This window comes from Cheilinus undulatus, linkage group 23 (genome assembly GCF_018320785.1).
Source record: "Cheilinus undulatus linkage group 23, ASM1832078v1, whole genome shotgun sequence".
NCBI lineage: Eukaryota > Metazoa > Chordata > Actinopteri > Labriformes > Labridae > Cheilinus > Cheilinus undulatus.
The window spans coordinates 23,385,481-23,529,659 of NC_054887.1; the positions used below are offsets into that span (position 1 = coordinate 23,385,481).

Consider the following 144,179-nt stretch of genomic DNA (forward strand, 5'->3'; position numbering starts at 1 on the left):
GTGATCAGAAGACATCAGTAGAGGAAAATATGTTTTTAAAGGGGACTAACTCAGCATTTTTCAACGTATTTTTAACAAGTGGAGGTTTAGACGAACAAACAATCAGGTGAGGCTCCCTGGTGGTTGGTTTAATCCCATTTAGGCTGAAAGAGCCGTTATGGGAATTGTCAGAGAAAGATCTAAAAGAGAGAGTTGTAAATATTGTTTGTGGGTCAAGTATCTGGGGCTCCAGCAAAGGCTTGTGGAAGTTCATTTATACTGCATGAACAGACACCACACCTCTTTTGCCTCAAACAAAGTTGCCCTGTGCTTTTTTTCCTGGATCAGAGAAATTCTGCTAGTTTTTCTGAGCAACTTTTTGTGTATTTTTAATAATCTGTGACTAGGAAACATCTCACAGAGCATCAAAATCACCATAACAGTGATTTCCAGTAGGTCATAGATCTTACTATAGGGATATTGCTTACATAAAATATTCATAAGTAGCTTCAAAGGTCCTTAGACGACTCATAACATAAATAATAGCTCAAAGTTTTGCATTATTTTCACTTGGCAGTTGTAGGATATTCAATTTATTATCTCCTTCTATTCCCAAATATGAACGTGAAACTGGCGTGTGGGGAAAATCTGGTTGGCTGCAGCCAGCTACATCACAATGAGTTCTTTGTCTGCACTCCTCTCATGATGATTAGACAGGTAGTGTTGTCACGGAGAGCAGCATACCGGATGAAATGGGTCAAATATAAAAGCTCACTAATGAAAAGGCAACATGCAGGCTGCATCTGCATTTGCAAAACACAACATCACACCAAAATGAAACATTACAGCTGCATTACATCAGCCCACATGCTGAAAATGCAAATCTAGCCTACAGTATACTTAGCTGCACTGTACTCAGAATATGCACAACCAGTCCCCAGACTCAGAGAGTAGGATATTAAAACACGTCTGCTCGGCTGTATGTCAAGCAGATGTGTTGCAATATGACAGTGTGCTCATTTGCTGTGTTGTCTGTGGAGCTCTGGGGCAGATGTGTCCTATATGCACCCAGTTCACAGCTCTGTCAGTACCTGGGGAGGGCTGGCGAGGAATATTTTAAATTGAGGAGTAGGTTACGGAGCCCATGTTTTTTTTCTTGTAATGTGTAAAAGCCTCTGAATTAGGGCTCTCATGATTTGAACCAAATCTGATGTGATGGCAGCCCTAGCAAGGGAAATATTATATTTGTGCCGTTGCTGCGGTATGTTGAGAGTCAAAACATCAAATTTTAGTCCAAAATAATTCCCATTTTGTTAGACTGTTGCTTTGATATTTTGAGAAATAATCCAATGCTTGTGAAATGTTCCATCACTAAATTTGGTACCACTCCTCTGAGTCCATGTTTATAAAAAGCTACAGTCCAGCCATGGTTTTGGGCTCCTGACGTGTCTACGCCAGTGCCATTTATAGGAGGGAGGGCAGCTACAGCTTTAGATGTATGCAAGTCAATGACAGTAGGAGGTCTGTCCAGGATTAAAATATCCATCAGCTGTTGAAATGGGAATTGTTTTATTTTGTTTTATCACAGCCTTCAGACAAATCCACTCCGTGATACCGAGACATACTGTCATTCTCCATAGAAAAAAACAGTAGTCTGTATTATAAAGGCCACTATATTAAGCTGTTGTCAGTTCTAATTTACAATCAACTGCCTGAATGCATTTCGGACTCAAGTGCTCTAACCCTGCAAAGCAAATGGATTGGCCAGACTCCATGATTGTCATCTTGCAAATCCACCTTGCAAAGCTCCAGTCTGTAATGATTGTGTCTAGTCTGAGTTCCGACCTGACAAATCAGAATCATGTGAGGAGAACAGACAGCTACATTTGTACAGAAAGCAATAGCAATGGCTGCCACAAGTGTAGCATGCAGCTTGGATGGAGCTATGGTATCATGGCAGTTTTGTCAGAAATGGACCACATTTCTTTATTGAATAAAGAGCAAGGAACAGCAATGGAAGCTTTTCATAATGGAAAGGATGTTTTAAGTTTCTTCCGACCTGCTTCGGCATGAGTTTATAATAGTTAAGGGTTTCAGGTCAGGTATGGGAGGATATGCCAGTTTGGTACTTCTCTACATCAACCTTGGTCCTATACTGCTCTGGCCTCCCGATGGCCATCCTTCAGGCTTGTGCCAGGCCTGTGCCTCATCTCTCCAAGTATCCTCCCAGATGCCCCTTCCAGAATGCATGTGGTCGCCCCAGGCATCTGGACCAGCCTTCTGGGCCCTGGGCAAGCAGTGTTTGGTGAGCCTGATCAGGCCCAGGCCCAAACAACACCAAGTGCATGTAAAAGCACAGCTGCTACTCCGGTGTCAGGCAGCTGACCAATCCTTTCATGGCTCTCCTAAACAAGTCAGCATTCGACACAGGGTCTTGCCAACGATACCCAAAAATGCACCAAAGAGAAGCTCGCACAAAGGAGTCCAGTCTGCGCTTCTGGTCATCAGTCAACATCCAAGTTTCACAAGGGTATAGTAAGACCAGGAGGACCAAGGACCGAAAGATTCTCACTAAGATACCAAAAACACCAGATAGGCTTTTCGTTGTACTAAAGCCGATGTATACCATGGCAGCTGCTTTTAAAAAAGTATCCTGGATTACAGTTCATGCCTGACTTTTTTTGACAAAACAGTTTGAATTTTATTGAGTTTTGTTCATAATAATTTTAATCACCTCACTGTATAAAAGGCTTACATTCCTGTTTAGCTGCAGCAACCCTCCTTCAAAATAGTGTTTGTGTGGCTGTATTTCTTTTGTAAAAAGTTGCAACCAAAGCTGCATCTATGTGTATGGTATACAGAGTAGAAAAGCTTGCTTAGCCCTGTCCTAAGACTGTTGGACAAAGCGTTTATGTATTTTTTAAATTTTAAATATAAACCAAATCAAAATCCAGCAAGACTTTTTATGACATAGCCTAAGCAAATAAGATGCTATATGTTTGTAAAAATGGCTTTGGAAGTAATTCTAGTATTTTTCAACATGTGGTAAAATCAAGCTAGCTTTTTCCCCTGCTTGGAGTTTTTAAGCCAAGCTAAGCTAAGCTAAGCTATCTCATTTCTCTGTCACCTATAGTTCACAGAGTTATATATGGGCTTTTTCTTGCTGTACTTGGTTAGAAAAACATCCAACAAAGCAACAAGCTGTACTAAATACTACAGACAGAATATGTGTTGTGATTTTATGTGCTGGACGTTACAACACCTAGCTTAGACATGGCAAGGTTGATGAGACCTGCAATAAAACCGAACTATTTAGCAGAACAAAATATACCATGGTAGATTTTTAGCTTAACAGGCACTTGTAGGCTGATATGTTTAATCTTTTGACAGAACAAAACCAGCTGTTTTATTTATTCCTGTTTTTATGCTTAGCTGAGCTAAGCTAATGTCTGTTTCAATCAGTAGGGCAGGAGTTATCAGCAGAAATGTTTTAAAGTGCAAAATGGTTATCAGAACTGTTTGTTTTAGCTGAAATAGTTTAACAACAAGATATTATGAATGTTTTTCAAATCAGTTGGCTCATAGTAAAAGCAGCTAGCTAACAAAAAAAGCTGCACAAAGCCTGCTGAAAATTTAGACTAATATAAAGTTTGAGATATAAACTACATATAAAACTTCAGTCAGTTTGAGAAGTGTCAGTAGTTTTTTCTTTTTTTCTCCTATCTGATTGAACAAGGTTTCTGTTCACAGTTGTAAACATCTTTATGCTAAGCTAAATAAACTTTTTGCATATCTTTATTCACCGTATACCTGACAGTGCACCTTTAGGTACTATTATAGAGAATGTGGAGATGACAAGTGGTGCTGCCCATGGTCGCTGGCAGCACCTTCAAAGGAGTGCCCTCGGTTTGTTTACAGCTCATTGTTCAATCAGCTGGTTTGGTGGCAAACATGATCAAGAGGGGAATAAATCAACACATTCTGGCTGCAGATCGTTCATTTCTGGCGTCCACTCTCATGACAACTCATCTGAGACACCCTATATCTCAGAACAGAAATGCACACTAAAACTTTCATAATAAAACTGCATTAAACCCCTGATTAGGGTTAGGTTAAAGGTTACGATACCAAAAATTAAAAGTTAAAACCTGACCTGCAAAACCTGATTACAGAGCGTTTAATAAAGCCGAGTAAACAGTCTGCTTACAGGGAAAAAGCTTGCCCTCCATGACAACATTCAAATGCAGCTAGCATGACTTACATAGCTCCATTAGCTGCTAAAGCTATGTAGATCTAACGAAGCTAAAGTTAAGCTCACAAAACAGCCATGTCAGCTACATTATTTGTGTATGTAAGTTAGCTACAGCTATGTTTGCTGAAGCTCACTACAGCCAACTAAGCTACAGATAACGTTGTATGTAGCCAAGCTCACAAAGCAGCTTTGTTAGCCACGCAGGTACATTACCTAAGTAGCTATGTTAGCTTTACCTATATTTGCTAAAGCTCATGATGCTAAAGCTAACTTAGAGTGCTGAGAAGACGATCAAACTTGACTATCTAGAGGAAGTAAAAGTTTTAACAAGGTTTCCGTAGGTGAACCTGCAGCAACTTAGCTACATTGGATTATCTAGTAACATTAATTATGTAGTTAGCATAGTTATGTTAGCTTTAACTTAGGCTTACAAAGCTAAAGTAAGCACTGTTCGTATAACTACTTCTTAATAAGACCCCTCACCTGTTCTGTTTTATTTATGAAATGTTTCTTAGTCTGTAATGTTGATGAATTTAACTGCCAGACCTTGTTTATGAATAAAGTTGAATTAAAAAAAATCTAAAATTGGAATGAACTTTTATTGGCAAATTACAACATTTCCTTACTAGAGAGCCATCCTTCCTTACTAACAACCAGACAAAGCTAAACCTGTGGCTATAACTGTGGTGTTTTGAACATAAAGGAGGGAATAATTTGTGAAATAAGAATAGTACTTGAATATGTAATGATGAATGTCCTTACTAATATTTTAGAGCCTGTTTTGAAGTGGGCAGCAGCTAGCCACATTAGCTGTTTTTTTCTGTCAGCTAACAGCTAAGCAAAGGGCATTAAAACTAAAACAAAGATGTGACAATGTTAATGTTAAGACTGATTGGGCTCTAAATCAGCTTTGAAAGTGAAAAAGGTGTCCTGCGTTCTTTAACATAATATAACCAACCTTAGTACTATGTAAATACTGATACAAAGCTAATAAAGTTAGCTAAATAAGCTAGTGAGATCATTTCTTCATATTGTCCTTCCATCCCTCGATAGCAGAAGGCTGAGGAATAATCACATTATTCAGTTTGTGGTGTAATGGATGACGTGCACACATTTTAATCTCTGAATCGCTCTAATAACAAGGATTAGTGCTTAGTTACCATGGAAAACACCAGTTCCTCATTCAGTGACAGAAGGCACTGGGAGTCACGCTCAGAAATCACACAAGGCATCATGGGGGATAGGAGGAAGGTGGAATGGTAATTTCTTATCTCTTCATCTTCATTGAGAATCACATTTTTTATTTCCTACCTCATCTCCTGTTCTTATGGACGGTATAAGATTTTAGTTTTACTGCTTTTATTTCAGTCTCAGCCTCCTTGTCCTCTTCACCTCGGTGTATGCCTATGTCTAAGAAGAGGTGACTTTTGCTCTCCTTCTAGTGTGATAAACGATGGTTGTGTAGCCGCTGCTCTGCTCCTCCTCTTCTTCGCACTGAGCGCTGGAGCGTGGCCTGATTGTCTGTACGCTGTGAGGCGGAAGCGGCCACACATGCATGCTCTATCTCTCTCTCTCTCTTTCTTTGCATCTCACCCACACAGTCACAAAAACACACTGACTGAGGCATCCAGTCAAGCAAAGCAAAGCATTCTCTCTGACACAGACAGACTGTCACACAGACCCACACAGGTGTAAACAAATATCAAACACAGGCCTGAGGACAAGCCTTCTCTTTGGCATGTGCCAACCCAGCACTCTTGCACGCACACACCTGCATACAGTCAACCCTGAGCAGTCTCACTAAAACACCATCAGTGCCCTTTGAGCGTGTTCCAGTTATATATCAAAGTTTTGAGTACAGACCTGCACTGAATCCACTGTAATTGGTGTTTAAATATTCAGGCAGCCTGATAAATCACAGGAGTCCTGTGCTGGGTAGGAGACAAAAATCATACCATACAAATCCTATCAAGTTTTGGCTCTTTTTCCTCCTCTTTTCTGCAAAGAAACTTGAGATGGCTCTCTTTTGGCCTCAAGCATTTATTTAAATGAGCAGCAAGAAAAGAGGACAAGCTCACACACTTACACTCAATGCCACTAAAAGTTTGTAAGCCGCACTGTCTCTGACAGATGGGTTAGTGCTGCAGAGCTTTGTTGTATTGTTGATTGCAACAGAGCTCAACAGTGTCTACTTTTCCAGCAGTTCTGGTTCTAAAAGTATAACTCGCCCATCAAAACCCCCATAGATGTTTTGTAAAATCAGTATTACAACACTTTGAATGCATGATCCAAGCTAATAAGCTTCTTGAGCATTCATGTCCACAAATCTCCATTTAATTTGGCCTTTAAAAAAGGCGTACGAAAACAGACAAAAAGGCAAAGGTTTTCAACTTTACATAGCTGAAGGAACTACTTGTCCCACAACTCATGATTCATTATGTTTATTGCTCACGACAGCTATTCAAACTTTAAAACCATATAGGTACCTTTTACCAGTGCTTGTCTTTATTTTACATTCAAAATAATAACGTCTTCATATAATCGTAGATTATGTATCGAACGCTCCGCACTACAGCCACACGAATGGACGTAATCAACAGCAAACAGTCATTATTTGTGGATGCAGTAGACATTACCATGGTTAACAGACTCCACCAATCAGAGACATCACTTTCAGACTTTAGAATTGTGGGTATTGTAGTATTTTTGGCAGAGATCCCAAATAAACTATGTTTAGCTCATGGTCAGTTCATTCCTGTGCAGGGCTCTAGTGATTGTCTACTGTAAGACTACAATTCTTATCATGACTAAGTCATTCACTAGCGTCTTAGTAGCTGTTCTGGGGTCTTTAGACACATCTCTCACTAGTTTTCTTTCCAGAGTCTTTGAAATCTTTCTCTGTCTATCTCTTCCAGATTTGTTCTGTACTGTGTGACTCTCTTAGAATTTATTGCTGATACATCTTACTCCAGTTCTTCACACTTGGAAACACTGTGATAGCTTTGCATAATTAGGGCCCGAGCACTGAACAGTGCGAGGGCCCTGCTGAAACTGAAGGAATTCTTATTATTATTTTACACTCACAACTTTTGAGTTTTGGGGGCCTTATCATGCTCCAAAACTCACCAAATTTGGCAGCTTGTTAGATCCTGGCTTGTTGGTATTCCGGTGGTTCCATTTGTCTCGCTCAAAAAATGGCCCCTCAAGGGCCCCAAAACCTGGTATTCAAGAGCCCTGCCCACAAGTTTGAGGGACGTGCATGAAAATCACCACACATATGTATCATGACTAGGCGAACAAAAAATCCTCTTGGGACCATCCTCTAAAATGCACAGGAAATGAGATCATTGCCATTTTGTGCCCAAATTTGGCAATTTTCAGCACTTTTACTGTCCTTGCAGTTGATCGAACTAGTCACAGGGGACTTATCTCCTTGACTCCAGAATGGGTTTTCCTCAAACTAGACAAGATGGACACTTTAAGTTATCAACGGCAGGAGTTTTCACAGGGGGTCGTGATGAGGGCCCAAACTTGAAAAACAACTTTTTTTTTCACAAATTTATCATTAAACATGATGTAAAACCGACAACTCTTCAGTGCTTACACCAATCATCACCAAACTTCACACAGATGAACACACATGGAGTCTCTATCAAATCATGCACCAACATCAAAAATTCATAACAGCGCCCCCTTCTGACAAAACAAAATTTGATTTGTCACGTTTTCCTCTTTTCTTACTTTAAAAAATCAGTCCCCAAACACCATTGAACTGAGGCACATGATTTTTGGTCAGGACATGCACCATGACCACACCTACAAAAAAGCCTCTTGGACCCATGCCAAAATCCCAACAGCAAGTCTACCTGCTTCACTGGAATTTTTTTTTAAAAAGAAGGACTCTTTTTGGACAATTAATGTAACTTTGGAAGAGATCATTCTATGGCCTTATATGTGTTAACGCAACACAACAGTATCACACTGAACGCACCCACATGAAAACAGCTCATCATAGCACCCTCTATTGCCAACAGGAAGTGACGTAAATGGCTAATTTCTGCATTCCTTTTACTGTGTTGAATCTATCATGCTCTGGTTTTCACCTAAAGTCCTCAGTATCAGTCCCAACATTTACATGTATCATGAACGGATGCCCCAGTGGCCATGGGAGCCATTTTGATCCTTCGCCACTGGACAGGAAGTGGGTCATTTCTGTATTATTCTTACTATGTTGAACCTATCATGCTCTGATTCTGACCTGATGTCCTCAGTATCAGTCCCAACATTGATATGTTTCATTTATGGATGCCCCAGTGGCCATGGTAGCCATATTGATCCTTTGCCATCAGACAGGAAGTGGGTGTAACTCTCATATGAAACATCCGATTGCTTTCAAATCTAACATATGATCATGGTCTGCCTCTCTACAAATTTCAATGTTAATTTCATGGTTTTGCTGTAGCGCCCCCTACTGTAACACACCAGTAGCACCTTCGACATAAAATATCTGTTCTATTTTTTTTTTATTTTACATGATAAAAAGTCCTTTCCTGATCACTTCTACATATTAGCTTCCACCTTTGTCACTCTGCCAGCAACACAATGCAAGGGTTTGGTTACACCTCACCGTTGCCACACACAGGCAGTTGCGGCACACTCCGACGTGCGCCAGGGTGCAAGGGCCCTTCAGTACTGCTTGCAGCCCTAGTTTTCTCATGCTTTGCAAGCAGCAATAATTTTTATTCAGCTCTCTCTCCTCAGTATCTCTTGTGTAGCTTTTGCAGTTTCATCTGTCGTGTTGGGGATAGGAATAGTAGTGATGTTGTAGATGGGAGTCGAGGTAGGGTAGGTAGAAGGGGGAGGTAGCGCGTCGCCCCAGTCCAGCGCAGTCAGGGCAACTTGCCCTAGCACTGTCTCCCCAACTCTCTTGCTAAGTCAGGGTCTGATGAAGGTGTTGTTGTGGGTTGTGCTAGGGTAGGTAGAAGGGGAAGGTAGAGTTTCAGCCTAGCCTGGCAGGGGTGAACACCAGCCCCTTTCAGGGCACCTCATCCTAGCCCTGCCTCCCCCAACCTCTTGCTAAGCTGTCTCTCTTTCCTCAGTATCTCCTCAGTAGATTTTGCAATTTCATGTGTCATGTTGGTGATAGGAATAGTAGCAATGTTGTAGTTGGAGTCTTGGTCGGTAGAAGGGGGAGATAGAGCGTTAGCCCAGTCCAGGGCAGTCAGGGCACCTCATGTGTCTTGCTAGAGACGAGAACAGTAGTCTCGGTGTAGTTGGAGTCGTGGTAGGGTATGTAGAAGGGGGAGGTAGAGCACCAGCCCAGGGGAGGCAAATAGTAAGGATTTAACTGGGTTTAAAGATTTCTACACTGGATGCTTCTCCTTTCTTTGGAGCACAGGTATCTTGTGTTTGCTCAAAAAATTATAAACTGATTTCTTATGTCTTTGCCACGATGCTTTCTCTAATATAATATAAGCGTCCAAAATAAAACCAGGATGTTTGGCAAAGCTGTGTTAGAAATTCCTTGCTCTGTTGGAAACACTTGGGAAATATGCATATTTATTGTCTTGTACGTATTTATTGACCTTCATTTAATATCATTTTTTTTTTCCCCTAGACATTCACAGTTAAAGTTTGTGTGCCTTGTAGCTCAGTCAACGTAACATGAGTCTGGTAACCAGATATCACACGCTGCTCTGTGTTCATTAAATTTGAATACATAGCTAGGGTAAGGGGCAAAGACACCAAACAAAAGTGCTTATTTTGCTGAAGGAAACTCAACTTTTAAGGTACTAATGCTGTCTTCCTGCTGATAAAAGTTGTTTGTCTAAAGATAAGACAATTAACAGAAGACGAATGAAACTTTTGAGATGTACCAGCTCTTGTTCCTGCTCTTAAGTATGCTTCCAGAACCTTCCTATGAGAGCTTTAAGCCATAATTCTGTCTTCTTTGTAGAGAGTAAGTGGCTACCCCCTGAAAATTAAGGGAATAAAAAGCTACCTACCTTTATTTTGGTGTTTTAATGTGTGTATCCTGAAGTCAGGTGAGGTAGCTCCCAGGTGAGGCTGTACTCACAAAGTGAAGTTTAATTTCCATTAGGGCTGAGCTCCTCTCATCCCTATTAGCAACCTGGCACGCGTCTAATACCCCCCCACCCCACCTCAACGCCAACTTCTCCTGACCAGTGAGACTCTCAGCACTAAAAATACCTTTAAAGTCACAGCTTCCTCTCCTTTACTCCATCTTACTATCTGGTATCTACATGGACGCGCTCGGGCACGTGGGTAGGCAGGTTTGAGTGCAAACACAAGCTCTGGCACAGACAAAGACACACAGGTTCCTGTAATCCTCTTTACTTCTGAGAGATTGGCCAATCACACACTGCTCCACACTTTAAGCTGTTTTCTTTATATGACGTCCTGCTGTAACTCTCTGCAATACAAGACCAGGAAGTTAACACACTAGATATCAAATGAAAGCGAAACGAAGAAGCAGAAAAAGGCGCCAAAATCAATTATTCATGCTTCGTCAGACTTGGTTTTACCCTCAGAATCATCCCCAGAGGACTCTAACTCTAGCATCTGTTAAAACCAGCAAACACAAACAAGTCTGGAAAATGTCACTGCAAACATATATGACTTCTCTGCAGTGTGAAAACAGGCTGGATTTCTCTCTCACAGCTCCCCTCCGTGAGTGTGAGTAATGTTTCTCTCTCCCCGAGGACACAAAAGGCGTCTGATTCAGAGACTTGACAATGCCACAGTTATACAAGTCGCTTTTTTGTTTCACACTAATACACAGCCACAAAGACAAAGACACAAATAAGCAGAGTCCAGGAGACTTAGTGAGCTTTGAAACAACAAAAAGATGAGTTTTTTTTATATTTGTTAACCAAGGATTGGACATCGGCCAACATTTGATAACAGCTTTATTGAGCTTTACATGGTGGGATTGTTTTGGTGGATTAAACGCCACTTGTGTTGAAATCACCTCTTCATCATGTCAACTGGGCATTTAAAAGGAGTCACATAGGAGTCTGACTGGTCAAATAAGGTCTTCAGTACAGATTTAGTGACACCCAACTCACAATACGAGACACACCATGATACTTGTCTCACGTTCTGTCAGTCAAGGGGGGAGAAAGAGGAGGCTCAGCCAAGCTGGGGGCCCATGGAGATAACCATCATTTCTTTTTATCCTGAATAAAAAACACTTTTAACAAAGACACAAAAATGATTTTCATTCATTTGTGTTTTAACATGATATAGCCTTTTTTAGAAATGTGAAACCCATTTCTGAAAAAAAGATTACCTTTTAATCTGTAATATTAACTCAGTGGATGGGCAGACGATTAGGAAAAGTACGTAATTTAATACTTCATAGCTAAGCAGTATTGTTCACAAATGTCAGGATGCCTATATAAATAAATTAGAAGAAATGGAGGCATCTTTAATGGAAAAGAATTGAAGAATTGTTAGAGACAAGGAAATGGGTGAAAAGTGGAAAAAACTGAATAAACTGTCAAAAAAGGCAAAGATTAGGAAAAAATGGGTTTAAAGTCAAAAGTGTTGAAAATGGTCGAAAGAGGGCAAAAATGGGTTTAAGGTGGAAATTGAGAAAAAAACTGCATGAAATGGGTTAAGAGTGGCAAAAATCACTGCCAAGTAGCAAAAAAGTGGCAAAATGGACAAAAAGGGTAAGAAAAATGCAGCTAAAAAGTGACAAAAATGATTTCAAATTGTGAAAAGGGCAAAAAGTAGCAAAAACAATTGGAAAAAACTTGGACAAATGGCATGAAAGTGGTTAAAAATTGGTTAAAAGTGATGGAAAAATGGGCCACAAGCAGCAGAAAGAGCAAAAATGGGCAACAAAGGGCAAACTTAGCCATTGTTAGCTGAAGCAACATGAGCTTAAGTAAACATTGCTAAAGGTAACATAGCTACATTGATAACTTATCTACGTAGCTTATGTAACTGCTTTGTGAACTTAGCTACTTTATCTGTAGCCAAGTTAGCTTTAGCAAAGTGAGCTTTAGCAAACATAGCTAAAGCTAACTCACATAGGCAGATAATGAAGATACGTAGCTTACATGGCTGCTTTGTAAGCTTAGCTTTAGCTACGTTTGCTACACAACTCTTGTATCTGCGTAGTTTATTTAGCAAATAGGGCTATGTGAGCTATGCTAGCTGCACTGGAATGTTTTCATGTAGGACAAGCTTTTTTCCTGTTAGCAGACCATTAACTTTTTTTTTTTTTTTTTTTTTTTTTTTTAAACAATTTTCTAATCAGGTTTTGGAGGTCAGGTTTTTAACTTTCAACTTTTGGTATCCTAACCCCTACCTTAACCAAAAACTGAATTTTAATCAGATCTTATTTCAAAAGCCATGTGATTTCAAATCTTGTGAGCATATAAATTTAAGAATGAAGTGGGGGATTTTTGACAAATTTTGGCACAAACCTACACATGGACTTTAAGTGAACCCACTTGATTTTAGAGGTCAAAGGTCACTGCAGTCAAATCACTTGTGAGGCTGCAGTGACTTTGTACAATATTGTAGCTTCTTCAAAACTACACCTACGTATGTGATCACTATTGTCCAATTTTGAGACAGCATAGTTACTAGTGAATTTTTGCATGTATTTTCTTGACCAGATTTTTGCTGCTGGTTACAAAAATCTATTTTTCAAAATTAATTTTTGTCTAATCGTTTTAAGTTGTTCATATTTTTCATTCTTTTAAAAATAGTATTGCAAAGAGCTGTTACAACTCTCATCCTGAGATTAAATGTTCTAAGGGAAAATGTTTGAATTTCCAGACTGTGAGTCAGATCTGAATTGAGTGTTTGTTGGACTTTCTTGAAGGCGGTTGTTGTGCTGCGTGGGTGAAGGGCGTGGGAAGGAGGCTCTAACAGGTAACATGACTTAATAGGATTTACCGGTCAGTGTCTGGAAGCCGATCTCCAAAGCCACAAGTACAGTGTCTGATTGATGTAACAGCAGCATGATCTCCCAGCAAATGAAAGCCGTACCAGTACGTCAAACCAAGACAGATCTACTGGCAAACAAACACAAGAAAAACATAGTTCTACATCCAACAAAGCCACCTGATTTGAGTTATTCCTACTTTTCTTACTTGGCACTTCCATTTCTCAGACAGTGTGACAGCTCTCTGATGTCTTCTTCCTCTGAAGTTTCTATTCCTGTGAGGATACCAGTGTTTTTCTTTGTGTTCAATGGAGGCTGCTCCTGTTAATTAGGGAGGTTTTCTACAATGTACTCTGCACAGACTGCTGCCAGAAAGGAAAACACACACGCACACACACTGCTGGAGGATATTTGTGGAGAAAAACTCACCTACAGTAAAACCTGAGTTTCAAACGGCAGAGGGCCTTCATTAATGGATGAGATTTACTGAATGAATTATGCAAATAAATACTCAACAATTTGGGACACAAGGTTGTTTTCTTGCAGAGACTTGGAAAAAGATCAATATCACTTGTGTCTGTTTGCAGCAGATAGTTATAGGGAGGTTGGCTCGGCAGGTCAAAGCTATCCGAAAACAACTAAAACCAAGCGGCAACCTTCAGTGTTAGAAAGTGAATCCACTGCAGAAGTGCAAATCTGTGTAGTTCCTCCAGTGTCCACTAGAGGCTGACTCCAAAACTCTCTAAATCTTCATTTGGTCCATATTTAAATCATGCACAATTGTGTCATTGCTGTTAAGCAGAAGGCCAGGCGCCATATTGGCTTTATCCAAATGCTGACTTTAAACTACTGGTTCTGTTCGTGTTTTTGTGTTGAGTATGCTTATAAGATCACTAACTGGATAAAGTGTTTCAGAAACCAAGCCTGCCTCAGCTCTTCCTCTTTGCCTACTTCCTGATCAGCTGGAAGTTAGCTGGAATCAGTATTTCTAAGTGAACACCATTCACAGTAAATTTACCTGAGTAAATTCTACTCACATTGAATAAAATTTTACTCTAAAAAAATAACATTTGGTCCCAGTCTATTTGGAGTAAAATTTACTCTGCAGAGTAATGTTCTCAGAGTTATCTTTACTCTAAAAAGTGTTTTTATTTAACTCTAAATAATGTTCATGTGCTCCATAATGAACCAAATTAAAACAACTCTACAGCAACTGTGCTCATCACAGAGTAATACAGACCTTAGTTTACTCAATATTGAGCTTTTTTCTCAATATAAAGTGATATTTAGTCCTTTCAGAGCTGTTTTTCATTCTCTTTAGAAATGTTTTCCACACCCCAGTACGATTTCTCCTCCATTTACAATCGGGTAACACTTGTGCAGAACTGTATCTTATTCTAAATAGATTGATCTTCCTATTTATAAAGAGCGACATTTTCCTCTTAATAGATAATTCTGTCTTTCCACCTATAGGGCATGACCACAAAAGAGCGTTTTTTTTTTTTTTGCTTAAACATATTAGATATAGTGTTCTTATATTACAGAAACAACTGGGATGAACTTATGACAAGGACCCAGGAGCAGAGCATGAGATGAAGCAGTAAGGTTAAAGAAGTTTATTGGACAACAGTGTAAATAATAGTGAGCTGGCTGGTGGTTGGCATAAACACTGGCAGAGAGATGGAGACACTGCAAAAAGAGGACAAAATGGAGTTAGACAACGCAAAACCTCACCTAAAATCACTAGAGTATCAAAGGTTGAAAAGGAGCCACGTTGTCTGATCAGAAGCTTTAGTACAAAGATGCCTGAAGGTTCATCACCAGGTGAGGAGGTCTTGATTGCAAAGGATTAGCTGCAGCTGAGACAGCTAACAAGCTGCAGCTGTGACCGGCCATGAGTGATGCTAGCTTAGCAGGAACTTCAGTGGCTGTGGTTAAAGTTTTACTCCAGCAGAATTTACTCTGTTTTAACTCCAACTCTGGCAGTGGCTGGTAATAAAAACACTCAAGAAAGAGTAAATTTGACTACTTTTGAGGTTCCATGAGAGGATTAAGTCATTAATTAACTTAACTATCTTTATCCTTAAAGCAGTAGTTTGCATAATGGGGCTCATTAGAGTAAGTGTGTGAGTGTTAAGTGGTCATCAGAGTGACTCAGTGACTGCTGAGTATAGGGGTGGGATCACTAGTGGCCCCACGATACGATATTATCACGATGCCTGGGTCACCATTCGATATTTTTGTGATTTTAAACATTTTGCAATACAGTGAATATTGTGATACCATATATCGCGATATATTCAGATATAACATTTTTTAAACTGTTTTGCTAATTTAGCATTAGTCCTGCCCTCAATCATGTCGTAATTTTGCAGTATTTTATTTTCATGTAGCACTTCTTGCAAACCTCATGTGTCATGTCCATCTCATTCGTGCCCTGCCTGCATTCCTAATGTCCTTCCCCTGGTGCTGCCATGTTTGTTGTACTAACTTTCTCCTGCTCTATGGCCGTCACCTCTGCTGACCTCACTGGACAACCAGTTGACCTATGGCCTGCTCTCAAATGCGATGAGCCAGTCACAGTGCATATAGCCATTCTAATACACTCGGACACCCTCTGCCCGGATGTCCATTGAAATGCATTGCAGAAAGTCAGTTTTTTCATTTTGTGAGTTTTTTTTTTTTTGAGATTTTAAGTTGAAAAATGATCAAACTGTGTTCATGGGGTACATGCAACTCCGACACAAGGTATCCTGAGAGGCTGGGCGACAGGGTGTATTTTTTACCCTTTCCTAAGCCACATCTCAACCGAGAAAAGTGTCTTCTTTAAAGGGATACTTAAACATTTTGGCAAATTCGCCCATTGCCATAATTCCTATAGTCTTAGTAATAGGTTCGTTTCCTTTAGTTGTCGGTGCAAGCTGTTTCTAGATCTGGGAGGACTGATATACCAATTACAGCTAACCCTATGGAAGCGTGGTGAATTTGCAGGTCACGACTTGTCCACGAGAGCATTTTGGAGTTGTTGGATTGTGTATTTGATGAGTTTGATGAGGGAAAGCAAAAAATTGCGTCTGACAGCGCCCATATATAGATATGTTTATGCATTGCTTGTGTCATAAAAAAACATACTTGTTTCAGTGACAGTAAAATTGTGATTAATTGCCCAGCCCTACCTTTGCAGCCCTGATAATATCATCTTTATATGAATCAGTCGATAATGGGCAGTGCGGCTCTTCAACAGCAACTAAACAATGATGGGTATTTGAATGTGGATGTATAAATGAAAAGAAGCTGCATAACAATGCTGTGGCTCACACCTGACTCCAGCCCATGATCTCTTTCTGCGTGTTATTTTATGTGGTGAAACATGACATTTAAGAAAAACCTTCAAAAGCGTCACGTCGCCTCTTTATCTCCCACTCTCACTCCACATCCCACTTTCACTGTGAATTCACATCAGCAGCTGACATCTTCGCTCGGGCAGCTCCAGGCTCTAATTGGCTGATTCATCGATAGCAGGAGATGACTGAGACAGAGAGGAAAAGCTCTTTATATTCAGAGTAGGATTAAGGTATAATGTCAAAGTAATGTGGGTTAAATGCCAATCAAGTCATACACACCCCTGCAGTCCATGAATAATGGAACAACACACACCTGTTGTCAAGGTAGTGCGTCACAGGCAGCTATGTCGTCACTTTCAACAAGGGGTTTAGTCCCACGAGTTTAAGTGAGCTGAACACAGATGAGTCATACAGACGGCAGGTTTAAATGTTCACACCTACATACAAATACACAAATACAATAGGAAGCTAACAGGGTGGTTACATAAATACTCCAAAGCCAACTGTCTCTTTAAGCCTCGGGGAAATAATCCAAAAACAGCTTTAATTAAATCTTTTTCTTGGCTCCTAATGTTCCTAAAGTAATGTTTGGACCATGAAAGCTTTGGCAGTCCTTGAACGTAACCCTGCAGCTCCGAGTGAATCAGTATTCCCTCCAGAGACGGACAGGAATAGGTCATTGATCACCTCATCAATCCAAGGCAATCAGTGAATGGAGAGAGTATGAGGTCAGCCGGCTGAGAGGTGCTTTATATCCGTCTGCGCCACACAAAGACAGACACGCGTGCCCGGCTGTGTGGGGCGTCTGCATTTATGACTCCCAACCTTGTAGCTCGTCGTTGAGGAGGCGGGATCACACACATCAATCATCATGGCTTCTTAATGATGGACAGAGGAACAGCCCACAGGACACTGTACATACACAAGAATATACACGAGGGAAGAGCAGAGGATGATGGGATTCATATTAGAGAGAGAGTTAAAGTGAGAGAAAGGGTCCTGCCCTGTTATGATTTACTGATAGGATCAGAGCGTATGTGCTGGCTCAGTAGCATTGGTGCTAGCATTCTAGCTAACAGCTACCTCATTCTGGATCTGAAACGTGTGCCAAGCTATTATCAGGTGTTGATGTTAAAATTATTTATTTGTGCCACTTTTAACCACTTTTTCTACCCATTTTGCCACTGTTATTTGACACTTTTGATCATTTTTTTATATACTTTTAACACATTTTTGTCACATTTTAACCCCTTTTCGTTTACTTTCTTTCTGCCCATATTACCATTTATAACTTTAACCTCTTTTCACCACTTTTTCTGCCTGGCTTTTGCCACCATTAACTGATCCTTGCCACTTTTGAGCCCCTTTTCACCACCATTTTTGCCCCTTTTGAGACATTTTTTTGGCCTCTTTTCTGTCTTTGCCACTTTTTCTGCCCATTTTTCACCAATTTAAGCCCCCCCCCCCCTTTTTTTTACCACTTTTAGTGCTAATTTTTGCCCTTATTAACACGTTTTGTTAAACCTTTACCTATTTTTGATCCCATTTCAACAAACTTTCTGCCCTTTTTTGCACCTTTTGAGAAATTTTTTGGGTCACATTTTAAACCCCCTTTCCTTCCTCCTGCCTGTTTTTTGCCCATTTTTTTTTTTTTTTTTGGTAATTTTTTCCCCTTTTTAAAATGTAAGCCTTTTTAACATCCTTTTATTTACTTTTTTTCTGCCCATTTTGCCATTTTGAACAGACTTGGCCATTTATGACACATTTTTGCCACCTTTTAACTCTTTTTCATCACTTTACTTGCCTGTTTTTGGCACCCTTTTCTTTAATTTTTACGATATTTTTTCCCTTTTGAGACATGTTTTGGCCTCTTTTCAAACCCATTTACCACATTTTCTGTGTGTTTTTGCAATTTTAACCCCTTTTTACTACTTTTTAAGCCCATTTTTGCCCTTTTGAGACTTTTTTGGCTTCTTTTCAAACTCTCTTTACCAATTTTCTGCCCATTTTTGCCAATTCAACCCCCTTTTACCACTTTTAAAGCTAATTATTGGTCCTTTTAACACATTTTTGCCAATTAAAACCCTTTTTTGTCTCTTTTTATCCCCTTTTAACAGCTTTTTGTGCACATTTTCCTCTTTTGAGATTTTTTTGGCCACTTTCCAAACCCTCTTTGCTTTTTTCTGCCTGTTTTGGGCAATTTTTACACCAATTTGTGCCCCATTTAGACAATTCTCCACATTTTGGCACTTTTTTTTTTACTTTTTCCTGCCCATTTTTGCCATTTGCCATAGTCTCTTCTCTGACATCCTACCACCACATATCATTTTCATGCAGTCCCTGGATCCATCTGTCTGCTGTTAATGAGCACCTCTGAAGTGGCATGATATGAATCTATTAATAAAGTCGAGCTTTACATCCTGCAGTCTTCCAAAGACTGTATGAGTATGTAGGCTAGAATGTGATAAGGAAGGCATGAAAGAGACTGCCTCATCATGGGACCATGCAGACTGATTTTTAAACATATCTTAATCAGTTTGAGTATAATCAGCATACATTCATCAGTGCTGGAACAAAACGGCACCAAAAGGTACATGGAGTTCCTTTTCAAGTCCACCCACAAGTTCTCTACTGGATTGAGGGCTTTGACTCGGCCACTCCAGAAGATTCAGCTTGTTGTCTTTAAACCATTTCTGTGTAGCTTTCTCTGGAGGCTTCAGGTCTTTGTCTTTCTGGAAAATAAATCCTCTCCCAAGCTGTAGTTCTTTTGCAGACTGAATAAGATAGCCTCCAGGATGTTCCTCTATTTTGCCAAATTCATCTGACCCTCTATGCGAGCCTTCCAGGGCCGGCTGCTGAGAAGAATCCCCTCAGCATGATGCTGCCACCTCAGTGGGGATGGCGTGTTTGTGGCGATGTCCGCCAAACACAGCGGCATGTCTTATGGCCAAAAAGCATCATTTTGGTCCCATCAGACCAAAATCTTTCTCCCACTTGACCATGGAGTCTCCAACATGCCTTTTGGTGAACTCTAGTCCAGATTTATGAGATTTTTAAAACTTTTTTGTTTGTGAGGACGGCTTAATGTAAGCAGATTTACACATATTCAAAATTCCTTCCATCTCTTAATAACTGAATGCTGGGGATGTTCAGCACCTTGGATTTTTTTGTATCCATCCCCTGTCTTATACCTTTCAATAACCTTTTCTCTGAGTTGCTTAGAGTGTTCCTTTGGTGTAGTGGTAGCCAGGAATACTGATTAACCCGCAACTCGACCTTCCAGACACAGGTGTCTTTATACTACCATCACTTAAGTCACATTCCCTGCTTTCAGATGATCCCTGTTTCACTAATTGTGACACTACTAGCACCAACTGTCTGGACCTCTGTTGAAGTAATCAGTCACTTTAAAGGGGGTGAATATTTCTGCAATCACTTACTTGTCCATGGCCAAAACTAACAGTTGTGCAGTAATATCCCACTCTCCTATATTATTTCACCTTATAGTCTGTGAAAATGACTATCAAAGATGTACTATGGCTCAGTCAGGGATGGAAAATGTCATCCATCATCCATGAGATAAAGCCCCGCCCCTTATTGCCATGGTTTCTGCCACTCACCTGCAGAGTTGGTGAATACCTGATCCCTGGATAATTAGAACCTGAAGCTCACTCACAAAGACTCCAGCTGGATGTGATCAACAGGATATTTATAACAGGAACAAGGAAGTGAAGAGAGAAAAGTGATGACAAAGACAGAGACAGGAGCAAAAAGAGAAATTCAGCAAAAATAATAATTAAATTCTGTATATTTCATGAAGTGAGCAGTGATAAAGGAAGGGGAGGGGGGGCAGTGAGTTCAGCATCAGCGGCGTGCTGGTGTGTGCCGTCCTGCTGGTGACCTAAATCTCCTCCTCTCTCCTTGCCCACTGATTTTTATTTCCCACAATCCTTTGGGCTAGCTCCTGGGCAAGAAGCAGTGAGTCAGAGCTTCTGCAGAGAGCCGACTTTCAGGAGTCGTGAGGAGCTCTGGATATGTAAACACATATATATAACACAGTGACACGCATGCACGGTCACATCATACGTGTTCAGCTGAAGGCAGCAGAGATATATTTGATATCAGTTTATCTCCGGCAGCACACACACATCTATAGAAATACACACAGGGACACTGAGGTATGAATAGTAGCTCGTATCAGATATGATCATTTATCCAATCATGTGCCGGATGCTTGTGTTAAAGAGACTGAGCCATTGTGCACTTATTTTGGGGGGAATTGGACCCTTGTATCTGCAGATCGGCCTCATTTTAACAACCATCTAACTCATAAACACCGGTGCTGATAGATGTGTACGGTTAAAGTGAAACAGGTTATGACGCTGATAGACTCCAGTGGTCAAGGTGGCTAGTTAAATTCACTCTGTTACCCACCACGGCTGAAATCTACCCACATTTGGCTAGTTGACAGGAATAAATGTCAAGCCCTCTCCATCGGAGTACGGCTGTGAAATTCACAGCACATACAGACACAAAAATGCTTAGGTAGACCAGTCTTGTTATAATGAAGATATCCACTGAAAATGATTCATTTCCACCGACAAATTCAGCTCCTACAGCCTTCACTTTCTCATGTATCTTCTCATAAAGCGCGGCGTCCTGCTTATGAGCACAGCTGGAAAAAGGAGAGCCTTTTCAAACTGCATTTGTATTTTCCCTTTTCAAATTTTACTCCGTGTAAATCATTCACTTCTTTTTGATAACAAAAAAGGGGGAAGCAGAAAAAAAACTGCTGGTTTTCCAGTTTGTTTTGTTGTCATTTTAATATGAACTGCCTGAAAGGGCCGAAGGGTCAACGTGTTTTCTGACAATTCCATTTCCTGTTTGAACCCCGCCTCCGAAATCAGGAGAAACACTGATTATTCCATTTTTTTCATTATGGGCAAAAAATGAAAATAAATAAATAAAGAACGAGCAGACTCCTTGCTTTTTAATTTCTGAAAAAAATTAAAATGAACCATTTTCCCATTTTTCATTTCAGCCAAAACAATAAAAGGAAAAGAGTTTTCACAAAATGGGTCCTGTTTTTTTTTTTAATTTAATTTTATTTCTTTTGTTTTCTTGTTTAAATGAAATATTTAAGGAAAAAGGAAATCATGTTACCCAATGGGAAAGGTGAACTTTTCAAAATAAAAGCCCTCATGACAAAAATTTCAGCCTACATAGCCATCCACCATGTTTCACAGTCTAATATTGCTGTAGACCTATCTGCTCTATAGAGTGTGTTAAAAACAATGTCAGTGGTAAAAGTGCTAGTAATTAAAAGGACCATATTAGTTTTAGGAGGAAAATAAATTAACATTAATAACTAAGCATGAACTGCTTGAGATATTTATCCATGTCCACAGCTGCAGTCAAATTTACTAGTCATGGTTGTATTATTTGATGATATGGTTCATTCATTATTGTCTGAAATAAATTAACTAATTAATAAATTAAAGACACATTTTAATGGTTTTTTAATACATAGAGTAAAAAGGCCTATAATTACACTGGAAACAGTGGATGGCTGTTAGCTAAAATTTTGAAATGAGCGCTTTTATTTTGAAATGTTCACCTTTTCCAGTGAGTCACATGATTTCCTTTTTCTCAAGTATTTCACTGAAACAAGAAAACTAAATAACTGATTCGAAAAAACAAAACAAAACAAAACAAAACAAAAATGAAACCCATTTTTAAAATCCTGTTTTCTTGTTTTTCTTTTTCTTTTTTTTTTTGTGTGACTGAAATGAAAAACTGGAAATGGCTCATTTTTTCCATTTTTCATGTTTTTTTAAATTTTTTTTCAGAAACAAAAACAGAAAAAATGGCTACATTTTTTTTCCAATTTCTGTCAAAAAGGACAAAACAAGTGTTCTCCTGATGTCTGGGATGTTTTCAAACAGGAAATCAAACTGCCAGTAAATACACTGACCACAAAGGTAGGTTTGGTTTTGTTTTTTCACCTACGTTTTTAAGGGTAATTGGGAAACAGCGCGTTCTTTGATTCTGGCTTTTTCATCTTAAACTGAAAATCCATTGGCCATAAAAACACTGCCATTTGTTGCACAGGCTCTTTACTGATCATGGCACAGCATGTTAGCGTCAGTGAGATCAGATTTACCTGGCTAAAATATAGCAATCATAACCCAAAACCAACACCAACCCATCCTAAATAAAGGCTGGCCCTTGTGCAGATGAAGTCTAGTGGCCTAAAGGTTAGGTTGCACCTCATGTACAGCATCAAGTCTGGCCTGCAGCTCCTTTCCTGCACGTCTCACCCCCACTCTCATCCCTATAACCCACTCTATCCACTGACCTCTCTAAATAAAGGTCTATAAAGCAAAAAATAAAATCATCAGCGTTTTTGAAGCAGTATTTTGTATTTACTCAGGTTATCTTTGTCTAATGTTAAAATTTGTCTGAAGATCTGAAACATTTCTGTGTGACAATAATGCATAAAAATAAGAAATCAGGAAGGAGACAACACTTTTTCACCGTGCTGTACATAAATACTGAAGCTGATATTACAGGGTTCAGTGTTGCTGCTGTAAAAATCTAATTGTTGTACCAAACAGAGGAATAGCTTTGAGGAGCAGATGTGAGGAAGGACAGCAAACAGAAGAAAAAAGGACTTTAGACGGAGAAGAAGCTCCCCTGAAGCAAAGCACACAGTAATAAAACCCTCCACCATAATGGTCAAGACGAGCCTTTTCTCCAGCTGAAAACGTGAATCTTCAAGACTCAGACAGACACTCACTCATGCACACAGACACACAGGACATCCAAGGACAGTCGCCATGGTAACAGGAGCAGCAGCTTCATAACATTGGTGTGAAACTTGAGGGGCCGGGGACATGATTGCAGCTCTGTAATCACTTCAGTTGAACCGCACGTGTACGGACACTTAAGAGCGTGTGAACACAGGGGGGTGATTGTGTGTGGCTGAGAAAAGAAGCCATTTCTGTTCAAGAGTCACAACACGGTAAGATGAAACAGCTTTTAATCAGCACAAGGCCCAGAGAGGCGCTTAGGAGCTGGATACAGAGGCAGTCAGGCAACGGCGACCTCTGGTGGACATTTAGTGGAACTACTACACGACACAATCTTCCTCTTTGTTTTCTTTTTTTTCTATTTTAAAGCTAATTCTGGACATTTTAGGGTGTCATCGCATAAAAAACTAAGGTTATAACATAGTAGTTTCATATTGTTTAGTCGTGAAAATGCAAACCAATACAGAATACGTTTGGTGTCAGAATGACTGAAACAAAGCTACTTTGGTGTCAAACAAAAAATAAGCTTGAGAATAAAAAGATGTGATTGAAGGAAAAAAAAAGGACAAATTTGAAACTTGTAAACTAATTATTTGTCGAGATAAAGACGATGGTCGCCGCCATATTACTAGAGGCAGGTCTGCCTCATAAGGAAATGTAAGTAGAGGAAGAACACGTAAGTTTTCAGACTAAAAAGCACATCAGTTACATTTATCTGATTTGAATGAATCAATTTATACTCAGTCATCCATTTTCACATAGCTCTCAGCAATGGCTGGCCGTACGTTGACGTCGCCTCCATATTGCCAGAGGCAGGTCATCTGTGTGACAATACAAGCAGGAATAAAAAGCACAAACGATCACATTAAAATGATATTGATTGTTTTAAACTCAAAGAGGAATTTAGGAAACAAAAGTGAAACACAAAAGCATGCAGGAGCTGGACACAAAGGCAGTGAAGCAACAGCGACCTCTGGTGGACGTTTAGTGGAGTTACACTATTCTTTATGGGATACAGTCTACCTCTTTGGATTTTTTCCCATTTTGAAGCAAAATCAGGACATCTAGTGGTGTCAGTTTTAAAACAGCTAAGGTTAGAACATAGAAATGGAATCTTTTAAATTTATATAAATATGGAATTAATTTTGAGTCAGAACGATTGAAACATTGAAGCATTTGAGAACAAAAACTTGATTTTAAATTGAATTGTTTTACTCAACTGTCAATATTCATTTAGGAGAAGAATACACTTTATTGTATTTAGCATGCAGTTAAATGGCAGATGTACTCTATGACTGTAAAAACATAGGTTTAAATCCATAAATCATGGAGTTCATCTGTCATTTAACTGCATCTGTGTATGTCTTTTTTTTTACCCCCCAAATTTTCCATACACCATCCTGGTATAACCACACACATTCTAGATTGTTGCTGTGTCGGCAGGCAGAAGAAAGACGAGCGAGACAAACACACTTTTTGACAGCTTAATATGCCTTGTTTTAATCCTTAATAATGCTCTGCCAATAAGTAACAAACTGACTAAAAAGAATAAAGAATAAACAAAATCACTAAAAATAACTGTCTTCAATAATGCATAAATATGACACTAAGTTGATCATTAGGCTATTTTTTGTCTATTATTAATGTTTTATGTGAAATTTATTTTTTACATGTTTAGAGTGAAAATCCAGTGTGAAATGTTGCAGCAGCCATAAATCTAACGGTACATCTAAAATTTTGTGAACATTATTGAATTATTGAAGTCACATTATTACTTACATTATTTATCTCACTGAAGTCCAAAATGTTTGTTTCATTTAGAAAATGAGCTTTAGAACAGTGAGGGGTGAACAAACACGCAGAGTCGACCAACTTCAGGCTTGAATGTGACGTAACTTCCGGGGTTAAGGTGAGGTGTGGCTGGCCCTGCTGTCTGCAGCCAGGTCCCTCTCTTCACAACAGGGAAATTTAAAAAGAAAACCAGCGGACTTTCTTTGTTGTGTCAGTTTGACAAACTTATTTATGCTTCATTAAGTGTAACTGTTGATTAAACATGTATTTTGTCTGTGCTGTACCAGATGCATTGATACATACTTGTAGAGGGTTTTTTCAGGCGTCGCCCCTCTGAATAAAATCTGGACTGTGTCATCAGCTTATCCATTACTATGATGGAAGAGTGGGGGACTGGGAAGCAAACCTCCATCATCCCATCTTGCTCTCTATCCCTGCTTTCTTCTTCATCATCTTTTTCATGCTCTTCATCCCCGATTTCTTCTCATCCATGATCCCCATCTCGTTCTCTGTCCCTGCTTTCTTTTCCTGTGTGAATGTCGTAAGTTTACTTTGTGCAGAATATTTTTTAAACAAAATGAAAACAAAGGGACGTTATCTTTTTGTAACGGAGATGTTTATTTAGACAACCGAATGCATGCCAGAAAGAGCTGTTGTTACAGCAGCGGTAACTCCCAGCTCTCTCACTTCTCTAACTCTGAGGGAGAGACTCGAATCAGGAACACACCAAACTTTGGAGATCTGGTAGAGGACACTATCTGCTCTAATTTATTGCATTGACACATTACTCTTGTATTAAATGGGCAGGGTAGACAGGGGGGTACCATTGTTGAGTGAACATTAAGGAGCTTGGATCTTCAACAGCTTTGGCCAGAGTATCATGAGTTGGTATTATCACTGTTTTGGCAAAAGGACAAAAGTAATTCACACCTTGTTTTTAAGGGAACTTTACCTCTCACACAAAACACGTAAAGAGACAATAAAAAAGATGCACTTACTGTAGGTAGCATTCACATGCAGTATAACGTGTCTTCTCCTTCAGACTACATTTTTCTCCACTATTTCTTACAGAGATTCACAGCTAATGTTTTTCAGTTTGGGGGATTATTTTACACAGAACGACTACTGGAAGAACAAAGACATGTGAGATGAAAAACAAAGAAATCTGTTATGAAAGTCAAAAGAGACAAAATTGTGCTTATCGTCAGTGGGATTCTGTTTCTGACACAAACCCCTGTACTCGTTTTCAAACCTTTTATCCCCAAAAAGGGACTCCTTGACATAAATTCAGCCACTTGGTCCATCAAAGTTTTCTCAATCGCTGTTGCCTTTTTCTCCAATATACTGATGAGCCAAAAATACCATAATATCAAAAATAAATGCAACCCTTTCACAAAACAATGAGCAATAAATAATAATCAAGTGGTGTTCTTGTACTGTATATGTACTGTATATACACAGAGAGTTAAGTTTGTTGTATATATGTACACAAAAAACATGTGTCAGTCTTTTTCAGACTGGCTTTTTCGCATAGGCGACGACTGCCCAAACCCCAAAAAGCAACAAAATAACTTACACAGATTCCTGGAGAGCAGAGGGAGAATGCACAATGAGATGCTTGTAATTGTTTCCCTCCCCCCAAAAAAGCTCTTGTCTGGAAAGGAAAGGAAATATAAAAGAAAATGTAACATTTCTTATGTTTTTAAAGGTAGGGTGTAAAAAAAAGCCTCTAGAATTTGATAAAATAAGTAGCTTATTAAAACATTGATTGACGGCAGCATGCACAATGCTTTCATTGCAGAATTTCTCTGCAGATTTTGCATGTATTGATGCGTCTATTCGTTTTGAATTACAACCCATCCCTTTCCTCGTTTTAAGGGAGTCTTATCTCCTCAGACGGTTCTTCAAAATAAGAGTCTTAAATCCATTCCAGGTTCTCTATCTTGCAGTTTACATGCTCACATCAGCAGGTTCTGCTTCCATAAACGTCTATTCATGTCTCTGCGACTGTCCTCTCAGCATAAAAAGTCCATCTGCTCACCAACAAACACCTCACTACAGCCCCAGTCTTATTTTAGTAGCTTATGTACAGGAGGTTGAAGCGTCTGCCAGGCGGTATGCCAGGCAACTAGCCATATCCTCACACATTTACAGTGTGCATTCCAGTTTCTGTCCTCTTCACAGGTTGTGAGTGTTTGTGTATGATAGTCTGAGGGAGGTCTATTGTTCTGGTTCATGTATTTCTACCTTAGAGTGTTTCCATGGTTGTTTTCTGCTTCTGCAATGGTGAGGTCACTGATACACAAACTATAGAATGTGCTTGTGTGTTGATGCATGGATGCGTTGGTTTGTGCTTGCATGTGTGCGTCTTTGTGCTTTTTTTTTTTTTTCCTCAAACGCTACGTGGGGGTCTTTGGAGCTCATGGGTCCTCCTGTTGCGTCCCTTCTTATTTTCCTGCATCCGTCTCCACTTGGCCGCGTGCTGGCTGCCCGCTCTCGGCCCTCCCACTGGTGCTTGAGAAGCAGCAGCGTTGGCCAGCGCCTTTTGGCCGTTTTGTGTCTTCTGGTTGTTTTTAGGTGCTTGTCCGCTCAACAAACCCAGATTCGGCTGAGTTTTCTGGGCGTTCTGGCTCCGTGCTGGTTCTGTTGGAGCTCCAGCCTGCAGCCATGGTTTGCTCTGCGGTGGACTTTGTTGCTGCTTCTGGCTGTTTGGAGGTAAGGCTTTAGGCCGCAAAGCAGTGTTGGCACCTCCTCCGCTTTCAGGTTTAGCCTGACCGTTCCCGTTTGGCGTCTTTATTTTCTTCTGTTTGCGCTCCTTCTTCCAAACCCGATCACAAAACTCCTCCACACTACTGAGGTCCGGGTGGTCCAGGAGAGAAAGGAAATCTCGATACCACAGCCGGTGCTTTGCGGAGTTGCCAGCCCCGCTTCCTGGAAGTCCAGGAAGGATGTCGCCAAGTTTTTGAGACGGGATGACCTGGAGGTTGAGGCGCAGCAGAGGCTGGATGAAGCCGTGTTCAACCGCTTGGCAGTGGTAGACTCCAGTGTCTGACTGGGTCAGACTGCGGATGAGGAGACCCTGCTCTGTACGGAGAATCCGGTCATCCACCTTGATCTAAACAAGGAGACAGAAAAAGACATAAGAGAAAGGTTTACAGAGGTATCATTAAATCTGGAACTCAAGTTATGTTGGTATAAAACATGCAGTCAATGTCAATGTTATGGCCAAGAAAAGGGTTTAAACTGCCTTCCTTCTTTTTTCAACTGTGTCGCTCTTTTAGCTCACACTTTAGATGGATAAAAAAGGTATTAAAAGTGTGCCTTCATCATTGGATTATATTTGAGCAGACTTGTAGTAGTTCCTCTAGTGTCCACTAGAGGCTGGCTACAGAATCAAAGGAATTTCCTTAACCAGCCAGCTGCTTATTAACACCATTAGTATGCTGTGTGGCTCCCCCAAACCCCCTGACCCATGTGAGGGTTTTGCTTCCAGCACTTTCTGGCACAGGTAAACCAACTACCCGACCTGTGAGCAGTCAGAACTGGTGAGAAATGCGGTGGTTGGTGGTATCTCATCAGTTTTTTCATACAGTGTTTCAAGGGATCAGATCAAGCTTAAATCTGTTTTGATTTTATGAGCAGCCAAAAGGTAAAGTAGGGAATGACATCAGTAAACTGGTTACACCTGAAAAAGTTATGCTTTAAGTGGCTTTTACTCTGACTACTACTCTCGCTCCTAGGCCTCCACCTGCTGGTTTGGTTTAGTTTCCACTCCACATTCAACAATTTATCAAACTTGATCTACACCTGACTTTTATGATTAGGGCTGTTTTATCTTACGTTTACAATTTAAGGTGTGAAACCCTTCTTTGTCACTTGCTCTGTGCTAGTTCCAGACATAAGCTTTTGCATCAGTTTGCATTTGCATACTAATAGTGTGGCTGTGTTGACTGGCATGCAGGTGTACTGTAGCTGTTTGGAATCTTATTATCTGCCACTAGACTAAGTGAGGCCTGGTCAGCATTTCCATTAATGGCAACAGCCATCATTTGACTTCAAAACATCTCTCCAGAAACCAATGGATGATGTCACAGACACTATGCCCATGTGTTATATGGACTATTTCTAATCTGACCCACCAGATAGACTGTTTCATAAATCTACTGCAAGGGATATAGTTCACATCCATCTGGGCAACCGCCTATGGTCTGTGTTTGGGAAGGGCAGAACCTTACAAAAAAGAAAAAGAAAAAAGCTCTTGATCTTTTAGTGAAGACATCTGAACAGCTCTAAAAACTTCAGCTATAGCTCAATATGAGCTACTCACTTCACTGATGGTGGCCATTGTTTACCAGCTTGCAGTAAGACTAAACCACATTCTGAGCTACTGCCTTGTTCTCCTCAAATGAAACTGATTGGTCTGTCCAGTCTCAGACCTGGCACAAACATATCAGCTTGAGGCTTTGCAAGACGGATCTGCCTGATGATGGACATGGATTCTGGCTATTTGCTTTTCAAGGCTGGGTTAATTCCTAAAAGGTAAATTCCTTGCTCAGTGATTATAACCATTTGGGCTTTGGTTTGCATCTGATTTACTAAAAATCAAGCACACAAATGTGACTTTCAGGACTGTATTTCATTTCACAGCACCCATAATACTTGGTTATAAAAATACAGTTGTAGCAGAACATCTGTCGGAAGAAAGCTGTTAGAGTGTCAGACTAAACCACTACACTCAATCTTTAATCACCAAGAATAAAGGTCAAAGAGTTTAAAAGCTGGTTCTCATAGAGAGTTTTAAACTGTTTATAATGTTGACTAAAATCAACAAACTCCCTGATTTTTTTAATAATGAATAAATTTAACAAGAGAAACAGTCACCTCATGCCTGCGGTCATCATTTGGTTTCTGCAGCTGCCAGTAAATGAGCGCTCTCTGGGACTTGGGGCTGCACTCCAGGAACATGCTGCTGTTCTCCACGCCGTACACGCTCCTGTCCTCCACGCTGCCGCCTAGACCGTCCATGTCTTCTACTCAAACACACACAGAAAGGAGGGTGAGTGATGGGCACAGAACACGAGTAATGAAAGTGTGTCTGTAGTCTTTAATACCGTACCATGATGCTGAAGATCTGAGCACTGGGAGAGAGGGTCGCCGTTCCTGATGTCCTGCCGTCTGGTTCGCCTGGGGAGAAAAACACAAAAAAGGTAACAAGAGTTGTAGTTTGGCTCTCTGTACTGAAACATTTCAACCACTAGGGGGCAATGGCACCTTATACTATTTCACTTAGCTTCACAGACTTGGACAGTGAGTATTTATTCAACCTTCACTCCAGTGTTAAATGAGAGGAAAAAAACCTGGCAGAATGTAAGAAATATAAACCTGCAGAGCAATGAAACAGCACGCTTCATTGCCTTCTGATGAGCCGTTATAATGAAACATGTACTGTATTGTTTCGCCCTTGAAACGCCTTGTAAAACAGCCCCATTCTTTGTCCTCTGGATATGAAAGTATGCTGTTATTTGGGTTTTTTAATGCGGTGGAGAGGTGTTTCATAGTCTGGCTATACTGTGAAAGTGCCCCTTTGTTCCTAGCTGTTATGGTTGGGTTGAAAAATAATCAAAGTGAGGGAGGTGGAGATGAGACAAATGCAAGAGGAGAAATAGGCAAAGGAAGAAGATCATCTTAACTGAAGCCACTCCCTCCTTCCGTTGTACATATTTTGATGCTCATTTTTCTGCCTCCTTCCCCAGCATTCCTCTCTTTTTGGGCTGTCTGAGCACGTGCAGCGCCGGCTGTCTGCCCCCCGTTCTGGTAGGGAAAATATTTGCAGTGTAGGAGAGTAGAGCAGGCCTCAACCGCCGGGTGTGCCACCTTTTCTGTAACCCCGCCAAGCTGGAGTAAAACCCACTGGCCTACTTCTGCTGGTGTGAGAAGTTCTGGATGAATGGGATGTGTGTGTGTGAGGGCTGTAGTGGTCAGCTTAATCCCTCTGGATCCAGAAGAGGGTAATTTGAGGGTGTGTATGTTCATACCTCCTGGCTGCGGGGTGAAGCGGTCAGACGGCTCCTGTTGGCTATAATTTACTATGTGTGCCTGTGTGGATGTATATCCACGTGTGAGTCTTTGGGATTGTGTGCATCTTCACAGCGTGGTCACGGATCACAACTCAGAACAACTGTGCTGGCAGACGAAAGCGCCCACGTTGTACAGTGCCATGATTTCTTCTGATTCCTTGTTTTTGCTTATTTTTCAAACTTAAATGTTTCAGATCATTAAAAAAATAATAATAGACAAAGATAACCAAATGCTGCCATCTAAAGAAATTCAAGAACAGATGAGAAACAAAGTCATAGATATCTATCAGTCTGGAAAGGGTTACAGAGCCATTTCTGAACCAGCCTTTGGGAATCCTGCAAATTATAGTGAGAGCCATTATCCACAAATACAGAAAACTTGGAACAGCCTTTTGGACTGCAGTGAACCACAGTAAGAGCCATTATCCACAAATGGAGAAAACTAGGAACAGGCTTTGGGACTCAAGTGAACCATTGTTGGAGCCATTATCCACAAATATAAAAAAACTTGAACCAGCCTTTAGGACTCCAGCAAACCATAGTGAAAGCCATTATCCATAACTGTAGAAAACATGGAACAGGTTTGAGCCTCAAGTGAACCATAGTGAGAGCCATTATCCACAAATGGAGAAAACACGGAACAGTGTTGAACCTTCCCAGAAGTGGCTGGCCTTTTTAAATTACTCCAAAGTTTTGCGTCTGATGAACATAAACCTGTCAGTCTTACACTTAAGTACTGACAACCTCAACTCCCCCTCTGCCTTTGTGAGTGAAGGGTTATCCATAAAGACAGATGGGTATTGGACAATCCTTGGGGTTATGATTTGATGCTACTAATGCATTGCCAACTCATTCAGGGATCCCAAAGAACACAGAACAACATCCTGTTGACCTGTTGGCCTCACATGACTCTGTTAAGGTCAGTGTTCATAAATCAACAACAAGAAAGAGACTGGGCAAAAATGGCATCAATGGGAGAGTTCCAGGGCCAGAAATACTGCTGAACAAAAGGAGCATAAAGGCTTGTCTCACATTTGCCAAAAAACATCTTGATGATCCCAAGACTTTTGGGGAAACTGAACTTTTTGGAAGCTGGTGCCCTGTTACATCTGGCGTACAGCATTTCATTAAAAGAACATCATTCCAGCAGTCAGACATGTTGGCAATAGTGTGATGGCCCTGGGGCTACTTTGCTGCTCCAGGACCAGGATGACCAGTTTTTACTAATGGAGCCGTAAATTCTGCTCTCTACCAGAAAATCCTGAAGAAAAATGTCCAGCCATCAGTTTTTGACCTCAAGCTCAAGCACACTGGGTAATGCAGCAGGTCAATGATCCAAACACACCAGCAAGTCTACCTCTGAATGGCTTAGAAAAATTAAGGTTTTGGAGTGGCCTTGTCAATTGAGATGCTGTGGTATGACCTCAAACAGGACGTTCGTGCTTGAAAACCCTCCATTGTGGCCGAATTAAAACAGTTCTTCAAAGAAGAATGGGCCAAAATTCCTCTACAACAATGTGAAAGACTCATTGCCAGTTATCACAAGCACTGGCTTGGAATTGCTGCCAGTAATTAGATTTACAGGGCAATTACTTTTTCACAAAGGACCAGTGAGTTTGGATGGCTTTTTCCCTTAAAAAATTAAATCATCATTTAAAAACTGCTTCCTTAATTTACTCTGGTTATCTTGAATTTCCCTCAGGATTAATAAAGTATCCATCTATCTCTATCTTTGTCTTATAGTAAAACTGTTTGATTATCAGAAATTTTTAAGTGTGACAAATGTGCAAACAAACAAGAAATCAGGAAAAGGGGAAATACTTTCACAGCCCTGTAGCTCTTGGAGTGCATACTAAGCCTGTGTGTTTTTAATGAGCGTGCTCAATGCCTTTGTAATCCCTCTCTAGATTACTTCCATGTTGAGATATCTTGGCATAAAGGGTGCACTTTTCACTTTAAAACAGTCTAATAGGCTGGTGGAGGTCTGAAGTTAAAGAAGTAAGGTTCTTATACAATTGCAACTACAGGTGCACTGATAACTCCCAGGTGTTAGACGTGTGCAACCTCAGCAGACCCTGTGAGGATAAATAAAGGTCAGAGAGATGTGTATTGTGTGAATGCTCCTACCTCTTGGCAGTAGGAAAGTATCTCGAGCACTCTGTGCCGTCCCACGCGCAGTAAGGATCTCTGGCCAGGCAGCACTCGGCACAAGCTTTCCCATACACCTCGCATCGGTGCAAAGACATCTGGGAAACGCCCAGAGCTGAGCCAAGGTACAGCTGTTGCTGTGGGAGTGAAAGAAAAGAGCGAGGACGTAAAACTTTAATGTTCCTGTGTGGCTCTGTTGGAAAGCTTCTTGTTAGAAATGGGTTTCTTGGATCTATATAGGCAATTAGATATCTTTGTTTTGGGGATGTCTGTGTTTGTTTAACAGCCCAGAAGTTCTAGTTTTTGTTGTAGTGCCGTCAACAGCTTTTTGATGAATGATTATGAGTATAGATGGGTCTTTACCTGCTTGGTGGAGAGCTCCATAGCAGTAATGGGAGTCGGCTCCTGTACAAAACAAATACAGAGCAGATGCTTTACTGCCAAATCTGCATACTTAGTGTGTTAAGGCATTCAGGAAGAAGAAAACACTCAGTTTTCAGTGTCGTACCCTAAAGACTGTCATCTCCTCCAGCACTACCTCCTCCAGGTCATGCCAGCTTTCTCTGGGAATCATCACTACCTTCAGGACGGTGCCCATGTCTGAAAGAAACAAGGCATTTAGATGTAGTTAATGCACATACATGTTTTTCCTTTGAATATGATATAAATCCAGAGTTAAATGTCAACTATCTACTTTAATTTTAAGCTAAGTCTTATAAAGTGATCCATAAGTATCAAAACCTTTAACTTCCATTAAGTTTGAGTTATTTGAATGTCATTTCCATTACTTGAATTCACTTTTATTGTGTCTACTGCCAGAAATTAATCATGTTATTGTGGCTGATCTGGGACCCCCTGCCTTCCACAAGCAGGCATCAGTGACAACAGACTGATTAAGTCAGAAATAGAATAAAGAAGGAGCTGGGGTGGAGGATGGTTGCAAAAAAACTGTTTGCAGAGGTGGCAGCAAAACGTAGCCAGACTAGAGCAGTTTAAACATGGCAGCCTATGTGCCAATCGCTATTAATGTGCTTAGAGTGAATCAGCTGGCTGTCAGCTGATGAGGGCTTGGGTGAGATCTCAGCTATATGGCAGCGCTTGACTCCGTGGCCTGGCTAAACTAACACTACATACTCAATTTTTTGTTTTCTAATTGCAAGTTGAGAACCCACAATCTTGTCCTGTCTGGGCCGACAGACTGGCCAAGACATATGCCATTGTCATGACTCTATCTGCTGTCTAAGCCACTTAATTTATAGGTCATCAGGAGGTGGGTCAAGGATTGCCAGTCATTGCTACAATGGTGGGGCTGTGTTTGATGCTAGTGGTCTTGTGCTCTGAAAAGAAGAGAAACAACAACAAAAAAAAAAAAAAAAGAAAAGAGAGAGTATTCTCAGAGAGCCAACTGACCTGGAGCAGTGATTAGGTAAGAGGATACTGTGTTGTTAAATGTCTCCTTTGAGTAAAGTCCTCCAGCATGGTGCATCTGGCTCATTCATATAACTGAACATGTGTTTGGCTGCCTGCTACCTGTCTAGATCTTTTATTAGGCTACAAAGTATCATATTAAAGACAAAAATAACCCAACACTTGCTAGAGACAAATAATTAAATGACAAAGGAAAAACACTGTACACAGCAAGATCTGTGTAGTCAAATTTACACTGTCAGAGTAAATCCTGACACTTTAACAGTGTCTATATGGGCCCACACCACAGAGTGCTGATTTGACTCTTTATGGAGAGTTCAGACCTTATCATTAATTAAGTGCCATTATGGAGTCTTTTTGGAGTTAAAAATTGACTTTTCTTAACACTCACCAGTGTTAGTTTAGCTCAACACTTCTTAGTAGTGTTAGGAATTAACTCTCACTTTAAACTATTAAATTATTATCCTTATATTAACACACTGTAAGGTGTAGATATTGATGTAATTAACTACTAAAAAGTATAAATGTTGCTACATAAAGATTTTAATGCAACAATGTACTTAAAAACTTTAATTACTGACACATTGCTTGCCTTTATCATAGTTAATAAAGACTGCCATTTTATCATGGACATGCCCCTTTTTCTTGTATACCATCCCCCTTGCCACAGACAGGAAGTCATTGACTCAGTGGATAACTTTACTCATGCTGCAGAAGTTTTTAACATCAAACACAACAATAATCAATTTGAAACTAGAAAATCACTTGGAGAGCGCAGACCTCTGCCATTAGCCCTATCTCCCAATAGTGAAGAATCCTTTAAAAACATTCCTGGATCCAGACAGTGATCCGGATCACTCCCAAAATCTAATTTGCCCCGGTACAGTTACATTTCTCCCCGGTGGGGTGAAGACACGGTGAGGCAAAGCATTGGCTTCGCTACGTGTGAAAGTCATGGCAGAGGGTGAATATTCCTCTATTCCTCCCAGCATTGTGAGTATTCTCGCAACAACTGGCTGTCTTTCTCTCTGTTAAGCTCCGACTCGTCTCCTCGACCGGGCGTGCGTCTTTCAAACTCTATAAACTCCAAAACTTTGGATAAGTTACTCATGTCTGCCATCTCCTGGTGTAAAGTGATAACAGTGCAGCCCTATCTCCCAATAGTACAGAATCCTTTATAAAAATCCTGGATCCAGATGGTGATCCGGATCAGTCCCAAAATCAAATCACGTCTTCCTTATGCCATTTCTGACATTTCCAGAAAATTTCATGAAAATCCATCGATGACTTTTTGAGTTATGTTGCTAACAAACTAACAAATGAATGAACAAACAAACAAACCCACCCGTTCTCACAACCTCCTTGGCGGAGGTAAAAAGCAAAGGAATGCAGGCAGAGATTACTGTACAGTAGGCAAGATCTAAACACATCTGGACACACATTAGTTTAAAATACAAATACATCCTTTTTCAGATGCACCTTACCAATGGTCCTCACATAAGAGAATTCCATATGGACTACTCAACAGTCACTGAGTCACTCTGATGACCACTGAACAGTCACTGAGTCACTCTGATGACCACTCAACAGTCACTGAGTCACTCATTGCACTGTTTTTTTACTGTAATTATACAGCTTAGTTCATGCATTTGATTGCCGTTACTGTCAATATCTGAGAACTTTATTTAAAATTATCTGTTTATAGTTTCCATTTTTGTTGTAAAGTATATAAATAGACATGCATATATTTTATTTATGGTTTAAAAACTTCTCTTTTCTTTACATATTGTTTATATTTGCAATTGTGATTTTTGTTAGACTTCTGCTCTTTGCTTTTTGAAATGTTGTTTCTCTAAGTTTCTTGAAATGCCCTCCTAGGGACGATGAAGTTTTCTGAATTGAATTGAAACACACATAAATACATCTAAAAACATCTTAAACACCTCTAAACCACCTGCCCAAGGCCATGATGGAAAAATGTAGTCCCCCAGATATGAATTAGCAGTGGGTGGAGCTTGTACCTGTCCCGATGAACATGACATCATACTGTCCGTCCTCCGCCTCCACTCTGTCCACCACCAGCTGGGAGAACTGGTAGTCCACATCCGTCCTCACCATGATGGGCCGCCCACCTATTGGGTGCACAGGGTTGTACATGGCTGGGTGGCCCCTGGCGAAGGTAATGACATCATCTGGGAGGTCTTTGGTGGAGTCGAATCCACCGAATGTCTTACTGGGGCACTAAGAACGGACAGATTAAAGGTGATAAGGAGCTTATAAATTTCTTCAGGAGTATGAAAGTTTCTGTACTCAAGTTTGACTCACAGTGCCTGGTCTGGGATAAGGCACCCTTCCTTGGAAAGGCACCCACTGGTAGTTGGGTCCATCTCTGTGGGCGTAGGGACCCAGGAAGACCCTCCTGATGTCAGCCATGTTGTACATGCACACTGCAGAGCCTTTGAAGATGTTACTGTGGAAAAAAACAGAAGACAGAGGAGGTGAGAGACAAAGAAGAAGAGATTTTTCAGGACAAAGGAAGAGAAAGGGCGTTGAAATGATGTGACAAGGAAAAACAAAGGGGATTCGCAGTCACAAGACTGGGGATTAAGAGCTCGCAAAATACTGAAGAAAGACAACAAAATGACCCTTCATCGCACAAAGACAGAAGGGGAGCGGAGGTTGTCATTACCTAAGTACAGGACTGACAGATTGGAACTTCACCATGATTGCTTCCAGCCTCTTGAGAACAGACAGGAATGTGGGCACGCCACCAACAAACCAGGAGAGCTGGACCCGAGCAGATTCAAAATCCCCTTCAATATTTTTGTGAGCTTTAGCTTGAGCCAGAAGGGTGGACTTTTTTTTTTTTTTGCTTTGAGCTCAAAAATAGGGAAGGGTCTATCGATTGTGGAAAGAAAGGGAAATGATGTGGATTTTTATTTAAATTCACGCTGCGGCCCAGGTCATCCAGAAGACAGAGGTTTGAAATGTGACTCATGGAAGTGGGGGGTTTGGGAGTTGTTACTGGAATATTCCAAGATATACAATAAAACAAACCATTTATAAAGTTTGTGTAAAGTAACCTGGCTGCACCATCAACTCAATAAGTCTCTGAGCCAGCAGTGGCAATGCTTCAACACCTTTTCAATGAATTCTATTTCAATTCTTGGGGTTACGATTCGGTTTAAACCGATTTCTAATTCACAATACAATCCCTATAGGTTACATAGGGAGGGGGATTATTTGTGATCTATTCAGGTCTGCTATGCACTGTGATCCTGCAACAGGGGGACTGGCTGCTCGATATAGTCTAAGTAAAAGAAATGGAGCACAGGGCTGGCTGCTCATGGAAAACACTGGAAAATTATGGACACTGAAAGAGAGAAACCAGGCACTCCATGCATGAAAGTAAAAATGAGGAAAAAAATCTTTGAGAGCCTTTATCATAATGGCTAAATCATATGATAAAACATGTGTTTTGACCATTAAGGTCCTTATCAAGGCTGTGATTTTACCTTCAACTCCAGCTGGTGGACTATGATGTGAACTCTGGCATCTGAATCACTCCCAAAATCCAGAAAATGTGTCATACCTGTATATAAGACTCTGCCTGTTTTTTGGGGTCCCCCTTAGGAAAGAATCCTGAAACTGTATTCCAACATGATGACTGAACTGTGTGCAGTAAAATCCACAATGTGAAGTTTCTGTTCAGCTGTGTAGCTCTTTTAAAACCATCTGTGTCCACCATGTGGAGTTTGCACTCCCGCTAGCTAACAGTGTTGTAGTTGAGCTCTCAGTCTATGGTAAAATAGATAGGTGTGAAGTACAGACCCATTTCTGCTGGTCTCTTCTCCAGGGCTGCCTGAAGAAATGGCTGGACCCCTTAAAGGCCCGCTCAGTGTTTACCCTTCAAGGCGTGAATTAATTAATAATTGGAAAAAATGTGCAACAGATTAGCAGTGATGATGCTAGCATTTTAGCTAATATTTTTTTTTGCCATGTTTAGATTACATTTTGGAGCTAACTGCAAAATGTTTGTGACCCAGCTATTGTCAATGGAAGATGTGCAATACACTGGCCTATCAGATTAGTTCAATAGATCAACCCACCTGTCAACTTTACTAAAAAAAGACTCATACTATTTAAAGAAGTGGGGGGGGGGGGGGGTTGAAATGCTTCATTTTTACAGATGCAGCAGTGAATACAATTTGCATTTGGTGCTCAATAAATAGTGAGTGTTAAGGCTAAAAAATAAACTTTGGTTGTCATTGTTTCAAAGTAGGATGGACTGTGCTTTACTGAACTCCATGTGAGATAGTTCCCAGAAGCTTTTCTTTTTCTTCATCTTTCTCTTTCAACAACTTTTGAAATACAGAATAAAGATATGCACCAGTCAGACCAAAACTGCTTTTGTTTAGGTTGTAAGGTCACTTATTACTCCTGTAAATCTAGAAATTTATCATGGGGTTCCTTGACAGTGAGCCCCAAGTAGACAAATAAGAAACAGCAATTTTTTTCACTTCTGCACTGATTTTATTTCTTATTGGAGGTTGGTCAGATACAGGCATACGTTCCTTTTACCGTGCTAGCTAATGTTAGCACCGTGGCTGTTGAGCCAGGATTTGTACACCTCCTGCAGTATGGAGCAAAGAAAGTATGTTTTGAAAAGTTGATTTTCAGATGTTTCAAAGAAATCGTTGCGACTCTGATGGGAGTTTTTCAAGCACCCTGACTCTGAACATATAGAAGAGGCTGTTTCCAGATTTCTCTAAATAATATCTACTATTCATCAGCTTTTTGTCTTTTTTTCACAGATGACAGATTTTAATTTGGACAGAAAATCTCTTGCGTTTGCAGGAAGCGAACGCTTCAGTGAGATCAGGCCGCCCTTTGTCTCGCTGACTGTGACGGGAACTTGTATCGGTCTAATTAGGGATGTGCAGCACACGACAGTACCCACCAAAGAGTGGAAGATGAATGGATTAGCATTTGAAAATGTTAATTACAGAGAAATTCAATTAACTCCTGGGGCGAGAGAAGAAGACACTCCGGTATCTGTGCTTAAGAAGAAGGGGCGAACATGTGTTTGTGCAGATAGAGGACAGGAATGCATGGACACACAAACAGGGGCACAATCGCACATTGATCCGTCAGTGGCAGCGTCTTTGTGCCTCATTAGGCAGTGATATTAAAAGCTGTTCCCTCTGCGTCTCGCCTCTATTCATCTCTAAAAACCGGCCACTTAGAAAACCAATTAAACCACTCTAATTCCTCAATGCCCTATAATTGAATTTGGAAGGATGCATGTGGGTGCGTAGGTGTGCTCCCACCTCCACGCAGCGACCTCTTGCTTTGAATACACTGTCAGAATGTGTTAGCTTGCCACGTCGTTCACTTTAGGCCGTCTTATCATTAGCTGTGATTGATGGTGAAGTGTTTGTCAAAGTGGTTTCAAGGCAAGAATGGACACAGAATCCCTCCTCCTCCCTCTTAAATGCAAATTCATCACCATCATCATGATAAGTGCCTCCATCTGTGCCATGTAAACCAGGCCTTCACCTCTCTTTGCATGCTTCAATAGAGCCACACCCGCCTGTTCAAAAATCCCATTCAAGGCTGATGCAGCGGCCAGCGGGGGAGACGTGCATTCCCGCTGAGTGAATATCGTGTTTCTCCTTCTCTATAATCTGGTTTCCACACAATCCTACAATCCTCTGCCAACGTTTCAAAGAAAAAAAGAATAAAAAGGGGAGACAGGTAGCGGTTCTGAGACGTCTGGTTTGGGGGAAAGCAGCTGTAAGACACCTGTAAGTGGATTACGGGACGAGGAGCGCCATCTGGGAATTTGACAGGGCCACGCTTAGTTGCTCGCATCTTGCAATGCCATTTAAACGGTAAGGAAATTACAGATAAAGGGAATAAAAGATGTGGAAGGGAAGAAATCTTGAGGGGAATTGTGGGGCGGTTGTGTTTTTTGAATACAGAGGAAATCACTTGTCCAGGATGGGCCAGAACAAATTTGATACTACTGGCGTCTGTCAAGATATTTGAGGATCTTTTCATGAGAAGATCAGGGTGGATCTGTACCTGGATGTGGTGAATACAGCGTAGATAACTGGATTCTTCGGGTCCTTGGAGCTCATGAGGAACACGTCCTCTGGAAACACAACAAAAGAGCAGGTGAAGGAGAGATCTTTCTTAAGCGAATGGAAATTTTCCTTCTATATGAACGAAAAAATAAAACACTTACGTAGCTCATCGAAGTGTGTGTCAATGCCGTTGACCCCGGGTACTGAACACATGAGCCTGGCCTTGAGGAAAGTAGTCCACTTGTTGACGAGACTCCTGTGACCTCCCATGTCATTCTGCAACACAAACACATAACCCCTCTGAATACTACTTCAACTGTGACACAAAAGGAGTTTGAAACGAAAAAACAAGCAAATAAGCGAGAAATATAATAAATCTTTGAAAAAGGGAAGTTCTTGTTTGTATTTGTTTGTGTGTTGTTACCTTACACAGTTGTCCTATCCTGGCGATGGTCGCCTTGCCAGTGTGCTCTCCATCCATGGCGTTCTCTTTGAAAAACAGGAAGATCTTGTCGTCTTCAGGGTTGTCGCTCTCTGGGATCAAGCTCATGCCAATGAACCTGGGATCTAGATGATAAAAAGGAACAATAAAGCACAAAAGTAGGCACTCGGACTCTAACACCTTTCATCCCAGATGTATATGTTGGCTGCGTCTTTATAATGTCACAGCCCTGTTTTTCTGTATAAGTTTTCTGTCAATAAATCTCCCTACACGAAAAATCACGACTCAAAGTCTAGAGGATAAAATAATTCGAACAACGTTTTTGGCTTGTGGTCTTCATTAGGGTCATCAAGAAAAACGTTGCTATTATACTGATGATTCTATTTATGTCAGAAATACAAGTACTGTAAAAAGGATTTGCCTCCTTCCTGATTACTCTCTTGGGCATATTTGTCACACTTAAGTGTTTCAGATCATCAAACAATTTTTAAATAATTAAATACATAATGCAGTTTTTAATTAATGATTTCATTTATTAAGGGGAAAAAGGCATCCAAACCTACCTGGCCCAGTGTGAAAAAATAATTGCCCCCCCTTGTTAAATCATGAATTAAGAAGAATCAAAGTCACAGACATCCTTCCCTTAATATCGAACCAGAGTAAGAGCCATTATCCACAAATGGAGAAAACTTGGAATAGTGGTGAACTTTCCCAGGAGTGGCCGGCCTACCGAAATGGTTCCAAGAGTGCATCGACAACTCATCCAGTATAGGGATATGCGTGATTAAACAGTTAAATTTGTTTATCAAATTTGCTGGTGCGCGATTTACCAGTCGGTTAAATTAATTTCCTCTCATTTTTTATAAACACGGGCTGGAAATCCCGGTCTATAATGCTCTTTTAAACAGTAATGAACATAGAAGCCGCTGTAGCTTCAGTCAATAGCCCCTGCTGTCCAGTTTGAGCTTTCCCCTGGCACCGGAAATAAATATGAGAAGCTTAGCAGTTAGCATGTAGTAGGAACAGCGCAGTATGACAGTTTTTTAAATAGTAAGTGGAAATAAAGTGGTATGAAGGCTTTCGAGGGTTGAACACACACACGTATAACTACTCAACTGAAGTGAAAATAGGCCACATATGAAAGCATGATATTAATCTACAAAGGGGAACAAAGACTGTAAGAGCTAGCTGCTCATGTTAGCCACACTGTACAGAATATATTAGGCTCGCATTATACCTGCTGATGCAACGACCCTGTGAGGAATTTGACTGTTTTCTAAGTATTTTCTCCTCTTTAGACTAGGCAGTTAAACACAATTTAAAAAGCGTTTAGCCACATGGGGAAATAGACACCTGGGGACATCCCTATTCAGTAGGTCACAAAAGAACCCAGTACATCTAAAGACCTGCAGCATCACTTGACTCAGTTAAATACAGTGTTCATGATTCAGCAAGAAGTAAGAGACACAGACATAGCATTTCATTAAAAGAACATCACATCAACAGTCAAACATGGTGGTGGTCTAGGGATTCTTTGCTGCTCAGGTTTTGCTGTAACCGATAGAACCATGAATTCTGCTCTACCAGAAAACCCTAAAGAAGAACATCTGGCCATCAAATTCCGACCTCAAGCTCAAGCAGGACAATGAGCTGAAAAACACCAGCAAGACCACAATTGAATGGCTTTAGAAACAAAATGAAGGCTTTGGAGTGGTGAGATGCCAATGTGGCTGAAGACTCATTGCCAGTTATTGCTTAAGTTAGCTTGTAGTTGCAAAATTGTTGTGTGGCACAACCAGTTGTTATTAAGTTTGTGGGGCAATTACTTTTTAACATTGGGCCAGGAAGGTTTGATTGGCTTTTTTCCTTAATAAATGAAATCAGCATTTAAAAAAAGCATTTTGTATTTACTCAGGTTTTCTCTGTTTAATATTAACATTTGTTCATGATCTGATACAGTTACATGTGACAAATATGCAGAGTAAATAAACAGATTGACACCTGCTTTGGTATTGGACACTGAAAGCTATTAAAAAGACAAACATTGGTACACAACATAGTTTTACCCCTACTTCAACCCGATGACAATCCTTTCACCCTTATTTTACACCTCCGTCACAAATCCCCTGTGATATTCTCCAGTCACGGCTCAGTAAAAAAAGCCATTCACTTTACGCCCTTGTGTTACATTATCTGAGCCTACCCGGAGCAAACGCTCCAAGTCCAAATCCCCCATAACCCTTGTCTCTGGACCACATCCTCACTAACACACATGGCCCTGATTGTCCCGGGTAACACTTGAATAAATTTATCTTGCAAGAGGAAATCAAAGTTAGCAGGGGCGAGCCGAGGCCTCGGGGCTGGGATAAATCTCGATATCTCGGCCTTAAGGGGGCACAGAGACCGGGGAAAAGTGGCCACAGTCGGCAAGGCGTCATCACGCGTAAAACGAGCCGGGGTTCTAAAGAGCTCGGGGGGTTAGCTGGTGAGAAACAAGCAGTGCTGGATTACACCTCCGTGGACGTTATGGGTATAGGGTAGCTGTGAAAAACACAAGTGTGGCCTAAGTGGTGAGCAGATTTATAAGCGCTGTGCTGGTGTGAGGCTTCTGGCATGAATCATGTCAGCCTGAATCAAACCTCCATAGTGCTTAAATTTACACTCTAGAAAATTCAGCGTTACATTTGTGGGTTTGTGCTGGTGTCACAGAGGAGATTCATTATCTTTAATTCCCAACAAAAGGCCGATTTATTCAATAGAGATTTAATCCAAACTGAGAGGGCATTAAAAGGCAGAAGACGTGTAAATAAATTGCATGAATCAAGCCCAGCAAATCTCCCGTTTAACCCTTAATCCTTTATAGACGCGACTGCTATTAAGGATTCATTCCCAAGTTTCTCTCTTGTTACATTTGAGTGCCATGTAACCTTGTTGATAAAGGCTCAGTAGAATATCCCCCATCCCAGTAATCCATGCAATTACAATCCCCCCTTTGTGGTGAAGGATCTGGATTTTGCGAGGGCCAATGGATTCAATCCCCGGCGTATTTGTTTGAACAAGGTGAAAGATCGATGGGGATTAACGCTCTAACAATGACTCCTCCTTTTTAAACAGCTCTTTATTAATATGTCACAGTAATCAGCACCACAGAGGACTTTGTTTGTGCTTTTTTGGATGCTGATGGGGGAGAAAGGGAAGCGGGAGAAATTGGACCCCGCTACAGGAAAACAGCTGAGAGTGGATTAGTTCTGTGGGAAAGAAGGGGGAAAAGGGGATGGCACAGCTTGAGTGGGGGAGAAAGTTCAAACTGATCTTTTGTGGCTTTTTAAGTCCTCCATGGTGCCGAAAGATAACCGGACACTCTGATCGGCCAATAACCGGCACTGATGCGCTAATCTTACTAGCAAAGGCAAATCCAGGGAGTTTATGAATGGGCTTTGGTATCTGATGTCTGAATGGAAATGAGTGGACACTTGAAGCTTGCAGGAAAAGCTTTGTTACTGTTTTGGCACCCCTTATAGATAAACAGTACTAGTAAATGTATATTTTTCTGATCATATTTGGCCCCCTTTTTTTTACACTAAAACATATCACTCATTACAAATCTTTGCTGCACAATGTAAAAAAAAGCCTGTTTTGCCAGCAAGCTGTTGTTTACTTCCTGTGGCAAAAACCCTGTGGCAGTGATTGTAGACATTATGAGTAACTATAATGAACAAGCTCGTCTTTAAAGGTCATAACAAAGCATTATTTCAATCTCAATCTATTTCATAACCAACTAAAAACTCTTCATAGGAGCTTTAATGCTTCTTTAATGTGTGAAAAAAGCAAGACTATGTTTTTTTTCTGCCAAACCAGAGAATCACAAGAGTTCAAGTCCACCTTTTACTGAACAGCTGAGGTTATTAAAGACCCAAAAATTCAAATTCAACATGAATTTGCTAGGCTTGAATGGGCTTTAGCAATCTGAACCCACTTTAAGCTTGTAAATAAAATTGCTAGCTTGTAGAGCTGGAACATTTGTACTGTACGTTTATGCCATGTTTTCCTAAAAGAATTTACAATTTTGATTCATCTTATAACAGAACAGTTTTACATTTTGCCTCAATCCATTTTAAATGAGCTTTGGTCCTGCGAAGATGGCATAGTTTCTGAATCATGTTCACATATGGCTTCTTCTCTGCATGATACAGCTTTAACTTGGTGTTGGGGATTGTGCAACTAACCGTGTTGACAGACACTGATTTCTGGAAGTGCTCCTGAGCCCATGCAGTGATTTCTAGTACAGAATCATGCCTGTTTTTGATGCAGTGATGCCTGAAGGCCAGAAGATCATAAGCATCCATTACTGACCTTAAGCGTTGCCCATGAGCACAGAGATTTCTCCATATTTTCTGAATCTTTTAATGATATTATGGACTGTAGATGTTTGGATATTCAAAGTTCGCACAATTTTACGTTGAAGAACAACTTCTGTTATTGTTAATTTTAAGATGCTTTTTTTTTTTTTGCAGATTGGTGAACCTCTGCTCATCCTTACCTCTGTGAGACTCACTTTAAAATGCTCCTTTTATACCCAGTCATGTTACTGACCTGTTACCCACTTAGCCAAATAAGTTGCAAAATGCTCCCCCAGCTGTTTTTCATTAGCAACACTTACTTTTCCAGCCTTTTGATGTCCCATCCCTACTTTTTTGAGATGTGTTGCTGCCATAAAAATTAGCTAATATTTTTCATGAAATGGTGAAATGTCTAATTTTTAATGACTGATATGTTGTTTATGTTGTATTGTAAATAAAAGAGTTTATGAAATTTGCAAATCATTGCACCCTGTTTTTATTTACATTTTATGCAGTGCCCCAACTTTTGTGGAACTGGGGTTGTATGCCACAGCCATTGCATGAAGGCCATAGTTGAAGTCTTATCCATAGCACCTTTCCCACATGTCTTTTTCTTCTCTCTCCTTTAATTCTAACTCTAACCACTGTTCTTTCAAAATGAAAGCATAAAAGCCCCAAACCTTTCATGTGTTGTCAGGAAAGTTTATTCCTCCAAGACTAAAAATATGTGGCGTTTTCTCTTTTTTTCCAAAAAACGCCAATGAAAGACCATTGTATTGTTTTTTCCCTCTATTTTACCGTTCAGCCATCTTGAATCATGCTGCTCCGTTCTGATTGGATGATGATCTCCCAGGGTACGGAAAATAGCAAAGTCTCTTCCCATGAAATCGGCAGATGTGCCAGAGTACAGCTCTCCATCTGCCAGTGTAGAAACATTGAGTTAGGAACAAATGACCTGCTCTGGGGTGAACGTTGTCTTCTGTCTGGAACTAATCAAGGCTGAGATCAAACTCACCGATCAACAGGGAGGCCGAGAGCATTTTGGGGTCGTAGGGGCTTTTTCCGCGGCCGTTCTCGAAATGTGAGGCCAGTCTGAAGATGTTGTCCTGTGGTGGAGAGGGTCAGGGTTCAGAGAGAGGCCGGTTAAAGGTTCATTTATAGACTGTTTCGAATTACGCTGAATTCCCATTTTAGTGTGCTGTGCTTAGGGGAACTTCAGGCTTTTATGGGTAATAAGATGTTTTCATTACACTTCAGAGTTGGTCTGCTTTGGTTGGAGATCAATAATAGTATTTGTAACTATGCAACAAAAGTGAAAATGGGGAATGTTAAAGGTTGTAAGTTAAAGTATGACTCAAACAGAGGAAACTTATTTAGTCTATTAAAAACAACTGAGTTCATGCACTTAAACCTGTACAGTGCAGGCAGTCAGTACCCCTCATTGTTGGACTACAGGCCCCATGCTGCTGCACTGATTAACCTGCAGACCTTTATTGAAAAGTCTGATGAATCTTTTATGTAGAGGGAAGACAGTGCTTGTTCAGTTTCCAATGGTTGGACAATGTAGTGACAACTTTTCCTTTCTTTACACAAAAAAAATGGGGAGATAATCAATGAAGGGGATGATTATTGCTGTGCTTGGCAGAAAAAAGCCTGTAAGAATATATTCTCAGGGCGAAACGATATTGGACTTTCCCTCATTAGTTTGGTGTCACATTACATGACTCAAGTTAGACTTAAACCCCCTTTTGCATATATATAACTAATTAAAATAGCAGGAAATATAACATTAGAGAATCCATTGATTACCTCTGCCCTCTTGCCCATTTCCAGAAAAGAACAGATTGGGTGGAAGGCTCCCGTGCCGCAAATGTAGAGGTGTGTCTGGTTGTAGGGTTGGAGGACCCGGATGAAGTTATTACACTCTTTCTGGAAGAAGGAACAAAAGAAGGAACATTTAACATAACAAGACTTCATAAATGAAAAAAACTGCAACCTTGGTGTTGAAAATGAAGTCAAAGTGGAAGTGCTGAAAACTGCAACTCCTTGAGAAATCCCCATTGCAACCAATGTTAAAAAGACAATTCTAAACATGTCAGCAGAGAGACATTGTGGAGGGCTAGCATGTTTCCCCCTGTCTGGGATCTGGGATGCTGTCCTCAAGATAGAAGCTGTCAAGAAACTGCCAACAGCAGGGTTGTGGTCACCCTGTCAAACCAGACTGGGTGATCAGCTGATTAGACAGCTGCTTCTTGTGACTCTTCTGAGGAAAAATCCAGTCCACATCCACAGCAAATCCACAACTGCAACATTTGCAGTCCCTTAATCATCCCCTAGAGGGTGGCACCAAACACTAAAGAATCCCCATTAGATCTCATGTTGAAATGCCAGGAATAATCATATTTACAGCGCTGCTGAAAAAAAATCACCCATTCCTGTTTTTTTTCTTGTATATATTGTCACACTTAAATGTTTCAGATCACAACACAAATTTTAATATTAGACAAAGATAATGCACTTTTTAATGTTGAGAGCCATTATCCACAAATGGAGAAAACTTGGAACAGTAGTGAATCTTCTCAGAAGTGGCTAGCCTACCAAAATGACTCACAGAGCACATCGACATCTCATCCAGGAGGTCACAAAAGAACCCAGAACAACATCTAAAGACCTGCAGGCCTTACTTGACTCAGTTAAGGTCAGTGATGCAATGGTGAGAAAGAGAGAGAACAAGGAGAGGGGGCAGTTACTTTGTAGATCTTTGTAGACTTTGTAGGTCTACTTTGAAGATCTGAAACATTTAAGTGTGACAAATATGCAAAAACAATAAGCAATTGGGAGGGGGCAAATACTTTTTCACAGCAGTTTAAGGCACTATAGCTCTTATCCATTATGATATTATTAACACCAAGAGTTTTAATATATTTGCATAATTAGGTGGGTTAACTAGCTGGTTGGAATGTTGTATCAGGGTTGCTGTACAGTTCTTAAATGTAAATGCATGACTTTAAAGACCATTTAAAACCACAACAAAAGAATTAATACCATTTTTGTACCACAAAATGTGGTTTTCAGATTTTACTCGGGAACTAAACAACTTTGATTTCCAACAATTCCTTTAAAGTTTGATCCTAGAGCCATATCTCCTTAAACTTGCATTTCCCCATTTGTTTCTAATTCCCTCTTTTGTTCACAGAGTGTCATTGCATGGCTAATATAATGTCTTAAATGTGCTGAAAATGCAGTTACTTCTTAACATCAAATCCACAGAAACAAAAAACACTATAAAGTGCTAACAGTACAAGTGATTTTATTAAGTTTTCTGATCCACCTTTTCTCAAATTCTGTTGATAGATAATCCAATATGGTGTTAACCATCATTCAGCTTCATAATTCCTCTTCTTAAATCAGTGGGTGACTTCACTGTTTATGACAGATTAAATGCATTTTTTGAATGAAACACAGCCTCCATTTATTTAGTAATCCAACCCACGTTACGTAGCCTTCTAAAGGATATGAAACTTCGGGGACATTTTTAAAATAGATTAAGTATGTTTGCTTTAACCTGCAACAAAGCCAGAGTCCTCCCACGTATCATAAAGCCTGAATTAAGTTTGATCCTTTGTGAAAATACCATCAACGTGGTTTGATTGAAAATAAAGGCTAATAGAAAGCAGAGAAGGTAATGTGGAGGGAAAAGCTCCCTTGGATTTCCCTTTAAAGCGGGGACTTTCCAGTCGGTTTGCAGAAGACTTACAGTACGAATCAGACTCTCCTTCAAGGAAATCCCACCTGTAAATCAAATCAGGACCTTTCTTTCTTTCTTTCAGCAGATCTTTAATGATCCATATGTTTGAATTTACCGAGAGGTATTTGGGTTGGCCCTGCAGCACATGTTGATAGTCCCAGCGGTGTGAGACTGTTTATTAGAGTGCTAATCAATGGGATTGGTTAATGTAGGAGGGTTATTAGCAGCCTTGAGGAGCTGATTTGGGCACATGTGTTTAGGAGATTAGCCTTGGGGTTGCCTTATTATAAATACATGCTGAAAATACGCCTTACAAATAAGAAGACATTTGCTTAGGGATTTAAAAGACACAGAAGACATGCATCAAATCACATGCAAACAGTCAAATCATCTTTGTCTCCTTCTCACTTTAACACATGTATCTCTTTAGGCTTTTAAGTCTCACTGACATTTCAGTTTGATGATTTGATGATGTCCAAGGCTTTACTGACTGTAGCTTTAAGTGATGACATTTTCCAGTGTAACACATAAATTGACTCTGGGATTGCATGCAAACCTTTTCCAAAAAAACGCAATTTCATGCCATTATTCATAAAGGCGGAAAGTCATGTCTAACCTCAGACTCCTTTTTCTGTGCAGTAATCTGCTTAAAAGAATGGCTGGACTGAAAGATATGCTCAGTCACATCCAAGCTGAGACTTGTTTAAGATATCTGTTTCATATAAAGCTGGAGCTAGCAGCCTTAGTTTACATAAGCTTAAAAAAGTGAAAACAGAGGGAACGTGTAGCCTGCCTCATTCAAAGCTCACAAAATGTACCCTCCAGCAAAAATAGTAACCCTAAAGTTCTGTCTTAAAGTGATGGTTTGGTATTTTTCAAGAGGTTGTATGAGGTACTGGTCAAAAGCAAGTATATTAGCTAAAGCAGACACTGTGAGCGTAGCTCCTTTAAGGAGAGACTAGCTGGAGTGCAAGCATGTAAGCTAGGCTACACAGCTAGCCTAGTCTGTTCCACATTGATATAGATAGGTTATTTGCACCATGTAATTCAGCTAATAAAGAAAAGACATGCAGAAAAACATACTGGGGTGGCTTTACGCTATTTTGAAAAATTCCTAACATTTTTCTTTCTGTTAGCGCTACCTCGGTACCCCACTCAGAAAATATAAATATCGTATCTTCACTGATTTTCTCAATCAAATGTGTGGTATAGAATAGATACAGGGCAAGTGAGTCAACTTCGGATGGAAACAGCCATGTAACTTCCATGTTTCTCCATTCTTCATGCTTAGCTATGCTCAGTGTCTTTGAGTTATGTCTTTATATTAATTAAGAGGCTTATAAGTCAGGGTGACCAGACGTCCCTGATTTCTTGGGACAGTCCTCATATTAAGAGACCTTTCTTTGGCTCATCCCTACCCATCCTTGGAAATGTGCCCAGTTTTAACTGTTATTTTAAGAAAAACTCTTCCAAAGTTAAATAGATACCGCATCTCTGATTGTGATTGCACACTAGTTAACAGCCTCTTATTTACTGCGGACTGAATAAAACGCCTCTGTCATTTTTTCAATCTGCCCCGCTGTCAAAAATCCAGAAAATGTTCACTCCATAAACCGCTGCATTAGCATGGGCGGTCAACTGCTTATGCTAAACTTAGCTTATACAGGTTATGCTAACAGACCGTCAGACATAGACAAACAGGCTTGAAATCTTTTTCTCTTGTCATCCAACTCTCAAAAATGACTGTGAATTTGTAATCTAACTTTATTTTAAAATCAGGGCAGGGAGCATTGACGTGCTGACAAGTCACTGCTCCCAGCCAAGAGAAATACCTTCACACAAAAGCCCCTACAAATCACAAATGTCAAAGTTGTACTGCAACTATTCTTTAACTCAGTCATACAAGCCACATACAGGGGTATAGGAGTGAGTAACCCTCGAATGAAACGGGCTGAGTGCCTTTCCCACATTCTTTATACTAAACTATGCGTATAGGAGTTGGAAGTGGTCACTTTCTCCTCTCCAAACAGACAAGAAGTCCTGAGGTACCACTGCTTCCAGCAAGGAAATCCTAGACACAAACCCCAGGCATATCACTGGTTCTTTCTGTCAATCAAACAAAAGAGACACGGTTATACAATGGTTGTGTTGAGTTTTGAAGATTGCGCCAGATTAGCTCAATACAAAAACCTGGCACATTTTGTGTTTGTTCATTAATACTGATGTTGGTTGGAAGTAAAAATTCTTTTGACCAATCAGTGGACTGTCCTGAGTCCAGCTCCACTCATTAGGGTTGGAGGTACACTTAGGGTACCAAAAAAGTAGGATCATATGGCTCAGTTGTTTTAATACCTTACCTAGCTTTAAACTGTGAAGACACTAGAAATTCCATACCAAACTAAACAAAAGAATTGAACCGGACAGCTTGGTGGACACTACAGATGTTCTCACGAGGCTATTTCCATATCCGGCTGAACGCCTATTTAAATTGTGTCCAAAAAAGCAGTCCAAAAAAGAGAAAATACTCAGAAAACAGTCAAATTCATCATAGGGTCATTGTGTGAGTATATGATACGAGGCTGGTTTGCTCAGTAGAGTGTTGCTATAGTTAGCAGCTAGCTCCACCAGCCTTGATTCATCTTTGCAGCTTAATGTTGTTACTCATCACTCCAGCTGAGTAGTTATACATTAGTATAACCCTCGACAACCTACATACAACTTTATTTCCATTTTCTAGTTTAAACACTGCCATACCGCTTTGTGTTTAGCATGTTCCATGCTAGATGTTAAGCTTCTCATGTTTACTTCCAACCAAGTGGTGAGAAAAGCTCTAGAAGGAAGGCAGCCACCATTAACTCAAGCCACACTGACTTCTAGTGGTGGGAGGCTTTATTACAGTTTTAAAAGAACATTTGACTGGAATTTCAGGCCCATGTTTCTAAAAAAAAAAGACAGATAATTAGTTCAACCAACCTGTAAATCTAGTGCTCACTAATTTGATATCTCAATTTTACAGTTTAACTGGCTAACCACAGACATCCCCAGTGGAAACACTTCATTGCTTAATTTCAATGAAAGTGAGTTAACTGGTAGATAGTGAAGCTTTCTGGAAGTACTCTGATTATTTTCCCTTTATGGAGGTTTTAATACTTAGCAGATACACTTCATATCTCCATAAACAAGAACAGTTTTCCTTTCACCGATATACCCTCATCATATCACCAATATGCCCTCATTTAATAGCACAAAAAACTTATACTTAAAAAAAAAACTTAAACTTACACTTATACAAAAAAGCCCAGCTTTTTCTAAACGTGTGTACTGTAATCCAGTGATTTTAAGCCTCATTACATAAGCCAGTACAATGCTTTTGAAGCCAAGGTTTTAGAATTCCCATGTGTGATAGGAAATATTAAACCGCTTAAACTGAGTCCCCACCAGCTTCTGTAATTCCTCTCAAAACAACCAGCCATCTGAACGTTACTTCTACAAACTTGATTATTTCCTAATCATTTGAAAAGTCAGACTTAACATCCACCGTCATTTGCTATAGTTACTTGCCTTAATTGTATTTCTGTCATCCATCAGATCATAATTTCATTAAAAAAAAAAAAAAGGATCAAGTTGGTACCTATGTGCAACCTAAATCACACTTTCAGGTGGTTAGTTTTTTTTTTTTTCATATCAATAAGAACAGCTTTAACATTCCTCTGTCTGAAAGAAATCAACTTTTTGCTTTACAGATAATATAAATTTGACTTTTCCAACAACTAACGTCTCTTTCCCCAGTTTTATATGTCTGTCCAATTAGCAGCTATTTTAGAAAGGTAGCACTCTGATTGTTTATGACACAATACCCAACTGGTTGTGCCCCTGATAAACACAGAAGATGGGCCTTCCCGCGTTGTGATTTATTGATGATATGACTGCATGTGTGTTGGATCAGTAGCATTGGTGCTAGAATCCTGGCTAACAGTTACCTCATTTTCAAGCTGAAAAGGGTATCAAACAATTATTGGGTTCTGACATTCAAATTACTACAAGCCACTTTTAGACCTCTTTGCATCATCATTTCCATCAGTTGTTCCAACATTATTTTCAAACTTGAACCCAGTTTTGCCTATTATAGCAATTATTGACACTTTTAACCTGTTTCTGCTACTTTTTTCAGCCTCTTTTTACAGCTCTAGATGCAAATTTCTGTGACGTTTTTTGCCACTTTTATCCCATTTTGTCTCTTTTACCCATTTTTTAATCGCTTTCCTCAAAAAATTTCTGCCCATTTTTTGCCCCTTTTCATCTGTTAGCCTATTTTTTTCTGCTGTTATCCCATTTTTTGCTATGTTTAACCTGTTTTTTTTCTTCCAATTTTAGCTTTTTTGCTTCTTTTTACAACTATCAAATGAATTTGTGCTCAAATAATTCAGTTCCGACTTTGGTTTAGTATCCCCATCCAAACTGTTTTACAAAAAAAGACAATCTTGTTTTAAGAAAAGGAGTTGACATTTTGAAAAAGCTATACTGTACTACAGTATGAAAAAACAGATAAATACAACTTTCTAATTCTGTTTTAAGAAAAGGGGTTCAGTTTTGTGTGGCTATATACTACAAAATAAATACATTTACTTTGACTGGAGTGGTTATTATTCCGGTTGAATATAAAATATGTTTATCACACTTATCCTTACAATGGACCATGGTTTTCCTGACCTCCATAGGCCCCCCCATTAGACTGGCCCCCCAGAAGGCTTTCCCCTTTATCCCCCCTTATGGGATAGCTTGTCGTATACTGTGTATCATTGTATGCAGATGACTACGTTATTTATTGCTGTCCATCATTACTTACACAGGCTTTTAAGGTTTTACAGTTTACTTCTAATGTTTAATCTGGTCCGCAGGAACTTAAATTGGTCTGATAGAACCAAACTTGTGGTATTCTCTAAATCAAGTGAGTTACCAGTGAACATCCCTTCAAGCTTAACTATGCGAGGTAGATCTATTGAGCTGTATAGCTATACAAGCACACAATTTGCATTGAAGCCAAAGTAGCATACTTTTAATAATTAATTTCATCAGCAAATGGTAAAGTAAAACTTGACCAGGCTGATAATAGTTCAAGCCTTTCCCACCGACCTAATGACACATGGAAGCCCCTGGATTTTAAAGTTCACAGACCAAAATGGTATGGACCAAACTGTCCCTACTGCACCTCCCTGACCGTATAACTTAACGACTTTCCCCTCTGTGTTTCTTCCTGTTGAACAGCGGGGGAGCACACATCCCCTCTACATCACTCTCACGCCCTTATTATACGCATTTCACCACCTCCTATAATCCCACGTACCCCGATGTCAGCTCTGTTTATGATTCTACACGCCTGTCTCGGACTTAGAATCATTAGCTGTGTGGTAGGTAGGGCTGCACCTAACTACTGACAGACGTTAGTTATGCAAGTCACTCAAACATGTGGCTCCGTGCTGCCTCCAGGTGAAAAATGGTTTCCTCATTCAGAAACCGTGTCATTATGTGAAACACCCGCGGAGGAAAAGTGAGTCATTATTGGATCAAATAAATGACTCTCTTTGGACGGGGTATTGATGATGGGGAGTGGACAGATTTATGGGTGGTAAAATTGGTGAATTTTGAGATTATGCTGAGGTCTCTAATTGAATATGAAATATACACATGCCTATTATTTTCCTTTAGTTTTAGAAATAGCTGGAAATAATCAGAAATGAAATCAGGCTTCTCTGTAAATCCTTGAATCCACCCTCTACAGTCTTTAAATGTAAGAAATGCAACAACCTGGGCAATGTTTCACCCATCTTGCCAAGAATGATACAGCTATCAGGCATTTATGAGGAGGACAGCTGTTAAATTTTCTCTGCGGCTGTAAATTGTGGTTTGGAGACATGCATCACTTTGGAAGCTCGGGATATTTTAGTAATGTCCTAATCAAGGCCGCTCTGTTTCTGCTCTCACCGCCTCATTTTCAAGAGTAAACATTTTCACAGCACGCGAATACCTCATCCTTGTGTTCTGTGTGATTTTGTGCTGCCAGGACACATTCTCTTTCCGCCGAGAGAGGGGAGTGGAAGCGTGGTGCTGCTTGTGTGCGGTTGTGGCTTTGTGTTTGTGCGAGAATCCCTAAAAAGCCAGCAGTGAGCTGGAAGGACAAGGTAATTCTGGATAATCCTAAAAACCCTGCAGCCGCTGCACTCCAGACTCATCCAGCCATGAAATTAAGATCAGATACAACACAGAAAGGGCCTATCCAAACAGAAACGTAAAGATAACTCGCACCAATGCTGTCCTGCACACAAACAAGGCTGGTGGCATGTGGCGTGTTAAGCAAACTCCTGCAGGATGGCACATGTGAGCTAACATACAGCACTAGATAATGAGAACACAAACAATGTACTCCCATGACAGTATCCACATGTGTGCACGCTCTGGGACAAATAAACGTACTCCCAGTGTCCTTGCTACATGATGAGTCTGTGCACCTTCTTTAAACCAAACATCCATCATACAGGGCGTTCAACTGTGGGTGTCTGTGACCATGTGTCAGAATTTATCATTGAACATTTTTAGCTCATGTTTGTTTCCTCTTTACCACTGCTGCTACTGCTGCTTCTCCGTGCAGCGTTACAACGACCAAAACAACATTCCAGAGAAATGAAGAATTACATGGAACCACACAGACAGCTGTATAATTTGTTCAACAATAGACAGAGACATTGTAAGGAACACCAAGAGCGTGGACTTACCCCAAAGTCTTTACCGGCCCACTTGCATTCGTCCCTCTTGGAGGGGGTGGCAGGCCACGCGATCTGTGTAAATAAGAGACAGTCATACTGTGGTTGAGCTGGAGATGATGGGATTTATGAAACAGAGGAAGGAAGTGAGTCAAAGGCAGTGAATCAGAAGAATCTGAAGATTTTTCAAATTCCAGGAGAATGCTTTTGGAATGGACTGGCAAATTACTTTAAATACTGTTGGTTTCCACATAGAGTCTCACAAATGCATAGAGAACTGTTCAGCTCATCTAAGCTTTGGTACGTAAAAACAAGCAGCCCAAAGTGCTTCATAAAAACCAAATAGCTAGAAAATAAGAGTAAAACCAGAATAAAGGTAATGAAATAATTAAGAATGGGTTGATAAATAAACACAAATCAATACAGTAAAGGTCCTGAAATATAAAAAAATCAATGAAATTTAAAGATGAAATCAATGAAGGTAAGAGAAAATTAAAACAAGAGATAAAACAATGGTTAAAACCTTAAACAAGAGTTGAAATTACCCCATATTACACAAGGGACTTTAAATACAGCTGAAAGCTCTTAATGTTTTCAGTTGTATGCTCTTCTGTTTAAATAGTTAGACTTTTGTTTAGTTTTATTTAGTTTCTTTTTAATATGTATTATCTTATTTACTACACAGTTGAAACAGATCATTGTGTACAGATGTTGGACACTCTTCATCAGATATACTGAATGCTCCATATCACACTATATAATATTGTATCTTATGACATCATATTACACTGTATTTTGTCTTTTCAAATCGGGATTCATTGCATCATATCATATATGATCCTGCTGTATCACATCTTTTCTTATCACATGTATTGTACAGGATCGTTCTCATCAGATTGTAGTGTGCCGCATCGTACTGTTTTGAGATGTATCATATTGTATTGTATCTTATCGAAATGTCGTATGGGGGGTGAATTTTTTGGTGTCACCATTGTTTCGATTGTATTAAGGAAAAACCTCACTATGCACTGATTTTGATAAATAAGCAAATGTGGATTGGCTTCAACGGCTGTTTGAGTCCGCCTATTGTAATCAAACAGCTGACGTCACACAGGCTTTGTCCAATTCTTTTTAAAGTCTATAATCGTACCGTACCATGCAGTACCATAACGTATCTTATCGTATTGTATGATTTGGTACCATACTGTACAGTTAATTGTACCATGTGGTAACATACCCTATTGTATTGTATCGTAACATAACAAAACGTATTGTGACATATTGTATTGTCTTGCGTCCTAATGCGACTTAACTAGGTGTATCTTATTGATTGTCTCAAATCATGTATCATATTGTATAGTGTTGTAATGAGACATAACTTAGCATATTTAATCTATTGTATCATTGTATAATAATGTACAAAACGTATCGAATTGTACCGTAATGTAACATATCATATTGATTGTGTCATATCAGATCATACTGTTTCAGCTCGTACCTTTCACACTGTGCTTGTTAGCCTTAAAGCATAATTGCCTTAATCATTTTTTGGTGATATCTGCCTAACTCTAATCTCCTAACACTGCTGATTCATTGTGCCTACATCCTCAGCCAACCAGAGTGCTTGTCACAGTCCATAAACACTATATGCCTAAGTCATCTATTAATCATTATCTATCAAGACACCTTTATTTGTTACGTAGTCCTTGTTGTGGCTTTTCTTGTTTAAGAAACTTGTTCACACATCTGGTAGAAATTACTGTTACAGTATAAATGAAATATGAGTTTTTTCTTTTTTCTGAAAACCTTAAAATATGACTTAGTTAATTATGCTATGAGGCTAACAATAAATTGTACCGTATTGTATCACATCTATAGAATCTTCTATATCACACTGTATAATATTGTATCTTATGGCATTGTATCATAATGATATATTGTGTCATATCCTATATTATCATACGATATTACATCTTTTCTCATCACCTGTATTGAACTGTACAGAATCTTTCTCATCATTGTGTCGTATGTTATTGTAACGTAACTAGACACTCATGTCAAGTTTGAGCATTAATGACCTTTTAAGGAGAGTAATGATAAACTGGTGACAGGGGAATAAAAATGAGGGACACGATGTAACTGTTAATTTAAGAACGTGTTTCTAATATTTCCTTCTTTTTTCCTTTCATGTGTTGATTTATACACTTTCTATTGTTTAAATCTGTGTTTGGGTTCAAAACTTTGAAAAGATCTTCCCTTCTGGAGATCAATAAAGTATTATCTTAGTTTGAATTATGGCGTTGAAAAGATTGAATCCTTTCTACAGTTCAGATCTAAGTATGTGTCTCTGCTTTACAGTTTACACATGAGGAGAAAAATGGGCTTTGTGGTTTTTGTTTAGTAACAGATGGGACTTGTCATGAAGTAAACAAAGGCTTCATATCATGTTTTAGACATATCCATCTGCGGCCTCTGGTGTGACATGAATTATGAACACATGCTGCATACATGTGTGCATGTTTGACCTGCAAAGAGTGAGGGAATGATTAAACAACTTTTTTTTTTTTTTTTTTTTTTTTGCTGGTGGCCACACATTGTGTAGAAACAAAGGAAATGTATGCACACTCATGCACATGCTACACAATGCTGAGAGAATATTCACTTTCTTTTCCTAGAGTTTATCTCCTCTGGATCAGCTGAGTTTTCCTCTCTGAGGAAATCTGCATTGCACATTTCAGGGTAATTATATTAGATTTGCTTAATCACTGCTTTTTGGCCCTTATCTCATAATGATGCAAAGATCAGAACAAAAGAGCTAAAAGAGGGAACAAATGAACATCCGAGCCAAGGGCAAAAAGATTCATAGACACCCTCTCTCTTCTCTCTCTCTCTCTGCATTGACTATGTATTTTTCAGCACTTCCATTCCCCTGCTCAGCACTCTGCAGCCTGCAGGCAAGTCTGTGTCAGTCCTGCGTGTCTATGATAGCAGCTCCAATCAGATAAAAAGACTGTTAACCTAGTCCAGGTGGGGTAATGGAATTACGGACAGGCCTGTCTGGATGTAGACAGACAGTGGGAGGGGAAAAGAAGGAGACGGTGTAATGGACTCCAGAGGGACAAGAGAACAGAAGAGCTCATATAACAACTTCTAGGAACATTGCAGCACCCAAACGTAGCCAAACTTGTTACCTGCTTGTGGTCTCTGTTGATGTTGACGAGGTCGAAGGAGAAGATGTGGTCCTCGGCTCCCACCAGTAGTCTCCCTCGCTCCTCGTCCAACAAGAAAGTGTCGTAACTCGAGCTGTTGGCCAAGCCGTTGAACGTGACGAGATTACTGGACTCTAACATCTCTGGAAGATATAGGAAAAAGAATTTGGGTGTTTAGATATTTGGGGAAAGCTTTCAAAAGACTGAGAAACATAAAAGTATGATAAAACTGTTGACTGTGCAAGAAATGATGGGAAATACATATTCTTTTGTCCTCTTTGAGGCTTGAGAATAGTTTGCACTAAAAAGAACAAATACTAAATAATGTACGAGCAGATAAACTGTTTGTTTTTGCCCTAAAGTGAAGAAATCTCCATGCCTCCACAATCAAGATACCCTGTGGTATGAATTTAGTGACATTTCCATGTTTCCTTAATTGCTTTTCCACATATAATTTGCACACACTTACAACGGCGTCACTCAGGTATAGCGTGAGGCTCTTGAAATGAACACAGCATGTCCCAATCAGGGACACAGTTCAGACTGTTCAGCCGTGTGATTGGTTGAATAATTCATACGGAGTCAGGGCCAGGGGAGACACTGTGTAAGTAAGTAAGGAAGTGTGGGTGTGAGTGTGGCATGAAGCTGTAAATGGGTTATTATGTAAATCATCTATAGAGAAGGAGAGAGTGACTGCACATGGATTTGTGTGCTGTGTTCTGCTCAGGTGTGCAAAGTCTTTAAGTTTAATAAGTATTCAGGATAAATGAGAGCCAGCACAGCTTTGGATGAAGGCTAGACTCTCAGGAAGTTAAAATTTAATCAGCAGAGACGAAGACTTTTAACTTTAACATCAGCAGTCAATAACATTAGTGTTACTTCAACAAAGAAACAAGCTAACCTCTTGGTCGAGGCTTGTTTCAGTGATTTTAAGACATAACCAGGTCAGTTTCATGGTTGAGAGTGTACCCAGTGGAGCTTTAATGCTTAAATGATTGAAAAAGGTTAAGAAAACTACCTCAAGCTCCTGTGAGGAACTTTCTTTTTGTGTCAATTTTGACACCACCTGTGGAAACAGTGTTAGATTTGATCTGCAGATCAATGTAACATACTTCATGTGTAATTTTAAAAAATATTTGTTTAAATGATTAAAAGACACTAAAAATTGTTTTACTGAATACTCAGTTTCTACTCTAATGGTCTTCTATGCCTCTCTAGGCCAGTGGTTCTAAAGCTGGGGTCTTGGAACCCCTAGGTGGGGCTCCAAAGATCTCGAGGGTGAGGGCCCTGTCTGCTCTGATGTTTTCAATATTAGACATACATATATATTCTAAAATCATGATTAGAGACATAATAAACAACTGCATATGAGACACACCCTTAAAGTTTTAAGAAGTTTTGAAGAAACTCAAAATTTAAACTTTGAAAAATTGTAAATTATAACTGTAAAATCAGAAATTTACAGGAAACCAAACTGAAAACAGTGGTAGGATTTTCAACTCTCTAATCTCAAATGTTTAAAGTTTTGGCTCATATACAACTTTTTAAGTCAAAAAGTTCCATTTTTCTCTTCTTAATCAACAACTCTTAAAACTTGAGAATTTCAGGTTCTTTCTTGAAAATTTCCAGTCTCTTTATGATTTTTGTTCTAGTGGCCATTATACACGTCATGATAATGGATCATTTGTATATAGATCTTTTGTTAAGAACAAGTGTAGCACAAAGTGTTAATAAAAAGTGTAAAGAAAGTGTTAGTAGGCCTATTTTGGGGGGATTTAGTCAATAAAAACAAACAAGATTCATGCATACTTTTTCCTGGTGGGTCATGGGGGCCATAAAGAGGCATCAGTGTTCAGCTGGTTTTTTTCTAACCTTGCAAAGCAGATGGATACGCCCATTTCTGTGTTTCTCACTGGCAAATCCATCTTGCAAAACTCCCGTCTGGGATAACCCTAACCCTAACCCTAACCCTAACGGTTTGGGCCCAGTTAGAAAGTGACAGGACCAATCAGTATTGAGGGGCAGTGCTTTCAGGCGCGGCAGAGTTGTGACGTGAGCAAGCAGCAACAAGAGGCTGGTGGAATTATGGCGGAAGACATTAGCGTGGATGCTGCTAAAGCGCCAGTTTTATCAGAACTTGACAGCATTTCTTTGTTAAAAGAAGAACAAAGAACAGCAGTGAGTTGTTTTCTTTTCAAAAACGACAAAAGTTGTGTACTGACATGTCTACAGACGCCATGGTTTGCGTTAGTCAGTTCTGTATGGTGTTTAACCCTTCGGTAGGGGCACAGCTCGGTAGCGGCTACGTCACGTGTTTTGTTGCTCTGATTGGCACGTAAAGATGTGACAGACAGAACGTTTATCCAATCACCCTCCGAGTTTTTTTTTTCAAAGGCTCTTCCCTTTGCCAATTGCTGTCTATGAGTGGTTTTCCAGATAGATGTGTGAAACAAATCCATCTGGCGCGCCAGGTTAGGTTATTTCATAATCAATTAAAAACTCCTCACAGGAGCTTTAAGGCCTGTGCCACCATTTTTATCACTGCCAGTGCCAACAAATGCAGCCTAGTTTATGCAAGACATGGTAGTCATAGCCAATCACAGCTCTTTCTCTCAACAAACCCCTGTGTGAATTAATGCTGATGCACCATGCTGCTGCTTGCAAAGCTTAACCTCCTCCACCCCAGCCTCCTCCTTTATAGCATTAAGCTTGTTGCACCCTCATTCAGATTCATGCTACAACAAATTAGTTTGAACTAAATCTATTGTATTCAATACAGATTGTTATAAATGTATCCATTCATGTGGGGGTTTCTAGCCATGCGGAAAGCATGTGCAGATAGCAGAGCATTCTCTTCCAAGTAAAACTGAAGATCCATTATGCAGTTAAATGGTTAAATGTATGATTAGTGTTTCTGAATGAGCCTCAGTTTCAGAGTGCTTCTTGCTAGGTTACAAAAGATGACTGCTGTTTCCCTGTGTCATTTTTCAGTGGCTCCATGAATTAGTATTTTCAGTTATTCAAAGAAATATCACCAATAACCATGAAAACAATGTGAAAGAATCCTCTCCAGTGGCTGTAGACCTGTAGATTTTACCCTTGGAGGTAGATCTGTTTCACCTCTGGCATTGCTGTTCAAAGGCAGGTATTAGAAGTCCTGCCCCATCTTACTTTTGACTGGTCAGTGAGGAGGATTGACATTGACATAGCACTGTTCCAGAAGTTGAAGTGGTGGAATGCCAGCTCACACTGTGCAACTGCAACATTTTTGCAAGGCTGAGATATCTACAAACAGCAACAAAAGCCATCTCACCATCCCTCTGTCGTAAACATCAACAACATTGCAAGCAAACACAACTAGCAGTTTGATAGTACCAAACATTCTGTGTCAACTGGATGTCAGCTCCAAAGACTATTTCCTGCTCATTTATTTCCTTCATTATAGTCAGGATAGGCAAAACAAAAAGGCATTATCCTTGATTTCATGGTGATTTAAGATGCTGTCCAACAGTTAACAAAGGAAAAAATGCCCCCAAAGTACATCCAAAGTTTGAAACATGTGAAGAATCCACCTGACTATTTGGGAGCAGCTGGTCTGACCATGGTTGGCTGTTCTGTCTCCCTGTTCTCTGAATGACAAACACAGAGGATCAGGCTGAAAGTCATCCTGAGTTACGAGTGAGTTGTGAAACTCAAAATTAGTGTCTATGGGTGCCTGTTTGGATCAGTTAGCAGAGCAGGTGCTGATACACAGAGACTAGAGTCTTTGTAGCACTGTGATGGGATCAATTCCCAGCCCAAGAGTCTAGTGCGTGTCTTTCTCTTCTCTGTCTCCCCACATTTCCTGTCTCTCCTCAGCTGCCTTTCAAATAAAGTCACAAAGCAAAAAATACTACAAACAAAAACATGTCTGTGAATTAAAGGAAGTTTGTTAAATTTTGGGGAAACTGTTTAAGATTTTTTGGGGGGTATTTCTATGGAAATTTAGGGAAATTTATCTGTAAATATTTTGTAATTTTCTTTGGCTTTTAGGGGGATTCTTGTCAGTTGAAATTTAAAAGAAAACATTGAAATTTGCTTTGAAAATCCTTGGCCTTTTTGCGGGAATTTGGCAATTCTGTTTGAATGTTTGGGGGACCTTACTTTGAAATTTTCAGGTATTTTCTTGGAAATTTGGTAAATTTATTTGTATTTTCTTTAATTTGATTGGGAATTTGGGGTTACCATTTAAACTGGAAATTTGAATAAAAATTAAAGGTCTTTTTTTATTTGGGGGAATTTTATAAGAATTTTCATGAAAATTTGGGGAAATTTATCTGTAGATTTTTGGGAATTTAGCTGAGAATTTTTCAGGGTTTGTGACTTTAAAAAATATATTTTTTGGGAGAAACTTTTTTTGGATGTCTGGGGGAATTAAACACAACTTTCATGGAATGTTAAAAATATTTTTATAGATTTTGAAAGAAATTTATAAAAATAATTTTTGGGGGGTATTTCATAAGAAATCCTTAGGTATATTCATGGAAATCTTGAGAAATGTATATGTAGATGTTTGGCGATTTTGAGGATGGGGTTAAATAGAAAATTTTGATGAATGTATTTGTAGATTTTTTGGGGGGGAAATTGGTTAAATAAATCAAGGAAAACTTGGATGAAAATATCAAGGAATTGAAATGGAATTTTGGGGAAATTTTCATTGAAATGTTTAGTCAAGTTTCACCAATCAGGTCTCAGGATGTTAAACAGATCAAAAATAGGAGCCAAAAACAAAAGGTAGAGATGAAACTAACTTCAGACCTTTCACTATTCAACTGCATCCCAGAATGGATAATAATCAATTTAAATGTGAAAAATAAACAGCAAATTAAGTAAAACACATCAGCCCTAATTAGACAGCATGAGAATAAGCACCATTATTACTTCTGTACATAAAAACCCTTCATTAGTAGTCTTATGATTATGTATTTCTATTAAATGGAGCACACACTGAACAAATGCTTTCACAAACATCCTTCTTTCACTATAATAAAGACCAAAACAATGAAATAAATTGGGATAATTGGACAGAATTTTCCACATTAATGAGGAATATGTCAATCATGGCCCATTCTAACTGTGCAGTCATCAGTACAGAGATAATGCATATTCAATGCAGCATAAAGCGATACGAGGGTTTAAACATACTCTTCCAACTTAACCTTCATATTCTACTGTTTTTGAAAAAATGCTATCTGGGCTTTCAATGCATTATTTGAGAATCCGTACTGATTCCACATTCTCAGGAAGATGCCTTCTCAGTTTGCTCTGTGCAGCTGCTGCTTAACAAAATGACAATAAAGCATGATTTGATTTGATTGCATTATTATGAATAAACCATCTGGCTTGTGGTTTGTCAACTTGATACATAACATGTGTTTTTTATTTGCAGCACAGGTACAGTCCCCTAATACATCAGCCTCGCTATCACACTGCTCCATCCATCATCATCAGTGTCACCATGCAGCACAGGCACACACTCTTCTGTATATTTTATCCTATATTTATACATGCACACAGTCCGGTGTATAGTGATCTCTCTGCTCTCCACACAGCTCTGACTGACGGGCTGCTATAGGAGCCATCTGCGCCCACTCACACTGTGTAAGATCTTGGACATCTGTGTCTACATAAAAGAGGGGGATTGATGGAGGAAGTGGTGTGTCAACCACGTCTGTGTATCGAGTACCAGTGGGGTGGACGAGGAACCGTGAGAGGGGAGCGGTCGGCACCTAATAAAGACGGTCGCAGCTCATCTGCGTCAGTCGGATTTCAGTTTCTGAGGCTGAGGGAAATGGAGCAGGCAGGCAGGCCGGTGGGTGGGTGGGTGTGGGCATGAATGGAGGTCTGTGGAGAAATTGTCTGTGTTTGTGTGAGAAATTCGTAGCGGGCCACAGATGGGTTGAGCGTATGTGTGTGGGTTTCAGTATCTTTTACTACACTGGTCATTCCATGTGTACTATGCTCCCGGCGTTCCCATTAATACTCACTTGTAGGTCTGCTGCAACGACAAATGACACCACAGAACTCAAAATATCATGAAAAATATTCAGTTAAATGAAGTTAAGAAGTAGCAGCCAATCAGATAGCCTTGTTTACTAAACTTATCAGAGGGAAGCAAGGAAATGCAATTTTCAGCTGACAGAACACCAGAGGAGGTCTTCTTCAGTTTCAACAATGAAGTCATGGAAAAAGAAATGGATAAGGCAAGCGGTCATGGAAGGCTGGGAAAAGGAAAATAGTTTGGGGCTATTGAAAGATATGAAAATAAATAAAAAGGGAAGTATTTGGAGAAAAGAAAACAAACAGCCAATAGTAAATGAGAAAACATTTTTTTAAAGCGAATATGGGAGAGTTTCCTCAACCATTCTTTATGGCATTCATCACTGGAATTGCAATATCCATTGCCATCTTGGGTTTTTGGTTATATATCAACAAAAAAGGGGAAGAATTTGGAGAAAAGGCAACAAACAGCCAACTGGGGGGCAAAAACACATGGATAGTACCCTCAACTTATTGCCAGTGAAACTGCCATGGCCATCCCCCATAGCCATAGCAATGGCTATTGCTATTTTGGAAAGTGGACATCAGAATTAAAAAAAATGGCAAAGGATTTGGGGAGGAAAAAGGCCATTGCCATTATTATCGCCATCTGTAACAAATGGGTATTCCAAAAAAATGGAATGAATTTTGGGGAAAGAAATCAAACCATTATCAGAATCCAGTCTTTTCCATAACTTTTCTTTATTGTCACTGCCATCTAGGAGACTTTTGGTTAAAAAAAAAAATAGGGAAAAGATTAGCAACTGGTGAATGAAAATCCAGTCAAAATATAATAATAATAATAATAATAATAATAATAATAATAATAATAATAATCATAAAGAGATTTCCATTAACTTTCCTGTATTGCCATTGACATCTTTGATTCTTTGATACGAGATAGAAAATAGGGAACAATTCAGGAAAAGAAAAAAAATAGCCAAATAAAAATACAGTCTAAAAAAAAAAAAAACTTCTCTTGCATTCTTCTGCCATTGCTATTGCCATGTAGAATTCTTTAATATAGAAGAAAAATTGTAAAGGTTTCGGGGAAAGGAATGAAAAAACAGTCAAAAAAGGAGAGATTTTCCATAACTTTTCTTCACTGTTATTTCCAATCTTGGATACAAAATTAAAAAAGAGGAATTCAAGCAGCTTTTGTAAATGCAGATACAAAATAATAAAATAAAGGGGAGATTTCATGGGGCATCTGTTGCAGACCTCTATGCTGGGGAAATCTCCATTTTGAAGAAGGAATTGACATACTAACCCTCATTTGGTTTTCCTGAGTTTGGTTAGTTATTTTTAATCTATCCCCTTCCCCCTTTCCCTTTTCCTAATGTTAGAGTCTGGGTGCCTAACCTCAACCCCTTGTTAGGTTTTCATTAGTTTGTGGTGTAAAAAACCTCTCCCCCTTAGGGTTTAGTTGCCTATCCCTAACCTTCTTTGGGTTTTCCTTAGTTTGTGGTGTGTTCAATTAAAATTTATTCCAGTAAATTTTTAAGTTTTAGTCCTAAAATTCTGCCGTAATGAAAAATAGCCACTTACTGTAACCTCTGATAGTGAGTGGAAAATATGTTATTCAGTATGCCATTCTTGTTCCATCTTTGGTAATGTTTGTCACTTCCTGTCCCACAGTCAAGGCCCCATTGTAGAAGTCTGCAACAGATGATCCTAAATTGCCCCATCATAGAGGTCTGCATTCAGATCCTCTTGGAGATTTACCTAAACTTTACTTCATTGCCATTGCCGTTTTGGTTTCTTAGATATGAAAATAAAAGGGAAGGAATGTGTGGAAAAGATATCAAACAGCCACTGGAAAATGAAAATCCAGTTTAAAAAAAACAAACAAAACAAAACAAAAAAAAAAGGTAAGAAGAGATTATCCTAAACTTTACTTCACTGTCACTGCCATTTTGGATTCTAAGATATGCAAATGAAAGGGAAGGAATATGTGGAAAAGATATCAAACAGCCGCTGGACAATGAAAATCCCCCCCCCCCAAAAAAAATAAAAAATAAATAAAAAATTAAATAAGAAGAGATTTTCCTAAACTTTTCTGCATTGCCATTGCCAGCTTGTATTTTTGGACACAAAAAGGAGTAATTTTGGGGAAACAGCCAGTTACGAATGCAGTTATTGCCATTGCTACCATGGATTCATATTTGTCAAATGTTGAGCGTATGAAATAGAGAACCAGAAAGGCAGGAATTTGGTCAAAAATGGCAGCCTCCAGGGTTTCTCACGAAAGGTTTACCCCAGATGGGCAGTCAAAGAAAAACACGCGCATATTTCAACACGTGGCGGCTTCTGATGAAGGCAAGGTGGCCCCCACGTGCGAACAAATACACACATACACAGCATTTTATCTGAACCCAGATCTACTGCGCTCTCGAGAATTGGAGGAACTGGGCGTGAGCACCTTAAGGACCTCCAACCTAAACACAGACAGCCCTTTGGAAAAGAGAGCAGTGTCAGATCCACAGCAGAGCAGAGCTCATACAAAATACAGTAACACACTGAGTGAACATGTGAATGCACGCAAACGTGAATACACTGCTTTAAAATGCAAACCACCTTTAACTGGCATGCATATTGTATTCATATTGACCCAAATGTTTACACCACATCAATTCCTCCTGAACACACACGCACAAACATGCACACTTCTTTGCACATACTTCTTCCCAGACTAACTTGTAATCCAATCAGTTTTTCTGCTTATGCAGCATGAACTAGTGGAACAGCGAGCAAACTCAGCAGCTTCCGCTACGAACACACTCCTTGGCCCCGGACCCCTCAGCACATACACCACACACATCGAGACGCACAAAAAAACACACCTTCTCTTGCACATGTGTGTGCGCACAAGGCCAGCGGCCTCCACGCCACAGACGAACCACTGGATCCATTTAAACCTGTGCGAGCATGTGCATTCCACTCAGTGCTGCACACTTTCTCTAGTTACACACATCCTCTGTCTGCGCTTTTTCACTCGCACATTCTGACTTTGGCATTTCAAAATACAACTATAATTCCAGAAAAGTTGGGGCGCTGTGTACATTTTATTCACAATAGAACATAAACATGTCAAATGTTGGAACTGAGACATTTTACCATTTCATGAGAAATATTAGCTCAATTTAAATTTGATGGCAGCAACTCCTCTCAAAAAAGTAGGGACAGGGACATGTTTATCTTTTAACAATAATCTGTAAATGTCTGGGTTATTTTTCTGATGTATACTACTGGTGTCACAGTTTAACTGGTTCCGGATTAACTGGTGACATCCTGTTGAACATTCTCCTATGCTGGTCACTAATTTAGGAATTAATCAGTGACTTCAGAGAAATTAATACGACTTGGGAAGAGTTTGCTGGCTTCTATACACTTTTCAGCTTTGATAGTCTCTTCAGAGTGTTAGCTGCCCAGGCCAGAGGCACTAATGCAACCCCATACCATCAGAGACGCAGGCATTTGAACTGTGTAGTGATTAAAAAGCTGGATGGTCCCTCTCTTCTTTAGTCCACAGGACATGGCATCTGTAGTTTCCAAAAAGAATGTTACATTCTGATTTAACTGACCACAGAACAGTTTTCCATTTAACCTCAGTCCAGTCAGCAGCATCTTATTTATAGTGGCACAGCTTTAACTAGTAAATGTGAACGGCACAGCCAACTGTGTTTACAGACAGAGATTTCTGGAAGTGTTCCTGAACCCATGCAGTGATTTCCAGTACAGAGTCATGCCTATTTTTAATGCAGTACCACCCAAGGCCCAAAGATCATAAGCATCCAATACTGACCTTTGGCCTTGTCTCCTGCAGACTGAGGTTTCTCCAGATTCTCTGAATCTTTTGATGATATTATGTACTGTAGATGTTGGGATATTCAAAGTCTTAACAATTTTACTTTGAGGAACATTTTTCGGGAATTGTTCCACAAATATAAGACGCAGTTTTTCACAGATTTGGGAACCTTTGCCTCTAAAATGCTCTTTTCATACCCAGTCATATTACTGACCTGTGGCCAGTCAACCCAATTGGTTACAAAATGCTCCTCCAGCTATTCTTCATTAGTACCTCTTACTTTTCCAGCCTTCTGTTGCCCCATCCCTACTTTTTTAAGATGTGTTCCTGCTTTCAAATTCAGAATGAGCAAATTTTTTTCATGAATTGGTGAAATGTTTCAGTTTTATCATATGATATGTTGTGTATGCTCTAAAATATAGTTTATGGGATTTGCATTGCATTCTGTTTTTACAAAGTGTCTCAGCTTTTTTGGAATTATGGATGCAGGTCACAGCCATTGTAAGACTTGGTTCATGTCTTATCTGTGACTCCTTTTCCATATGTCGTCCACTCTCGCTCTCTTAATTCTAACTCTATCCGCTGTCCTTTCAAAATAAAAGCCCAAAACCTTTCTTGGAACATATTTTTCATAAAATGATGAAATGTCTCAGTTTTAACATTTGTTTATGTTTTAAAACAGTGGTTCTCAACTGTACACACTCATTAAAGAGAATTTTTGACCCAAATTTTTGATATTTTTTGGTCAATTAGATTTATTTAATAAAAAATAGTAGAGCTTAGACCTCAGACTGTAGAAAAAATATGACAAAACAAAGAAACAGGACAAAAAAAACCTGTGTTGAAAGAATCTCGCAGACAGTTTTGCACAATTTTTTACTCAGACCCACTGAAAAGGGCTTTGTGACCCACTTTTGGGTCCTGACCCATCAGTGGAGAACCACTGTTCTAAAATATTGGTTTATGAGATTTGAAAGTCATTGCATTTTGTTTAAATTTACATTTTAAACAGCAATCCAACTTTCATGGAATTGGGTTTGTACACACACCCATGCACGAAGGCTTTCCACACACAGACACATGGATGAAAACATGCAGACACTTATTTGCATGCAAAGATGCACTGAAATCATTGCTAAGTGTTGACATATTGGAAGTTTTATTATGTTTTATGTGAATCTGCATCAGACTAAACTGAAACAATCCATGCATAAACCCTGTATAATCAAGGCTGCCCCTTGAAACACACAAAAGAAACCAATTCATTCAAATAAATTATCATTTGCTACACTCCATTATGGAAAATAACCTGCCTCTTGTCTTAAACAGCCCCGGGAAAATAAAAAAAGGACAGAGCCACATTCAAAATTCAAGTGCAATTGTCTGTGGAGCACTCTTCACTCCCCCATTCTCCGAAACAGGCGGGCGTTTTAGACGCCTACACGCCACGCAATAGCGGAATAATGAAACGGCGTGAAAGAAAGGCGACAGGGCATTAAATGATGTTTATCTGAACGTGTGTCCGTGCCGCTGTGAGAGTGACACAGAACATAAAAGCCCGACGGAGGAAAACACTTGACTGAGATTCAAACACATGGGTTATGTTCCATTAAGCTGCTGTGTTTCGAGTGTCTCTCTTGTTTCAGACATGCAGCAAAAGCTTCACAAGAGGGGAGTAGTTCTCTGCATGTAGTGACACATTTTGCTTGTTGATTTCCTTTTGTTGACACAGCTTTCTTTTATTTCTGCTGCTGGCATAAAGGTGCATGACTTCCACCCCACAGGTGTGTTTCTGTGGTTTGTCAGTCTGTGTTTTACTAAAGAGCTAAGGGAAAAAAAGAAGGTTTGAAAAGAAAATGGCAGCTCAAAAGGAGCTGGAGTAGAGAATTACACATGTTTGTCTTTTAAAGACAAGGCTAGCTTTGGAAAACTGTGCTATAAAATCTCCAGAGGTTTGGTTTTGGCACGTCTGTCATTTTCTTTTCTCTCCGTGTGTGGCGTGGTGGTCATTTTTTGCTCTCGTGACGGCCTCGGCCACAAAACGCAGGTGTTAGGGGAGGGAAAAAAAAGCAGCGGCGGAGACTGCCGAGCAGCCCCGTGGAAATTTGTGGAGAGCTTTGCTTAACAAAGTGTTCAAATATTATCCTAAGCTCAAGGATATCCACACATGCCTCAGAAAGTTCACCTCTCTCGCTCCCTTTCTAAGCACAGTAGCAGGTGTGGGTTGGTTTCCATGGAGACCGTCTGTACAACACAACCTGGGCCGTTGGGTTTCTATTCAGGTGGAGTTGAGCGACAGCTCTGACGGAAAATTTCAGCTTTAAACAGAGCATTGTTAAGTCTACAATCCAGAGGCGCTGCATTAAAGAGTGTTGATTGATTTTTAATACAAGGCTGAATATGAGAGAAGCTCTGAGTGCTTTTTCTTCAATTCTACCTCTTCAAAATACCACTTGAGCTGAAATAGAAACTTAATTTTCTATTTCTAACCAAAGTGACTCATAGCTATAATATATAGCCAAGTACCGTGTCTTATAGGGCGCATAAGTACCATATTCTGTCCTGTGAATATGAGCATGTTAAACCATAGGATATGTATCAGAGGGAGTAACAAGGAAGACCTAACCACATCCCAAACCACACAGAATCTATATGTGTAGTCTAAGTATGTGTTGAATTTCATGCAGCACTATTCATTTCTTTAGACCAAAATACCAGACTCCCATTGGCCACATGGCATTCCTGTTTTTCCCTCGAAACACGAAACACAAAATTGAAGAGAGGTAAAGCAGATTAAAAAATCAAGGAGCAAACTAAAGCAGGGATATGAGCCCATGAGAAAGAAATAATGCAGCAAATGCAGAAAGAAAACTGGATCATTGTGGAAACATTTCATTAGTGTGTGTCTCCGGCTGTCACAGCGCGGCTGGACCACAGAGAGGGGTTTGACCACAGCCGGCTCAAGGCCCGACCACGCTCGCTGCAGAGACAAACAGCACTGAACTCTTACTGTGCAATCCCTTCTGCTTTCAGGGTATAGGGATTACACATTAAATACAATAAATAAATACAACTGAAGAAAGTGTGAAAAATTATGGTTTAAATATGTAAAAGCTCTTGTAGGTATTATTTCTACTATATACCAGTCAGAGTCATTGTTTGTGTGTTTGAAGGATGTGCAAAGGGTGAAAGAATGCTGACTGGACATGATCATAGTACTTAACATGCAAAGTTAAGGGCAGATTTATATGAGGTAGATAAGATCATTTAAGGTAGTTGATTAGTGCCATAAGGTGAGGCATTTTACCACAGTGAGTTTTCTTACAGCATTTCAGTTATGGTGAATGCATTAACTACTTGCAGCATTTGCACATGATAAAATTGATTCAATTATATTGGTAATAAGCACAGTAAGTAGATTTATTAGTGCAAATGTGCATAAGAAGTAGGGCATTTTACCACAGTGAGCCCACTTACAGCATTTGAGTTACAATGAATACAGTAATTACTCGCAGCATTTTAGTATGGTAAATGGATAAAATTAATGCAGTAATAAGCATGGTAAGTAAATTTATTAGTGCAAATATGCATATAAAGTGAGGCATTTTACCACAGAGAGCCCTATTACAGCATTTGAGTAACAGTAAATACATTAATTGTTTGCAAAATTTGAGTTATAGTGAATAGATTAAATTGAATGAGTAAGATAAGATAAGATAAGATAAGATAAGATAAGATAAGATATTCCTTTATTAGTCCCGCCAGGGAAAATTCCAAATTTACATCAGCAAGAGTGGAGTAAACAAAGCACGCAAGAGAGTAAAAAAGTATGCAAGAGAGTATGGTAACACATTAAATTATTAGAATGAATAACTTGAAGCATTTGAATATGATAAAAAGGATTACATAAAATCAGTAATAAGCACAGTAAGTAGATTTATTAGTGCAAATGTGCATATAAAGTGGGGATTTTTAGTGCAGAGTACTGTCTCACAGCATTTGAGTAACAGTGAATGCATCAATTGTTTGCAAAATTTGAGTTACAGTGAATTGATTATATTGAATAAGTACAGTAAAAATTAAATTCTTAGTATGGTTAGAAGATAAATTAGTGCAAATTTGCCTATTACATCATTTGAGTAACAGTGAACAGATTAATGGCTTCCAAATTTGAGTTAGAGTCAATTGATGAAATTAAAAGATTATGGTTCATAGATTAAATTATTAGTATAGTAAGTAGATGAATTAGTGCAAATATGCATAAGAGGTAAGGCATTTTACCACAGAGAGCTTTCTGACTGCATTTGAGTTATATTATACAGATTAATCACATGCAGCATTTGAGTATGGTGAACTGATTTAATAAGTAATTAGAATGGTAAGTAGATTAATTAGTGAAAATATACATAAGAAGTGAGGAATTTTACCTCAGAGAGCCTTCTTTCAAAATTTGAGTGCAGTGAATAGATTAATCACTTGCAGCATTTGAGTATGATTGATTAATTAGGTGTTAGTCTGGTAAGTAGCTTAAAAAGAGCAAACATGCATACAAAGTAAGACATTTCATATGAGGCACCACATAGTCTTATTAAAGTGCTTAAGTAGAAGTGAATACATTGATTACTTGCAATATTTAAGAATGGTTAATAGATTAAATTAGTAATTGGCATGGTAAATACATTAATCAGTGCAAATATGCATACGAAGTGAGACATTTTACCACAGAGAGCCTTCTTTCAGCATTTGAGTTACAGTGAAAAGATTAAATACTTGCGGCATTTGAGTCTGATTTATAGATTAATTTGTTATTAATATGGTGAATAGCTGAATTAGTGCAAATATTTATAAGAAGGGAGGCATTTCGCAGTGATTTAAGTTACAGTTTATAGATTAGTGAGTACAAATGTGCATATGAGGTCAGGTTTTTACCACAGTGAGCTTTCATACAGGAGATACAGTAAAGCAGTCAGAGACAGTGCCTGTTTTTTTTCTGTTGACTTTAAAAGAAAATACACAGAAGCCAACTTGCAAATAGCCACTATTGTATGCAAATAAAGTCAGACACAGACTTGTTTGAATATACAAGCAGGCAAAATGTGACACAAATCACAGTATCACTTCTCTGCAAAGCTGTGCACAGACACAGAGACGGTGTGATCTAATGCGAGGCGCTTTTTTTGATGGATGGACTCGGAGAGGAACCAGGCTGTGGTTAGCGTGGTCGTGTCTGGAGCCACTGCCTGTTAGTGCAGCCTTGTCAGCTTGTGCCGTGTTAGCTGAATGTCAGCCCTGCCATTGTATTAGAAATTAATGAGGCAGGGCTACAAATCCGAGCATGTCTCGGGCAGAACTGATGCGACAGAGAGCTGGGAACACAAATTCACAGCAGCGGTGGATGCACATTTCAGCATTATTTACAAACCTAGTGTAAGAAAAACAAGGCTTCATGCAATGAATAAACACAGTGTCTGTGTTTTATTGCAGAGAATGCAGGGAAATTATAATCATTAAAAGCCAAAGTCATAAAAAAAGGGAAGATTTATGTTATTTTCCCCACATTTCGGGATGTTGCAATGTAAATTACGACATAAGAGCTTTTCAAAACCTTGCTCATTACAGCTCATGCTGACGTTTATGAGAGGGGAATAAGTTCAAGGAGAAGGGAGGAAATTAAGTGTTAAATTACTGAGATTTTTTAAGGACTTGAATGTCAAGTTGGCCTTTAATTTTAACACTAAAAACTGGAAGCGAAGTGGATTAAAGTCACCAAAAGCAGCCATAATCGTTATGAATCTCTGCACATCAATCATGTTCTGAAAGAACATTACTGACTCCACATTTCTGTTTGCCTGCCACTCCCCTGTCTTTGTCTGCATGTCTGTCTGCAGTCTGTCAGTCCTTCGGTCCATCTTTCTGCAGAGATGTCCCCCTCATTTGTAACACGACTCTCAGCAGACTGAACGGTGCACCCTTTTCTCCATCTGACTGACAAGACTTAGCAGGTGGCGGGACCCATTCATACCCGTGCTCCAGCAATCTGCGCCGCGCTGTAACCCAAGCCTCCATCCCAAACACAGATGCAAAGAAACAGGATATTTTTCCCTGCGTGCATGTCCGTACAGTGCTTATGTACACACCGGGGAAAAATGTACACTGCAAACGCTGTGTGTAGACTCATTAATCTTTGAGCAAACACACTGCGCTGACACTACATCTTATTTTGGCTCGAGGTAGCACGCATCTGGAGTGTTTTTAAAATCATTTTGCTTTAAATACAACCTCGAAGAGCAAAGAGAATTTAGGAAATTAAATCTTGTTTTGGCTTACAGCTGCATGTGTCCTAATTGTTTTATGAAAACCATTTCCTCTGAATAAAATATTCATTATATCAAAGCATTTGAAACAATAAATCTTAATTTATTGTATTTGAATTTCAATTAACCGTTAAAAAAATTGTATTAAGCAAACAGCATCTTACTTTGGTTTGTGGGGCAACATGGACGATAGAAAATACTGGATAAAGCTTGAGTGATATCAGTCTTTTGGTTACTAAAGGGGGCTTTTGAAGCCACTCCTATGGGGGCTGCCATATTGAAAATGATCTTTAAACCAGCCTTCCCCAAACTTAAGGATGCCGTGGCCCAATTTGATCCTTGAAATTCTCCTGAGGCCCACCAGAACCCTCATACTGCTGCAATATTAGACTCAAAGTATTTACTTCCTTAATTTCACTTTATAAATTGAGAATTTCATTGTTAACACTTTGCTTTGGCTATCAGAATGTTTTCAAATGTCTCTTTTAGCAGCTTTGCCTCAACTTTAATGATTTAGCAGTGCTTTCAGACACATTAATGTAAATAGGGATGGACTGTTGGTGTCACTAAGTACAATTAGTACACCACCACTGTTTTTATTTTGTATTGTTTTGCTGAGTTAAAAGTTTAAAGAAGTTTTTAGTTTCTAATATTTATATCTCTCTGAATATACTTTGTAACTGTGAGAACTCTTTGAGTAATATTAATGTCTCCAAAAGCCCTTAGGATCTTGCAGTGAGCAGCGCAGAGTGTTTAACAGTGTCAGTAATTAATCTAACACCAGTTAAACCATGACACCTATTCTGTGACAAAAAGGTGACATGCAAGGCCACCCACAAGGGGGGCTAAAGGGGAGAGCTTTCTGGGGCCCAGCTGAGTTGGGAGCCTGTGGAGGACGGAAAATCATGGTATATTGTAAAGTTAAGCTGTGATAATCATATTTTATATAAAAAAAATGATTTACTTCTGCTGTAGTACAGTATAACCCTTTTTTTCAAAATGTAAACCTCTGTTTTAAAAAATAGAATGACCCTTTCTGGTACTGTAAACAATATTTATGGCACATAGATTAAACCATTTTGAAGGTAATGTAAGACTTCATAGCCAAGCCATGATACACACAAACGTTAAGATAGCAACAATAAAAAGGAAGGAACTGAAATAAGGTCAAAATTGGCAAGAATTGTTCAAAAGAAGCTAAAATTAGTTTAAGTTTGAAAAAAATGTGGCGAAAATGGGTGGAAATAATAATGAAAAGGGGTCTAAAAGTGGCATGAAAAAGGAATTCGAACATCGGAACCCAACAATAGTTTAACACTCTTTTCAGCTCCAAAATAAAGTAACTGTTAGACAGGACGCTAGCACCAATGGTACTGATCCAACACACATGCATTGATATCATCATTAATCACAACTGGGGAGGACAGATTCTCTGCCAATTCTGGCCTGGTATGGTAAATCTTCTGGCTGAGCTTTTCGTTCTTTGTTTGTTTTGTTGTTCTTTGAATTTCATGTTTTTTATTTCAAGTAATTGACCTCTCGCGGCCCACCTGCAGTACCGCCGGGGCCCACCAGGGTGCTCCAGCTCAAAGTTTAGGAAGCTCTACTTCAGTCAGCCTATAATAGATTGGGAGGCAGAGCTAAAGCAGACCTTATCCCTCATTGTCACTCATTGCTGTCCAAAATATCTCCAAAATCACCACCGCTCAGGAAACGAAAAAAAAAAAAACCTACCACTGTGTTCTACAAATAATTTAACCTTGAATGATCTGCTGGTATGGGTTTAATCTTTAAATTCCCCAAAAATCACTTAAGTTCCAGGTTAGTAAGAAATGCTCCCCTAAGGGCTATGAAGGCATGGATAGCATCAGTGAAATGGCACAACGGCTGTTCAACTTAAAATAACTGCTGTCACTCCTTATCATATATGGCAATGCTGATCTGGAAGGCTTTTATACAAAACCGTATCAGATTGGTGCATAAAAACTTGTATTTGCTGATATCAATATTCGCATTTTCAGCAGCATTGGACCACTTTCTGACACTGTTACGTAAATCAGAACAAAGCTAGTACTATAGGCCATCACTATCCTTCTCAATGCCAGTCTGAAGGAGTTATAACACTTTTAAACCCTCTTGTGCAAACAGCAAGTAGAAAACTACAGTGTATATTCGCCTAGAGCAGTGGTCCCCACAGTGACGGCTGCAAGAGCCAGAAACTCCTTAAAATGTAAGATTTACATGCTGCTTTGTGCAACATCTTATGCTCTAACCACCTCCAGGAATGGTGGGGGTCTTCAGTCTCATTTGCTCTTATTTTGGGGGTCATAGGCTGAAAAGTTTGAGAACCCATGGCCTAGAGCAGCATGCATCCGTGTTCTTTTTCCTCGTCGATAAAATCCTCTAGAGCAAACAGAATTTAAGACACTATATCTTATATTGGCTTAGAGCAGCAGGCATCCAGACTTTTTGTGATTATTATTTCACCTCAGTTAGAACCTATATACTTTGTAAACTGTGCCTATGTAAATGCACGATGGCTGCCACGCCTCCCCTGTGTCAGTCCGGTACATTGGCTGTGTAGGTTCTCAAAACTAGCACAAAGCAGACGCAAGATGCATATTTGTGGCAAGGGTGGTGTAGAAACAGAGGGGATGTTAAAGGAACACAGCAGCTGGAACAACAATGAGAGAAAGTCACCAGTTAACACAGTTACTAATTAGAGTAAAACACCAAGGATGTGATGTGAGAGCACAGAAGAACATGCTGGAGAGACAGAGTACAGAAGGTGTGCTCTGACAGTGGTGAGTAGCCTGAGCTTTACTGATACTATGATTGTCTCTTGACATTTGTTGTACTGTTTGAAACCCAGAATTTTTACGATATTCTCCATGTTCGTAGTCTATATCCCATGCAGCAGGTTGTTATAAGGCCTCAGCTTGAACTTTAGTGGTTTACACAAGTAACAAGTGTCAAATATGGGTAATAATTACAAAAAAAAACTCTTTAATGTTGATGTCAAAACAGATTTCTACAAAGTTATGTCAGTTAAACAAAAATATGTAAGGTAAAATAAGTGGCTGCATAAATATTCACCCCCTTCAAGTCAGTTTTAATAGATGCATCTTTGGCTGCAATCACAGCACTGAGTCTGTGTGGATACGTCTCAATCAGACTTGCACATCTGGAAACTGCAATCTTACTCCATTATTCTTTGCAAAACTGCTAAAACTCTGTCAGGTTGCACAGGGATCAGGCGTTAACAGCCCTTTTCAAGTCCAGCCAAGAATTCTCTATTGGATTGAGGTCTGGACTTTGACTTGGCCAAGTTGAGCCGTAGCTTTCCTACAGACTGAACAAGATCGTCCTCTGCATTCATTTTACCCTCTACCTTTACAAGCCTGCCAGCTGCAGAGAAGCATGCCCACAGCATGATGCTGCCACCACCATGCTTCACAGTGGGGATGGTGTACTTGTGGTGACATAGCATCTTGTCTGATGGCCAAAAAGCATAATTTGGTCCAAAGACCAAAGAACCTTCTTTTACTTGACCATGGGGTCCCCAGCATGCCTTCTGTCTCTAGTCAAGATTAAATGAGTTTTCTTCAACAGCGGTTTCCTCTTTGCTCATCCCCCATAAAGATTCAAAAACTCAGACAACAGTTGTTGTATGTAGTCTCTCCCATCTCAGCTGCTGAAGCTCGCAACTCCCTCAGAGTAGTCATAGGTGTCTCTGTGACCTCTCTCACTAGTCTCCTTGCTCAATCACTCAGTCTTATCTAAACTCCAGGGGGATTTTCAGTGCCTTGGAATTTTTTTTGTATCCATTACCTCACTTGTACTTTTCAATACCCTTTAATCTGAGTTGCTTAGAGTGTTCCTTTGTCTTACTTTGTCTTAATACTGATTAACCAGTGACTGGATCTTTTGGACACAGGTGTCTTTATACTACAGTCATCTGAAACACATTCACTGCACTCAGATGATCCCCATTTTACTGACTGTGAGGCTACTAGCAGCAGTTGGCTAGTGAATAGTTATGCAGTACAAATCTGGAAAACTTACGATCTCTTCTTCTTTAATTAAAATGTTCTGGATGAAATGACTTTTAAGACACTCTATCTTTTTCTGGCTTAGAGCAGTATACATGCAGATTATTTTTGAAAATGGTTTCCCTTTAAATAAAATGTTTTAGAGCATAGGTGTCAAACTCAAGGCCCGGGGGCCAAATCCGGCCCATGGATCAGTCAAATCCAGCCCGCAAGATTATCTCATATTTCTGTTATAACTGGTCCATCATCCTTGATGATTTAAGATGTCCTTGTTTGGTAAAATCTGAAAAAGTAAGGAGTAAAAGTATTTAGATAAGAGGTCAGGAATGTGGGAAAAGAAATTAATTTGTATTTTAATCTCATATTTTCAATTTTGCATCTCACAATTAGGAGTCAAACTTAGGATATTTACTTTTATTTTCTACTTTGAGCATTTGTACTCACAATTTTGACTTTTTATCTAATATTTTGAGCTTTAGGATTCATAATTCTACATTTTTAAGTCATATTTTGACCTTTTAAACCAATTGTTTTGTATTTTATATCATATTTTTAACTTCAGACTTTGACTTCATAATTCCATAGTTTGACCTTTAAGACTCACAATTTGAAATAGAAATCATATTTTGACTTTTAATTTCATTATTATGAATTTTATTTCATATTTTGACCTTTTTAATTCATGGTTTTGTCTTTCTTTGTAATATATTTGCTTTATAAACATTATTTTTCAATTTCATGTTTTGACCTCTTTAAACCAATAAATCTACTTTTCTCAGATTGTGAGCCTTTAAACTTATCTTTTTGACGTTTTAAATGTCAAATTCATTTGTCAGTGCCAAGTTTTTTTCATATTTTATTAGTGGTGAAATGAGGTTGACAGCATATGGTTAAAAATGTGACCCTGTTAGGCCCTCAGGTTAGTCCTGAATCCAGAATCCGGCCCCTGCTGGGATTGAGTTTGACACCCCTGTTTTAGAGCAAATAGCTCTTAATTAGGGACATTTTCAGAACACTGGGCGTGTTTCAAAGTAGCAAGCAAATTACATATTCAGGCAACCAAAAAGCTATAAAACTCACAACTTATACAACCTTCTTTTACTACTGGATAATATACTCTAATTGCCTGTCTTGCACTAGTGTATTAGCTTAAATTGCATGCAATAAGATAAGCAAGATTTGCACCACACTCTCCAAGATACACAACAACTGACACATTTTTCTACAACATGATGAATGGCTTTTTGTTAAACAAGTGCGTTTGAGTCATTGCACAATTATCTGCAGGGCAATGAGTGTAGACACAAATACTTACACACATTTCATTATGCCAGCTTTCAACTTGTGTGAGGAGTTGTGGGCATGCCAAACACTGCGGTCAGTCAGGTTTGTGAGTCAGAGGAAAGGAAATGTAACATTTAGAGGGGGGCATAGTAGAAAGCAAAAACCACAGCTAAACACTGGCTTATACTGCTGGAATTTGGAGCACACTCAGTGTATGTGTGTGTCCAAATGGAGCTAAAATAGCCAAAAGATGTGTATCAACTGCAATCAAAGAGACAGGAAAAAGAAGACCAGCATAAAGAGAAAAAAAGCCGAGTTAAAGATTGTACTTAAGGTCTGCGGTGTTGTGGTTCCTTGAGATGCGACCAAGCCGCAGAAGAGGGAGGAAAAGGGGGGAGAAAGGAGGAACAGAATGATGAGAAACAAGCAAAGAGATGGAGGCAGACATCTCCAAAGTTGGTGCGTAGGGAGAACACCTTATAATTATCTACATCCGCTCTGTCAGCCCAAGCCCGCAGAATACAACACAGAGAACGAAGAGAGGGCGACTCGAGGCTCATTCACATACAAAAGAATGAATACTGATAAACCGACGCACACATGCAAACAGCCGCAAAAAAAAAAAAGGATGTTTACGCCCACACATGTACACACGCTCACAGCAGGGCTCATTATGGGGCCGAGTCCAGACTGTGTGGAGCGCGGTTCCACACTGAGTGTCTATTTTGAAGGGTTGTAAGCCAAGTCCAGATTCCCTGTCTCTTTCTCAGTCTCGCTCCCTGAGTTGTCGCTCCTTAGTTCCACCCATCAATCCAGCAAGCCAGCCAGTCAGTCGGCGTGGGGCGGCTGAGAGGTCACACAGCAACCTCCATAATTACCCACGCCGAGGGTAATTATCAGGTTGTTTAACGGGGCCTTTTAAGTTTTAAAAAGCTGCCTTCTTGATCCTTTTCAGGCATCACAATAGAGCTCAGTTTAGCAGCTTAATTGATCTAACTGTGTGGTGTGGTGAGGGTGCATTGATTGACCTGTAGGGGTCAGTATCCCTCCTGATGGATTGCTGCACATGGATTATGTTGAGGAATGTGACCATGTTGAGGTATGCATTGACCCATAGGAGTGTATCAATTACGATAGCCTGGAAGTGTGATACAGAATTGCAAAGTCTGACACACTTTTACAAAGTCTGATATAAGATAACAAAGTCTGAAACACTTAATTTAAACATTTTTACATTACATGAAACAAATTTAAACTTTAAAAGACTACATTCAAAATGTTTGATTTCCATTTTACAAAACATAACACTTTTACAGGAGCGGAGTCAAATTCATTAATTGCAAAACACAATTATTACTTCTTAAACTAATTTACAAACAAGAGTGTCTGACTGAAAGGAATGTACTAAATGCCAGAAATGATCCAGGTTTCAAGTTTTGTAGAAGTTTTCAGACTTTGTAGATTTGTATGGGACTTTGTACATTTTTTTCAAGTTTTGTAAAAGTGTTTCAGACTGTAATCTTATATTGGAATTTTAAAATTTGTCTCAAGTTTTGTCAGTGTTTCAGATTTTGTAATCTTGAATGGGACTTTGTAAAGTTGTTTAAGGTTTTTTTTAAGTGTTTCAGATTATGTAATCTAATATTGGACTTTTTAAATTTGTTTCAAGTTTCATAAAAGTGTTTCGGAATTTGGTAAATTGAAATAAACTTTGTGAATTTAAGTTTTTTGTTTCAGACTTTAACATTTTTTTTATCCAAATTTGTTTCAAGCATTGTAAACGTGTTTCAGACTTTATAATATTATATGGGACTAAGTAAATTTAAAAGACTTTAAACAAATCATACAAAATTACTAAGTCTGAAACACTATTACAAAACATGAAACAAAATTAAAAAGTCCAATAAAAAACTACACAGTCTGAAACACTTGTATAAAACTTAGAACAGCCATTTTCTAGAAAAAGATTTCCAAAGTCTGAAACATGTCTACAAAACTTGTAACTTGGGCAACAACGGCATTTGGTCCTATCCATTTCCATATGATACCCTTGTTAGAACATTTGTCTAAGAAGTTGTAAAAGTGTTCTGCAACTTGTAAATTTGACTCTGATTCTGTAGTTTTTTTGTTTTTATTAAAAATTTGTTTCGTGAAATGTAAAAATGTTTTTGTTAAAAGTGTTTCAGAATTTATAATTTCATAAATCAGACTTTGGAAATTTCTTTCAAGTTTTGTGAAAATGTTTTGGACTTTGCAATCTTATATAAGACTTTGTACGTTTGATTCAAGCTTTGTAAAATTGTTTTAGACTTTGTAATCCTGTATCCTTTTGTAAAAATGTTTCACACTTTATTTTGCATCTGAGTTTTGTACATTCGTAGAATGGAAATTTGTTTCATCATTTGTGTTTTGCTATTTTTTGTTTGTTTTATGAACAGTAAAAATGTCGTGGTTGATGTAAATTCACAGTTTTGTGAGTGTTTCAGACTTTGTTATTTTTCTGTACCACACTTCCAGGCCTCTGTAATCAATGGTACATCCTTGTATAATATTGCAGCAGCAGTGAATAGTGTGGAACATAAAGCACTTCTAAGGTTTCATATGTTGACACATCAGCTTTTGAAGGTAATTCTAGAAGATGACGAGTCACTTTTCGTTGGAAATCAGGTTTCTGTGCATTATTCGAATGTGTCGGCCTTTAGTCATGTGAAATTTACACGCCAAGCAAGATTATTTTAACCTGGACTTAGGTTTCACCTCAGGTCTCCCTCTTCTTATGTGACAAGTCAAGGCGAGGACAGTTAGAGCTATTCTAGTCTCAAGGAGGAGAAAATCATTAACTCCTGTGATCATACTTCTGTCCCCATGAAGCCGGATCCTTTTAGCTGAATGTCTAACTGACCCCAGCGGGAAATCATTTACTCTTCACTTGCTGTGCCAGCCGTCCCATGAGTCGCAGTCGTTTGACTGTCCTTTCCGGAAGAAGAGAATCACTTTTCTTTCCCTGACAAGTCGTAGTCTCCTGAGGCGTGTCATCAGCACTCGTTTGACGCTGATTTCATAGCTTCCTGCTCAGATGCTAGGCGTTTATTTGACTTTCCTGAACCATAGCCTCTCCTTGTTTTAGTTCCGTCCCACACCTGGGCTCAGTCTCCGGTGATTGACTCACTCAAGAACTCGATGCTTGTTTGACTGTCCTTCCCAGGAGGATTCCTCCTTGTCGTTTATTTGACTTAATTACCATGCTGAATTCGCAGAGGGAGAGGGGATGAGCGACACTTCACTTAATGATCGTCCTCCCTTCTTTCTGCGACGTCTGCCAGCTTTTCCTTCATTAAAAGATCTCCTCCCCCCTCAAGACACCCCCACCATGTCTACAACCCTCTCGGAGTAGGTGTCGACTGAGGATTGTCTCCCTGACAGGCATCAAGAGAGCCATCAAACACCTGTGGGCTGAGACACAAGCAATGAGACGAGCTAGCCTGAAGACACAAAAGCACACAATACACTCTGATGGCCTGCACTAGAAATGTTCAGATAGAGATATTTTCTCAGTATCAAAGACCTGAGTATCGGCCGATACAGAGAATCTTTTCCATATAAATGTCATGACTGGAAACATTTGGAAAGCTTCCATTTGAGGTGGGATTAATATGTTGAGGGCTGATGCATTTTCAGCAGTATCTCTTTACAAATATTTGTATTGATTATATCAATATCGATATCTGCCCCACAAAGCCAACAGTGATGGCAACAGTACTGGTATTGCTGAAAGTATCAGTATTGATACAGATTCAAAATTTCTCTACAGAGTCAAGACCAAGACCGAGACAATCTGAGACTAAGTCAAGACCAAGACCATAAAAATCAATTTTAAAAAAGCCATAACAAGGTTGAACACTTAAAGAGCATTCTGTCTTTAATTTTAGTTTTCTTTTTGATAAATTTGACAGATAAAAAAGGTGTCTGCAACTCTTTAAAAGCACAACATGCAAAAATCTCAAATCTTTGTTCAACTAACTTGTTGTAAAAAATAAATCCTTGTATGTATTTAAGATGGAATGATGTCTGAGTTTTTGCAGGTGTAGCTATTTGTTGTTTTAGCAAGCGCTTCTCCTTATTATCACATTAATGAAGTAGAAGAATAGCAGCTCAGTGCTGGTCCACTGTACTTGATGGAAAATCCAGAGTCCGGCCAGTCAGAGACCGAGACAAGACCGAGTAAAAATGCTCTTGAGTCAGAGACAAGGCCAAGACATTCAAAATGTGGTCTTGAGACCGGGCTCAAGACCAAGACTGTTCTCAAGTACTACAACACTAACGTTTACTAATGAAATACACTCTCAAACAACAGTGCAAGCTTACAGGAGCTGGTAAAAATGCCAGAAAACTGATTAAAAAGATCACATAAAGATGCCACATTTAGACAGTATTTTAGGTACACTGAGAAAAATCAATCCGGGCAAAAGTAAATTTGACTTAATTTAATCTTCGATATCAACAATAAAAATACAAGTTTCCAGCTTGACATTAAGTAAATCTAACTTTGTTGTCAGTTTCTTTTATTAAAAATACAAGACATTGTGAATGTTTTCCTAACAAGAATAATTTCGGTAATGTAAGCCAATCTCCCAAAGTTTATCTACATAACTAAGCCTGACTCTTGCTGACACTGGTATCACTACTAATACTGGTACTGGCCACAGAATACCAATACAGATATCAAATGAACAATCATGCAAAAATGGAAAAACACAAGTAATTATGTCATTCTTTTACAGAGTACCTGTGGCTGGTATCAATATTGATACTCGTCTGGACACCGTTATCTGTCTACCAGTCTTTGGACTTTCCATGCCATGTATAGTAGCACAAAAATGAATAAACACTCAAACACCAGCACAAGCTAACTGCACCTAGGGATCATATGATTAGAGAAAACTTGATTCTTTGGGGTAATACTTACGCCAATATTTCAGGAAGTATCTATGGCCAGTAATGAAACTGGTCTACATGTTGTCACTAGTACTGACCAACCAATAATTATGGAAGTACTGGAACTGGCATCGGTCTCCAAACATTTGTACTTCACATCCAGTGCACAATCACACAAAAATGATATAAAAAAACAAAAGCATAGGCTTTTAATAAGGCAGTATCTGTTGTCTATATCAGCATTGAAATCAATGGTATCAATACTGGTGTCAGTGTGGGTTACACCCCCTGTACGATCACACAGCCTTCAACAAAAACACGAGCTACTTTTTGGGCGGTATCTGTGGTCAAAATCAGTATTTGTAGTGATACAGATACTGTAATAAGGCTGGTTTCAGCCATATAGTACCAGTGCCATCACCAGATATAAAATGGTAAATGACTTTGAGCTAACATGGCGCCTTTCTAGTTGTCCAACTACTCAAAAGCACTTCTACACTTTAGGTCACTAACCCATTCACTCCACATTCACACACTGATGGAGAATGCTGCTATGTAGGGTGGCCATCAGTATTAACCAATCCTATTCAAGTTTGGTGTTAAGTGTCTTGCCCAAGGAGACATCAACATGTGACTGTGGGAGCTGGGGATTGAATCACGACCTTTCGGCTATGATAATGACCATAATTCCTTGCTGAGTCACCAAGTGGAAACTGATCAAAGTGTTGTGTAAACTGTGGTTCAAAAGCTCAATATTTTGTATCTATGGCGACACTGATACTGGTAAAGGCCACATGATACCAATATTGATGCTGATAATTCTGTAATTGGTATAAGAACAACACCAGTTTCAAGCCATGGAAGAAGATCAATTACTGATGCTGATATCAGACACAGTTTCCACTTATATATGTGACTGATGTCTTTATACAGTATATATAGATATACTGATGATGCCTCCTAGGGTTCAGCGCAAGGAAGTGTCCTTCTTATTAGTGCCCATAGAGCTCATAAGTATGTGACTCATCATTGCCTGTTTGCAGCTTGCCACTAGGCTTGCACAATGTCAGAAAGTCCCTGAAATTTACAGCAAAAGTTTAATTCTTTAAACATATTCATGTAACATTCCAGCTGAAAATTGTTATTGAGGGCAGGAGGGTCACTGGCATATCGGATATCACGGAGGTTCCCATAGGAATTAATGTACCTTTGGTTGACTTGCCTCCATAGCCATAAATAAGCAGAAACGAAGGGTTTGTATCCAACATTTTTACTTAACACCCAGGGCTCAATCACAAAAAGATGATAAATGTAAACTAGCACAAACATTTTTCAAGAGAGTATCTGCCACTGATATTAAAGTTGACATAACTAATATAAGTATCAGTATTGCAGTTGGTAAAAGTTTGTACATCCTATACAATCAAACAGAAAAACCCAGGCACAAACAGCAGCACAGGCAGTTTTTCAGGCAGTATCTTTGGCCAATATCAGTATTCATGAAATACTGAAATAACAATACATGAAATAACAATACAATTACCAACAGTAAATCTGGTACTGAAACAATAGCTGTTTCTGATTAGATTATCATATGAATATTGATTCAATGTTTAATGCTTATGCCTACTAGCATTTGGCCACATGATTTAAATACTAATGTTGATACCAATACAATACTGTAGTGATATTGGAGCAACTCTTCTTTACAACCCATGAAACCTAGCAAGGCTTGACTGGTAGTCTGGACTCTGGCAGCTATTTTAAATTCAGTCTTAGTCTTATCTTTTGATTAAAATTCCTTTAGTTCTAGTTACATTATAGTCATTTTCACTCTTGAAGTTTAGTCTATGTGATTGCCCTGGATAGATGGAGTGTGTAGCTAATGATTATCTTTTTGTCTAAAGTTCCCTGGAGATACCTGACGTTGAGCACCTGGGCTCAATCACTCCACCCAGGCTATAAAACCAGACTTCCTGTTCATCTGACTCTCTCTCACTCGGCTGGACCCACACCTGCTCTGTCCTCCTGATTTTTCTTTTGCTTGTTCCTTCTGTTGTATATTTCAGATATGCTTACTTAAATTTTAGGTTATCCATTGCCCTTTCCCCTTTCTTTTGTTTTTTGTCATTTCCCACAAGCCAGGTTGTGACAAATGGGGGCTCGTCCGGGATTTGAACCTGAAAACTAAAAACATTTCAGTCCTTACATTTTATTCTTAGTTTTAGAGGACATTTATTGTCTAAGAGATAATTTTATCATCCATAATGTGTTTTTAGGCAACTACACATCAAAGAAGGGAAATATTTCTTATGGCATTCTCCAAGGCTCCATCCTGGGTCCTGTGCTTTTTAACAACTACTGGCTCAGATGAAAGTTTTTATCTTTTTGGAATCAAATAACTGTGTTGACTGGGATTCAAGTAGATACAGTTAGTGAGACTGATTTAGCCATTAAATACAGATACTATTACCAGTGGTGAAATTGGTACTCAAACAATATCAGTTGCTAATCACGTTATCATGGAAAAACTGGTTCAAACTCAATACTCGTGCCATTTTTTGGTAGTACTGGTGACTGATACTGATACTGGCATAAGCCACTAGCATTGACACTGGTACTGACACTGGTATGGTTGGTATTGGTTCTTACCACTGGCGTCAGGAAAAAAAAACCTTGTATCTCCATTTTTTCATAAATTTAATTTTTTTCATAAACCATTGATATTGGTCACCCTTAACATCTGTCAGTGGAATTTTACTAAATTTTAAAGCAAAAAAGTGTCAAAAAGACTCTGGCTCTGACTATTCAGTGTGGTCATTGTGGAGGTAAGAGGTTTTGGCCTGACTCCAGCATTGTATCAATATATATGTTATGGTATTAGTTCCATTATTGGTACTGGAACAACTCCTTTTAATCCCTATGTAAACTCACACAATGATGCATACAAATTCAAACAGTTGGTGATGGCTCATCAATCTAAAACCACTGATTCAACAGCAGAATAAAACATCTAGATTTTGCAAGTTCATGTCTGTATGCACGGCACAAAACCAGGTGTCTAATTATATGAGTGCAAGCCGAACCTGACACATTCTTGCCTTGCTAAAACACACAAACCCAACACACCGACACAGTCTATGGGAGGAAATCACAAGAGAGGGTGTTGAATCCTCACACCGAGAAGTGGCAGGAACATTCGCACAAATACAAACAACAAGGCTTTGATGTACTTTTAGCAAAAATAACTGTACATCCACAAAAGTACATCCCAGCAGACCTGCAGCCATCACTCACTCTTTACGCACTTTGATGACATATATCTTGTCTTGAATTGTTGTCAGCGGCGTGTTTTCTTGTCAGAGGATCACAAAAGGGGGCGGGAGGGAAGTATATTCACATTCTTTTAACAGATGGCTGTGTAAAGAAGGGATGACATTTTCCCATCATGTCTAGGGGCTCCTGTTTCGTGTGAACTGATATAATGGAGCCCATGGGATGTTTGACTTCTTGCAGGTAAGTTCAGCTGTGATTCCTTCCAGATCTGTTTTGTTCTCATGGTGAATGTGTGTCATCACTTTCTTGTGACACGAGAGGCACAAAAATCCATTTTTGATCTAGAATATAAACACTCTGAAATTGAAAGGGTGATAAAAGAAAATATACTAAACCACAATTACAACCTGCACTCAAGCGTAAGTATAAAGCATGTCATATAGCAGGCCTCTAAACACAAGTTTCGCCGTCACTTTGCTAAAGATAGAAAATGAATTCAAGCAACATTCACCCCCTTTCGACAAGTGAAGAATCAGATTTTTCCCTCAAGATAAATTGAAATTGTCAGAAGAGCCAAAGCTCTGGGTGCCAGTCGACCACACACTCGTGTTTTTGGCTGGCAAATCAGCCCGTTCGTAAATTTTCAGAGGGCATGTTTTACGAGAGAGGCAGGACTAAAATAAAGAATCGAAGAAGGGACCACACTCCCAGCCGTATACTTTTGGGTCATGTTTTAGGACAAAGAACCACAATAGCCTACCATCACTGACATTAAAGAGAGAAAAAAAAGCCTCCCAAAAATATGCCAAAAATGTTGCCAGTTATTTCGAGCTGAGATGAAAAGTCTGCTATTATGAAGACCCTGATTTAGTGTAGGGTGTGAGAGAGGAGTCGAGACAGCAAGGGAGAGAGGAAGAGCCGGCGCTCCGCAGTCTCCCCTCAAAATAACACAGAAGGAGAGGGAATAACATGTTTGCTTGTATACGTCAAAAACTTACACGTGCATGATATAAAAAGGCACCAGGAACTCCCTTTTATTTTCTAGCAAAGCATTCTAGTGTAAAAATGCATGCACATGTATGGCTTCCAGAGTCATTTAGAAAAGAGAAATGGGAAGTTGTGCAAAGAAAGGTTCTAAAGTGGACTTTTTGGGACAGAAGCCATCAAAACAGAGGCTCTAATGCCGCTTCAGAGCATTTAGCAGAGTCATATAGTGCTATAAGAAGGGGAAAATCTGGTATAGGGGCCAATATATACATTATGCTCAAGAAAAGTGGCTTTTTTTGTCAGCATATGGAACCACTTTGAGTTTTTAAGAAGAATAGTGGATTCTGAAGGGGTAAGGGAAGGAGTGAGTTAATGACAGAGAGCAGCAGGGAGTTAGATGCTGACCAAAAGGGAGAAAGAGGCAGAAATAGAATCAGATAAATAGAAGAAGCACAAAAGAGCACCCAAAGGCAAGATGCTAGACAAGAAATTTAAAAGCAACCACAGCAGGGTGGTATCACCCAGGGGACAGTGGAGAGTGCGCTTACCCTTGTATGACAGCTTTAGCCTGGGTACGTTGTGCTTGGGCTCATCACCTCTTCCCGGCTGCACCGCCCCACACAGCAGCACTACAATCCCAAACAGGTAATCCATGGCGCTGGAGCGCTGCTGCCGGCCGGCCCTCCAGACCTGGGGAGGGGGGCACTCACACCCCCAACCAGTGCCCTGGAGATGAGCGTCTCCCGCTGGGAAATACACCGAGCCTGGAGCGTCTCCTCAAAGTGGAGGTTCCAGTGAAGAGGAGGGGGGAGAAAAATCTTGCTCCTGTGAAGAGGGGACTTCTCTGGGTGCTGCTCACATGGCTCCCCGTGTGGAGGTCCAGGCTTTATAGTGCCTTTGGTTTCTCCCACCCAGGTGAAGGCTCAAGGAAGGCTTGACTGGGATGAGAGCCTGTGTAGAAAAGGTAAATCAGATCACTTATCCACAATAGTCCTTTCCTAGAGTGTTTGATTCTCTCTCTCTTTCTGTCTTCTGGCTTCTTCTCTGTGAGCAGACACTCACAGCAAACCCTCTAATCCTTGTGTGCGGCTCCACCAGACTGCCAGAGAGAGGGAGAGAGAAAGAGAGAGGGCTACACCATCCACGGGCTGAGAGAGGAGGGGAGGGGAGGGGAGGGAGAGCGGCTGAGATAGAGCAAGAGGGAGAGAGAGAAGGGGGGCGGGATGACAAGACAGCTATGATAAAACCAGTAAAGTGGTCTAGAATTAGACTGGATCATCAGGTTTATATGGTTTCTCTTTTCCGCTTTTACTTCCTCTTTTTTCGTCATCGGTCGTCCAGTTTTTGACCTCAATACCCAGGAAGGGTTTGAGTCATTCTTTTTTCCCAGTGTCAGCTGATTCAGAGGTCATGTATAAGACCTTAAAGAAGTTTTAAAAAACTGCCTACAAAAGTGATAGTTCCCCAAAAAGAATTACCACCTCAATTACAAAACAGTTGGGACACTGTGTAAAATGTCAATAAAAACAGCATGCTATGATTTTATGAAATTTGTATTGTACTCACAATATCAGATGCTGACAGTTGAAAGCATCAACACATCTCAAAAAAATAGGGACAGGGCAATGCTCACCATTGTGTAGCATCCCCTCTTCTTTAGCAATAGTCTGTAAAAGTCTGGGAAGGGCATTACTGTAACCCCATACCATCAGATGTGCAGGAGTTTGAACTGTGCGCTGATAATGCTGGATAGTCTCTTTCCTCTTAAATCCACAGGATGTGGTGTCTGTGGTTTCCTAAAAGAATAAAAAAATCTGTTCAACTGACCACAGAACAGTTTCCATTTTGCCTCAGTCTGTTTTAAATGAGCTTTGGCCCAGAGAAGAAACTGATCACACATGGGTTCTTCTTTGCATGACACAGATTTAACTTGCATTTGATGATGGCACAGCCAACTATGTTGACAGAAAATGATGCCTGGAATTGTCCCAGAGCTCACACAGTGATTTCCAGTACAGAATCATGCCTTTCTTCAAACAGGGCAATCTGGGGGTCCAAGCATCCAATATTGACCTTGTCCCTTGTGCGCAAAGGTTTCTCCAGATTCTCTAAATCTTTTGATGATATTGTGGACTGTAGATGGTGGGATATTCAAAGTCATTCAATTTTATGTTGAGGAATATTTTTCTGAAGCTGTTCCACAATTTTTAGACATAGTTTTTTACAGATCGGTGAACCTCAACCCATCTTTTCTTCTGAGAGACTCTGCCTCTCTGAAATGCTTCTTTCATACCCAGAATTGTTACTGACTTACTGCCGGTTCAGCTAATTAGTTGCAAAATTCTCCTCCAGCTGTTTTGCATTTGTACCACTTACTTTTCTAGCCTTTTGTTGCCCAGTCCCAACTTTTTGAGATATGTTGCTGCCATCAAATTCAAACTGAGCTAATATTTTTCATGAAATGGTAAAATGTCTCAGTTTGAACATATCAGATCAGATATGTATCAACATCTGATACGTTGCTTATGTTCTATTGTGAATAAAATAGGGGGTTATGAGATTTGCAAATCATTGCATTTGGTTTTTTATTCAAGTTATGTAGTGTCCCAACCATTTTGGAATTAGCCTTGTATAATAATCAACATTTTAACCATTAAGAGATTTGTACTTTGTGTAAGCCCTAGCGATTCAAATAATTTCATGCTTCATCAGGCTGAACTTTAGACTTTGAAAGATGTTTTTTAGTTTTTAGTGTGTGTGTGTTTGTAAGCATGTTTTTTTAGTGAAACCCCAGATCCTCTAAACGAAAAAAAGGCTCCCCTTAATTAGTGCACGTAATACCTGCATCGCATGCCATGGTTTGGCCTATCACAGCAAGCCACAGGGTTTCAGAGGGTTCAAAACAACCCTAACCTCACAAAGCTGATGGACTGTCCGGATTCCACGCCTGTAATCGGATGGATCTATCTTGTAAAGCTTCGATCTTGACCGGACCAATCAACATCAGTTGAGGACATGGAGGCAGCAGCGTCAGGTGAGGTTTAGTTCTGCAACAGACACTAATCACGGTCAACAGTGGAGAGATTAGCACGGACGTCTATGGCGGCAGTTTTATCAGAACTGAGCTGAGAACTACACTGAAAACTATTTTTGGTGGTAAAGAGGTTTTTGATTTTCTCTTAAGCGGCTTTGGCAGAAGTTTACCAGCTGGCTCCACTGATAGTGAGTGAAAATACTGTCTGCCTGTTCAGCTTGCATCATGGACTTTCTAAGGCTTGCATGCCTAGTATTTCAGACACTAAGTGGACTAAAGTATTCAGCCGTCTGACCATTACACCAACAGGGACTATAATAAGATTGTTTTCAAATACATATACTTTGATATGGAGTTGCCCTCTTAAGCAGCTATAATTACTTCTACTCTTCCCTGGTGGCTTTCTTCAAGATTCTGGGGTGTTTCTGTGGAAATCTGTGCCCATTCATTCTGTAGAGCATTTATGAGGTCAGGCACTGATGTTCAAGACAGTCTGGCTGGAGAACGTTTCTGATGGTCACTCTCACACACCGTTCATCTGAGGTAGCGTATATCACAGAACAAAAATACACCCTAAAATCTTCTGTATAAAATCTGATTAAATTTCCATTTGGGGTCAGGGTAAGGGTTAGGATACCAGAAGTTAAAAGTTAAAAAACCTGCAAAACCTGATTAAGTAACGTTCAATAAAGGCAACTAAGCAGTCTGCTTACAAGGGAAAAACTTTTCCTCCATGAAAACATTCCAATACAGCATAGATTACATGGCTCCGTTGGCTGCGTAAGCTATGTAGATAAAGGAGCTACATGGCTAACAGAGCTACATAGCTAAAGCTAAGCTCATAAAGCAGCTATATATATAAGAAGCTTGATTACATTTAGCTACACTTGTAAAGCTCACTTTACTACATAGCTAACATAGCTATGTAGCTTATGTACCCAAAGCCAAGCTTACAAAAAACTATGTAAGCTACGCAGGTACATTATCTACATAGCTATGTTAGCTTTAGCTACACTTGCTAAAGCTCACATTGCCAAAGCTAACCTATCTACATTGGCTTTTTTAGTACTGTTAATTATGTAGCCAATGTAGCTATGTTAGAGTTAGCTAAAAGCTAACTAATCTAAAGTTAGCCATTATTTCTAAAATGGGTCTATACATAATTTGATTATGATTATGATAAGACCTCTGACCTTTTTGTCTGTTTATTTATGAAATGTTTCTTAGTCTGTAATGTTTGCAATGCTTGAGGTTATTTCATGAATGTAACTTCCAGACTTTGTTGATGAATGAAGTTTAGCTATAAAAAAAATCTAAAGCTGGAAATATGTTGGACTGGCAATTTACAGCACCTCCTTTCTGAGATATATGGTGTCTCTGATAAATGGTCAGTAAGAGTTGCCATCAGAAATGTGCAGTCTGGAGCCAGACCTCTCTTGAGAAGGCGCCCAGTTCATCCAAAGGAGCTTGACTGGGTTAGGTCAAGGCCAGTCAAGTTTCTCCACACTGAACTCATCAAACCACGTCTCTAAAGTTATACTGCCATGTTGGAATAGAACAGGGCCTTCTCCAGACTGTTGCCACAAAGCTGTAAGCATAGCATTGATAAGGGACCTCGACCAAACCTTGAGAAACAGCCCCATACCATTATCTCTCCTCCACTAAACTTCAAAGTTGGTGTCCCAGTGTCCGCCAAACCCAGACTCGTCCATCTGACTGCAACTTTCCACTGCTCCACAGTCTAGTATCGGCTTGTTTTACACTACTCCATCCAACACCGGCCATTCGACTTGGTAATTTGAGGTTTGCACACAGCTGCTTGGCTTTAGAAACCCATTCCATGAGGTCCTTGCTCCACAATTTTTGTTATTACATTAATGCCTATGGCAGTTCTGAATTCTTCAGCCTCTTCAGAGCATTGACAACTGATTTTAATGTGACTTAAAAATGTGAAATTTTCTTGATGAAAAGTCTCAAGAAGCTACCAATTGTTTGGAAACACATTAGAGATGATTTGTATGGAAACCAGAGTGTTTTGACAGTGTGTGTTTTTGTTTTTGACGGAAAGATTTTATGTGTTACAGCTTTTTTATCCTCTAACAGTCTCTTTGTACACTGCAGCTGTTTCCCCTCAGAGTTCATGACATTTGATTATTTGTTCAAGAAATTTCAGGAACTATAAGGAAAAATAATGTGCTCCCACAAAAAAGGATAAGATCTAAAAATAGCTAACTTGTTTAAAAATTTCCAGTCGCATTCATGATCTTTGTTGGAGCCTCAGGGTCAAAAAAATTTGGAAAATGTGCGATATTTGTGGGTTTTGAGGTTAATAAGAAACCAGCTGGATGACACGGATGAAGAAAAACAGTCACGGCTCTGGGAAAAGTTAAGAGAAATAAATCAGGACCAGGCAAAACAGAACAATAGTGTCTAATTTCTCTCTATCTTGTATATCTTGTGGGAAAATAACACACGGTGAAAGGTCTGGCTTTAAAGAGCTTATATGAGTGTCACGCTTGTTTTCCTCAGTCCTGAATATTAATTCACATATTTTAGGGGCGTTTTGAGGATTAACGTACAAAATTTAAGTCACCATTTTCCCACAGAGAGTATAGCTTTTCAGTATGTTTTGGATTTCTCCAGATGAGGCCTGTATGTTTCAGGGAACACATGCTGGTAGTTAACCTGTATAGTCTGAGGCAGATCCTGTATCTGGTTAAGTCATTCACATCAGCAAAGCAGGTCAACAACACTCCCCCTCCTCTTTAAACCCCGCTAGCCCCTGCAGGTGTTTGTGTATGTGAGTGAACCCCCGCTTCCTCTCACAGGGTGTCACAGCAGTGGTGAGGCGATAAAAGCTTTGATAAACACGGGTGCTGATGTGTCAACTCACACACCTCGACACACTTAAAGAAAACAACCTAAGAATTGGGCTGGTATAAAGTGAGCATTACGGGTGGGTTATAGGGGTGCCCTCATATTCCACTGCTGCTTTAAAGTGAAACTCTTGTTGCTGCATTGCCAAGCAGGTCCAGTCTTGCTGTTTTTTGTGTTTATGTGTCTATAACATGGAATGTTTTTTTCTTATTTGTGTCCTACATATTTCTGGTAGCAAAAACAAGTTTGCATGTTGTATGTCCATTTCCTTGAAGGAGGATCATCTTTGACAGCTCTTTCCAATTTATTACAACACTGTATGTTATCGTTATTGCTTTAGCTATCATCCCTTTTTGATAAAGTAGCATTGCACTCCCCAGAAGTCTCCGTCCAAGGTCTGGAAGGAGAGTTATTTCTCCAGCTTCCCATTATAGACTCCATAGTCAACTGTTCTCAGCAGTGTTCATTTTGGCAGCTATCTTGAGTCTTAAGGCCTGTGCACACTGAATCCACTTCTTTCAACGCAGTCAGATTGCAGATCTCAGATGCCACGTCTTGCAGGCTGTTACTGTAAGATGTTGTTTCTGTTAGAATGAAAGTGGCACTATTTGTCAGTATTTTCAACTTTCTCGTTGCTTTACAGACTATTTCATAGACAAAACACATAGAAAGGTCAGAAGTCTAACCTGGGGTAGAGTATGAACGGACAAGTTTTAGAAGTAGATTAGCATATAGTGGTTCCCTTTAGCTATGTAGCTTCAGCTATTCCTAACATAGCCATACAGTTGCAAAACAAGTAAAGAAATGTAGCTAAGTAAGCTTCAGCTACATGAGCTTTAGAAAACATTACAATGTAAGCTTTGAAGCCTTGTTAGTATAGATATCCATAAGCTTTGTGAGCTTTAGCTTGTGCTTTGATAGCTATGTAGCTCCATTATCTGTATGAATTACACAGCTAACAGTGCTACATAAGCTACGTTACAATGTTTTCATGGAGAATAAACTTTTATCTTGTAAGCAGACAGTGAACTTGGTATTATTAAACATTTTGTAGTGAGGTTATGCAGGTCAGTTATTTTAACTTTCATGTTCTAGCATCCTAACCCTTACCTCAACCCTTACCCTAAACTGACAAAAGTTTCATCTGATTTTATTTTGAAAGTTTTAGCACGTATTTCCATTCTGACAGATGCGGTGTCCACAAGAGGAGCATTTCAGAGTTACGATCTACCCCTAGACCCTTCTCGGTTTTTAAGTCTAATATTTTGGCATGTACAAAAAATTTTTTAAAAATCTCATGTTGCGTTAATCTTGCTTGCACACTGACGCTGAACCTTTCATTCGTCACTATTTTTGTCTGGAACAGGTTCAATTTTTTGCATTTTTCGCATCTCTCCTGGCCATTCAGATGGGTGATTGATCACTCAGAGTTGTGTCTGCTGCTCCCTTCTCATTCGGCAACCCTCCTCTCTTTTTTCCTTTGCACTGAACCCTCACTTTAACATAATGATTTGCCCATGTATTACGTGGACATCAGCCATAGAGCACACTCAGTAACGTGCCAAAATTTGTACTCACAGCCACGCAACAGAAACTGAATTAAAACTTCCATCTCTTCATCTCTTTAATTATTTTTTACTTTTCAATTACTTTGAATTAAACTCAAGAAAATATTGACATACCTTAAATGGTCTCTACCCAATATCTTTGAGTGTTTTCCCCAGTTACACGGGCGGTGGAGAAATTTCACGGATTTCAGATGTCCAGCAGTTGCTCTCCATCTCTCCAACTTTGCTCAGTGCTAAATGGCGTACGAACTTGTTAAGCTCTCCATCAGGATGGATGGATCTGACAAGGATTGAAAGAGGCAAAAAAATACCTTCCCTTTCATTTCTTCATACGGGAAAACATTGGCCATGTTCTACAAATTTTTGCATTTAATGCAATTAAAACTTATCAGACTTTGTGTCTAAGGTTTGAGTCTATGACAAGGGCTTTCTGGTTTATGGACTGAAAAAACATATCTGAATATAAGAAATTCAAAGATCTTACGTGAAGACTGAAGTTTGCCATTGCCAATAAAATGTCACAATTGACGAAATACCAAAATTCACTTGGCTGTTTATTTTTTACTCTGTCTTCAGCCAAAAGCAAAGCCAGTTATCAGATATTGTGTAAGTTGTTTCTAGAGTCAACCATTTGGAAAGTTTAACAGCGTATTAATTTAGATTGCTTGTGCTTTAGGTGATCTATGCCTCACTGTCTGTTGAAGTTGCTTTGAGTGAATCTTGATGTGTGCCGACATGCATCCATGTCTTTGTGCATTCACTTCCACCACCGTGGCGCCACGTCCTCTCATCTCATCACCTCTTTAGTCCAAATAGCTTTTTTAGCTGTTTACCCACAACAAAAAGACGTGTGGAAAGACACATGAAAGCACCCTATCCTCTCTGCATCGACCTCTGCATCTGTCCTTTGCCCCATCAGCCACCTTCCTCCTATTTATCTGCATTAGCCAAACTAATGGCAGCCCAGCTACCTGCATCGATCCTCCGCGGGTGGAGTGAGATGTGCTAGGACACGCCTTTGAGGCTCGCCCTTTAGGGAGTGCAGCAACAGTGCGACCTATCCTCGTGGATCTATTTGAGACACCCGGAGCCGGAGCAGCTCTGAGTAATGACGACTTAATAAATGGTGACACGCTGTTGGCGGTGGAATGAGATGCCCATTGACAAGGAGCTTCCAGAGACTTTCAGCGCCTGCAGGTAAAAATAGAAGTGGACACGAGACACCATGGTTATGAGGACGCAGCGGTTGGGGGAGAGGCGTCAAACGGCTGAGTGTCAATGTGCTGTTACTGATATGATGGTGTATCTTCATCCGGGTGGTATGGGAAGTTAATGTTCTGCGTATGTGAGAGAAAACGATTAAGGCAACATGACCCCAGATGTCTGTTTTACAGAGAACATCGGAAATGTCCCACCCTGAACTTCACCCGCATTGGTCTTTGACTTTCCCCGTTCCTACACTAACGCCCACAAACTGTCCCGCCCTTTTCCCGACTAACCCCACGCTTCTAGGGTCACTGCCACCACTAGAAAAGATTATATTATTGCTGTTTTGATATTGACGAATCAAGTTCAAGGAAGAAGCTTTCATCACTCCCCATATGCCACTAAAGTTCATGTTCCTCTTCACATCCTGTTCCCACATCGGAGGTCACAGCACAAAACCTTAGTCAGCACATGAAACGTTCAGGAAAAGGTGGGAGATAGTCAGGAAAGACGGGTGGAGGGGCGCAGTAGTAGGTGGTGTTATGACAGAGCAGCGTTTCTTTGAAAGATGCTGTGACGTACTACTCAAAGTCCTTAAAGCTGGCAATCTGGAGATGTTTTTATTACTAAAACTGTCAAGGAAAGACTTCCTAAAATCTACCTTTAGTTTGTTGTGTCTCAGACAGTGGAAGTGATGGAACTGAACTCTAGAAAGACAATCCCGTTTATGCCATCGAGGGTGGATTAAATCAGGACCAACATGAGAAGATACTCACAAGCAGAAAAGAATGGAAAAGCTTCATTACAGTTCAGCCTGTAAGTATTTAGACATCAACATAATTTATCATTTTGCTTCTGTTTAGATTTTTTGGAAAGCTGAGTTCAGTTGCCCTATCCACACCCAGGCCTGATTACTACCAGACCTAATGAATCAAGAAACCCCTTAAATAGATCCTGTCTGACAAAGTGAAGGCTAAAAGATCTCAGAAAGCAACAAATCACACTGCGATATCTAAATAACTGCAAAGAACAGATGAGAAACCAAGTCAGTGACATCTATCAGTCTGAAAACCATTTCTAAGGCTTTGGGACTCCAGCAAACCACAGTGAGAGCCATTATCCACAAATGAGGAAAACTTCAAACTGTGGCGAAACGTTCCCAGGAGTGTCTGGCCTATCAAAGTGACTCCCAGAGCACATTGTTGACTCATTAAGGAGGTCACAAAAGAAACCAGAACATCTAAAGACCTGCAGGCCTCACTTGATTCAGTTCAGGTCAGTGTTTATGATGCAACATTAAGAAAGAGACTGGGCAAAAATGGCATCCATGGGAGAGTTCCATGTCCAAAACCACCACTGACCACAAAGATCACAACGGCTTGTCTAATATTTGCCTTGATGATCCCCAAGAGTTTCAGGAAATATTTCCGTAGACTGTGGGGCAGGAAGTGACGTACATTGCCCAAGCCGGAACCACAATGAGGTACTGAATTATGTATATTTTCCACTCACTGTCAGAGGTTACGGTACGTGGCTATTTTTTACAACAGGGGAATTTTATGAATAAAATCAAAAATTTTCTAAGGGGGATAAATTTAAATTCAACTCACTACAAACTAAAGAAAACCCAAAGATGTCATCCCATTGTAGAGGTCTGCAACAGATGAGCCCAAAACACTCCACCATAGATGTTTGCAGCCAGATCCTGTCGAAATTTCCACTGCTTTGTACGTGTGTTAAATACAACACGGCAGGCAAAAAACTCCATAAGGGAGTGTTTTAGTGTGCACAGTTACCCACGGTCATGTGACCCCATAAAGGACGCAGTACCACATGAAAAGTGAAACTGTAAAACAGAGCACATGGCCGACTTTTACAGACATTTTTATTGTAAAAAGGAGGATAAGAGGAGGTACAGAAGTTAAGGAGATAATTGTGTAACTCTGGACTTTTTCCTCTTACACACCAGGCTGTGAAAAAAAGAAAGGTATCATATATTAATACTTGTGCATGTGTTATGTCACATTTAAATTGATACCTGAATCCACAGACATGAGGAAAAAACATCTGTGAATTTAATCATTAGAGTAATAGTCTGTAAAGCTGTCTGAATGTGAAATAGCTGCACAATGGGCTATATATCAGAATATATGAAGCCTGAAAATACATCTCTGTAAGCGTGTGAAAGTGTAAGATCTGTTTCTCTTATTCCAGAGTCCAGAGAAAGATAATCTAAAAAGAAAGAACACTGAGTAAGGATACGATAGTTCCATTTTTGTTTTTATGTGACATTGTTTTCAGTTGGTAAAGTTTAAGTTTGTTTTTTGATGTTGGTTTCCAGTTTAATTTTAATTTTTGAAACTGCGTTTAAGCTTAGTTTTGATTTATTTTAATGGTACTTTCATGTATTTTCACATGTGGTACCTGCTAGGAAATAAAACAATTAAAAAAAATCCCACATCATTTTAGTCAAAGTAGGTAAACTCAAACCACAAAGTTTGTCTTGTTTTGATATCCACCCCAAATACTCTGTGTAAGTATGGAAAAAATTGTCTTTTTATGTTCATTGATCTATAGTCTCAATCACAACATAAGAGATAAATCACCAGATTAAACTATTTATTTTCTACACTCAGTCTGTTTTGTCTGATGCCAATTCATAACTAAAGTTATCCCAAGACACTTTCCAAAGAGGGCAGGTCTAGACTGTACACTTTGATATACAACCCAAATTCCAAAAAAGTTGGGTCACTGTGTAAAATGCACAGACTGTAGAAAGAATACGACAAACCCCGTGTGAGGTCAGCCGTCTGCTTACAATAGGCGGACTCAAACAGCTCAAAGGAGGCTGCCATACTGAAATCGCTGCCTCAACCAAACTTTGGATCAACCTAACGGCCCGCCCACTAAGCGCGACTTCCTGTCAGTTAGCTAGCTAGCTAGCATTCTGGTTGACAGAAACGTAGCTTCTTTCTGCCGAGCTATCTGTCAATCAAATGAAATGCGCTAATAAGCGTGAAGTGAGGTTTATCCTAAATATTATCCAAATGATCATGGTACAAAAAAATTCACCCCCCCTTACAGTGAGAGCACAATAAGACACTAGCTAATGAGACATGTTTGGTATTTTGAACCAGGCAATAAACTAGTTTATTTCTAGTGTAAAAACCAGCTGTTTAACATGTGTCCAGACGGGACTTTCGGTGTTCCTGCAGCCAGCCTCAAGTGGACACCTGCGGTATTGCAATTTTTTTGCACTTCCACATTGGTTTTATTTTTCAGGACCAGAGGTTGCCGCTTGGTAAAATGTAAATTAAAACCAAATGCAAAACTGATCAAATTGCATAAACTCATGGTACGCGATGGCATTAGTTCCTTCTGCATTTGCAGCTTACACATCTTGAAAGGCTTCATCAATGCTTAACAGTATATAGCGGTTTAATAGCAACAGATGCTCCCATCCAGACATCTCTTCCAGGGAAGGCCTTGCATATTTCAGCAAGAAAATGCTAAACTACAAATCATTACATTCTGTTTAAATTAACATTTTACACAGCGCTCCAACTTTTTTGGAACTGGGTTGTATAAATGCATAATCATGCCTCTGTTTCCCCACATACCAAGTCAAGTGCAGACACCTGTTTCTGCTCTTGCGTGCTCTTTTTGACCCTCTCTCCCTCTGCCGCCAAAGTGGCGAACACATTAAAAATCCATTGTAGAGCCCATTAACAATGCTCTCTCTCTCTCTCTCTGCTCTGGAGGAGCCTTGAAACCCCGGCAGAGGGAAATGGGAGGTTTCCCTCCATTTCATCGCTCCTCAGAAAGTCAAAGGTCAGCCTCCAGGTTTACAATGGGGTCACGCAACCCCATCGTGTGCATGACGGAGCTTGGGTAATCTTTTCAAGCAAGGCCTTTGCTCAGCTCCATGCGCGTACATCCGCATCCACTCACAACAAGTACAGGAACGAGAGAGATAAATAAACAAAAGTGGAACCACATTGCACCATTGGAAGGAAAGCACTAGCGAGCTTTAACATCTGTTGCAATGAGGGAGGAATGAAGGGAAGTTGTTGGGAGTATTTATTCTTTGCTGATACATTTCCATCCATCTTCTGGTGACGGAAGTCTCCCGTGGAGCTCTGCCTCACGCAGATGTGTCCGCTCAGCTTGGAGGATGACGCCGGTGCGAGGCTGATCAGGAAGCGCTTACAGGAAGCCAGGAAATTTGACTGAAACGTAACACTGATTCATAAAATCTGATCATTTCCTGCCGAGACTTGCTGCTGACGCTTGCGTGGGGGAGGATGGAGATGTTTTTGTCTGACATCAGCTGGCGTGCACTTGTTGAGAAATAACCTAACCGTGTCCAGGAAAGACGTTGAATCCCTCCTTTTGAAGGGAATTACAAGAATATACACAAGATGTAAACGTACAGACTTTTTCAATCAGAGCTGCACAGCTACAGCGTCACAGATGAACGACAGACTGAGTTCCAGCTCCACGATGAAAGACTTCAGACTTGTTTAACTCCAAAAGAAGCTCATCATGAGGCTCCAGTGGCGCGGAAAGGACTAAAAGAAGTCTTAAAGTAAGGGGGGCATGGACTAATCCAAGTCTTGAAGCTTGTATGTAAATGCAAAACATACTCTTTGTGAATGCAGGTTTGTTGGGGGAGGACTTAAGTCTAAAGTTAGGCTGAGACAACACTGGTGGAGCTCATTATTCCCTCTAAAAGGACAAATCAGGAGCCTAGAGGCCTTGGAAAAATCTGCCTCCCATACTTACTCGCAGTCAAAGGGAAAAAAGGGCATTAACTCTCTGATAAGTTGTTAAAATTTAAGAACCAAACTCATCGGCAAGATTTTGTTGAATAATGCAAAGCCTCGAGGCAAGATCATAAATCGCAAATGTATACATAACAATTCCAAAAAAGTTGGTATGCTGTGTACAAAGTCAATAAAAACAAAATGCAATGATTTAAAAATCTCATGAACTCATATTTTCTTTGCAAGAGAACATAAAAAACATATCAGATGTTGGGATTGAGACATTTTATCATTTCATTTAAAAAGTATTAGTTCTTTTTGAATGTGAAGGCAGCAACACATCCCAAAAAAGTAGGAACAGTGCAACAAAAGGCTAGAAATGTTAGTTAAAAACAGCTTGAAGGAGAAGGCAGAGTGTCTCAGAAATAAACACAGGCAGATGTTCAACGGTCTCAGAAAATGCATCAAAAAATGTTCCTCAACGTAAAACTGCAAAGACTTTAAATATCCCACTATCTACAGTGCATAACATCCTCAAAAGGTTCAGAGAATCTGGAGAAATCTCTGCACAACAGTCAAGGCCAAAGATCAGTGATGGACAAATTAAAAACAGGCACAATTCTGTACTGTGTACGGTAATGTGAATACAATCCAGAAATGCCACCATCATCCCTGGGTCAAAGCTCATTTTAAATAGAATGAGACAAAATGGAAAACTGTTCTGTGGTCAGATAAATCTGACCACTTTGTTTGAATTAATATGAACATGAGGCAATTATAATTATTATTAATCACTAAGAAAGTTTGACAGGGATTCCAAGAAAGAGCTAAGCAATCCTACAATTGACGTAATTTACTAAATAACTGTCTCGGAAACAACTTCAAAATAAAAGCATGTGAAAATGTGGGTAGCTCAAAGTGGGCCTTGAAAAAAATTAAGCTTTTACTTTGAAAAGTACACCAGAAAAGCTATTGTTTCTTCATTTGCTTACCGAGTGCCATCCATCCATCTTCAGCTCACAGAGCTCTGACTCTCAGTAACTCGTAGCGTTAGCAGTCATTTCCTGTCTCCATGCTCGTGTTTCATCAAAAACGGGTTTTTCTAAACCAGGGTACTGACTGTCCAGCTCTTTAAAGTCAGTGTCGACACATGTGCAGCCAAGGTCAAGCTCGACGCAATCTCTTTTGTCCATGCCTTTCCACCCCTGGTGATACGCCTAGAGACCACTGGCAATTTTTCTGGAACTTGGGACATCCACAACATGACCAGGGGCTTGTGGCAACCCTGCAACCCGCTCAGACAGTTCCCTAGACACCTCACATCCAACCTTTTCCGAGACCTAAAGGTATGCACTTTGTTGTTTGTTCAACAGATTTTTTTGACATGCCCTCGGTAACATGCAAGGACATTCAGACCACGACCTGGGTTGTGTCAGTTCTCATTTCTGCCCGATGGTTCCCCTTGGGAAAGCTAACTCGCCATTACAGGCCTTATATGATTTTTTAGCCCAAACATGACTAAAAGTTCTGCACAGTACCCGACATGAGGGAGTTCAGACAAAGTTCTTGTGACCCCCTAAGTATCCCCTGGCAGCGCCCCAGTAGGTCAAGAACCTTCTTTGAAAATCACTACCCTAGACCACCAGCAAAACCTCTGAAGAAAATTTTTCAGGAAAGATTGACATTACTGTTGCAACTTTTTTTTAATTCCTTCACAAGCACATGGCTTGGAACAGAGTAAGATTTGAAGTAGAGTCTGAAATGGGTCTGAAATATTAGTAAGATCTGAGGGTTTCAAAAATCTAAATGGCAAAGCTGTAATATAAAAAATGCTTCTGAACTCCCACCAACCCCTGTAATGATTCGGTATGTAGTAACAAAATACCGCACAGATCCCCCAAACACACAACCCAAGTCTGGAATGCTGTTAAGTATCAAGTTAGGTACCAACATCTATACCAACTAACACCTCCTGCGACAGTAAACAGCTTGTATATCCATGTCTGCGTCACATGAGCCGAGAAGAAATACGGGTAAGAATAAGACTTGTGCATGAATCTTCCTGCGGCTCCATAAATTTCTCCTGTCAGGAAGAAATTCTCCCAGTATTCCTCTCTGTGTTTGTCTGTACGGCTGACGGGGCAGGAACAGTGACACAGCACTCCATCCCCGCTCTTCTATTAAATATTTACACGCTCATAAAACGTATAAAACTATCCGCCGACGCTCACATTACTGCTTCGGCAGAGGAGTCAGATTTAATACGGCTCACATTTGCTTCCAAGAATATGTGTGTAAAATAAGGAGAGGTAGACAGACAGACAGACACAGAGAGATAAATGGCTCCAAGTGTGGTTATGACTAGTGTGCACATGTGCAATGGTCAACCTCAGGGAGCTTTATTTCTTTATTTAAACATATCAAAATCAGAAATTCAACATGAGGAAACATCTCTTTGTTAAACATCTCAACCGTTTTATTTCCTACACAAACAGTATGACTGGTTTCATAAAATAACGTGCAGAAGAGGACTACGGCTGACCCACGGAGGCCCTGAGCAGACACACATCTATAAATGTTATTTACTCCAGACCTGCCAGACCACTGGAAGGGGGGTGTCGTTCTTTTGGCCCTTTCTACCCTCTTTTTAAAAAACGTGGACGCCTGACCATTACACCAAAAAGGACTGTAATGATGTTGCATTCAAATACATGAACTTTAATATGGAGTTATTTGTGAGGTCAGGCACTGACGTTGGACGAGATCCAGGTCATCCCAAAGATGCTTGATGGGGCTGAGGTCAGGGCTTGGTGCAAGACAGTCAAGTTCTTCCACACCACACTCATCAAACCATGTCTTAATAGTTTGTGCACTGGGGCACAGTTGTCTCGGACTAGAAAAGGGTCTTCCTCATACTGTTGCTACAAAGTTGGAAGCATAGCATTGTCCAAAATGTCTTGGTATGCTTAAGCATTGAGACGGCCGTTTACTGGAGATAAGGGGCCTAGCCCAAATCCTGACAAACATCCCCATACCATTATCCCTCCTCCACCAATTTCACAGTTGGCGTCCTGTCCCAGAATCCAAAGCTAGATTCACCCATCTGACTGCCAAACAGAGAAACATGAATCGTTAGTCCACAGCAGGCCTGCCCTCAGAATTGGCTGGGCCCCTGAAAACCCCAGTGAATGGGCCCTCCCCAGTTGGGATTCATTCTCGGTAGCATTGGTGCTAGCATCCTGGCTAACAGTAACTTTATTCGTGTCACTTTTTAACCCCTTTTCACCACTGTCACAACCCATTTTGCCACATTTGTTTCAACATTCAACCTATTTTTGCCACTTTAAGAAAATTTTTGCTGTTTCGACCCCTTTCACTACTTTAGCCACCCATTTTGCCAACTTGTTTCCACATTGAATCCATGTGTTGCCACTTTTTAACTGCTTTTTATACCATTATTACCACCCATTTTGCCATAGTTGTTTCCACATTTTACCCATTTTTGCCACTTCTAGCTAATTTTTGCTGCTTTTTGACCTCTATTCCCTACTTTGGCCACCCATGACCCTCTTGTTGCCACTTTTAACCCGCTTTTGCAACTTTTTAACCACTTTTTACTATTTGTGCTGCCCATTTAAGTCAATTTTTTGCCACTGGTAAACTATTTTTGCCATTTTTAGCCAGTTTCGCCACTTGTTAACCCTTTGTACTACTTTTTAACCACCTTAAACTATTTTGACTACCCATTTTTGACACTTTTAGTTAATTTATTGCCCCTGGAAATCTATTTTTGACACTTTCAGTCAATTTCTGCATTTTTCAAACAATATTTTCTACTTTTAACCAATTTTTGCCACTTTTAAACTGATTTTCTGTATTTTACAGCCATTTTTTCCATTTTTTTCTTTCTAACCCATATTTGCTGCTTTATCCTTTTGCCTTTTTTAACTTATTTTTTTATTTAGCCAATTTTTGTTACTCTTTAGCTACTTTTCACCATGTATTTCCTTCAATTGCCACTTATTAACTGCTTTTCCCAATTTCATTGGCCATACTTGCCACTTTTTAATAATTTTTCCACTCTATTACCACCGTTTACCTACTTCTGCTCATTTTGCCACTTTTAACCCCTTTTCTATCGCATCTTCATTTAACCATTTTTCCCTCAAAATTATTTCAAGTCCCTCTACTTTTTTATCTGATATCCTGATGTTCATGCACACTATGGCTTAGCTATGAAGTCTAACATTACTTTCCATATGGTTTAGTTCAGTGTGCCCATCCACATAGTTAACATTACATATTAAAAGTAATTCTGTTTCAGAAAAATGTGTTTACATTATGAAATTATTTTTTGTTGCTTTAGTAGGAGCGGTTACTATTCAGGTTAGATATAAAATACAGCTGTCACAGCTTTTTCACAGATTTTCCTGACCTCCATGGGCCCCCCAACTGGCTGGGCTGACCCGGAAAACTCTCCTCTTTATCCCTGACCATTCTTTCTGACACTTGGGATTGAATTTGGTGATGTGAGGCTTGCATGCAGCTGCTCAGCCATGGAAACCCTATGAAGCTCCCACTGCACAGTTTTTGTTTAATGCCAGCAGAAGTTCAGGACTCTTTAGCTGTGGAACCAGAAGAGCGTTGGCAACTTTAACGCACCATTAGCAGTCACTGACCCCGCTCTGTGATTTTACATAATCTTATGCTTTGTCGCTGAGTTGCTATTGCTTTTAAATGCTTCCACTTTCTAATATTATAACTTACAGTTGACTGTGGAATATCCAGCAGGGATGAAATTTAATGAACCATCTTATTGTAAAGGTGGCATCCATCACAGTACCACCGTTTGAAGTCCCTGAGCTCCTCAGAACGACCCACGCATGCACTGCATAGCTAAGTGATTGATTTTCTACACTACACTACTGGTAATGGGTCTGATTGAAACACCTGTATTCAATAAGTAACAAGTGTGGCCAAATACTTTTGTCCATATAGTGTAAAATGATGTTGAGGAAATTAACAAACAAGTTGAGGTCTCAAAAAATGACCTGGTGTGATTAAAAAGATAAGTTCTTGAGAAAGGCCTAAAAAGATTTTATTTTCATGGGAAAAATGGCGGTTTCTCAAGACAAAGGGAAAAATCAGGCAAGATCTTGAGTAATTGATTAAAAATAGATCATCACCTTGGCAAAAACAGCACTGTTCTCTCACGATAATGAGAAAAACAAGTAGGAAAAACAGTCAAACAACAACATTTAGTAATTAAATATGTGAATGCTGGGGCTTTCTGGTTTCTGCTACCATTATAAATTCCTATTTTCTTTTTTTTCTTCTTAACTGAATCATCATTCAAATGAAATGATTATAAGTCAGCGGAATTACCACCAATTATGCTGTCTTTTTGGGTTTGGAGACAATGAATGACTTAACTACCTAATTACTTCTCACAGCGTCGAGCAGAATGACAAATGACTATTTAACTTCCAACGGTTATATTTCAGCAGAAAATATCGTGTTTTGTCTTGTCCTCAAAGATGTATGAATTAGTTATGCAGAACCATAAAAACCTTGTTCTCTGAATGATCGTTAGCTGCTTCCCTAACATATGGAGCACAAATGAGGAGAAAGTCTTTGCTTTTCTTGTGTGTGGCAGTATTCTGTCTCCTTTCAGGAAGTCATGATTGAACATTTCATATTTGTATCTGATTGTGTACAGGAGGAGTTCTGACATCCTTATTTTATGAACAGCAGAAACGCACTTGCCAATTTTTGGATTTATAACTAAAATCCTGACATCAATCACTTCTCTCAGGGAGAAAAATTCCAGTAATAATAATGAAATGATTGATGCAAACAATATATTTCTTGAGAAGTGATCCAGCATTTATCACAACCAGATGATCCAAAGCAAAGCTGTCTGAGAGTATTGGTGTCAAGTCTAAAAAAGTAAGGATGTTGTGTAAAATGTGTGTAAAAACATAATACAGTGATTTGCCAATCCTTTTGCACTTATCCCAGTTGCTTGGTTCGGCTCCAGCTTTTTGAAGGGTCCTGGCTGAGCCAATCATCTCCCATTTGAGAATTATGTAAACCAGAGAAATGGGAGTTACCTGAGCTAAATTTGATGTGTTACAAAAGGTCTGAATGCTTGTGTCAACTGACACCATGCTAATTGAAAGCCATATATCAACAACATCCATGAGCACAGCCAACATGTCTGGGCCCAAGTTGGAAAAGTGTGCTGGGGTCTGACAAGTCCACATTCTAGACTGTTTTTGGAAATAATATCCATTGAGTCCTCCAGGCTAAAGAAGACAAGAACCACATAGGCTGTTATCAAAATTGCAAAGTTCAAAAACTAGTATCTGCTATGTTGTGGGGTGTATTAGTGAACATGGCATAGGAGCCTTTCACATCTGGGAAGACACCATTAATACTGAGAGGTACGTACAGGTTTTGGAGAAACAGATGCTTCCAACAGGTAACGTTGTTTTCCCCTCAAGATAATTTAAGCCACGTTTTGCCTGGGTTACAACAGCATGGCTTCACAATACAAGAGTGCAGGTACTAGACTGGCCTGCATGTAGTCCAGTCCATTAAAAATTAACAGCACATCATTAAGCACAAATGGAAACCCAAGACTTCAAATTTTCAGTGCCTTTAAAAATCAGTACTGGTCTATATAATTTGGTAATGTCACTTAAATGCTTCAGGTCATTATCTTGCTGGGAAATAAATCTTCTCCCAAGCCATGGTTCCCTTGCAGACTGAATAAGATTGTCCTCCAGGATTTATCTATATTTTGCCACATTTATTTACCCTCTACCTTTACAAGCCTTCCAGGGCCGGCTGCCAGGAAGCATCCCCACAGCATGATGCTGCCACTACTGTGCTTCACAGTGGGGATGGTGTGTTTGTGGTGCAGTGCAGTGTTTGATTTCTGCCAAATATAGCATCTTGTCTGATAGCCAAACACCATTTTAGTCTAATCTGACCAATGAACTTTCTCCCACTTGACCATGGAGTCTCCCACATGCTCACATGAACCCAGTAGCAGATTTACACATGTGCCATATTCCTTCCATTTTTTGATGATAGATTGGTGGATTGAACTGAACTCCAGCAGATGTTTAGTGCCTTTTCTCTGAGTTACTTGGAGTGTTCTTTTTTTTGCATGGTGTAATGGTAGCCAGGAATACTGATTAACCAGTGACTGAACCATCTAGACACAGGTGTCTTTATACTATAATCACTTTAGACACATTCACTGCACTTAAGTGATCCCATTTCACTAACTGTGAGGCTACTAGCATTGATTGGCTGGACCACTGTTGAATAAGGTCACTTTAAAGGAGGTGAAATTTTATGCACTCACTCACATATTCTTATTTAACCGAGATTACTTTGTGGAAAGAATTCCACTTTAAATACTTCAAAAGTCAAAGCCTGGTTGTTGAATGTCTTCTTTCAATATGTGCTGTGGCATACTAGTGACTCACTTGTTTCTTTACGGTGATTTGGCCCAGCTGTGTGAACAGGGCGACACTTGCTCTCCTAAAGAAAACATCTCTGGGATTTATCAGAGGAAGAAAACTCACAGCAGATATGCGGCGGTCCTCCTCGGCTGGCACCAAACTTCATCACCCTTCATTGGTGATCTCTGTTTCTCCTCCAGATAAAAGCCCCTCTCTTAAACAGAGTTATAGACACCATTTTTTACAACATAATTACCCTCTTGTATTTATTATCCCAGCCCTCCTGAAGCCATTAGCACAATATTATCAGTTCAGATTTATCAGGGCTCATAATGCGACCTATGGAAAGGACCTCCGTGACCCCGGCTGTCTGGGGAAAGTGGTTCATGTTTGTCGCCTTTAACTTTATAAGAGCCCGTGTCATGTAACTCTGAGAGCAAAACTGTCATGTGCACTCCATTCACTACTCAATGCAGCTAGCTTTACAGCATTCATATAGGGCCCTGGGCGAATACAAACCATCTGTGTAAACACAGACTTCTGACATGCCGCTATAGTGAGCGATGGCTCCCACCTGTACGGGAGCACAATACCTCTGGAGAAGTCTGAAACGGCTTTCTTATATGGCACACTTTCCCTGCTAGTACCTGCGAGAGGTCGTTACTCATAAGAGTAAAAATGACTCACTCCAATTCGACAAGGGATAATTGAAGGACATCCTGCCATGTTAATGAATGATATATCCTGCCATCTCCTCTCTCTCTAGTGCAATCACCCACTCATAAATTGATGCTTCACATTGGCTGTCCCTCAGATACCTTGTAAATCAAGTATAATTGACAGACAGAAGTGATGAAATGCAAAGTGGTGCAACTAAATGACTCCATCAAAGCAGAGCCATTAAAAAGCTCCTAGGTGACCAATTATCTTTCACACTTGCTTGGCAAATAACAGACAGGCAGATACTAAAGAGGAAACTTTTCAATCTACACCAAAGACAAGGTGGTTTGACCAAACATTCACATTCAGTAAATCAACACATGTCTACAATCCATGGAAAACATGATCCCCACTCTTTCTAGTAATCCTTTAGAGACAATAGGGTGTATTAATCATCTTCAGTCATGTTGTCCAAACTGCATTCCTGCATTTGCTCAACACATGTTTATACACTTGTATGTCACTTGGCAGCCAAGGTCAAGCTCGACAGCATCTCTTTAATACGGGCCGTTTCACCCCTGGTAATACGCCTGGAGATGGTCAGTGATTTTAAGGCCTTTGGACATCCACAGTATAACCAGGGGCTCATGGCGGCCCCACATCCTTCCATTACTCCACCCTAAAGGTGTGGACTTTGTTATTCTTTCAACAGATTATTTTCTCATGCCCCTGTTATTATGCAAGGACATCCAGAGCATGACTGGGGTTGTGTCAAACCTCCTTCCTGCCCAATGGTGCCCTCAGGCTGCTCACTCCCCACATCAATGCCTTATTTTAGCCTCAAATTTTGGCCCAAACATGCCTATAGTTCTGCACATGAACGGTTCATAGTATCACCAGAAGATTCAGAGATTCTGGGGAACTCTCTGTATGCAAGGGACAAGGCCTCAGGTCAATATTGGATGCTAATGACCTTGAGGCTCTCAGGTGGCACTGCATTCAAAAATGCCACTGAGGGGGCGGGGAGTTTTAGGCTTGTCTGTTGCACACATCTACGCTGGGATGACCTCAACCCTGGGGCAAGAAGTGACTCACATTACCCAGGCCAGAATCAGAATGATGAACTGAGTGACGTATATTTCCCCTCGCTGTTGGAGGTTATGGTAGGTGGCTATTCTTCACAAAAGCAGAATTTTATAATAAAGGCTAGAGTAAAGGGGAGGGGGATAAAATTAAAGATAACACACCACAGCGTAAGAAAAACCCAACAAGGGTTAGTAAGTCACTTCCTGCCCCATGGCCATTCCCCAGTTGTAGAGGTCTGCGACAGAATAGCCTGAAATGCCCTACCATAGAGGTCTGCAGCCAGATGCCTCTAGTCTTTAGTCATTTAAATGGACTAGGGCAAAATGGAAAACTGTTCTGTGGTCAGATGAATGAATTTTTTTCTTTTTTAAAGATTTTTTGGGGGGCATTTTTGTGCCTTTATTTGATAGATGAGGACAGTGGATAGAGTCGGATACAGGGACGAGAGCAGGGGAGAGACATGCGGCAAAGGGCCTCAGGCTGGATTCGAACCTGGGCTGTCCACGTACATGGGCACACCTTTAACCACTAGGCCACCTGCACCCTAGATGAATGAAATTTGAAATTCTTTTTAGAAACCATTGGTGCTATTTCCACTAGACAAAAGAGAAGAGAGACCATCTAGCGTATTAAGCCTGATTTATGCTTCTGCGTCACATCGACAGCGTACCATTCAAAGCTCTGCGTCGAGGGAACGCGTTGCTCTGCAATTCACTGCCATGCCGCTAGGGATGTGGCTGTGTGTGTGTGTGTGTGGTTTCAGAGGGGTCACATCTGAATCCTTGTTTATCTTCCGGCCACAGGTCAAACAATGGCGACCGAGGTGGAGCCTCCCTGATTAATCTCCCTTCGACTTGATCCATCGTTGAAACATTCGTACCGCTCCACAAAAACTTTAAAAATGGCGGTGTTGCAGAAAGAAAGACCAGAAGAAGCACCTGCCGGAAATTACGTTTTGAGCAGACCAATCACAGCCCTTGTGATCTGCGTTGCTATGACATGGAGTTAGGATTTTTTGGAGATGCACGTCAGGCTACAGCGAAGAAGTCTGCGTCAACGCAGAGGGCTATGCGTAGCTACGCTGTTGACATGATGCAGAAGCATAAATCAGGCTTTATAAGTGCACAGTTCAAAAGACTGCATCTCTGATGGTATGGGTTGCATTAGTGCCTATGGTGTTGGAAGCTTACACATCTGGAAAGGAACTATGCTGAAAGTTGAGGTTTTAGAGCAACATATCATGCTCCTATTCAGACAACAGTTTTGTAGGTAAAGCTTGCGTATTTCAGCAAGTTAATGCTAAACCATCACAACAGCTTCATGGTAGGCCTGTCCAGACCTTTCAATAGATACAAAACATCCAGCAAAGACCTGGGATTGTTGAGCAGCTAGAATCCTACATCAGGATATTCCTCTCCCAAAACTCCAGCAACTAGTCTCCTCACTTCCCAGACATTCACAGACTGTTGTTAAAAGAAGCAGGGATGCTACACATTGGTTAACATGCCCCTGTCCCAACTTTTATGTGATGTGTTGCTTCCATCAAATTCAAAATGAGCTAATATTTTTCCAAAAAAGGTCAAATGAGTCAGATTCAACATCTGTTTGTTGTTTATGTTCCATTGTGGATAAATATGGGTTTATGAGATTGGAAAATCACTGCATTCTGTTTTCATTTACAATGATACAGTGCCCCAACTTTTTTGGAACTGGGATTGTAGTTGGTTATTGTGGCTCCAGCTTTGTAAAGTCACTTTCTGCTGTTTTGTAGAGCAGTAGAGTGAAGTTAAATGGATTCAGAGGATTGTGCAACAGCACTAATAAATTAAAGTGGATGATATAAGAGCTAATAAGCTTAGATGGCCTCTGTTGTTTTTCACTAACAGCTCTCCTTGCCTAAAAAGATTAAACCTGTCAGCAGAGCGAGCCATTTCATAGTTTTTCTTAGCTTAAATCTATCAAAGATGAAATAAAAACTTGCTCCCAGTATTGATTTATCTCCACATTGGCTCTTATATTCAACGCTGGACTACAGTTTCGCATTTAAGTCCAGCTACTGAAAAACTCAAATCCCTGTGAGAATTCTCTTAACGGATGCACCAGCATCTGTCAGAGCCTCTCATCATCCCAAGGGGACAAATCTTGACGTCCAGCAACTCATCTCATCATCACTCTTCAGTCCTTTAATATGAAAAGGAATCCCTTCCTTCAAGTGATTTCCCTGACAGATGGAAGACTGACGGTCGATCTGTCGGACTATAAAACCACCGGATAGACGGATTCAAAGCAACTGTCCACAGGGTGATTAGGTTTCATTATGTCGAATGAAACACCCCATTACTGTTTAATGCCTTACAATAAATGTCTTTAAAGGATGGCTCCAGGAGTTGGAAAACAAAGAGTGCAGAGATCATGAGGAATGACTGTGATGTGACTTTTCTTGTTTTTCCGTAAGAACAAAAGGGTTTGAGGACATAAATGTCAGTGTTTGTGTTTGTACTACAAGCCTCATTGAAGTAAGTAAGTCAGTGTGTCATTTGTATGCTCTGTCTGACCGGGACATTGCAGTCCATTTGGGGCCTGAGAGAGAGAACATGGAGCTCAGCGCTGAAGGATAAGAACACAATGAGAGTATGGAGTAGATACCATGTGTGGTTTGTTCCACTTCTAAACACCACAACTTTCTTTCCTCTTACAACGCTGACAAAGCATAGGCAACAGATACTCATCTAATGGAGCAATCCCAATCTCTGCACACATTGCAACACAGCGCAGTCTGTTTGGACCGTCCCCCAAAAATTCTGTTATCAGTGCCAGTCCAGAAATGAATCCAGGGAGGGGCGAGTGGACTGTGGAGGGTTTATGTTATGTGTGGGGCGGGGGCTTTTTGGAAAAATCATTTGGATGGTCACCCCCTCCCCCAGCTGAGGCTGTCTGGCAGAGGATCAGACTCGTTCCTCTTCAGTCGAAGGCTCCCATTCTTTGACCCGTCATTCCTGACGTCCCAGAGAACTGACGCAGCTACAAAAACAGCCTCTGGTCCCGCTGGTGAGAACTGGGCAGAGATCGCGACACGCATTCTTAAACAAACACCACCAAAAAAATGCTATGACTTGAGACTTACTGTACTCTCGCCAGAATTTCAATAAGGAGAGCCAGGGCTGTCCACAGAACAGGCCCTGAAAAACCCAGAGAACAGGGCCTGAAAAACCCAGAGAACAGGCCCTGAAAAACCCAGAGAACAGGGTCTGAAAAACCCAGAGAACAGGGTCTGAAAAACCCAAAGAACAGGCCCTGAAAAACCCAGAGAACAGGCCCTGAAAAACCCAGAGAACAGGCCCTGAAAAACCCAAAGAACAGGCCCTACCCAGAAGTGGTTTATTGATGAAATCAGTGCATGTGTGTGTTGGAGATGGCGCTAGCATCCTTGCTAGCAGTTCCCTCATTCTGGACCTGAAAAGTGTGTCAAACTGGGTTCTGATGATGGCGTAATTTTTTCATGCTACTTTTTAACCTCTTTTCAACACTTTTTCTGCCCATTTTTGCAACTTTTTGACATTTCTAACCCTTGTTGGTTGTCATTCACCTTTATTTTTTCCCCTTTTAACCCTTTTTTTGCCATGTTATGCAACTCTTTGCCACTTTTTGGCTACTTTTAACCAGTTTTCATCAAAGTTTTTCATCCTTTTTGCCACTTAATGTCAACTTTTGCCACTATTTTTTTTGCCATTTCTAACCCATTTATATCACTTTTTGTCCTTTTCTGCCAATTTTTGGACATTTTTTCACATAACACCAAGTTTTGCCACTGTTTAGCTACTTAACCAATTTACTGAGATTTTCCACCCCTTTTTGCCACATTTCTGCTGTTTATCAATCTTACTTGCCACTTATTTATGCAATTTTTTGCCCATTTTGCCTGTTTTTATCCTTGTTTTTGCCATTTTGAACCCTTTTCTGCCATGCTGCACAACTTTTTGCCACTGTTTTGCTACTTTTAACCATTTTTCATCCAAGTTTTTCACCTCTTTTTGCCACTTAATGTCAGTTTTTGCTCCTTTACCACTCATGATAAACCATTTTAAGTAACTCTATGTCCATTGTTGCCCCTTTTTCCACTGTTATGCCAATTTGTGCCCATTTTTATCAATTCTGTCTGATGTTTCTAAACCATTTTGCCTACTCATTGCCCCTTTTTTTAAAAACTTTTAACCCCTTTTTTTCTGTTTTTTAACCCTAAGTCACCACTCTTCTACAACTTTGTACCCATTTTTCCACTGTTTTGCTACTTTTAACCAATTTTCATTAAAGTTTTCCACCCTTTTTTGCCATTTTATGTCAATTTTGCTGTTTTACCACTCATAATAAACACTCTTTAGCCACTTCTTGCCCATTTTTCCACTGTTATGCCAATTTATGTCAATTTTTGTCACTATTTTCTGGCCCACTTCTAACCCACTTCGCTGCTTTTTGGCCTTTTTTGACACTTTTAACCAATTTTTGCTGTTTTTTACCCTTAGTTACCACTCTTCTGGGACTTTTTATCCATTTTTCCACTATTTATCTACTGTAGGTCTATTTTAGCGACTCTAAACCCATTTTGCCACTTTGCTCCAATTTTTGCTTCTGTTAGGTACGGTTGACCAATTTTGAATGTGTTCTCCCCTTTTTTGCCACTTTTAAACAATTTTTGGTGTTTTGCAGCCTTAATTGCACTGCCACTTTGGCTCATTTTTGCCTTTTTTTGGCAATTTTTTTCACTGTTTTACCACTTCATCGACACTTTTGCGACTTCTTTTAGATATTTAAAATCAATTTCTGCTCCTTTTCATCCATTATCATTGCTTTCACTTATTTTTGCAAGGTTTTTCTGTCTGTTTTTGCCTTTTTGTATCTCTCTCTCTCTCTTTCTTTTTTTTTTGCCTTTTTTTCACAACCATGTAATTATTTTCCAGTAAAGATATCTCAGTTTTGCTTGCTTTTACTCTTATATCCAATATTTGTGCACATCATGGCCTGGCTTTGAAGTCTACCATTACTTTCCAAATGGTTTAGTTCAGTTTGCCCATCCACATTATTAACTTTAACAATGAAAAGGTCATCTTGTTTTATGAAAAAAGGGTTTACATTTTGAAAAAGGCTATGTGTTGTACAGTTTATATGAATAAAATTCTTGTTTTGCTGCTTTGATAGGAAAGGTTATTATTCAGCTTAGAAATTAAATACCATTATCACAGCTTAACTTTACAGCGGACCATGATTTGCTGACCTCCAGCGTGGCTGGGCCCCCAGAAAGCTCCACCTTTTATCCACCCTTGTGGGCGGCCTTAAGGAAAGCCAACAAGATACCGTACAAAAGACAAAATAATAGTCATGTATAAAGTATCTCAAACAGCTGTATTACAAGTGTCTGGTATTGAATCACACCTTTGAATCAAAGCCTTTTTGATGATTATAAAGGAGTGCAACATAAGAAACCACATCAGTCACCTGAGCGGTGAATGGTTCATAACGGTGCATTGTTCAAATTAGCAGCTTAAAAGCCTGCCCTAAAGCCAAAAGTCCATTCAAAATGCAAATAGCTGCACTTCTGCCAACTTTTTCACAAGCGTCTGCTTCCAAATGACGCAGAGAGAGGGAATCTTTTTGTGGTTATGTAGAAATGCAGCCACTGTTTGCTTCAATACCATCACAACTTTCAAAGCTGATGGCTCAGCGGTTCACTGCTAACCTCAGGCAATGACACTCATCACATTCAGATTTTTCCTGAGCCAGCGAGGTGGGACAATGGCAGCGCGTCTCATTCCCATGCTTTCCTCAGGGGTAGATTCTTGCTGCATGATGGATGAAGCAGTGTCCTTCTGTTTCCCTCTGATGTTTGGGCCTTGGATTAGCCGTCAGCTCAGCCTGGTTTGTTTTCTTGCTGGATTCTGCTCTAATCTGGCGGGTTTATGTCACACGGTGATGAAAGACAGCCTGTTGGTATTGGCTGGACGCTGAGGGCTGACTCATATCTGCAGGTGCAACACGAGAGCGGAGTGGTGACAACAAACTAAACCTTCATTTACATCTTCTATATTTGTTAGACATGTAAACAATACAATAACATGATGTTCATCCAAGAAACAAACAGGCTGACTAATAGGGATTTTCCAACCAACGAACACCTCATCCACCCTCTGGCAGTGAATTCTACCAGCTTCAATTTGTAAAACTTGATTTTGCACAAAGTAATCTGACAATTTACAGAATTCTGCCTTTTAACCACTCCCTAATCCTTTAAAACGGGTGAAGCTTTATAAAACAAACCACTCACTGTGCTCTCAGTCACAGGATTTCACAAACCTGACAGGTTTAGCCTCCTCAGACGAGCTATACATGATTAACATGTCTTCATTTTCTATATGCAGGATTACCTTAAAACAACAGTTGTCAGGGGGGAAAATGTCAGCAAAGACTACATCACAGAACAAGACATGTCCTCTGAGAAAAAGAAGCCTGCCTTTTGAATCATCAGTTATTATCTGTACCAACAGTGGAAAATCAAACTGTATACACACGCACAGCTAGAACATGTCTGTCTATACCTGCAAACCACAGGTGTGTCTGAGGGCTTTAAAGGTAGCATCATGTACTCTTTTATTGCTGAGTTGTTAAGGATGGAGATCACCTGAATGCAGTGAATGTGTCTCAAGTGATTGTAGTATAAAGGAGACCTGTGTCTGCAAGGTCCAGTCATTGGTTAATCAGTATTCCTGGCTACCATTACACCATGAAGGCAAAAGAATACTCTAAGCAACTCAGAGGCAGGGTTACTGAAAAGTTTAAGTCAGGGGATTGATACAAAAAAAATTCTATGGCACTGAACATCCCCCAGAGTTCTGTTAAATCCAACATCAAGAGGTGGAAAACTGAGTGACCATGCAAGAAGGAGACTCGTGAGAGACCACCAAGACACCTAAGATTACTCGGGGGGAGTTACAAGCTTCAGCAGCAGAAATGAGAGAGACCCAGGTTCTTCACCAGTAAAAGGTTTATTAGAGAGTGGCAAAGAGATAGTCACTGTCAAAGAAAACCCATTAAATTTCGTCTAGAGTTCACCAAAAGACATGTGGGAGACTCCATGGTCACGTGGAGGAAGGTTTTTTTGGTCTGATGCGACCAGAATGGTGCTTTTAGGCCATCAGACAAAATGCTATAAACACCACACACCACCACAAGCACACCATCTCCACTGGTGGTGGCAGCATCATGCTGTGGGGATGCTTAGGTAGAGGGTAAAATTAATGTGGCAAAATACAGGAGAATCCTGGAGGACAATCTTATTCAGTCTGCAGGAGAACTACTTTGGAGAAGATTTATTTTCCAGCAAGACAACGACCCAAAGCAAAAGCTACACAGAAATGATTTAAAGACAACAAGGTGAATATTCGGGAGTGGCCGAGTCAAAGCCCAGACCTTAATCCAATATAGAATTTCTAGCTGGATGTGAAAAGGGTTGTCCACACCCAATTCCTGTGCTATTGTGCTAAGTAAAAAAAAAAAAAGCTTGCGTTTTACTATATTTTAGTTTTTCTTTGGGTTTACTTCAATTTCCCTCAGGAAATCCATCCATCCATCTTTCATCCATCCATCAATCCATCCATCCATCTATGTTGCTTTCATCGACTGAAACTATGACTAAAGATGTCCGTCAACACTTTTTCCCACAAGAAAGATAAGAATGAGACAAAAATAGTTCTTTGATGACTAAAACTGACAAAAAGTAAGTTGACTAAGATGACTACAACTGGACTAAAATGTAATTTAATTTCTGTTAGACATTTAAAGTACATGATATTTTTCTACTCTGGGCAAATCTAGCAATGTACAGTGCAACTGTATCTCTTCTGCACTCAGCTGTAGAAAGCAGGGACCCCAGGTTTGGAATAGTGCGTAGAACACACTATCATGGTTTGGAACCAGATTTAGGCAAGAGATTTAATGCTTGGACTAAAAGTAAAGACTAAAATGTGAGGACTTTTTTGGTCTAAAACTAGACCAAAATGTTCTTGAGTTTTCGTCAACTAGACTAGACTAATAAAGAGTAGAAATGAGACTAAATCTAAAAGGTCTAAGACTGAGACTAAAACCAAAAAGACCTGTCAGGATTAACTATGCTATCTAATCATTTTTTTCCTGCCAGTACTGAGTAAATGATTAAGTCGGTCATTGGTTTATTATATAAGTCATCTCGTTGTATTGGGTGGGACAAATAATCCCAATAAACTAGGTGGGTTTCACAACCTGCTGCTTCTCAGTGTGAAGCCTCAAATCCCAGCAGACTACTGGTATATCTAACGCTGGTCAGAGAACAACATGTTTTGATTAGAGCCGTTGAACGCTACCCTTCAGAACATGCATTGATTCATGTCAGGGTGGGGGAGCCCTTTGACTGCTGGGGTATGATGGGTAAACAGTTGCTCCGGTGGTGGTTGGTGGTCCACAGCGTTCAGCGGTCTGCTCCTCTTGGGAGCCGTCCTGAAGAGGAGGGGATTACCTCAATCCTCTCCCTGCTTCACCCCTTCCAGCTCCACACTTCAGATTCAAACAAAAGCCGAGGGGCTGTGGGCCTCAGGCCCCTGGCGGGCTGCTAATCCCATTCCAGCTGGACAACAATCCGTCTGGCCGGTGGCCCCCGTGGGGCTGTAAGCCCCCAGTAAGAGGCTTGGAGGAGAAGTCAGACAGCTCATCAAGGATGAGGACTTAATTAGCCTTGCAAAGTCAACCTGGCTAATTGAAAAGATTTGACCGGCCACGGGAGCAAAAGAGTGGAAGAGAGCATTTTTTTGAGTTTTTCTCTGCATTGTTCCAGGTGTACAGATGCCAAGCATAGAGAAATGCCAATGATGAGGTGCCCCTGCTGCCTCAGAGTTGGCAGTGTGAATAAAAGGCCTGCTTGTAAGGTTAATTGGGCCGGACACGGTGCCAAGATAAAGTATGGGGGAACATGTCTTAAAGTGTTTTGCTGGATGTGAGCTTAATCTTTCATGACGGGCTTTATCGCCGGGTCAGGAGTGGAGTTCTGGGAGTGATTCTGCATGCTGCTTTTATTGTACGCCTCTAAAAACAAGACATGCTGGCTGTGCATATCAATTTGTGATTCCATCCTTGAATGGGTCCACAAACGTCTGTGTATTTGTTGGTTCTCTGGTGTTTCTGTGCCAATAAAGCCTCAAGAGTTCTTCAGATGAGATGAACATTTCTGCTAAGTTTGTGTACCCAGGGAGAGCTGATGTCAAAACTCCGTCAGCACTCCATGGCAGACAAAGCACACACACCTTGTGGAAATAAAACAGAAACTCTCCTGACCCCCCTCCTCTCTCCACTCTCCATCAACACTCAGTCTAAGCTTGCCATCGCCGCTCCAGCATAATGTGTTTAGAAATGTTGCACTCCCTCAACCTCTCCGAGTCGGTAATGCATTTTGCTTCGCGGCCTCCATCTCTCTTATCTGCGTGTTTGAATACGCCACTTCTCCGAAAACATGGTGTGTTTAAAGAATGCCACACTCAACCTCTCAGGCTCCATCGCTCCAACGTGTTTGAGAGCACAGACTGCCTCTTTCTTTGTGTCATCTGTTAGGCGATGCTCGCCTCTCTGACGCCACTTACACCTAATGTGTTTGCACGTCGACAGAACCACAGGCATACACGGATGTACGCAATGTAACACACATTCACTGAAACTGTTGTCATACTCGGCATCGGACTGGAGAGCAGACTAAAATCTAATTCATGAGGCGAGGCAGCAGACAGTTGTTACTGTGATTACAGTCAGGGCTTTAATTAAACATCAAGACAAGATGCTATACTGAAACAACTAAACTAAAAATGTCAACAAAATTAATTTCTCCCCACCTGAGCAATGTTCATGAACATTTTTATGTATGAAGCTGGTTACAGGGAGATTTTTTAAAATGTAGACTTTAAGACAGCCTCCCCTCTGAATGAAAATGAACCCAGACTTGACCTGCAAAACCTGATTACAAAGCATTTAATAAAGCCCAGTTAACAGTCTGCTTACAGGAAGAAAAGCCTGTCCTCCATGAAAACATTCCAATGCAGCCAGTGTAGTTTATATATCTCAGTTAGCTGTGTAAGCAATGCAGATAGCACAGCTACATAGCTAACTGAGCTACAAAGCTAGTGTAGCTAATGCTTCCGAGGTTAATGTTTCATTAACCTCTGAAGTTGGATGTCCGGGCTGAGAATGACGTCGCACCGGAGTTGAACTCGTTCCATTTGCCAGGAGGCTGTAACTGGGGGGACTGGGGGTTGCTCTGACTTACCGAGTTGGAATTCTGAGTTCAGGATGCATTTTGATGATGTACCTGACTGGCAGCTCAGAATTGACCAGTTCCAAGAATCTGCTAATGTAATTATGTATGCAGTATCTGCATTAAGTTGGGTTTAGCTACGTTTACTAAAGCTCACATTGTTAAAGCTAACTTGGCTACATTGGGTCATGTAGTAGCACTAATTACATAGCTAGTGTAGCTATGTTAGCTTTAACTAAAGCTAATGAAGCTGAGGTGAGTCACCATTCATGTAAATATTTCTAAAATGGATATATACATGATTTCTACATAGCTACATTAGGTTTAGCTAGGTTTACAAAAGCTCATGTTGCTAAAGCTACCTTGGCTTCATTGGCACATGTAGTAACATTGATTACATAGCAAGCATAGCTATATTAGCTTTAGCTAAAGCTAATAAAGCTGAAGGGAGTCACCATTCATGTTACTACTTCAAAAAAAAAAGGATCTATGCATAATTTAATCCCAATCTAATGCAAATATATGCATTTTCTGCATAGCTAAGTTAGCTTTAGCTAGGTTAACTAAAGATCACGTTGCTTAAGCTAACTTGGCTAAATTAGCTTATGTAGTAAGATTAATTACGAAGGTAGCATAGCTATTTTAGCCAAAGCTAATGAAGCTGAATTAAGCCACAGTAGTATGTAACTACTTCTAAAATGGATCTATACATTATTCAATCCTGAATTAAACATCAGACCCTTTTCTCTGTTTTATTTATGAAGTGATTCTTAGACTGTAATGTTTGCATTGTTGTTATTTCATGAATGTAACTGAGTTAATACTGTGGGGGATCCCAGAATGCTTTGTGGGTATCTTTCAGCATCAACCAGGGGATGTAGAACAAAGCGAGATTAGCAGTTGAGCCTAAACATGGAGTTTCCTGAGTTACAAAGATTGGTTCGATAATCATTGTAACTGAGTCTAAATTCTGAAGTTTCAAAAGTACTGCTCTAAAACTTTCTATTAAAAAAAGACATGTTTGTAAAGCTTTCAAGGACAATTTATAGAAAACTAGAAGAAGGAATTGGAACCCAAGATAAGTAGTACAGGAGGCAGAGGCAGCTCTTAGGCATGCTGAGATTTTAGGCAATGTCCAGATAGGCCTGGGAGACTTTAGTTGGGTCAATTCCTGTTAGGGGGCTTCCTATGATGTCCTGTCATCACCCCAGAAGCTAAAATGCTGGGTTGACGGGGACCAAATGAGAACGTTGGTGGACGCCATAGTTGTCTTTTCTCTCCTTTTCTTCTCCTTGGCAATCTTGCAAACCAACTACCTGCACACCACAACCTACTGTAGTGACAGAATGCAAGTGTGCTCGGGAGGAGCTTTGTAAATACAAAGGCAGACCAATGGGGGGGGGGGGGGGCAGTCACCTTGGCATGGTATAAAACAATCATGAAAATGTAAATTTGTGTAATTCCTGTTTTCCCATAAAATATATAAAATTATTATTGTGGATGCCTAAAATGAATTCTGTGGTCTACTTCTAATTTGCATTAAACTGTTTTGCTGACATAAAAATTGTTTTCGTGACTTTTTTGCCATGTAGTCTCCTTTATATTTTAATACAGCCGATCTGTGTATGATTAAGTTGTTTACCAGTTCAACATGTCTTAAAAGAATGTAAAGTGCTTCATAAATAAAGCCATAAATTCTGCATTCAAAATGAATTCTACTGACTGTTAATGTACAAAATTGTGTTCTTTTGGAGCGTGCCTCATGAGGGTCTGAGCTTGTCACAGAATCTTGTGGGAAACTCTGAAGTGGACTCTTTCACAACATGTTTCCGCTTTGTCGAGTCGATGTATCTTCCAGTTAATCCTCCTCTGTCTCTGTCCGTCTGTCTCTTCTGAAATCTGTACTTTGATCCACATCTTTGTTTCTTCTGGGCTTCCTTAGGGTAAACACAGCGCTGACCCATAGCTGTGGAAATCACTCACCCACAGCTATGATGCTAATGGTCTTCACGGGGGTGACCATACTGTGCACGATGTGGTCATAAGGGATTAGCGAGGCTCTCCGCACATGGAGCCATCACTCACGGGTGAGGACAGCTGAGAGTATAGGCAGATTGAACAGAAAATGATTTAACAACTTTCTCTATGTGGTCTTACTGTACCATGGCTGCTGTTGTATAGAGAAAGAGAACAGGCTGAGCTTTATTATCCACGTCTATCTCTGTAATTTATCCAAAGAATTAGAGCGTATCCCAGTCGCATGTGCAAATAATCCGCCAGCTCACAGTTTGTTATCATCGCTGTAATCTGGTGTCTGTTTAATATCAAATGCAATGCTTCTGGAATCAGCTGAAATAACACTGCCGGTGTTTCAAGCAATTAACCTTTTCCACTGTGGAAACGCCTCAAGGGGAAGAAAGGGGAGCTCAAGAGGGAATGAATGTCTGCCATCCACTCTGGCACGTTTCAGTGAGGCCCCAGGAACCCCTGAACGGTGTGTGGGTGGGTGTGTTGAAGAAATCGGCGTGGTCTCCAAAGCGCTGTTTGGAGGTAATATAATGGGGGAGGGTTGGATGTGGATGGTTGTGGGGGAGAAAGGGAGGTAAGATATTAATAAAAACTAAATCAGTCAGGCTTGACATAAACACCCCTTTGTTCTTTGATGTGACGGCAGCAGCCACACATTTGGTAATGTGATACATCATACACAAGACCGCTCAAACCCCCCTCATGATGGCCACATATACACATGTTCTCTCTGGCTCTGTCTGCAACTCACATATACACTCACTTTGAGGCTTAATATCCCCTACCTAGAAGCCCTAATATCCAGGGCTTGATAATAGAGCACTGTGTCTGATTCGTGTCTGCAGGAAGGAGCCATGAAATTACCTTCCTATGCATCAAGGGGCCGTAGCGTAAAGCCGCACCTCAATCACCCAGAGAATAAGGCCTATTGTTACAAGCCGGAGATTTCGAGAAAGTAAGCGATCCTACTTAGAAAAAAGCAGAGACGATGATAAGACTTGATATCCCTGAATAGTACGTCTGTCGCCGGGAGTTAGAGCTTTAGAGAAATCCAGGTCAAGCCCCCTCTGTGTCTTTGAGATCTCAGAAGAAACTCTTGAGTGTGTGATTATATATTAACCCTCAAGTGCAGGAGAAGCTCTGTGTTAAGAGATGTTTAAAGAGGGTAAGTTTTCATTCGGTTTCAGTGGAGGTTATCCTGCCATTGTCTTCTTGAGAGCTTTAGCTGATGTTGGGTTTAGGCTATGAAACTTGGCAAAAACTACCTTTACTACTGTTTCAGATGTTATAGTTTATTTACATTGTTTATATGGGGAACTCATATTCTGTTGCAGTGTCATTTTTTTTGTCTCACAGATTGCAAATTAGGCAACATAACTGGAAGAAATACAACAAACTGTTGCAATATTTCTCCACTTCTTCAGTTAACAGCAACTTTTAAGAGAAGTTGCAAGGTATCGACCAGACACACACGCTGATAGCCGGCTAAATGGTTAAATTCATATTTGAAACTAGCTGGTGCAACATTTATGAGTCGGCTAAACTAATTACCTATCATTTGCTATATACACAGGCATTAAATCCTGGTCAAATCCTCTTCTAAAACTGCTACGAAATTTTCTGCCACGAGTAGCTGATGTAGCTTCAGTTAATGGCCACTGACTTCTGGTCAGAGCTTTCCCCAGCACTTCACCGGACGTAAACATGAGAAGCTTAGCAGTTACCATGTTGTAGATACAGTGCAGTATGGCAGGGTTTTTTACAAGAAAATTGAAATAAAGTTGTATTCAAGCTACTGAGGGTTAGACTTATGTATAAGTACTTACAAGTAACCACATTTGGCATGACAGTAATGTGAAAAGAGGAGCAAGCTAGCTGGGCTAGCTGCTGACTTTAGCCACACTCTACTTAGTACACCGGGCTCATGTCATATACCCACTGACACAATGATCCTGTGATGAGTTTGACTGTTTTATAAGTATCATCTTCTCTTTAGAGTAGTTGGTTAAACACAATTTAAATAGGTGTTCATCTAAAAAGGTAAAAAACACTTGGGAACAACCTTAGTGTTGACAGCATATAACCCTTTAACAAGCTAATATCAGCATGCTGTTTCTCTAGTGCCATGGGTATGTTATGTTTGCTTACTTACTCACTTAATTCTAACATTAGCAGTTCAATATTAAGCATTCAACCAATTCACACCAAACAAAAATCTAGCTTACATCAACAGCTAGGATTACACCCTCTACATTGTTGTGTCTATCCACCAATAGAATTAGTGTCTTCGAAATCTCAAACTCCTGTACTAAATACAAAATATTTTGAGTGCAGGCACAAAGTGCATTCAGGCTGATTTAACTATACTGTAAAACATTATACTTACAGATGTATACAATTTGGAGCACACTCAATGTTTTGTGAGCTACCGTTGTTGGGTAACATTACATTAAATGTAGCTTGTATTTTACTGCATTACTTAAAAATATTATATTATAAAAAATAATGTGTTAGTATACCTTTGCATTACCTAATATTAAAGCCCCATCAACCACTCAATCCACTTGTGAGTTAAAAAAATGGCACATAACAATGTCATGTCTGCCTCTAAATGTGCAGACTCTACTGTCATTAAACTGTCATTTAAACTCGCGTTTCAACATGATGATGTTCTCGTCCCTTTCACCCAAAAATCCAACATAAGGGGATAATTCCACAGCATAATGCTGTCCTCTATGCCATTTTACTACCAGCTCAATAAGCTAGCAATAAGCGCGTACTGAAACAGCTAGGCTTTCCTTCACTGGTATGCCGTTACGTGCCAACATGCCAACAGGAAATAAAGCAGGATAAACAGAGCAGAAGCTTTATGGAGCTTCTATTTGTCTCTTTTTCTTTTGCAGCCAAAGAGGAGAAAGGAAATTGTGGATTTTACTTTCAGTATAGGATTACTTTTAGAAGTCTCCTCAGTGAATGCCAACTTGTTGACTTAAATATTGTACTGTTAGCATGCTAGCACGGTAGCTAACGTTAGCATCAGCTAGCTAGCTAACAGCAGCATATTTCAATCAAGAAAAAAGGCCTTTTAGGCTACATACGTTTGTTTCTAATAATGTGAATTCATTAGTGCCATCATTTATGGATTACAATTGTCCGTTAGGCGTCTGTTGTTAAAGAGAGAAGGCAAAGAATAAAACAGAGACGGTTCAACCATTGCCATTCTTTGTCCAAAATAACAGAGCATGATTTGAGACCATACTTACACGCCGTGATTAAGTACTTTGAACACACTGCATGGACACGCTGTTAGCTACGAAGTTGTTTTAGTGCTATTGTTAGCAGTTGCTGTCATAGCGCACAGCCTATTTCTTCCTAACATTACACTGAGCTAAGTAATATTATTACTAGTCTAAATTATTTACAACTTAGTGATTTTCTTTCCTCATGGATGTGATGTTTATGCATTAGCAATGCAATGTTAGCTAGGAAGTGTCTGAATGCTAATGTAAATAGTTGTCATTGTGGAACTCAACAAGCTTTTTACATGGCATAACTTTTAGCTAGTTTAAGTCTTTAGCTAGGAGATTAAGCATTTTAAGTTATGTGCATTATCAATGCTATGTTAGCTAGGATGGTGTCTAGCTTTGGTTTTTACTTCTTTTAGCAGTAACGCTTCCTTGTAAAAAATTACCTTTACCTTTCACTGTAGCTTTTACCAGGGAGTTAAAGTAAATTTCGACAGCATTTAGTAACATGATTTGAATGTTATGTGAGCTAGGAAATCAGTTTCAGGTTTTTTTTTAAATTCATCTTTACAACCTTTGTTATCTTTGGAGTTTATGATCAAGCTAGACAGTTAAACAATACTGATTTTATTTAGATTCCCCACATTTACTCATTTCTTCTTTCCCATCATCAGTTTAACCTAAAACATCATTTCAGCTTCACTTCATGGCCTTAAAGTCACAGGATATGTTCCACTCTTTGAATATAGCATGTTGCATTGACACAGTGGCGTTCGATGACCCCAAGCACTACAGGTAAAACAGAAAAAAAGGGTCACAGTCTTCTTTCTGCTTGAAAGGTCTCCAATGGCCAGAGGTCAGCGAGTCATGTTTGTGCTGCCTGGAGTTAAAAACAATAGAGGAGGGTGGCGATGGACATGGGCAGGCAGGTAGACAGATAATTAGATGGATGAGTCGACAAAGAGCTGAATGTTATCAGTGAGGAACAACAGGGAGGCAGACAATACTGGATCGCCATGTCCTAGTCTCTTTGTTGGGTCCACGGAGGCACATGCTCATTAGAAGTTTTTGTCCTACATTCAGTGTGAAAATGGAAACCAGAGAAACGGAAAAACAAATGGGTTTAATATGTGCACAATTAGTTTTGGATTGTGTCTCATTGGAACCAGTATTTGGGATTACCAAGAAAAATGTTGAGATCTTAGCCTACTTTACATGTGACTGGGGAAATGCTGCTTTTTAACAATATACAATGCATAAAATACGCCAAGAAAAGCTAAATAATTGAAGGATTTTTTTTTTGTATTCTGTGGTTTTATACGTGGAGCCTTCTTGGCCAGAAGGATCAGCTCTTGAGTCTGGGAGAATAAAATTTAGTCCAGAGAGGATTGGGATGAATTTTTGATTAGATGAATGTCATTAAAAGGGACAGGCCATCACTTATTTAATTTTAAAGCAAAGAGAAAGAATGAACCAAGAGGTTGATTCAGGTCCTTGAAGAAGAAACTATTCTTGTCTCTTGAAACTTGTATGAGTATGGCTCATTTTCATAAAAACTAACAAGGCTGAAATCCAGCTGTAAACTTTATTGGATGAAATATATTTAATCTAATTACTTCTTTTTAATCTTACTGAAATGGATGTAATGGTTTACAGATTTGGAGCGGTGACTCACTTTCATTATTACTGAAAGCTATTTATACTGTTTTGGCGTGTACATATAGTTTTACTTCATCCAAGCAGCATTGTTAGATGTTAGTCATGGCAGTTAAACTGATTTATCCTCAGTTAGGTCATACATAATTATGTGAAGCAATACTAGGTGTTTTTAATCTCTGCACTGACCAAACATGGAAAAAGCTGCAGACAGAAGAGAATCAAGGCCCAGATTTTCAACCATTCAAGCCTTAAATTAATGATAACTTAATAACCAGTGCAGAAACAATAATTCTTCGACTGATCAATAACTTCAGCCATGTTGATTAGTTCTGTTGCAGGGACGGGACTGCGTACAAGGATCGATAAGGAGCTTTCATTAACACTGAGCGACAGGCACCCGAGACGAGTCGATCCTGAACCAGGACTGACATTGACCCAGTTCCCTCCCAGCAGGAGTCCTGTGTCTGCCCAAGTCCATCATCACTGTCATCAATAGTCAAAGACCCCCGGGGGTGAAATGCACAAGGATCGATTATAGTGAGCACATGCAGGGTATTAATTTTGGAGGCATTGGACCTCATCCAAAAACCAACATCCATCACGCCGCTGCCGCTGCTATCAATGCTTCAGTCTGCTTTAATCAAAGGTCAGCAGATTGAGAGTCAAACATTTGGCCTTCTCATGTGATTGGTTGTTCTTTGATTTGACTGCAAACATATGGTTCTTCTGTCTCAAACAGAGACAAAAATAACTGAAAGAAGAATCAGAGTGTTTATATGTTAAGTGTAAAATTAAACCAAGCTTTCCAGTGGTTGGCAAAATCATTCTGTCACTTCTCTCATTCTTTCCTACTCACTAAAAGGCCTTGCTTACCTTGTCTTAATAGTGATGTCTGCATATCCTGGAACCGAGATGTTCTACTGAAATCCAAAGAAAGAAAAATTGCCATGGAATTGTACTTTTTTTTTGTATCACATCCAATGCATTAGGCATTTCTAGCAATTGTTAATCCACTGTAATGCGTTTTTTTGTTTGTTTGTTTGTTTGTTTTTTTAGCATTTATCACATTGTATACTAAAGGTTTTTTAGTAAATTATTTATGGTGATTAGACAGAGGTCTCACAAAACTATGTATCAGTTATAATACAATCTGCTTTAAAGGGTTACATTCAGATGGGCCAATAAGACCTGTTGCCACAGGTGTATAAAATCAGTCACCTAGCCATGCAGTCTCCATTAGCAAACATTTGTGATATAAAATGGGTCGTTCTGAAGAGCTCAGTGACTTCAAGTGGGGTACTGTGATGGATGCTACCTTTGCAAGTCAACTGTAAGTGATATTATAAGAAAGTGGAAGTGTTTAGAAACAACAGTAACTCAGCCACAAATTAGAAGACCATATAGAAATCACAATGCTAGGTTAATGACTGTTGAAGCACATGGTGTGTAAAAGTCGACAATGCACTCCACTGGCATTCATGTAAGCATGAAAACCATTTGGCAGGAGCTTCATGGAATGGGTTTCCATGGCTGAACAGCTGCATGAAAGCCTCCTATCACCAGTCCAACGCCAAGCATGGGATGGCATGGTGTAAAGAACACTGGCAGTAGACATTGGAGCAGTGGAAATGTGTTTTGTGGAGTAAAGAATCACACTTCTCTGTTTGGCAATCAGATGAGCAAGTCTGAGTTTGGCGTGAGAACATTACCTGCCTGACTGCATTGTGCCTACTGTGAAGTTTTTGTGGAGGAGGGAAAATGGCATTGAGCTGTTCATCAGGGTTTGGGCTAGACCCCTTATCTCCAGTGAAGGCCATTCTTAAAGCTTCAGCATAACAAGAAATTTTGGACAATGCTATGCTTCCAACTTTGTGGCAACAGTTTGGGGAAGACCCTTTTCTATTCCAACATGACTGTGCTCCAGCAAGGACTATAAAGACATGGTTTCATGAGTTCAGTCTGAAAGAACTTGACTGGCCCAAACAAAGTCCTGACCTCAACCCCAGTGAGCACCTTTGGGATGAACTGGAATGGAAATTGCAAGCCAGGCCTTCTTACATCAGTGCCTGAGCTCAGAAAAGCTCTTCTCTGAGAATGGAGGCTGTTATAGCCTTTATAGAGTAAAATCTTTGTGTGAGAATATAAACAATCCTACCATATTTTTCGCTTTGAAAGTTGAAAACATTCAAATAAGAAGTGATGACTGTTTTCCCAGTGACAGAATGTCACAAAACAGCCTGAAAATGCAGCCAACTCAACAAAGTTTTACCATCTGATACTATGAATTTTCTCTACTGTATGTGACAATCTGTGCAGTTTACCTTCCCTCTCTGTGTTTCTCTCAGTAATTTCCCTCCCACCGTCTCCCCCTCCTCCTCCCAGGGGAGTCACTCCAACAGACAGGACCAATTTTCTGCTAATTGGTCCTCAGGAAATTGCTCCGCATTTTAATTTACTGTTGGACAGCCATGAAGACATGTGATCCACCGCTACCTCCCTCCTTTTCCTTGCCGCAGAGGGTGCAGGTGTTAGGATGAGAGAGGTACACCTAAATGAACAGTCCCTCTCCCTCCCTCTCTTTGGAAAATGAAACAGTATGCAAACGCAGAGGCAGGAGCCTGGTTTAAAGGTTAACTGACCATGGCAACCAGACGTATTAAATCTAACACGGTCCATGTTTGTAGGCCAGAAATACACATAGAGGAGGCTCAAAGGGCTTACAAGTTTTTGAAGACAAAAGAGAGCGTGAAGGGAAAAATAATCAGTCTACTGTGGGTACTTTCACAAACACAGACTGTCACAATATTATCCAAATCAGCAGGGCGTGTTGGGACATCCTATCCAAACAGGAACTGTATTCATTGGACAGGGTATTAACCTTTGCTATCAGGCGACGACAGAGCGGACTGTGAGATCACCAGGATCATATGTCGGTATCTGACAGAGCGTCGTCTGGAGGATTGTCCAGATAAGATTAATCGCCATATAGTAACAAAACTAACACAATAAGCGTAACATTAGTAACATAGATCACTCTGTTAGTAATTACTGGACAAATATCAGAGGAAATCTACACCATGCTGAAGAGTTTTAGATCCTCATAATGATGGAGGGGTGGGACAGGTGTTCACTGCCACAAGGTCATTGGGGGTTTACAGATCCACATTTTCAATCCATTTTATTACGATTAAAAAGTGCTTTAAGGTAAATAATTATCACTGTCAAACACATTTTTGTATGGGTATAAAAGTGCCCAAACACTAGATGTTTTAATCTAAATATGCTGCATTAAAGCAAGATTAAAATTTACTTGTAGCAACAAGTAAGGCAGAAAAAATTTAATTTATCATGCTCCTATCTTCTGTGATACTATATTCAAATAGCTGGTGCCACATTTATAGTAGATATTTTAATTCTAAAAATACAGTGTTTTAAACTCATTTTATGACTAATCAGGTTAAGATTTCATGACTCATCACAGTGAAAGTAACATAAGAAAGTTAAATGGCCAAGGAAGAAGTTGACCATGGGATGTAAGAGGAAGATGAGAGTGGGATAATGTTGGATTTATCATATCATATCAAACTGCATTGTATCAGCCCAATTTTTGCATCTTGGATGTCTCACATCATATTGTATCCCATCGTATCAGATCCTATGTCACTGTATTCCATCATATCGTATCACATCGTTTCATATCATATATCACGCCAGGTTGCGTCATATCCCATCACATCAGATCTCATCACATCGAATCATTTCATATTTCATTGCATCACATTATATTGTATCATATCAATTTACATCACATCATTTCATATCACCTCATGCCGTATTGTATCAAGTCATTTCAAATCGCATCAGATCAAATCATAATGTACCACACTGCATCATACTGCATCCCATCACATCATGTTTCATGGCATGGCATCATATTGTGTCACGTTGTATCATACTGCAATGCATCACATTGATCACATCATATCACATAGTATTGCATCGAATCAGATTGCACAGTCTGCATCACATCGTATTGTATCCCACTGTGCCGTATTATATCATGTCATATCTCATCACATCGTATTGCATTGTGTCGTATCCCATCAAAATGCTGGTATTGTACTGTATTGTATTGTGCTGTATCACATCATATCGCATTGAGTTGTATTGTATCCCATAGTACTGTATTGTATTACATCCAATACAGCATGTATTGTATGCATCCTACTGCATCGCATCTTATCAGACTGTATCACTTTGTATCAAATCCCATCGCATGGAATCATATCTCAGAGTTCTGCTTTGTATCCCCATCGCATTGCATCATATCAAATCGCATGGTACCATATCACACCTTACCGTACGGAATCATGTTGTTATCCCATCATGCTATATTGTAGCATGTCATATGGCATCATAGTGCTTTTTATCACATGTAACTATCATACCTTATGGCATTGCATCACATCGTATCACATCATAACACATTTTACTACATCATATCGTATACAATTCATTCATGAATTCTTCATAACAAAGTAGCAGGTTTCAGTGGTCAGTCGTTACTCAAGTCATGCTTTACATAACCGAATATGAAAGCTTTATTTTGAAAGGTGTGGCAGGAAGTGTACATCATGATCACAGCTAACTTTACTCACGTGCTTCAGGTTGTTTCATCAGATCACATGGTATTGTATCCCATTGTGCCATATTTTATTTTATATCGCACCTTTATTAAATGTATTGTACCATATTTCATTGTATTATACAGTATCATCTTGTATCATATCGCATTGCACGGAAGTGTCTTGCATAGTACTGCATTGTATCGGATCATGTGATATCTTATTGTTTTGCACTGTAACCTATTGCATCAAAGTGTATCGTAAAGTTACATATGGAATCACATGGTAATCCTATAATGCTGTGTAGTGTCACGACATATCACATTGAAGCATATCACTCCATGTCTCTTACATCGTGTTGTAATGCATCACACAAAATAGAATTCATACTTATGACTGCTTCGAGCTCATGTTGTGGACAGGAACATTAACCTTTTACTAAGTTTATGTGCAAAGTTTGATGATGTTTTCATAAAATACACACAATTTTATTACCAGTTACAGCAGCAATTATCATAGTTCATATTTTACTTCTGTTTAAGAATCAGAATAAGAAACATGTTTTAAAAGGAAGATTCTGCTGTGTAATGACTTGGCACATTTAGCATTGACTGGTCTTTGCATTGTCTTTGCTGCTGATATAAATCACTTTCAAACAGCCATACACTGTTACGAATCGCACACAGCTCATAAGACGTGAATCTGTCACAAGGTGAAAGTTTTTCTTGCTGCACTGAAACCTTCTTGTCAAAGTGTCTGAATATTTCAGAGCTTGGTCTGACATATTTTCATCAGCAATGACACGCTCCCAAGTTAAACATCCGACTATTTATTTTACCAAATGAAAGTGTCAACCTTCCTACTGACAGGAGTCATACCCATTTTAACTTAAAGCTCTCACAATCCTGGAAAACAATTCAAGCTGTCTTCAGTAGTCAGAGAGAAATACCTTCACTGTGGAAAGCACTTAAATGAAACTTCCACTTTCATCATGTTTTTCTCTTTTCTTATTTAGTTTCTCTGTCAGCATCTATCATCTTGAGCTTTATTTACTGTTTTTGTGTTTTTATGCCAACATAAGCAAAGTTGGGAACATTGGTTTAAATATTGGGAGGCTTACCACTCTCCTGACAATCTATAAACTTTGCGAGAATGTAACTTTAGATTGGTTTTACTGGTTCAATTTAGATCATATTTGATAGACAGTGGATATTACGTTTAGAGAAAATCTTGCCGCAAATCTATATTGGTAAGATTGGACTGAAAGGCATGCAATTACATTCACTGTGGGTGTTTGCTGAAGAGTGTTTACAGTATGCGGTAAAAGATGTTTAAAGATTTTATTCACAGTGACGTAGAACTAGAAAAACTGCTTGTGTCCATTTGCACACATTCCCCAGCCCTCCTTATACACACGTGTTGCAGAATGACTGAATCCAACCTTGGTTGACATTCACACCGACACATCCAAGCCCCTGAAGGCCTGCTCTGACCCTCAAACAGGGTTCATCTGCATCAACCAATCAATACACGCGCATGTTTTAACGCACAATCCGCCCCATCGCTGCCTATCAATACTGACATGCTACCCGAGCCAGGCATCCATCAGGCAGCCTGACATGTTTTCTGAGCACAAGCACCGCCATTCATCAGGGCCTGACTTTTATACACCTAACGACCCGATATGAATCGATAAGTCATGTTTTCAAACATTTCTCTGGAGTCGATATGCAAAGCTGAGCTCGGGCACCAGCAATGACCTCCATTCAAGGACCTCAAAAACAATCATAACAAAGACCCACCTCTATGGAGCCGTGGCCTTTCTGGTATTGATGTGTTTACGTGTGGTCAGCCACTGTAAACATGGTGGAAATTATGTTTAGCATGATTTGTAATTGTGTTCATTGATCTTGTATTAGTAGAGATTAGCAGCCCAACAGAACCCATGTAAAGTGGCAAGAATGAATGGGGTTTGGTGAGATGCTTTGCTCTTTCCTCATTAACATGGCTGCCAGGTGACCTGTTTTTGTGCATGCCTCATATTTGTGAGGAATATGCAGAGCTGTGAAAAATTTTCCCCCTTCCTGACTCTACCTGGCCCTATGTAAAAAAAAAAAATGTTCCCTAAACATTATAACTGGTTGTGTGTAATGGTAGAGTTGTTACTGTGTCCTATAAACCATGATTTTAACAGTTAAAATGTGTAGTGGGGCAGACCCTGATCATATATGTGAAATCTGTAGCAAATCAGATGTTAAATATCAGAATTAGGCCAACTTCCTGTGGCAAATGCTGTGATATCGATGCACAACGTCAGCGGTGAGGTTTCCTTTAGTAAGACATGTCAGTGTTGTAGACAAACATTCAGATCTTTCTTTAAAATAGTTTTTATATTTACTCAGGTTATCTTTGTCTAATATTTATATATGTTTGGAGATCTGAAACATTTGTGTGACTGTGACAAACATGCAAAAAAAAAGTAATCAGGAAGGAGGAAAAGGAGATAGGAGGAAGACTAAAAGGAAAAGAAATCAAAAATACCCCTCCTTTCTTTCGCTGTCTGTCTAAAGTTCTCAAACACATACACAAACACACCGAGCTCATTACATCCACCCTGCTGCCTGATGTCTGCTTGACAACTTAGCACCTTCAACTTTCTTTCACACTTTCCAAACTTCCTAACTGGCCCCAGCCTCTGCTCACAGCAGAGCTCATTCACCCGGATCCTCCACAGACGAAGAGGAAACAAATAACCCCGCAAAACCTGTCTCCACCAAATCCTTAAAATCTTATCAGCTTCAGCTTCTGACTTTCTGACCGCACTTTCATTTTTCACTCACCAGACGAACAGTTGTTTTAAAATGCCTCTCACTAAAAACTGAGAAACTTTAACCCCTAAAGCATAGAAGGGTTTCGGTTGCAACTAAATTTTTCATCCATCATGCAGATAGGTATGTGTCCCTGGAGGGGTTGTTGTAATAAAGTGGACCTATCAGTCAGGGTGGAGCGGGCTCATTACAGTGTAGGTGGCCTCCTGATGCTTTACTCTCTCCGTAAACCTCCTGCTGCTGCTGCTCGCTGTGCATAAACACCACAGACTAACACATGGATTTAACAACAGTGGGAGGAAAACCCATGGGTTACAGTCAAGATACGGGCTGAAACAAAAATATGGTTGTGAATGATAATGCAAACCCCAATTCCAGAGAAGGTGGGACATTGTTTAAAATGTGGACAAAACAGAATACAGTGATTTATTTGCAAATACTTTTTAACCATTAACACAGCACAAAGACAAGGTTTGCAATGTTCTCACTGATAGAATTTGTTTGTTTTTTTAGAAATATACACACATTCTGACGTTGGTGCCTGCAATATGTTCCAAAAAAGCTGGTACAGGGCCATGTTTTCTACAGCAGTACATCATCTTTTCCTCTAACAACACTCTGTAAGGGTCTGGGGACAGGAAAGCATCAAGCACAAACATCACATGTTTTCAAAAACATTTCAAAATGTGAACTCGTCAGAGCACAGCACCCTTTTCCACTCTAGGTCAGTCCATCTTAGATGAGCTTAGGCTTAGAGAGGTCAGCAGTGCTTCTGGATGTTATCGCTATATTGCTTTCACTGCATGGTACAGACTTGACTTGTATTTGTAGATGCAGTGACATACTGTGTTGACTGACAATGGTTTTCTGAAAATTTCTGAAGTCCACACTGTGATATCCATCCCAGAATTATGCAGGTTTTCAATTCAATAAATCCACCTTAGGGGTCAAAGGTCAAGGACATTCGATGTTGGTTTTTGGCCTTGCCTCTTACATGCAGAGATCTCTCCAGATTCTCTGAATCTACTGATGACATTATGGGCTGTAGATGGTGGGATCTCTAAATTCCTGTCAATTGATAGACACTCGAGGCTGAGATCAACCACAGACTTGGACTGGTAGCATGGAGTGATGGGTTCAACAGTGTGCTGTTCTCGGTATCTGAGCATGCAGACAAACGTCTGAGTCTTTTGGTCCTCTCAGTCTTACTGTCCAACTGGACTCCTTTGTGATGACTTCTATTTGGTGCATTTTTAGGTATCATTGGCGAGACTGTGAGTCTAATGTTGATTTACTCAGAAGACCCAAGGAGTCAAGGGATGGGAAGGGTCGACTGCTTGATATGGGAATGGCAGATGTGCTTTTAGACACCTTGGACGCTTTCCAGGGCCTGATACAGCTCATCACATACTGGGTGCCTGGGTCCTGGTGGGCTTTTCCAGACACCAGGGCAGCCTTGGGTCAGCTGGGAAGATACCTGGAGAGATGGGGCAGGCCTGGACGATGGGTGTCAGGAGGCTGGAGCAGGACGGGACCAAGGTTGATGCGGCAAAGTGTAGAACTGGCATACGCTACCATACCTGACCCTGACCTTACTACTGTACTATTGGTCCATGCAGCCTTTCAGAAAGTGGAGAACCTAATGCCATCATTGGTTGTGAATGACTTCATTTTATACCCAGTCATGGTCCAATCACCTTTCACCAGTTAACCTACCTATCTTTAGAATGTATCAGGTGTTTGAGGATTCCACAACTTTCCCAGTCATTTCAGGCCCAGTCTCAACTTTTTTGTAACACGGTGCAAACATCAAATTCAGAATGCATTTCCAAAACACAATAAAGTTTATCAATTTGAACATTAAATATATTGTCATTGTGGTGTATTCAATTGAATATAAGTTGAAAGGTACACAATGTCCCAACTTTTTGGAATCAGAGTTTGTAGTCAAGAGGTGCAAGAGTTCATGGAACCACATGGAAGACTAATAATGTCAGAAACAATGTATTACATAAAGAGTCTTTTAAGTTTGAATACTTTGGCCACAATTATTTCCCTTTGTTCTCCTTGGTTTTATGTCAGGGATTGATTAACTGGAGGGACAATGAGCAAACCCATTCTGCAACCAAAGGAAAATCAAACAATGCTCTGCACTGCGGCCCCTGTAGCTGCAGAAACAACACAAGGACACTTATCAAGGATGCAGCAGCACTGCAAAGACATTCAGGACTTTTTGTTTCCCCCCAAAAAAGCAGCTGTCTCTGCAAACCATGAGCTGAAGATACAGCAGAGCGAAAAGCCAGGCCCACTTTCAGTGCATCAATCTTTCAAGTATTCCGAAGTGAGCCAGAGGTTAAGTCTTGGCAAATAACTAAATTATTGGAATGACACAGTTAACACCTTAAAAGCCAGATGCACTGGGACAAGTTAGAGTAAATCATAACTTCCCTTCAGTGCACCTGAACGTAGCTTGTGAAGGCTTAGTGAGTTTAATGGCGTGGCAGGTCATCTGCACTATGTTCAAACACCCTCAGGGCCAAAGAGGAGAGAGGGGCCTCATTCAAAGAGCTGCAGTATGTACAGCTACATATTCCACCTGGGTGGCGAGTAGTAAAAGATACAGTGGGAGAGGAATGTGTTATGGGTTTAAGCATGTCAGGTATCACCTGTCAAATGATCTACAGGCAGAGATCTTTAATGAAGAGGCCAGGGCTTGTAAATGAGGTTTCCATGTTTGTGGGATATGGCTCTTTTTCACACCTGCTTTCTCTTCCACTGTAAAGCTGCCCGTTTGTTCAGGTCTTCAGAGGTGACATCTTTGAATGAACCCAAAGATCCCAAGGGTTTATCATCAGTAGGTACTATATTTCTCTTTTGACATTTGTTAGAAACTTCAGTTTTACTCTTAAGCTAACACTTAAAGGTACAATACGTAGAATTTTACCACTGAAATGCTGACTACATTAATAGAGCCCTTACATTACCTCCAATATTTCCAAAAGTTTTCATCACCAGAGATTTCTCCATTTTCTTGTAATTTCACATAAGGAGGGAGAAAAGCGGTTAAAGTGGACTTCTTGGTTTGCGCAAGGACTACGAACAAGGAACCATGAGTCCTCAATTTAAAACAACAAGCAGGCAACTGAGGCGGTGCATCTGGTCTGTTCTCAGCCTTGTGGGGCCATGACTGAGTTCTAAGTTTTGGGAGATACTTGATAAGCGACGCAGCTGGTGGCCGAGAATAATCGTAGTCCATGACAAGTAAGCAGCACGACACATGAATGAGATATGGCACCAGGAACAGAAGCTTCCAGTAGCATTTCATCCTTCCTTGCTTAGTCTTAGCAACGACCACCATTTCCACAGGGGTGCCTCAAGGGTCCCTTCCTTTTCTTCGTGCAAACCACTTTACTTGATGCAATCATCTACTCCCATGGCTTCTCAAATCACTGCTATACTAATGATACCCAGCTTTTCAGTTGGATGAAGATAATGTCGAGAAATGTGAGAGTGATTTAAAATTGTGTAAAATTTTGCATTAGCTAGCTAGCAAAAGTTGAAGGTGTGAATGGGAATTTTTACTGAAGCTAAAAAAAAAAAAATGACTGACTGGCTAGCAATTAGAAGATTGCTTTTATCCCATACCTTTGTGAAAAGTGGCAAAGAGAAAGCCACCGTTGAAGAAAACTTGTCAGATCTCGACTAGAATTTGCCCAAAGGCATGTTGGAGACTCCACGGTCAAGTGGAAGAAAGTTCTTTGGTCTTATGAGACCAAAATCGGCAGACACCAAACAATGCACATCAACACAAAAACAAAATCATTCCCACTGTGGAGCACAGTGGTGGAAGCATCATGCTGTGGGGATGCTTCTCAGCAGCCAGCCCTGGTAGGCTTGTAATTCGGCATTATAAAGGTAAATCCTGAACAAACAATCTTATTCAGTCTGCAAGAGAACTGCAGCTTGGGAGAAGTTTGATTTTCCAGCAAGATGATGACCCAAAGCTAGAGCGAAAACAACACGGAAATGGTTTAAAAGACAGCAAAGGGAACGTTCTGGAGTGGCTGAATCAAAGCCCAAACCTCAATCCAATGGAGAGTTTGTGGCTGGACTTGAACAGGGCTGTTCATGCCTGATCCCTGTGCAACTTAACAGAGCTTGAGCAGTTTTGCAAAGAAGAATGGAGTGAAACTGCAGAGTCCAGATGTGCAAGCCTGGTTGAGACCTATCCACACAGACTCAGTGCTGTGATTGCAGCTAGAGGTGACTCTACTAAATACTGACTTGAAGGAGGTGAACATTTATGCAGTCACTCATTCAACACAACATATTTTTGTTAAATGGTATTGTCAGAAGAGCCAAATTATACTGACCGTGATTAATTTATAAAATCAATAAAAGGGTAAAACATCCATGGGGGTTAATACTTTCTATAGGTAGTGTATGTGCTGAATAAACTCTAAGTCAATTTAAGAAGAGCAGAGGCTGTGATTAGGCTATAGAGAGCTATTTTCCCAACTGTCCCTTGGGCTTCTCCAGTCAAAGCAGGGAATGTGCTTGAATTCCCAGCCCCAGTCTTAAGCAGCTATTTCAGGTCATCTTATGATGGACTGCCTTTTTCCCCTTGCATCATCACCAGCAGCCTCTTTCCCTCAAAAACGCAACAGCTCCATCTTGATACCCATCAGCTGTCACTACATGACCCAGGTAATGCACTTAAGGTGGCCTGTTAGGCCTTGAGGGTGTTTCTTCTGTTTTAAGTACCCTCAGTCAAAAATCCTTAAAATATCAACAGGTTCCCCTGAGGCTGGGTGCGCCTGCAACCTCTGACCCCAAAGGTCATGTGACTAATTAGCAAACACCTCTGCGGGGCAGTGGAATGCTCTGTTGCCGAGGGCGGGACAAACACGAGTGGGATCTGTCAATTCCCTTCCCTGGGACTGTAAACACACACAGGAAGACACTTGGAAGCAGCTGATCATTATTTGTGTACAGTTGCAGTGCAGCAGTGGCACCATGTGTTGAGTGGGAAATGATGGATGAGCAGAGGGCCCTTGACTTACAGGGGCCCTAAAACCACACATACATTTTTTTTCTATGTTCAATTACCAACCTGTCACCATTAGAAAATACTTTTGTCTTGTCTTGCTATGTTTGTCAAAAAGGCAAGAAGAAAGGCACAATGTCAAGAAGAAAGTAGAAATGTTGTGAAAAAGTAAAAATTTCAAGAATAAAGTTGCAATACAATTTAGGGAAAATTGTGTTAGACTTTAATAGCTGATCTTGACTGTCTACAAAATGTAGACAAAATGTAAAAGTATCTTTGAACTTAGGAAACTGTACCTCAGAATTGGATTTTTAACACCAAAAAAAAAAAAAAAAAACCTACCCCCAAATTCCCAGTCCAGCTCCCAAAAATGTACAAATGCATTTTCCAAATTCCCATGAAAATCCCCTGAAGAAATCATAGCAGTTTCCCAAAATCTTCCAATGCAACTCTCCAAAATACACAAACATATCGCCCAAAATTCTTTAGTCCTCAAATATTTCAGTGAAACTCCATCATAACACCTCAACATCCCAATTGTACCCCTCTAAAAATATGAAAATATAAAATTCAAGCAATTTCCGCCAATAACATCTGAGCAGATCCTACAAAAATACAAATACATTCTCCAAAATCCCATGAAAGAGATGGAAAAATCTAAAGAAATTTTCTGAAATTTGCATTAAAATTCCTAAACATTTCAAAAGACAACCCCTACCCTCCAAATTCTCACTCCAGTTCCCCAAAAATTACAAATACATTTTCCCAAATTCCCAGGAAAATGCCAAAAAACAAATTCAAACCTATTCCCCACCAACATTCAAAAGACTTTCCAAATATAATTGCAAAGTCCTGAAAGTCTTCAAGCAAATCCCCCCTCAAATTTCAAAGCAAATGCCCCTAAAGTTTCTTAGCAGGTTTGAAAAAAAATTACAAATGTTTTCTCCAAAATTCCATGTAAATGATGGATACATTCAAACAAATTCTATGAAATTACCACTAAATTCCTGGAAATTTCAAGGCAGCCCTTACCCCAAATCAATTATCAAAAAAATTCTATAAACAGAAACTATAACTATGTTATAGGAAAGCCAAAATGTGCATGCAGGGCTTAGGAGGTTAGAGCTGGCTGTTTACATAAAATTATTAAAGCTTATAATGTTTTTTCCCATAATGGAGGTGTGGTTGGAGTGGTTGCACAGGGCTAGTTTGTTGGTGGGAGGATGTTTTCTCTTGATACCCACAATTCCTTGTGGTGCCCCTGTAGACAAGGAGCATGTGAAGTTTTGGGAAGAGAGCAAGTTGAGGTTATGTTGACAGGAAACATTTAGTACAGCATGGTCAACATAAGTAAAAACTTACTGTATGTATCCCTGCGGCTCTGCCTGTATGAAGTCATAATCTAGCTTTAGAGTCAGAAAAAGACAGCCTTTGTTCCCAGAGTCTGCACGAGCTGCCAGAGAGTTACATTATAATTTCACGTGTTTAGACGCAGAGTATGAGCCAGTTTCTAATGACATATAATGGTCTGTGTCCTACAGCAGTTTATTGGCTTTTCAAGGGCGTAATGGCAGTCAATGACCGTGCATTACATTTCAGACCGTGGCCCCCATTAGGCCCAATAGGATCTTTCATCTTCTATGTTCCTGCTTGTAGCCGGTGGAGGATCCTATGTCA

The 144,179-nt window shown here is 39.9% G+C and overlaps 1 protein-coding gene across 1 annotated transcript; it reads right to left on the reverse strand.

Annotated features, from left to right (window-relative positions):
• Positions 1-25,710: 25,710 nt before the first annotated feature.
• On the reverse strand, positions 25,711-91,254 carry sema3aa (sema domain, immunoglobulin domain (Ig), short basic domain, secreted, (semaphorin) 3Aa). The gene is made up of 17 exons (XM_041780783.1): positions 90,626-91,254; positions 59,326-59,486; positions 56,147-56,209; positions 47,438-47,557; positions 46,644-46,734; positions 46,427-46,546; positions 41,271-41,413; positions 41,008-41,122; positions 40,845-40,914; positions 37,083-37,227; positions 36,779-36,998; positions 33,838-33,929; positions 33,693-33,734; positions 33,309-33,466; positions 30,221-30,288; positions 29,986-30,134; positions 25,711-28,219 (listed from the first exon to the last, which is right to left on the reverse strand). The coding sequence occupies exons 1-17, from the start codon at positions 90,729-90,731 to the stop codon at positions 27,497-27,499; spliced, it is 2,586 nt and encodes an 861-aa protein (XP_041636717.1). The 5' UTR covers positions 90,732-91,254; the 3' UTR covers positions 25,711-27,496.
• Between the last annotated feature and the right edge of the window lie 52,925 nt (positions 91,255-144,179).

What these genes read in the sequence shown, in the direction of transcription:
- sema3aa (XM_041780783.1), bottom strand. Translation starts at nt 90,731, where the DNA reads ATGGATTACCTGTTTGGGATTGTAGTGCTGCTGTGTGGGGCGGTGCAG. An exon ending in GCTGTATTCACCACATCCAG is followed by an intron (nt 37,228 to 40,844) that starts GTACAGATCCAC and finishes TTTTTTCCACAG; the next exon opens with TAACATCTTCAAAGGCTCTG. An exon ending in TGTCATGTTCATCGGGACAG is followed by an intron (nt 33,930 to 36,778) that starts GTACAAGCTCCA and finishes TGTTTCTTTCAG; the next exon opens with ACATGGGCACCGTCCTGAAG.